The sequence below is a fragment of the Hirundo rustica genome, chromosome 4 (genome assembly GCF_015227805.2).
Source record: "Hirundo rustica isolate bHirRus1 chromosome 4, bHirRus1.pri.v3, whole genome shotgun sequence".
NCBI classification, from domain to species: Eukaryota; Metazoa; Chordata; class Aves; order Passeriformes; family Hirundinidae; genus Hirundo; species Hirundo rustica.
In genome coordinates, this window is record NC_053453.1 from 51,919,029 (window position 1) to 52,063,207 (window position 144,179).

Sequence of the window (144,179 nt, forward strand, 5' to 3'; positions counted from 1 at the left end):
GTAATCCAATTGCTTAATTAAACCAGATGTGAGGGGGACAACTTGAGGTTCTTCCCTGGCAAGCGGTGGGGTGATAGGAAAACGTTAGAGGGACAGGGTGCTGGCGAGTCACCCTGCAGGCAACTGGAAGAGGTAGCAGGCACAGGAGAGCACACCTGGGAGTCTTACAGAGGTGAGCCAGGGGCTCCTGAGGTAACAGAAGCCAACAGGGATACCAGTTGGGAAATATCTCAAAGGACTCAAGGGATGTTCCTCTAGGAAGATGACATAGCCAACAGCCTAGCCAAGGCGCCTGTAATGGTCTTAATTTAATGAAATCGGGCAGAAACATCAGTTAATGTAGAGGTCTTAGTATTTATTCTTTTTCTGTGGGAGGGAGAGATATGAAGGAAAAAAGCAAAACAGGCTTAAGCTTAAAAATGAACAAAAATAGTTTTATTAACACATACTGAAAGAATGAAAAAAAAGTTGATAAAAAGAAAACTTAAACTAAAACAGAATGACACTTTAAAACACTCTTCTCTCCCCTAACAAACTATTAACTTTCTTATTAAACAACATAGAAAGACAGAACTTGTGATTTTCAGTCAGTTTCACTATTTAGACATAATCACTCATCACTTTAGGAGAAGAGTCTCTCTGAGGTTTTTCATGAAGACGTTTGCCACAAGACAAAATAGTCCAGTGCTCCCAATGGCACACATCTGCTGCCGCCCAGAGTTTTTGCAGACTGTGATGTTCTATCAGCAAAGCTTTTCAGTGTATCTGGGGTACTATTTACGACTTCTTCTTCTAGTCTAAAATCATCTTTGTCTCAAAGGTTGAGACCTCCTTTTAACACAGGTGTGGGGTCTTTAAAGTTCTCAATTAAATCTCAATCACATCAGTCCTTAATTTTGATCAGAATTAGCATTCTCTCCAACAACACTAAGATGCTACAAAGAACAGTCCATTTCTCCATCATTTACCTTAGAAAAGTCTGGTTAAAAATGTCCACTTCTTCAATCTTATTTCAATCTTATTAGTTCTTTCACTTCTAATCCACTGATTTCATGCAGTGTCTGTTCTACATACCCTCTGTTTCCTTTCTCTCAAGGAAGAGTTGTGCTTTAAAAGCTCCATGTTGCTAGGAAAGGGTTAAATCCGCCCGGGCCTGCAATGGCCGTGTGCAAGCCCTGGGCTGCAGGAGCTGAAGAAAACGCAAAGCTGTGCTGGTGGAGGAAGCTGGTAGATGTCCTTTTTTCCACCCCTCGGTCTCACCCAGGGCAGTTCAGCTCGGATCTACCACAGAGCCGTAAAAGGGCTCAACCCAGGCCGCTCCCAAGAGGGCAGCAGCTTCCAGAGGCCCGGCCCGGCCACCCAGAGGAGCAGCAGGGCCCGACCCAGGCCTCCCCACCTACAATGTTACCTCATGGCTCATTCCGAAGTGAGAGACCGATCTGCTGCAGATAGGTTTTAAATGTCCTTTCCAAAGTCGCATTGACATCCTTATTGGTCAAATTAGCTGCCAATATCTTGGCTAGCTTTCTGATAGGTCCCTGTCCTCCCCCCCAAAACTACTCCATGGTCCTGACAGGGAAAGACATCTCACACTTCTCTATAACCAGAAAACAAAACTCTGCCGACCCATGATAGTGCCTTTACACCAAAGTATGCAAGCATGGACAACAAACCAAAGGAAGGGCTGGAAGACACCATGCTGAAGTTACGACCTTGTTGCCATTACTGAAACTTGGTGGGATAAACTGTGTGACTGGAGTGTGACGATCAATTGCTATGAATTGTTCAGAAGAGACAGAAAAGAGGGAGAGGTGGAGGTGTTGGTCTCTACATCAAGAGATGTATTTAGTGTGAAGAGGAACAGCCTGGAGCAGGTTGAAAGACTGTGGGTGAAAATCAGACACTGAGGCAACAAAAGGAACCTCGCGGGTGAGGTCTGCTACAACTGCCTGACCAAGAGGAGCCTATTGACAAAGCCTTCTTGCCCCAGTAACAGGAGGCATTGTGCTCACACATTCCAGTCCTGTTGGGGGACTTCAGCCGCCTTGACATCTACTGGAAAGCACCAAGGCAAGCTGCAGGCAATCCAGGAGACTCCTGCAATGCATGGAGGATAGCTTCTTGAGCCAGGTGGACTTCTACACAGTTTTTGACACAGTCCCCCACAACTATTCCCTCCAAACTGGAGTGATGGATTCCATGGGGGGACTGTTTGGTGGATTAAGAACTGGTTGGATGGTTGCCTTCAAAGGGTAGTGGTCAACAGCTCAGAGTCCCAGTGGGTATCAGTGACCAGTGGTGTCCCTCAGGAGGCTCTACTGGGACCAGTGTTATTTAATGTCTTCATTAATGACGCAGATGAAGGGATCAAGTGCACCCTCAGCAAGTTTGCAGAAAACACCAAGCTGAGCGGTGCTCTTGACTCACCTGAAGGATGGGATGCCAGCCACAGGGATTTGAACATACTCAAAAGTGGCCACATAGGAATCTCAGGAGGTTTAACAAGACCAAATGCAAAGTGCTGCACCTGGGTTGGGGCAACCCCCAGCATCAACACAAGCTGGGGGATGAAGGAATCAATAGCAGTCCTGCCGAGGGCTTGGGAATAGAGGTGGATGAGAGGCTGCACATGACCTAACCATGTGCACTCACACCCCAGAAAGCCAATCAAGCCTCAAGAGACAAGTGAAAGCATTGAAAGCATCATGGCCAGCAGGGAGAGGCAGGGGATTCTTCCCCACTGCTCTGGTGAGACCCCACTTGCAGTGCTGCATCCCCAGCTCTGCGGTCCTCTGCAAAAAAAAGACACAGACCTGTTGGAGAAAGACCAGAGGCCAGCAAAATGATTAAAGGGATGGAGCAATTCCTCTCCTATGAGGAAATGTTGACAGAATTGGGATTATTCAGTCTAGAAAAGAGAAGGCTTCAAGGTAACCTAACTCCAGTCTCCTGACACCTGAAGGGAACATACAGGAACAATACCATTTACAAGAGCATATAGTGACAGCACAAGGAGGAAGAGGTTCAAACTGAAAGACAGTGAAACACAGTGGTTTTAGATTATGTATTAGGAAAAATTCTTTACTCTGAGGGTGGTGAGGCACTGGAACAGGTTGCCAAGGGAAGTTGTGGATGCCTCATCCATGGAAGTATTCAAGGTTGGATGGGGCTCTGGGCAACTTGGTCTAGTGGAAGGTGTCCCTGCCCACAGCAGGGGTATTGAAACTAAATGAGGATCTTGAGATCTTTAAGGTCCTCTTCCAACCCAAACCATTCTACGATTCTATGAAAAAGTTCTCACTTCTTCAGTAGGCATCATCATTTCTTTTGGTTACTTCACCTCTTTCCACTCTTCCTGTCCTGACTTTCTTGGGGTTCACAGCAGTTAGACCAGAGAGCACAGCACCAAAGTCCCACAGGGGCAGCTCCTTTCCTGATATGTCCTGCACTCATCATGCTGGATAGCGGCTTGTCACCTTCAGCCACAACCAAGAACCCAAACTGGCCTTTTGTTCTCTGGCAGCCTCTCCCTGTTTTGAGCGCCTGCTCCAAAGGGTGCCTTCAAAATCAGGCATGCACAGCCACAGCAGCCATCCTGGTCAAGATCCTCAGCAAGCCTGCAGTCTTTCTGCTGTTTCCCAGGGCTTAAGTCTGGGGGAAATTTTCTTGCACATCAGGAAAGCAGAGTTAATGATGCTGCAGGGTTGTCTCCTTTAAAAAAGGAAGGCCCTTTTGGTCCTGTTTTCCTTTACCATGATTTTCCCTAAAGAGCCGCAAGGTGAAGCTGCTGCAGGCAGCTGGGAAATGCTCCAGATCAGTCTGTGTCCTCCTGCTTTAAGCTGCTGATGGGAACAGGAAGCTCTGTCTTTCCAAATTCTGCATCTGAAGGGTCAATGGTTTCTTCTTTTACCCGCACAGCAATGACTACCAAGAGACAGACAGAGAGAGGGAAAAATAAGTAAGAAAAATCAACTCACATTGACTTGCATTACCTGCAGCACCTCCAAACCAGCTCTGTCCATGCAGGTACTCAAAATGCCCCAGGCCCTGGGGCCAGTCCACTTCCTGAGGGTCCCTCATCACAGGCAGCCCTGCGGTCATGACACCGCAAATCTATCCACGGTCACAGCAGCAATCAGGATGGGATTAAACCCTGGCAGCATTCAGCTGCTGGCCGCCAAGAACAACTCCTGAGGGAGGAGAAGCTGGTGTGGTCCATTTTCAGTCTGCCTGGGTTCACACAGGGGAGGAGGGACCTTCATGACTCTTCAATTCCCATGTGCACAAGGCACTTCATCCACCCTCCTTCTCCCTACCCACTTGGGTTGGCAGGTGAGCTAGCTGCTCTTCTGTTCACCACAGCATGAAAGGCTGTGTTCACATCCTGCAGCAGCCCTTATGGGGATTGGGATGTGACAGCCACCTCTGACATATCCACTTTGTCTCTCTTTCCTGACCTCGCACAACCAGACTGCTCATAAGGGCAGCCAGGCCCACAGCAGGCATTAGCAACATTGAGATATTGAGCAGTACTGGTCCCACCAAACCTTCTTGGGGGGCAAACCTTTCCAGGGAAAGCAAGCAAATGCTTTCTTCTACTCTCTGGAATGTCTGTGGAGGAGTAGGGAAGGACCTTTGATATGCTGCTGCCTTTTCCTGCCTGGGGGCACCCATGACATAGTGGCCAAGAGGGTGTATGGGGGAGAGGTGGATATGGCAGGGTGGAGTAACCCATTGCCTTACTCTCGTCAGGTGCTGGCTCTGGCAAAGCCTGGCTGGCAGCTTTTGCTTCTCGTTTTGAATTCGTGGCAGAAGTCTTCTTGACAGTCTGCTTGACACTGCGGGTTTTGGCAGGTAACTTTTTCCCTTAACAAAGGAAACAGAGTAACAGAGTATGAGCAAAAGTGTGGTTTTCTTCCTCTGGGAAATCAGCAACCCTGGTCCTGTGAGAAACCACAGGCCAGGGACCAGCACAACTGAACAGAAAGCTACACGGTCATTAGCTGCCAAATGGTTACGCAACAGAAATGGCCTACTGGAGAAAAACTCTACAGTCATCATCTCAAAATACACTCCTTCATTTTCTCCTTCGTTAAAGGCAAGGCACTTCAGCATGTGTTTAGCTTCCAAGAAGCAGGTCCTCTTGGAATCAGTGTGGAATCAGCTTTGCTTACCTGTCTGGGTCTAGTCCTACGCAATCAGCATATTTGCTGCAAGGCGCAGACATTGTAACCGTAATGTTCTGGTTTTTAGCTGACCTTCTTATTTATGCTGAAAATCTTTATATTCTTTAGATGTCCTTTCCCCTCCATCCCCCAGGAAGGAATTTCTTGTCTGTCTACATGATTTGCCACAACTACTACAACAACGACAAGATGAAAAAAATGGTTTCTGCTGTTGTCTTCAGCCATTTTAAGGCCTTCTTTTCCTCAGCACAAAGCAGGGTTGCTCTCCAGCTACCCTCTAGGTGCAACAAACATCTCCCTCCAACCTTGAACACAGATGGGAAAGCAGCACAACCTCACACCTGGAAGCAACTGCAATATATACCTCAGCCAACAGAAAACAGACTGCAAAACAGATCCTTCCCACAAACAGCTCTCTGCTCTTTAGGTAACAGGACAGGTAAGAAGGATCGAGCTGTGTTGGCAAACCCAGAGCCAACTGAGGGCATCCACAGTATGACAAGGCCTCTCTCTCCTGCACTGATGGGACATGGACAGGGTTCCTCTAACTGAGCCCAGCCTGCGAGCGAGCGGGAGGGCACTAATCAAACATCACTCACTCTTCTTTCCATAGGGTTTCTTCTTCTTCTTGGGCACCTCCTTGGCCTTCACTGGAGTTGTGGGCTCTGTCATAGAGACGAGAGGGAAACGAAAGCCAAGTCCCATAACCAGTAGGTAACTGGGATGAAGTGACAAAAGCGAGAAACAGATATACCCGTCCCCCCAAGCCAAAGCCCTCTTCCCAAGACAACCAGCTGAGAGGAAAGCAAGGCACTCTAGTGCAGTTGCTGTCTGTGCTTCCAGGTGAGGGCCCAGGGCAGCAGGCTGGGGCAGCACAGGGGAGAGAGGCCCAGTACAGACTTGGTAGGGGCAGTAAAGAAACAAGATTCGTAGTTTGGGACAAGAAGGAAAGCATCTGCAAAGGTGAGGCAGTGGCCTCCCTGCAACAAGGGAAGGAATGAACTCTTGAGAGGATGCTCTTACCTTTTACAGACAGAGTCAGAGAGTTGATGAGAAAAGAGAGCATGGGGCAAGCTCCTGATGCTATCTGGCTAAGGTTATAGATATGCTTAATAAAAGGAGCTGTGCAGGGACAGGACCACCTGGAACTCTACCCAACTTCCTCAGGAGCAATTAATTGTTGGTGTGGGGGAACAGAGCCAACCTCAAAACTCAGGCTGTTTTCTCCCCATCAGGCTTCTCCCTCTGCCAGCTGCTAGAATGTGGCAAGGAGGAAGGAAATCTTTAGCACTACAAACCACAGTAAAATCTTCACTCACCTGGAACCACTGGTGGTTGAAGCTGGTAGCCTGTCAGCTCACACCACCCCACAGGATAAATGTCTGGAGACTCGCAGTCCACCCACTGGTCATACTCGTTGTCCCAGCCATCAAAATGGATGCTAAGGAGACGTTGGACTACACGCTTCACTGTGGCCACACAGATGAGCCGGGGTTCCATCAGGTCCACTGCCTCTACCTTCATACCTGCCTTGAAGCCATGGTTTGGACAGTCCTGCATGCATAAAAAAAGGAAAACATGAATAAAGAAAAGCCAAGGCCATTGCACTCAGTCCAAATCCATATCTGACCAACACCACTCTCACGCAGACTAGCCTCCAGCCTAAAGCAAGCAGACAGACAACAAGCCCATAGATCCAAAAACAGAGCCAAGGCCAGCTGTGTCCTTAATCAGTCTTAGCTCAAGAAGCAAGATCATGATGTGGGGGGAGCAGCAGTTCAGGAACACACAATCAAACAATTACCTAGCATACCCCTGGAAAATCAGAAAGACCAGCATAGGCCCAGATGCTGCAGCAGTTTTGTTGATGTAGCTTGTAGTTTTTGTGATGCAGCTCCCACCCTCCACCCAACATGCCAGCCCCACATCCACAGGCAATGAGCAATGCAGAACCCACCAGGAGCCTGGAGCTCACATAAACACTAGAGAGCCACAGATGACTCTCAGAGGGACCCACAAAGGCAGGACACTGACGTCCCAACTTGGAGCGCCTGTACTTCTCGGCCTTTGAGCTCTCCTTAAGGACTGCAGCCCAGTAGAAACTGCATATATTGCATATACTGCGTATTGTCTATCCTGACTTCAGAAAGGCTTTTGACACTGTCTGCCATAAGAACCTCTTAGAGAAGATGATTGAACTGTACAGGCTGGGTGCAGAGACAGCAAGATAGATTGAAAACTGGCTGAGTGACTGGGCCCAGAGGATGGTTATTAGTGGCACAAAGTCTAGTTGGAGGCTAGTAATTAGCAGTGTGCCCCAAGGGTCAAAACTGGATCCAATCCTATTCAACATCTTCATCAATTATCCAGATGACACGTATGTCAGAGTGTCATGTCAAACCAAGCAAGTTTGCTTTGCAGTAGAAAACTGCTAGGAAAGACAGAATATACTAGATAGTTGTGCTGCCCTCCAGAGGCACCTTGATAAGCTGGAGAAATACTGGGATCCCGTACCTGTGGAGGAAGAACCCCAGCACAAGCTGGGGGCAGACTGACTGGAAAACAGTGTGGCAGAAAAGGGCCTGGGAGTCCCAGTGTACCTGAAGTTGAACATGGGTCAGGGATGTGCCCTTGGGATTAAGAAGACTAATGTTCTCAGCAGATCAATGGAAGTGATCATTCCCCTCCGCTCAATACTGATGAGGCCACACCTGAATTTTTGCCTGGTACAAGAGAGATGTGGACATATTGGAGTGAGTCCAGCAAAGGGCCAGGAAGATGAAGATGGAACCGGAACATCTTTTATGTGAGAGAGTTGTGACTGTTCATCCTGGAGAAGAAAAGGCTCAGGAGTACCTTATTTATGTGTATAAATGCCTAAAATGAAGGTGCAAAGATGGAGCCAGATTCCTCTCAGTGGTGTCCAGTGCCTGGACCGGAGTTAACAGGCACAAACCAAAACACAGGAATTTCCCTATGAACATCAGGAGACATGTTCTACCATGAGTACCAATGAGCACTGGCACAGGTTGCCCACATGGTTGTGGAGTCTCCATTCATCTGGACATGGTACTGAGCAACCTGCTACAGGTGACCCTGCTGCAGCAAGGGTGTTGGACAAGAAGTCACTTCCATCTCAGTGATCTTGTGACAGCCAGAGCTCTTGCACTCCTCTTTGCTTACTCCAGGCATCCCTACATATAATTTCTTCCTGGCAGTACTCACTGTGTTGAAGAGCCGTGATGGGGCAGGTCTTGATTTGGTCTCTTCCAGGTAACGTTCCCAGCTGAATGTCTTTGCATCATGCCCTGCAGAACAAAGAAACACTAAGAGGTAAAAAGGCAGTCACTGGGTAGACCAGCTAGGACAAAAGGCAGAGTAGGCAGGAAGGAGGCATAGCAACTGGTTGCAGAGCAGGTCAATGGACCAGCACATTCCAGCACACAGCCTGATCTGGGACACGAACCTAGTGCATGGATTCCATGGGAGTCCAGCACCCTCCTCCAGCAGGCAAATACAGAAAAGGGCAAATTACAGATCTGAACATCTGTGTTAGCCACAGACCCAGACCACAGAGAAAGGAGAGGACTAGCAGCAAATAGGAAGTAGTACGTTCAAAATATACCACTAAGACCAATCTTTCTTTCTCCCTGCAGCAGAAACATTAAAGGAAGATGGAATGACACTGCACAAAAATGCTGCAACACAGAAATTCAGAGCAGGCCTTTTTGGGTATGGCTATATGAAGTAGCCACTCCTAGGTTCATCATCTCTTAGGAGTTTGAAGAAATATTCATGCCAGATCTATTAATAGAGAAAAGACTAGAGATTACTCTGAACACTTAAGTACTGACTCCTGCAGCAATAGCTCTACTTATCCATTCCCACCCTCCTTGTCCTTTACAAGCTTTTATTCTGTTCAGTTTGGGGATCATACACCTCTCCCTCTGATCTGCCAGGAGCTAACCAAGAGCTGGTATATGGGCAGAGCTCAAACAGCCTGGATCTCTGAACTAGCCCTGTCTCCCTGAAAAACAAGCAGCTTGGGATGTTGTTTTGATTCATCTGAACCTGTCTCCTCTCAGAAACACACCACCCATCAGATTCTGCATGCAGGTTTGTACCATAGGGCAGAGACCAAATCTCACCTTTTGGAGGGGTCAGTTCAATGCTGTTCCTCTTACAGAAGTTGGCAGGGAAGATGGCATGTGAGGAGGCATGATAGCAGAACCAGTCAGAGCCATCATCAGACGTTGCTCCATCAATGCTGATCATGAGATACCCATCCAAGAGAACCTGAGATGGGTGTGAAGGCATGAGTGTAGAGCTCTACTTGCTCTAGAGCCTCTCCTCCTTGCAAAAGATTCTCTCAAGAGTCCCCATATATCAATCACAAGTGCCACTAGACAGTAAAATGCAATGTTATATGCCCCAAGCTTCTCAAGTTAGTCAACACAAGCTAATCCCCAAAGCAGCAATTTCTGCAGGACTGGGACCAACATGAAGAGCCTTGTGAAAGGACCACGTGAAAAGCCTTAAAATGGTCAGGAGCTCTGTTCTCCCCCAGAAACACTTTATTGGCAGCCCAAAAACCTTTTACACCAGCCAGATCATAAATTTGTTACTGGGTAGAAGGGAAGGAGCACCACCCTTGGATTTGCTACTTTGTATCGCAACCAGACTTGTCCTGTCACTCACTGGCAATTGGCACCTACCAAAGGCAATAGGCATGCCTGTCCCAAATGCTTCCATTTCCAAGCAGTGGCTGAAGAACATTTTACAGACACAAATAGCTCTCCTAGCATCCCACTGCCAAACTTCAAGTGTGAAAGTACTCAGCTTGGGTTCTTGAGGAAGCAGGAAATGCCCATATGGATGCTACACTTTCAACATTCAACACACTTCACTGAGGATACTTGGGCAAGGAATTTATTTCTCAACACTAGCACAAGAGTAGAGCTTACAACCACTTCATCAAGAGAGACTGAAACAGACAGGTCTATCCTCAGCTTCTTCATGCCATTGTCCACATGGAGGTCACCTCACAACTCTTCCCTTCTTTCCACAGAGGCGTCTCTACGCACTCTTAGAACTGGAGAACAAATCTTCCCTACTGCATGCCCAAAGGTGGAAAGAGGGTGGTTGCCAGTCACGCAAACTGAACACTAGCTTGCAGACCAAGCACACTCATCTTCATGCTGTCCATTTAAGTACACATGGACAACAGCTTGTCAGACTTCAGTAACCCCCCAGTTCCCTTCACACAACAGCTGTCCACCTATCTTGACAGCCCTCTCTGCCCCCCCCATGCAAAATCCTACCTGGTCTTCTTATTTGAAAAGACCTGAGGAGAAACTGCATTATCTCAAGCAAACACAGCAGACCCTCTTAGGCCCACTGAACTTACCTTGCAAACAGTGGCCACACAGATGTTGCCCAGATTCAGGGGATCAATGGCTTCTAGTTTCATGCCTCGCTCAAACCATCCACCTTCAGAATAGACAGCTCGTACCTAAGGGAGACTCTGGTATACCATGTGCTGCCAGGGGTATGGGACAGTCCCATCCTGACATCAAGCACAGCAAGTGCAAATAGGATTAGAACTTCTTCACTTGGCTCAAATTGGGAGGAGAAAGAAAAAATATTACAAGAAATACAAAGAGGCAGCCAAACCAACACTATGTTTGTGTCAGCAATCTCTTGCCACAGCTCCGGTCAGATAGCCCAACTGCTGCTCCACAACATAGCAAGGGTCCTCCTCGTCTCAGTCCTTTACCAGCATGATCCAGTTCCTTGTCAGAACTGGCCTCTCCCATGCAATCCTCTTCCCTCTCCAACTCAAAGCTTTCTTGCTTGCCCTTCAATTGAGTCCCTCAATCTGTCACTGTCCTTTAAACCTTTCAGCTTTCTAGTTTGACCTGCCCCTGCTTAACAACAGCATTGACACCCCAAAGACTTTACTGCCCTTAGCTATAAGAAAGACCACCCTCAATAACGCACACAGCAGCATGTATGCCCAAGCAAAGAAGTGCTATCACTGCTTCCCTCTTTGCGACATCCACAAGGAAGATTTGTTGTACCTTCTTAAACAGATAGGGGACAGCATCACAGTAAATCTTCCGGAAGGTGGGATGGTTTGCCATGTCATTACGTTTTTCTTCTGTGAGGAACGGAAGAAACACAGAGAGGTAAAAAACCTGCAGCAACTGCAGTAAGAAAACAGACTGGTTATTCATTTTCCTGTGAGAGCTTAGCTGCTATAAACCCCCTTAATATGAGACCATTTAATAAAAAGAACAGGTCAGTCCCTCTACACTTCTCATAAAATGGGCTGTGATGAAGGGCTTGCTCAAAAGCAGATGGCTCAGCTTCCTGAGCACTACTGATAACACCTCTACATGCAGCTGTAACCACCAGGGAGAGGCAGCACGGAATGGAGACACAACCAAAAGGATCAACAGAACTCAAGTCTTGCTTTTTTCTTTGTCTTTTACTTTGCCAGAGTAAGCCGATCAACAATTCCTCGTGGTGAAGTCCAGAAAAAAACACAATCTGGTGGCATCCAGTGTTACAAAAGCAAGCATGAATTTGCTCAAAAAGACTATAAACATCTGTCATGTTGCAAAGCCTGCATTCTCACACGCTAAGGGGACAGACTGCCTGCTTCAGGTAAGAAACCCTACAGTTCCCCATTATGACCTATGATCACAGGGTTTTTATCTATCCAAATAAAATCCAGCAAACACAAAACTAAGGAGACTTCACCTGCTAGGTCTTGAGGCAACTGCCTCACTCCCAGCATGTCAAGACTGGTGTCAACAGCAGGGTACAGACAGTTCCCAGCAAATATGAAGAAGGCTGCAATGGCTTGATCCTTACCTGCCTTCTTTATGTCATGGCCCACTCTCCGCGACCAGCCCACAGGATGGATGAGGGGACTCCACATGTGGCACCAGAAGTCATCATCACTGTCACCGTCCTCATAGAGGAGTCTCAGTCTGCCTCCAATCACTGTGTCCACCACTGCCATGCGTGTCTGGGACACATGGTTCTTATCCACCACCTCAACCCGCATGCCCTGCCGGAACGGGTACTTCATGCTCTCCGCCATCTGGCAACAACCGACAGAGGAGGTGAGACCAACAACAGTTCTCCAGACACTTCAGAGAACAGCTTTCCCCACAGCTTTCCCCACGGACATGCACCCTGGCACTGCCCAAAGCTGACTAGGAAGGGATGCATGCAGGTAGCTGGCAGCCCCAGACATGACTGTGGTTGGGCACACACCCCCTGGGTCTCCCTTTTCTCATGTGGCCTTGTAAGAGCCGCCCCATCCCAGCCCTGCCATGCCCAACAACCATCTTGTGTGAATGTTCCCAGTAAGAACTTCTGTTCACAACTAACTGAGTAATGAATTGTGTGTGCCCTTCTCAGTCACGAAAGAGATCACAAGGGTTTTGAGGCTGCAATTAGTTAGAGGTGTAACTTCTGAAAGAGCAACAGGATTTTCAGTTGAATTCAAAATATGTCAGGTTCTTATTTTCATCTTCTTACTCTGATCAGAGATTGAACTACATGATTTATCTGCCAACTCCACATCCTAAGCCAGTTACTCTGCAGATTGACCCAAAGGCACAGATATGTGGAGTCACTGGCTGCTTTCTGACTTTTTGAAACCTTTGGTTTGATCATACAGCCTTGTCCTACTCATCCACAAATGCCCAATGGTGTTTATAAGAACCCCAGACATTTCAGAACTGTGATCCCAAGATGCTGTGCAGCAACTAGGAAACACAAAATAGACAGCCAAACCAGCCTACACCTGAATCCAGAAGAACTTTCAAGCTAAGGTCTTTCCATTCCACCTTCTGTTTATTAGGTGAGAGTGGAGATGCTGAGGGGTGAGAGACAAAAGCAGCATCTATTTTCCTCCACCACTTCCCTGCCAGCTACAAGCTGGGGGCCAGGAACAAGCACCCTCTTTACTTTCTGATAAGTAACATGGAAAGCACTAACTACCTCCAGATCTTTGGCTCAGTGTCACCTCTTACCTTCCACACAGAAAAATCTATCACCTGCCTTCCTGTCTGCTGTCTCTGGGACTGTCTTCCTTATCTGCCATTTCCAAAGCTCCTAGCCACAGAAAACCCTCTTCCCTCTAACAAGGTCTAATCTCAGTGCACGCTACACAAAAATAATCATGAGAGCTATAAAGATGCCAAGGCCATGGCACTTAAAGGAAGCCTGTACCCTTCTCACTCCCTGCGGGCTGCTTTGCTACCAACACTGAAAGCAAAGTTTTTTGACTCTCAGAGCTATTCCCTGGCACTGAAACAGGGCAGGGAAAGGCTAGGTTGGAACTTCACTGGCCTCTCCCTTCAGCAAATGCCAAACCTCATCCCCAGGATTTCCCAGCAGACAATGTGAGAACAGCTTTTAAAGTCTGCCTGCGACCCAAAGCAGAAACTGTTGTGCTAAGAGGGCATGGAAGCTGTGCCATCCATTAACCACAGCATCATGACAGCTATCTTAGGAGCATGTGGAAGCCCTCTCTGCCCCTGCCCAGGTTTCAAGGCACACAAAAGTTGCACAGATCAGAACCAGAAGTGACATGTTGAGCACATATCTTGACTTCAGCTTCCTTTCCCCCATGCAAAATGACAGGCTCCCATATTTACCTTCATGTGGAAATCCACTGGGATGGTCCTAGCTCCTACCAGTTTTTTCATGAGGTAATTTCTCCAGTCAGTGTACTTGGCATGGATAGCTACATATGGGAAGGGAAAAAGTCCGTCTTTATGACCAAAATAATTACAGCACCACACCTTTCATCTCTCTGACAGCCCATTAGCCCTAAAAGGCCTTCTTCACACTCAGATTCTGTACTCTGTTTGGCCAGCTTGCCCCCACATCTGGCTGAAGGGATCACCATTACAGAATGAACTGGGCCAAGCAGACATTCCACTCCAGTGACCTAGATGAGGAAGCGGTAATAGAGTAAAAGCACATGAGCCATACCAAGAAAACCTCAGCTTGCCAGAATTCCACTAAACTGGCATTCCTCTCTGAACTGCTAGTTGTGCAGAGACTGGAGCCACTGCACTTACCAGAGATGAATATAGGTCTCCCTAAATTCAAGTCCAGCCACCATGTGGGTTAGAAGGAAGAAAAACCACCTGCATCAGCCCCAACAAGTCTGATGTCAGCTCTGCATGCAGCATCCCCAGGTTAGTGATAGGGAGATGCAGAGGGAGAAATCCAAGCAGTCTCCAGCTTCCCAAACTCAAACTGCTGCTCGTAACTCAAAGATCAAACGGAGCTGTAGTCCTACATGCAGTGGGAATACTTGTCCCCTGGTGCTAGGCATAAACCAGAGTTTCTCCATGCCCAGGCATATGCTGACCCCTCTTGCCCCACACTCACTTTGTGGTGGTACCAGGATTTTGCTGTTGACAGCACACCAGCCAATGGGGTGAATATCCACTGTGCCCAAATTGCACCAGAAGTCATGACCAGCATCGCTCTCAAAGCCCTCGTATCGCAGAAGGGCCCTGTATCCTGCCAGGACAGAGCAGACAACCAAAGGCATTAGAGACCAAGAATTTGACACCACAGGCTTAGTATCCACAGCATGGCCTTCAGAGCTCTGCATAGGTTACCAGAGCTTCTCCAGCAACTATTCCTGCAAATTGCCCAGCAAGTAGAAGAGGAACCACGTGATGGTTTCCTCTCACCCCTGCACCATGGTATTTCCTGTTCCAAAATCTCTCAGCAGTTGTAGAGCTCCAAAGAGCTGCCATTTTGCTTGACCAGCTACCGCCAGCTCCCTAAATCTTCGCTCAGAGCTTAGCTGTGCCCAGCTGTCAAAGATTACTTTGGAGACTTACCTACAATCTGGATGACGGATGCAATCCAGTACACACGGCTGGGGAGCACAGCATCGCTGTTCAGCACTTCCACCTTCATACCTTTCACCACATCATCCCACTGATCGAAGAGCGGCACCTGAAAGATTGAGGCAGCCATGCTGGGAGAGGAATGTGGAAATCAGAGCAGGATTAAGGCCTTTCTAGCTTTCAGAGACATGTCTTAGGCAGCTACACTTTCACCTTAGACACAAGCTTGCACACCTTACCCCTCCTAGATCTGCCAACATCTTGAAATACAGTTGAACTGTCCCAAACATCTCACTGGGATGTTCACTGAGGATCCCAAAAGGCAGAGTATCATATCCCTATAGTTAACTGTTTCACTTCCAGATGTCCTATTATTCCAAAGTAGCTGCTACCATTCCTCTATGGCACAAAAATACCTAACAGTAAAAATGCCACGTCTGCCTGACTTATCCTCAAAAAAAAAAAAAAAGGAAATGCTGTCAGTATTATCAGACCACAACTCAAAAGGAATATAACAACTGGACAAAAAATTGGACATGCTGGAGGGGAAGCTGCTGCCAGGCTCATATAAACCGAATTCCATCTGCACATCCCCTGGGCTGTACTCAGCCATACAAACTGCAAAATTAGCTTCCGACTATCATCCCCAGTCGGAACTAATTTTGTTCCCAGTCAGCACTGAGCCATCACTACTGACACCTGGGAAATAGAATAGATCTTCCCAACAATGTTAGAGTAAATATAAAAGCAAACCTTTGCTTGAAAACTTTCAGGTACACAATACTGCAAAAATCACATGTGGTATAGTAATTCTACAACTTTTATAAGCTTAGTTAATTAGTATATTTATCATATACTGTCCAGTTAAAACATTAGTTGGTTAGGTAAAAATTCCTGGGGTTCTGACCCACTGGAAGCAGTCCAGAGGTTTCTTTTGTCCCACTGTTGTTATGTCTGGTTCAGATTCTGGCTGGAAAACAGAATGACCTCGTAGCTGGTTCTCTTCTTGGAATAAGACTACACTATTTCTGAATGTGTTTATAAATTAGCTTATTGTTCCTAAATGTAGGGAAGAAAAATAGAAAAATACTAGAAGCTAAAGCCATGCTTTAGCAATCTACAGAGCTACAAATATATGAAAAACATAAAAAGCTAAAAATCCTTACACTACCAGCAGCGTTTCTATCAAGTCCCTCTCTGCTTCCATCCCCCCCAAACTCCTGGACCCTTTGTGAGACTCCCATTATCAGCTGCAAGAAACCCCAACTTCTTTCCCCGCATCACTTAGGCCTCAATACCCCCCCAGGGGGCCTCTGCTCACCACCTGTCACAGGAGCACAGGGGGGCCCCATGCATATGACACACCCCATGTGCCCTGCCATGCACAGCAAAGTAGGACTCACGTGTTTGAAGCAACTGACAGGAGCTGCCTTGTAGCTGTGTTCCTGCAAGTACTTTCCCCAGTCAAAGCCCAGGACGAGTGCTACAAGCAGACATGAGAGCAGAAAATCAGATGAGATCATAGAACAGGCACAGAGATCAGTTACCTCAGGACTACAGCCTACGGCCTCCAGGCACTAGAACACAGCACACGGGAATAATGCATTCCACTGCATTTTCTCTGGTGGGAAGATAGACCCTATGTGAGTGCATGGTCACTAATCCACACAAGAGGCAAAATATATTATTAATCAATATTTGCTGTCACGTGCCTTTGGAAAAGGGGGAGCAGAAAGGGCAATAAAAGGGGTCAAGTCCAGCCCAGAGCTAAAGCACTCCAGGGAGAGTGCATCCTTTCAGAGTTAAACCACTTCACATCTTTGCCTCTCAGCAGCAACACTGCAGGGTCATATCAGTAGCACTTGCTGGGAAAATCAGAGATACTAATTTGAGAGATTAATCCCACAGTCACTCCTGGTTGAAGGCTACAGCTCTGCTCCAGCAGCAGTCTGCTCAGGAATCACCCCCTACTGTTGCCATGCCCCAGCACTCGCCTTTTCCCTAACTCAGTAAGTTGCTGCTCCTTCAGCTGCAGTGATTGGTTATTGCTCAAGTTGATCAGTGAGTGACTTGGGGCAAATATAACTCCCCATGAGCAGTGTGGCAGTGAATGGCTGGAAGAAGCAGGACACCTTTAAGTCACCTTTGCCAGCAGAAGTCAGCATCTCGTGGGACTGGGACAAAGCTTACACTCCAGGTCAAGTGGTATGAGGAGTGAGGATGAAGCTACAAGAGTGGATGGGCAGGAAAAGGAAAAGAGACATGCCCTGTGTTCTGCCAGCCTGTATCAGAGTGATCTACACACATCATACACGGCAATGTACCAAAGAGGAGGAGGAGGACTGCAGAGCTTACAGCCCTCAAGATGTCCCCATTTCTGTGACTTCAGCAGCTGCATCTCCCCCACCTCATCTACACTCACCATCCTGACCTGTCAGTGTCCCATCTGCCAGCTGTCCTGTGCCCTGCGAATGGAGGAAGGCCCCAATCTTGGCTGACCAGGATGCCTTGTGCAGAACTTTAGCTTTCTTTGTTGGTGGTTTCCCCTACAAAAGAAGGAACATTAGAAATATTAATGGCACAGGAGACTATGTCACCCCCTGCAACTGGGTATGCATCTCCCTTGGGAGGATTTTCAGGTTACTACAATATTTATTAATGCTCACAGGAAGAAGAAACAGTGTGTCCTTTCTCAGCTTTTAGGGAGCACCACCTTTAAGCTGTCATGCCTTCTCTGGGGACTTCAGGCAGGAAGAATGAGCTGCTGGGAATGTCAGTCTGATATTTAACTAGAGCAACCACTTACCCCTGCACACAGGCACATCCTGCTCCATCCCCAGGAAAGCTCACAAAACTATAAAATGTCCCTGAAGAGCTGGAATTCTGCCTCCCTAAAGTTCAGGAGCGTGACTTTACTCCTTAGCTGACCTATATGCCTCAAGATTGCAAATTCCACCAATGCATGACCACTGCAGCTGGAGCCACTCCAGTCTTGACATCCCCAAACAGTTCAATTAATTTGGTCACCACCAAATCTACTGTTGCATTCCTTCTGCTACAGCTGTTTATTACCCGACTTAAGAAATTATCCCCCATATGCCTTCCAGGAGTCTCCTGGATTACCTACAGCTTGCCATGCTACTTTTTGCAGGTATTGGGGTAGTTAAAGTCCCCCAGCATGACAAGAGCCTGTGAGCATGATGGAGCCTGAGAGTCAAATGGAAAGGTTTTAACTCACCTGCAGTCTGGCCAGGATGCTGGCCTTTTTAGAATTCGAGGAGTAGCTTCTGGAGCAAGAGACACTGCAGAAACGTTTGGTCTTGGAGAAGAAAGCCTCCCTGGTGCCCACAATCCCACACATTTCACACACAGCTGGCGGAAGGAAGGCCAAAAATGTGAGCATTTGGCAGAGTCAATGCACTACAAGAACAGAGCTGAGACCAGCTAACCATCATTATACAGAGCAGATCCCCCACATAGCCCAGAAAATGCAGTCTGAATCCAAAGCTGCTCCCAAAGCATTCCCAAGGAGCAGCCACGCACCCTTCATGGCCCCTAAACATGTTTCAGGCCGCATACACAGTACCTGGCTCAGAGCCACTGTCTTCTGTGAGCCGGCCTGTGGATGGCTGGTGCATCAGAGAGGTCGAAAGTTCTCCAGCTTCACGGTCTGCCACCTCATCGTCACTAGACTCCTCCAGACAGGAGCTGCTGTCACTGCCCATGCTGCTGTTGTAGCACGTGAGGCTGTCATAGCCCCCAAAGATGTCCAATTCATCATCCTCCTCCTCCTCCTCACCTCCCTCCTGCACCTGCTTCAAAGGTGAAGTTTTGTGGCAGAAGGCAGACACCAACTACAAAAAGAGCCAGTTTGCTTTAAAATAGATATTTTACACCCCACTGCACAATAAACCTGCCTTTGCTGCTGGGGGAGGCCCTCTTGGGCCAGGGACTGGCCTCAGGGTGAGCAAAGAGTCCACATAACAACCCCAAAGGTAGGACTCTGAACTCCTTCCCCCAGCCAGGTCCCTTTACTAGATTCCACAGGCTGCATTCTGCTTCCCAAGAGAAAAGTGCCACAGGGCTGTAGCTAGATAGAAAACAGCTTGAGAAACATGCAAAAATGCAGGGCAAAGCACTGCTATGCTGATGAAGGACAGATGAGACTGTGTCCTTCCAAGCAATGTTCCTCCCAGCACAGTTGCACAGCAGAGCAGTGCAGACACAGTCACAGTAAAGCCAGTACAAACATCTAGAACGGAGCACAAGCTGCACGTTCCTGCCACCACAGCTCACAAGACCAGCACAGCCTGGAAGTCAGCAGGGCCAGCTCAGCCTGGAGACAGTTCATGTCTTCTGGAAACTGCACAGTCCACAGCTGACTTCAGTTCAGAAACAACACCCAGCAGGATGGCAGAACGTTTGCTATAGGTTTTTGCCTAAAACCAGATGCCTCCACAGCTAAACATCTTCACTAGCGCTTTGTACTTGCTGTTACAGCAGGAGAGCTGAGAGACAGAGACTGAAAATGTGCACAGAAAAACAGTGTGTCTCAGACCAGAAGAATCTTGAACCAGGCTCCAAATACGCACAAAAGAAGCTGGGAGAATGTGTTAGCAACTCATGAATGAGCAGCAAGAAGCCAGCATCAGCAAAGGAAGCGATGGAACGGAAAGGCAGAATCAAACAGCTACATGAGGCAGGAAGATACATTGTTCCTCTAAGGGGGCAACAACAAAAGATCAGCAGCAAGTCCATCACCTTCCAGTGCTAAATTCCCTCTGATTCCTGGCTCCCGGCTATCATTATAGGCACGTGGACAGGAAGATCAGACTTCACTCACTGCTGTCTCTCCACATCCTCCCAGGCTTTCACACAAAACAAACCCAAGGTTCCCAGATTGCTCACTGAACAAGAAGTTGCCCTCCTGCGGATCCAAGCCCCCAGACAGCATTCCTGACGTCTGAGAGGTCTGAACTTCTCTAAAAAATAAATATTTTCATTGCCTACTAGTCCCTGTGTGGGTGCACCTTACACCAGCTCATAGGACGCGAGCACCACTGCATCGTTACTCTTTCAAAACAGGTGAGTGAAACTTGCGGACATATTGCAAGTCCCCAGGGCTGCCAAGCAAGGGCAGTATCACCTGGAGCCTCCTCAGGAAGCTGAGGGGGACGCCTCCCGGCCCATCCCGCCGGGATCAGACGGACCCACCGCCGCTTCCAGGAGCAGCCCAGCCCGGGCCCAAGCGGAGCCCTCGTCCCGTCCCGCCTCGTCCCGTGCCGCCTCGTCCCGTGCCGCCTCGTCCCGTGCCGCCTCGTCCCGTGCCGCCTCGTCCCGTGCCGCCTCGTCCCGTGCCGCCTCGTCCCGTGCCGCCTCGTCCCGTGCCGCCTCGTCCCGTGCCGCTTACCTCTCCCCGGTCCCGCTCCATCGCTCCCGGGACACCACCGGCCCGCCTCATGCGCGTGGAGACCGTCCCCGTGAGCTGTGCGTCTGATTGGCGAGACAACCGGAAAACACAGCAAATCAGCGGGGAGCTTGTTCCCGCCGCGATGCCTGCGGGGCACGACGGGAGCTGTAGTTCTTTTCCCGCGGCCATGACGCCTCGGGGCAGTCCCGACCGGGAACAGGCCGGGCGCCGCTGCCGCCTCCCCGGCTCCATTTCTGCTTGTAGTTCGGGATTAGCCCACTCCGTCCCAGAATGGCTTGGATTGGATGGTACCTTAAAGATCACCCAGTTCGAACCCGCAGGGTCACTTTTCACTAGAGCAGGTTGCTCGGGGCCCTATCCAACCTTGCCTTGAACACTCCCGGGGATGGGACACGAACAGTTTCTCTGGGCGACCTGTGCCAGTGCCTCACCAGTCTCATAGTAAAGATTTTCTTCCTGTATCTAATCTCAATCTACCCTCTTTCAGTCTAAAACCACTACCCCTTGTTCTGGCACGACATGCTCGTGCACAAAGTCCATCTTCCTCCTTTTTATAATCCCCCTCCAGGTAGTAGAAGGCTGCAGTGAGGTCTCTCCAGAGCCTTCTCTTCTCCAGGCTGAACAATCCCAGCTCTGCCAGCCTGTCAAGAAGCTTACGTAAAGCTAAGTCCCTGGAGGCAGTTCTGTTTTCCACCCTACCCCTTTTATTTTGCTATTACTGTCGCGGTGTTGATGTTGTAGGACAAAAACAAACAAACAAACAAACAAACAAACAACCTGTACTGTGCATTCCTAGTCTGTACAGGCTTTGTAGTGAGTGGCTGAACAAATAACGTGTGAGGCACAACTATACAGTCTTAACTGCAGGTGGGAGTAAAGCAGCATGGGAAAGGTTCATTCCAAAGGCTTACCTTACACATGGATTGCTCTTCCAGACAATCCAAAGGCTCTAACATGAGGCTACAGACTGTTGATCTAAACACAAACGAGTGTCAGTATCCATATGAAACACACTGAGAATCCAGGGCAGTGGTCACAGCCTAATTACAGAGGGACAGTGGCAGGGAGCTGGCAAAGCCAGTGTGCAACTTGATCAACAAATTTCCATACCATCAGGGATCCTCCACATTCAGGTTTTCCAAACAATCCTCCAATGTTAAAAATAGAAAATTGCTTTAAAATAATATAGTTAATAATTCAATAAATCATAATGACTGTTATTCCCTTGTAAATACTGCTAGACATTGCACAGCACGGCAGACAGCAAAGTTGTTTACAGAAAAGACACAATACAAAATTAAAGGCTCATTAAGTCCTTCTACTGCAATAATCTTTCATGGAACACATTGTGAGCTATAACTGGTGTGCATCCCCTGCTCCCTTCCCAGAGTGGAATAAGCAGCAATGCTCCATTAGGTCACACACAGGTTGGCTCAAGGCTTCTGGAAGGCTTAAATAGAAACAAGTACTGTGTTGACACAGAACAAGCTTAAAGGCAGTACCTACACCACAGTTGTTCATTTTTCACTGCTGTTCTAAATAAGCCTTTTCAACAAATAACAGTATTTAAATAAATTAATTTTAATGTGAATCAAGTTCCATTTGATCGAGGAATACTTATATTCTTTTCAATAATAAAATCTCCATTATGTAACAATAATCATAATAGTTCTGTAAAGCAAAATCCTTTCTTTAGGGAGAGAACAGCACTGACAATCTCAGGTAACTAAAACCCAACACTTTGATTACACTTCACTCTTCCCATCTCCTTCCCTACTGCTGTTCTGGGCTTGGTCTGTGTTTTGACATCATCTGCAATAAAAATTGTAAAAAGATCAGTATCAAGGTGCAATGACAGAAGGAGTCCCAGCTGCAATTGGAGGGATTATTGCTGCAGGACAAGGGGCCAGGCTACTTCCTCAGGCACTCAGCTCCAAGGTGTGTAGCTCTTGTACTTCAGCATCTGCTCTGTCCCCCATCACCACAACTTCCTTGAGGAGCCTTGTCTCACTGGCTCTTTGTCCTTATCCACTGGGACTGTCCTCTCACCCATGCTCTGGGATGCAGAGCTCATGTTCCAGGTCCCCAGGCTTCGTAAATTCATCTCCTGCTTCTCCAAAGCCTCCTTTTTCAGTTTTCTACTTGTTATTTCAAAGAGCTCATGAGAATCCTGGTATTCCTGGGGCCTTTTCTCACTTCCAGCACTAAGTGGCAGCCGTTCAGTTACAGGACTTCCAAGTTCATGTGCGCAGTGGGAAGTGGCACATAGCCTCCTCCCAGCTGACACTGTGAAAAACCAAAAGACATTAAAGGGTTTAATTTCTGTCATGTGGACTGGGAAAGGAACCATTTTGAAGAATAAGTATTTATAGACATGTAAGCCTTGGCTGTACATTCACAGTACTGTCTTTGAAAAAGGAAAATAGGGTAGATGAGCTTGGAAAACCCGCAAGCAAACAGAAGGAATAATTCTGCTTAACCTTTGGCAGATTAATTTTACCAAGGTAACAGTGAAATGAAGAGAGGCATGTCCGTCCTGCACTATGTAAGAACAGGCAACAGCCTACTTGCAGGTAAGAGATCTGAGCAGCTGCTGTTTTCTAGATCTCTCTCATGGGCTGAGGAGCTTGCAGAAAACCCTTGTCAGATCATCCTTAATGTTACACTGATGTTCTGCATTTACAGCCACTTGTCACTGTACAAGTTAAACTGTACAACAGACATAGTAATTGAACAGTTTGTATAGAGAACAAGTAATCCAACCCCAGACCCAACAGGCAACCCCATTAAGGGCACAAATACTAAAACAGCCTTGCTTTTTTACTACCACATTATATCTGTCAACATATGCCAGCACAACTCTACATACAAATACTAATGATACTGTAAATAATTTTTGTCCAAATTAAAACAAAACAAAAACAAAACAAAACAAAAAAAAAAAAATAGCAACTACACCCAGTTCCAAGGCTATCCTGACAAAGAGAGGGAAGAAGTTAACTGCCTAGGAGATAAATCTCAGTTTGAAATGCTTACCCCATCCCAGACCCCCAAGAAATCGGGCTTTGAGAGCTGAGCTGCCTCTCGATCCCTCTGCAAGCTTTTCAAGGAAGACATGGGACATCACTACATCCTGCCAGGTCACCTTCCCCAGCAGAAAGGGCAGCCTGCAACAGTAAGTCCAGCTAACAGCAGATGTTACACCATTCACAGGGCCTGACACACAATATGCAGCTTACCAGTTTGGAAATCCCCTTACATATCCTTTCCCAAGTCCCAGTTAAGGGCTCTCTCTCACAATGGTGAACATGGGACAATTGGGCCCATCTGACAGAAAAAAAGGCTGGAAATCCTTCAATACAAGCCCAGACTAAGATAACAGCGGGCAAACAGAAGAGCACCTGAGGTCTTTTTCTTTTTTTTTTTTTTTTTTTTTAACTCATTGATTTTGAGTTCTAACTTCTGGTGGCTGTAATTCAGGCAGTGAATATGCTTACAAGCCCTGGCAGTGTGGGTGGCGGTAGACCCAGATCATGCCACAGGCTGCCCTGGCTTTCCATCAACAGGCCTGGTAAGCTATCCACTGTATGGCTCCCAAAGCTTTAGTCACCATGACATTGCACTGGGAGCTCATTTCAGTGCCGCACTGGTGTGGGACAATACAGACAATGAAAGGCAAAAGTGAAGAGGAAACAACACAAAATTAAAGACTCCTTACTTTTTAGGGCAACAGAAGCTCAGCACTTTCAGCCAAAGGAGCAGAGTTAGCAAAGAGCTTTCTTCTGGTAATGACCTTTCAATTCCTGCTATTGCCCTCGGGGCTGCGGGAGCATGGAGAGAAGAAAAATACCCACTGCCAGTGCGTGTGGTTGCATCCCACACAGCTCTGTGCTCCCAAGATATGCCAGAGCCTGCCACACACCTGGGGAAAGCCACAGTCTGAACTGTGCCTACTTCACCAGGAGCTAGGAAGGGCTTTAAAGGTGACTGAGGGAAATGGTGCCACCAGTAATTTCTCCACCCTCCCCAAATCCACCACACTCCCTACAACAGGGAGAGTAGACCAGACCCATGGCTGATTGCCCATCAGCTACCCTCAGCATCAGTCACATGCAATATCCCCTGCTGAAGAGTTGAAACCAAGACCCTGTTCTAAGGGAGTGCAACTGAGGCAACTTGAGCAAACCATCAGAACACTGTTAAACAAAATGCCAGATCGCAGTCAGGCAGCCAAATGCTGACGCTCATGTCACATCTGCAAGGCTGACAGAACAGCCCAGTAGCTCTCCAGACATGATGCAAGCACAGACTCTGCTGCAATCCCTGTGGACGAAGCGTGGCATGCTTTTACACTTTCAGGGGCCAGCTAGGCTACGTCTCAGGCTGGGATGTATGGCACACAATCTGCTTCGACAAACTGAGGGAAGAAATGGCTCCTCAGGCAAACTGGCAGATACTCCTGTGTTGGAAGTAGGAAGGCAGCTGCTGAGAAGGTTTGTAAAAATAAACATTGCCCAGACAGAGCACTCTGTGACTGGTCTTCAAAGAAAAGCTCATTTTTAGGGTAGGAAGCCTCATCACACACTTAGGCAGAAGTGACTTCTGCTGTCTTTCACTACAAGACCTACTTCCGACTGTCCAGAGAGGATGGGCTGGAGTCTTTGAGTTTAGCTGAAACTGGAAACAGCAAAAAGACCATATTGGAAACACGAGGAAGAGTTTCTTGCAGAGAAACTGTGTATGGTACACTGGAAAATGCCCTGGAAAAATGAAACAGAAGTCGGAATGGCTGTAACCATCACATCATCTACCTCAGCTTTGTCATGGTGCTGCCACTGTCAGTAAGAGGCCACAAGCTCTGTGTTACGTGAGGCTCCGTCAGGCTTTGCCTGGGATTGTCTTGGCCTGCCAGGAGCTGCTCTAGCTCATTTTGCTGTTACAAGTCTAATGACCAGGTGACTGCTACCAACATTGTCTTGGGTTTTGTGCAATTATCTGGTGTTTGGGCTACTCAGTACGAGACACAGGCATAGTGAATCAAGCAAACAGGCAGCCTACGGTGATGAGAAGACTGGAGCCTCTGTCAGATGGAGAGAGGCTGAGCAAGCTGAGACACTGGAAGGTCAGACATTATAAAGTTTACATCACTGAATTACACATTATTTGAGTATAACCATTAGCATTGTTGTAACTGGACAATCAATATCTGACTGGATTGCTAGAACCTCAGGTGTGAATTCTTTTTGTTGGTCCAAGAGTCTAATAAATAGGAGTGAAACAACCTACTCTAACTTGGACACAACTGAATAACAAGAGAGGTACAGATGACATCCGAATTTTGTTGTCACCCTGAGATCCTTCCACTACTTGAAACAGCCAGAGTAGTTCCCCAAATGGTGGGTTCTGGTTCTCCAGTAGAACAAGGGAAAGCAGAAGCAGAGGGGTGTCAGGAGAAGAAACCCTATGCAAATTTAAGACTATTGATCATCCACACCACCTCAAAAGCTGAAATTGACTCAGAGTTGGCACCCACAAAGAGGGACAGAGCAGCTGTGCTGTCACATAGAATGCATCATGGCATCTTTCAAGCAAGTCTCTATGTTGGCATGTGAAGTTGGAAGATCTGTAGTGTGCTCTGTAAGGTCCCAGGACTTCCCCACTTCAGATGCTTTGATGTAGGTCAGGACAAATTCTAACCACAGTTTGTGTGCTAATGAAAGCTGTCTGCACTAAAAGCATGTAAGTCAGAAGTCTGGGTGCACTTTTCACTTCACTAGCCTGTATGCAGTAAGGAGTTTTATTTGTGCTCCATCCTGAGAAGTCCTGCAAGCCTGAAAGCAAAATTAGGCTTTGCTTGGTGGCAGAGGACAGCTTACTGTGGAGAGCACAAATCTAAACAATCCCAGGCTGCTGTCCTGGCCTTCAACACATGGGGGTTTTTTTTGCTTTCTGCTCTCCTTTAGGTCAGCAGTCCCTCCCAATGCACCAGGATAATTGTGGGCTTGGCGCAGAGCTGGCCTGCACCATGCCGGGGTGAGCAGTATGAGGTTTAGCCAAGGGTGAATACCAAAGTCCAGGGCTGCGTTCCTTAAGCCTGCCATAAACTTCCCACCATTTTGCTAAAGGCTTGCCACCAACCCCTTTTTAAATACAAGATTTGTTGTCCTAATTGTGTTTATATCCAAAACCAAGCATTTTACTCCAGCGTTTGAAGACTTCTAACATCTATTCACATTGTAATACACCATTACTTTTGTTTGGCACTTGGCTGAGCTTCCATAGCTCCACGTTTGCCCCCTCCATCATCTTCCACCAGCAGTTTCCTGAGGTCAAGCTTGCTTGTGCTATTTGTCTGGGATCTGCAGGTACACTGATGCTCCTAACACAGCCGGCATTACACAATCGTGCTCTGGTCACATCCTTGGTCCCATCTGGGTTTTCTAGGTGCGTAACACCCTCATGGTGAGTTATTCCTTAGGCAGTAAGCACACATGCACACACCCTAAGGCTGGATTCTGGAAAGCCCTCCATGAACCAGCCACATCCACCACAAACAGCTTGAGCACAATACACAACATGACCGGATTAACTCCATGTGAGGGCAGCTGTGTGCAGCACACAACTGGGGCTCCTGCACGTGCGCTCCATGATGACAGCACTCCCGTTCAGGAATGCCCCTGTATCCGGCAGGTCACCAGATGTGACACAGGGTGACTGGGCACCCACATACCGTCCTGGTGCAGCACCTGCCTGCAGGACATCCACACAAGCTTACCTTGTGCTCACGCTTCAGTGCCAAAAGGCGCACAATATACTCCAAGTGAAATAGGATCTTTTAATATCACATATCCAAACAAATAGTTCTCATTTCAAAATGTAAAATAGGTCCTTTGAAGATCAGATGCTCCCAGGCTGTGTGAGCAGGGCGGGGCACAGCTGACTGGCACAACTGTCAAGGTCAGACCTCGTTTCTTTGGTAAGATACATGCCAGGAACAACGTGAATACAGAGTTGTACCAAAAGAGTCCGTTTAGAAGACTAATTATTATTCCACATCCCTTATTAGAGATTTGCATTTTAAAACAGTCATATACATTAAATAGCTCTCTGATGTCTAGACAGCAAACATTTGAAGTAGCGCCTATTGTGCTACCCCCACCTTTTAAGGACAAACAACATATGTGGGAGAAAAGGGAAACATTAAAAACAGGTTGTCTGTCTCACACAGTTTATTTAACAATAGGTAATAAGAAATCAATTATAACAGTCTATACAGTGATCGAAAGTTCTTATTTATAAGTAACCAACTTGAATTGCATGATATACAATATTTGAGGGATTTTTGCTTTCTATTTTCAAGTTTTACAGAAAGTGGAAGAAGGTGGGAAAGGGGCACAGGAGAGAGAAAGCAAGCATAAAGACGAAACCCCAGCGACTTTTTCTCAGGTTGAAATAATCCCGTTGGAATTGTTTCTTACCCTCTTTTTTATGTTTTTTTTTTCCTTTGTTAGATGTAAAAATAACGAAAAAAAATTCTTTCAAGAAAACAGAAACCACAATATATATACTACATCCATTTGGCAGCTGCCCATGTGTATTTCCAAAAATGTTGTCTTCTCTCTACATGTACAAATTACTTTAATACTTGAAGTTTTTTTTAAGCTCAGACTCTTGTATAGAAAATTCTTGGAGGACAAAAGTAGACTTCAGGAGGGGACTGAGCTATTTAATATTTTTACATTTTTTAAAAAATTGACATATTTCCAACCAAGAGGAAAAGATTGGTATTTATTTTTTTATATATATATATATTTATATATGTAATGTATTTTTAAAGCAACATTAACCCCTTTTGTCCTCTGGTTTTAGGAAAAGGTTCTGTGTTTTTCTGTTGTTCTGTTTTTGTGGTGGTTTTTTTTGCAGTGACATGAAGAAAAACCAGAATAGGGAAAATGTTTACCATCTGCCTCAGTAAATAACTATCAATATTACATATTTTCATTAATTTAAAAAAAAAAAAAAAAAGAAAAAAAAAACTACTGGAGGCATGAGCAGGGCATCCTTTGGTGAACAACCAAAAGACCATCTTCCTCCCCTGACCTCCCCAACACACACAAGGAAAAAAAAAAGCCAAGAAAAAGGACTGGTTATGATTCCAGCCATAACAAAAATATATTCTTTGTACTCTACTGTCCCTCGTTGTTGGTTTGTTTTTAAAACCATAAACTACTGCTGCAGAGTTCAGATGTGTTCCAAGGAAAAATGTCGTTTTAGCTAAGAAAGATTCAAAAAAATTTGTCTTCAGTACAAAAAGTCTTGCGAAAATAAGTTTTTTTAAATTTTCTTTGTTTTGTTTTTTTTAGTTTTGTTTTGTTTGTTTTTCCTCCCAAAATGCTACAACGTGTCTAGTGTATGTCTAGTGTACTCTGTGAAAGGTTTGAATTCAAGTCTGAGTTCTCAGAGCTGAGCCCCAGTTCCGTGGCGCTTGTACCATGGAGGCCTGCTATGCCAGGATTGCTAGCAAGCTGGGAAAGCATTGCACTCTGGTCTGGGCTGGCAAAGTGCCCTTGATCCATGGGGTTAGCCTGGGCAGCTACCAGTCCTGGATGTGGGGAGCTGGTCTGCGGGGAGACATGATGTGGAGAAGGCTGAGGCTGCATCCGAGGGGATGGGCTGGAATGAGGGGGCTGGGACTGGGGCCGTGGTGAGGGTACAGGCTGCGGAGAACGCACTTGATTGGTGAGCGATGAAGGGAGCTGCTGGCCCTGGAGGTGTGGGGACTGGGATTGATTGGGGAGCATGTGCTGTTGGGGGCTCATAGGATTAGGCTGAGCTGGGGATCCCATCTGCTGCTGAAGCAGCCTTTGCTGGAAAGCCTGTTGCAAACTGGCTCCTGTCTCTGCACTCATGGCCTGTGGAAGCTGGCTTATTTGTCCCATGTTTCCTTGCTGCATCTGCTGCATGTGATGCTGCATTCGCTGCTGCTGCTGGGGATACCCAACACCCTGGGGCTGCTGAAACTGGTTGTGGTTGGCCATCCCTGGCCCCAGCGCCGGTCCAGCTCCCTGCTGCTGCTGCTGGTGGCGCTGCTGCTCCATCATCTGGTGCCGTCTCATCAGGAGGTCTCGGAACTGGGGAGCCATCCCCGAGTGATTCATATTCATCTGCTGAGCCTGAGGATTCATCCCAGCCATGGCCTGCTGCGGCTGCTGCTGCGGCTGCTGCTGCGGCATGCTGGGTCTCTGCACTCCTGCTTGCATGGGGTTCATGTTCTGCATGGCCGGGCTGGGGTGCACACCTCCTTGCTGCCCTTGCATGGCCTGCTGTGGCTGGAGCCCTGGCTGCCCCTGTGGGATGCCAGGCTGCCCTGCCATGCCCTGTGGGTTCTGGGACCCTGCATACTTGGCTGCCCGCTGCTTGATGAAAGCGGCCAGCAGCTGAGGGTTGGAGTGAAGGATGTTAAGCACCTGCTGCTGCTGCATGGGTGAGCTGGGAGACCTGAGAGTCCGCAGTAGGTTTTGTAAGGCCGCCTGGGGCAGAGGTGGTTGTTTGGGTTGAGCAGCGCCAGGTACCTGACCCATCCCTGGCTGAGGGGCCATATTCATTGGCTGACCTGGCTGACCTACTGACATCATGGATGGCCTCTGCATTCCTGGCTGCAGCTGAGCTTGGGGTAAGGCCCCCTGAACCCATGGTGGCTGCTGCTGAATTCCTCCTGGCCCCATTCCTTGATCTATATGGCCACCAGGACCTCTGCCTATCTGTGGAGGATTCATTCCCATCGGTGGCATCTGGGGCATCTGGTGCTGAATCGGCCTTTGGAAGATCTGAACCTGCGCCATCTGGCGCTGGGTCTCTGCTGCCCGCTGGATCTGCATGGCCATTTCCACTGCTGCTGGAGGAGGACCCTGAACTGGCGGCTGCGGTGGCTGAGGTGGAGTTGGAGGTGTCACCTGGCCACCTGCCTTGCCCTGGGACACAGCGCTGGGGGGCTGAGTTCTTGGCATGGTGTAGGGCGGCATGCTGTTGGGAGGTGCAGGCTGAGGCTGTGACACAGGCTGGGGCAGAGGCTGGGGTTGCGGGGTTTGCGGTGTCGGGGGCTGCTGGCCCGTTGGAGTTGTCGGTGTGGCCGGTGTGGGTGATGGCAATCCTTGCTGCTGGCCCGCCACACCCGTGCGCTGCATGCTCGCCATCCTCCTTCGGAGCATCTGCGCCTGCTGCAGGCGGTGCTGGAGCTGTTGCTGACGGAGCTTGTGTTTGATGTTGAGGCAGAAGGGCACGGGGCACTTGTTTTCCTGGCAGTGCTTTGCATGGTAGCAGCAGAGAGCAATGAGTTGCTTGCAGATGGGGCACCCTCCGTTGGTCTTGCGTTTGCAGCCTTTGGTGTGTTGGACAACCCGTTTCATCTTCTGACAGGATGGCAGCGAGCAGTTGGCGTTGCGACACTGGCAAGCGTGGACCAGAGACTGGATACAGCGCTGGATGCTCAGGCGGCGGGAATCGCCAGGGCTCTGCGTTGTGGTCGTCTGCTGGTTGTTGCTCTCATCATCTAGACCAAGGCCTAATTTTTCCATCTTGTGGTCATGGTTTTTAGTGTTATAGCAGGTGATGCACAGGTCATAATCCTGAAAAATCAACAAAGGGTGAATTATCAGTGCTCCTGAAACTTCATACAATAAATGAATAAATGATATCACGCTATCTCAACAAATTACTCCCAGTCTGTTGCAGACAAATTGTTGCTCTAGGGAAAAATTCAAACTTTCATGCCATGTTGAAGCACTAGAGAAGGAATAAATCCAGATTATAGCCAGGGAAAGTGTGTGGGTGTAAGGGTGTCTGAAAGCTACACAAATATATAAACCTTGAAAAACAAGTTGGCTCTGAGCTACTAAGTCACACATTATTCAGCTCGGCCAGAAAAATCCCAACAGGAAAGGAGAAGAAATAGGCAGGGAACAAATAGCTGCTCATCTGCTCCTGCTTCAAAAGAAGAGGGCAAGAGTGGCAGAACAGGTACCAGCTGACAAAAAAGAATGAAAGCTGCATTCTCAGTTTGCAGATGTGAGTTAAACAGCAGAGAGTGCTGAAAGAACAGAATGCGTTCAGTGATGGCAACAGCACATGAGTTTGGGTTCAATAATTGATCTTTAAGAAAAAGACCTAAGTTCATTGGATTTACTAAACCATAGGAAATTAAGAATTTACTTCCTGGTATATACCAAGAAAGTAAAAGCACACGTGTGTGTATCGATACATATATATACACACACATATACAAACACACACACATATATATATAAAAATTTAAACAAAACAACAAAAAACAAACAAACAAAAAAAAACCACCAAAAAAAAAAAAAACAAACAAAAAACAACAACAACAACCCACAAAAAAACAGGGGAAATGGAAGTATCAAATTGTAATTAGGATCAAATCTGACTCATCCCCTTCCAGCAGGCTAAAAAGCTAAGTTAGAAGCCAGATACAATGATAATCCAGCTTCCAGTGGGCATTGAAACCAAACCCCTGGACTCAGTCTTGAAACACACTGGTTTTGCAAACACTTTTAAAGACACAAATGTTGTTTGCAGCATTCTACAGAGACACAACAGAGTAGTGAAGGTATTGGGATCTGACTTGCAGCACAGCAAAGCCTCTGTGCCAGTAAACCAACTGAGAGCCCTCTTTACAGAAATACTGCAGCCCCGCACTTCTGACTCTGGAAGGAAAATGTATGCATTGCTCTACGGAAAATCAGCTGATTCCTACCATTCCAGCTCAAGCCATGGCTACAGTACCTAATTTCTTAGGCAGCAGCACCCTAAATAAACTACAGAAAATACAACTCTATTTCAGCTTTCCACAAGGCAGAAATCACACCCCAAGCAGCACATTAGTAGAACCACTTCTAAAGGAAAATGTCTTCCCTCCTTGCTGAACTGCCAAGAGATGAGCTGCACAAATCTTTTTCCATCAGTTAATAATGAGAAATGAGTTCAGGTAAAGAGCACTCTGGGCACAAAGATACAGGAAGAGAAGCAGGGAAAACTTCACCAAACATACCTCACAGACAGTGCAATGCCATCTGGTCTCCACATGATGCTTGCACTCGTTGCAGGTGTAAACAAAGCGGTCTTGGCTCTGGGTATGCAGTTCCACCAGCATGCACATGGTTGACCACTGAGCCCTTCGTAGTGAGGAGAACTCCAGGTGCTTGTCTCTAGCAAGGGTTAGGAAAGCATCACGCCCATCCATCAGGTCACATGGAATGAGTGGGTCAGGCTCAATGATGGGGGGCAGGGAGTTGGCTGCAGGGCCAGCAATGAGACGGATGACAAAGAAGACCTGAAAAATAAAAAGGCTTAATATGCTAGCACTCATCAAGATGTTTTGGTCACCAAACCTCGTTACAAATCCAGGATCAGCTAACACTGAATGACTGGGGTGCTTGTGAGGCTGGAAAACCTCAGACCTCTGGGTGCCTGGCAGGTTCACTTTCCTCTGAAGAAATAGGCAAGGGGCACAGGACTGAACAGTAACAGTAGAACTGTGTGGCAATCTAGACTGTTAGGAAGGTCTGCATGAGCACAACTGCATTCATTCCTTGCAGCAAAGAGCACCCAGACTTACTGGTACTGGTCTATCTGGGTGAGCCACGCAATTCTCCAGCCAAACCTGTATAATTTACAGGGCATGACTCTGAAGTATCAAAGCTTTGTACACCTCTTTATTGAAGTAAAAAACATTCTTCATTCAATCAACTGTTACCTCCTTGTGCTTCTCCATAGTGGCATACAGCTTTTGGGAGAGGTCATTGGACACATTGGGCATGCCAGGCTTCTTCTTATTGCCGCGACTCAAACTGCTCTTGTTTTTACTTGTCTTCTTATTGTTCTTCTTTTTGGCATTTTTGCTGTCTCCCTTGCTCACCTAGCAATTTTAAAGACATTTTATGTCAGGTATCCAAGCAACAGCACATCACCATTTTATTATTTTTACATATTCTATAACTGCAGGACAAAACACACTTCACAATCATTTACTCTGAAGACACATACTAGGGTCCACAGAAACATTAAGTTAATTCCATTAGAGTTTCTCCAAAAGATATCAAGATCAACAATACATACATCCAAAAATCTTAAAAGCATAGATGCTCAGGACATACAAGCAAAACATTATATAAATGAAACTTGTTTGTCTGTTGCAGCTACACACTCCTGGACAATCACAAAGGGGTTCAATGGATGAATTCTCGATGCAATTCAAAACTAAAAGTAACTGCAAAGTGCAATTGATATCATACTAAACAAAGGTAAGAAAGACTTAAACCACCTAGTTTGCTACAACTCTGACAAATTTACTTTTAACAGACTGCATTAAACTGATTTTAGTATGAAGCTGTTGTTCTGAGTCCCAAAGGCATAAGTAGTGCAACTTCTAGCATGCATCTTTCATACCCTGCAACAGTCAAACAAAACAGGTCAGCTTAATTTCAACTACATTCTGTTAGCAATGTATTCCTCTCTGGGCTGCTGAGAGAGTCCCTCAAAACCCCACAGCATAAAATGATCAAGGATCAAAGAAATTGTTAGCCAATTTTTCCTAAGCTTAAAATAACTGCAAGAATGGAAATTCCCAGTGAACATGGATGACCATCATGTCACTTGACAGTACAGTTTATTATTGCCCCTTCTTCAAGAGTAAAACATAGGATCAATAAAGAGTTTAAAGTATTTGTAATAATAATAAAGTTAAATAGTAATGTACTGCAAACTTGCACTACCTCAGGATTTTGGGGCCAAACTTCTGGGAAGGCTCAACTGACCAACCTCACACACAGAGCTAAATAATCCTTCACAAGTAGTTTCTGGGTATACTAGAGAGATGAGGACTTGAAGATATGCCTTGTAGAAAGCAAACAATACCTTCCTAAGAAAGATGTTACTTAATGCAAATTTGATATCATGTTGCCTATTTTCCTGTACTTTGTTTAATCAAAGTCCTTGAAAGAAGGTATTGCAAAGAGCAGCACAGGAGAATCACAATTTCTAATTGTAACATTAAACCTAACTTTTTTTTGATCCAAAGATCTTCCAGCAAAAAAAAATTCTAAACCCTCTCCCCCCCAAAAAATCTAGTATCTGATAAGGTGATGAAGCAGCAGTGTTTAGAGTTAACTAACAACTACTACTGCATGAGCAAAACTACTAACCTTATCCTAGATTCAGCACCGCTTCCATAAATGCTCAGAGCATCCAAGGATAAGCAGATGCATAAATTCTGTATCTGTTCACTTTCAAATTCATTGTTGAATTAAGAGGCATCTCTTATTTTTGAGGAGATTTTTTGTTGCTTGATAACACAGTTGTACAGTCTCAAAAAATACAGTCTCAAAAAAAATTGTGCAAGACACCAGCAAGAAATTTCTCTAGTTTAAAGTAGCCCAACAACAGTTCAGCAGTAATTTGTGCTTCAGATCCTCAATGCCTTAAAGCTACTAAACAAACCTATTGAGAGTCAAGTGCTAGTTCACAGCATTCCACTACTTTCTCAGAACATTCTGCTAAGATTGGTGTCATGACATCTAAGTTAGAAAGAAAGAGTGATTTAAAAGCTAATGCTTAAGGAAAAAACTTCTAAATCGGGCTGAGGTGGCAACATGATCATTGATAACAACTGGATTTCAACAACAAAATATTCAACTAGAAGCTGTTTCAACAAAATTGCCTTTGGTAATAAGATAGCTTATAGCCCCACTGTTCAACAAAATGCAGCTTAGTGGTATTTTACCAGCTCTAACTGTAAAACAGAAATTTTTATTAGAGTGAAAAGTGAAAAACCCAATTAACCAAAGTGCCTTGCCCCCCTCTTTTTTTTTAATAATTAGCCATATATAATCAGAACTTCTACATTAGATCATGAAAAGCAGAAGCATCTTACATCTGTGCTTTCATTACTAGTGTTTTCTTCTCTCTTCCGTTCTTCTTCCTCTTGCTCTAATTCCTTAATGCTCTCCTCCAGAACATTAGGCCAGAAGTCCCCTTCAAAGTAAGGGAGCTCCTTTGCACTTGTTAGTCGGTCTTCTGTTGCCTGCTTAAATATATCCTAAAAGAGAGCAAACCCACTTTTGGTTATCACTATTACAAGTCACATAATGGAAGGCGACATTCTCAATGAGTGACAAGAAAAGGCATTAGCAGACTAAAAAAGGAAAGCTTAATATTTCAATTCATTTTACGAGAGCACATTCTAAGTGCAAATTTAACATGGTATAAGTTGCAGTTTGTCAGATACATTTCAAATATTCCCACTCAAAAGAAAAATCATTACTGTGTGCTATATTTCAATTCTTACCAATTGGGACAATGTAATTACCATAATCTCTACAGTCATTTAAGTCCTGATAATTCCAAAGATTTTACATGTTTCTAAGTGCATCAGCCTCCTAACCCTGCAGTTTGATCTAACACAAGAAGATTTGAGATTCTATATATGTTCTTTTGCTCTTTTACAGTATTCCTCAAGAATTCAGTTTGCTTTAAGGAACCATTTCAAGTCTTTTGCTAGAATGGTTTCAGAAGTTATATACTTTGAAGAGAGTATGTTTTAACTCTAAACTTTTGGTGCTCAATTCACTTAAAACTAATGCAGTAAACACGAAGAACCAGGCACAATGCATAAGGCAAGGAAGAAATCAAGACCAGATTGGTCAACATCCCCCAAGCACACACTTAACACACCTTGTAATCGTGGACGATGCGCTCTGACACAGACTTGTCCAGCATCTTTTTGTACCACTCTTGCAGTCGCTTGGGTTTGGGTATCTTTTGGTCAGGAGGATGGCAGTGGAAGATGTAGTCATCTCCTTCACTGGGCGGGCACGCCCAGATGTGTCCAGTAGTATACCTGCCGTGGTCAGACAAAACCGGGACATGTGGGCCCTGACAATGGATTCTGGCGCGCTCCCCTCTCTGACACCAGGTGGCGCCACCACTGACTTAGCCGCTGCTCCCGGACCTAACATTGCCATCTTTCCACTAATTTTCCAAAATCCAGCACTATATATGGAGCACTTGTATGTAAAGGGCGCACATATTTTACAGCCTACATAAGAAACAATGCCTGACACAAACTTGCAATTGCCATCTCCCAATTAACTAATGGAGGAAAGATGGAGTTCAGGTATTTCAACAGTGAAATCTTGAGACAGAGGAGTAATACTTTATCTAGCAACATTTTAAAAACCGATTTACTTAAAGACAGAATTCACTTCTCTATTTCAAAATCTTCTCGGTTTTGAGAATTGGTTTGAGAAAGTTTTAGAATTATATCTGGGAATAAACAGGCACTGCCAAGCTATGGTATTGGGTACACAATCTAGAGTATTAAGATAGATGACAGCCAATTAATAGCAGCTGCAGCAACTATAACACCTCAGATCACTTCTTCATTCTCAGTTCTTCTCTATTAGTTTTTGAAAAGAACCCTAGTAGGAGGAAAAATCAGTTAGAGAAAAATAACCATTCTTGCCCTGTTGATAAACAGCTCTGCAGAACCCTCCCTAAGCCCTGGGAGCTGCAGCCAGTTGCCATTCCTTCTGCCTGAGAATGGAGAAATGATACTGCACGACCAAGACTGTTTTCCCAAAATGAGAACCTGATGTTAACCATTATCACACAGAACAGCATTAAGTAAAGCTGAGGTTTAAACTCTATGCAGCAAATGTACAGACTCACAGCTTAGAAATTAGACAATAAAAAAGCAGAAAGAAGCCCAATGTATGCTTTTGAAGTAATAAAGAACACACCACCTCACTGAGGTACTGAAGACAGCACTATTTACCTCCATTTCAACTTCCCTAACTTTTCTCATCAACTGCTTTAAACAGACCCTAACAATTTCTCCACAAATATCTTCACCAACCTACACTAGGTATCTTGACAACAGAGTGATGTTTACTTCACTGGCCTTGCTACTTCAGTAATCACTGTAATTTAATTTCCATCTTTCTTGTTACTATAGTTGTTCTGTGCTCTTTTGTGCTGTCCAAGTATGTTTTCCTCTTTCTTTCCTAAGTCTTCAGTTTCTCTCAATTTCAACTACTCAAGACTTCTTAGTGGCCTTCTGCAACTGTTAGTTAATCAGTTCAGACAAAATACACAACTTTCACCTTACAAACAAGGGTAAGAACTTACTTGCCAGCCCAAACGAATGATGTAATTAAAGCTATGGCATTACACAATGACAACGTTTTATGGACTGGAGAAGAGGCACACAGTTTCTACTAAAGACTTAAGAAAGTTTTACATAAGTTTGGAAACAAAAATATCTAAAGCCCTCCCCTGAAATGCTTGCAATCCCTTTTTCTCTTCTTTTCAATTGTACACAATTGTTATCAAGTTATTCTATCACAGGTTGATACTTAAGCACCATAACCTTTACCATAGGATGTAGTAATTTAATTTGCAGCAAGAACTACTCAGCACAAATGCTGTACGGAAGAAAATGTTATAAGATACTTACCCTAGTTTCTTAACATATTCTAGATATCCAATTAGTATTTCATGATAGACAGCAGTCCTCAAGCATTTAGGGCGGAAGAAATGAACACTGTCAAGGTAAGATATATACACTCGTCTAAAAAAAAAAAAAAGAGAAAAAAAACACAACAAAAAAAAGCATGAGAAAGAGGAGAGATTTTGAAGTAATTCTACAAGTTCATTAATGTTATTTTATACATCTTAAGTATCCATTATAACAGCAATCTGCAAAGCCTCTGATCCTAATTTATCTCTAGGAACTTGGCCTTCTTTTGACATCCTAGCCTCATCCCCCCCTAAAACTATGCAACCTTGAGAACACAGAAAAGTCACCCTTAAGGCAACACTGTCTGCCAGCAAGCATCCCCAGCAAGAAACAACTCTAACATTAGAGAAGCTACTTTGTTTCTAGAACCTAACACGCTTAAGGGTCTCACATAAGCAACAGGGAAGCTCTACACAAAACTACAGGAGGTTCATCCAAACTAGACAGTACTAAGGTAAAATAGACTTTCATGGGGTTCCTCACCTTTGATTGGGTGGAGGGCAGTCGGAGCCATATTCCTGCACATGCATGCCAAAGAAGCACAAGTCTACACCATCAATCTCCTCAAAGGCAAAAAGCGCTTTTGTTCGGTAAGGGAAAGACTCTGCCATCTCTCCACTGTCTACAAACCTGCAGACCAGAGGTAAAGAGGAATACCAAATATATTCAAATATCAGAGACTGCATGTTAATAGATGAAGGGAGCAAAGATGAGGGCTACTCTAATAGTAATTTTAGTGCAATATGAAAGTTAAATGTTTACAGACTACTCAAATATGAGGTACCCGCTTTTTATTGTGAAAAAGACATCACAAAAAAATATTATGCTGCTGGAACACCTGTTTGTCATGAACTGGCTGGTGATGAGGTTTTGAATACAACAGTCTTTTTTGACTGGATATTAGAAAAAAAATTCTTCACAAAAAGGACTGTCAAGTATTGAAACAGGCTGCCCAGGGAAGTGTTTATGTCACCATCCCTGGAGACATTTAGAAGATGCATAGATGTAGCACTTGGAGACATGGTTTAGCAGTGGCCTTGGCACTGCTAGGGTAACAGTTGGACTTAAGCTCAGAACTGTTTCCCAACCTAAATGATTCTATCTAATCAAGTGTATCATGTAAGCACAAATAGCTCCCACTTCTGCCAAAAGAAAGCAAAATTAGAAACAAACATACCTTGCTTTCATTCCTGGTTTTACTTCGACAGTTTTATCAGATGCATGTACCACCCTAACTGTGACCTCTCCTGCCTCAGGGTGATTCTGTCGTCTTAGGAAATCATTGACTCTGTTCTCCAGGAAGGTACCAAGTCTTGTAGCTGGTAACCCTGCAGGAGGAAAATACAGCTCTAAACATATACAAAACTGAACTGTTCGTATGTGATCTCTCTACTCAGATGTTAGATGAAAAATTGCTTTTAACACATGGAGTATGTTAACGTACATTAAAGCTTTATCTTTAAACCTTACCACTTCTAAATGGGCTCAGCTGCTTTTCCCCTGCAGGCACATTTATAGCCTACACATTATTTAAATTAATAAAAAATCTGTATTTAAACCAAATTTCTATCTCGTCTTAAAAGTCAATCGCAATTAAGGTTTCTCCTGAACAGATGTCATTAATTACTTAAACTGGATTACAAAACACCTCTTTTCAGACACATCTTGACAAGCAGACCATTGCATTTGGAACTATATTCTGTCTCATAAAGCCGTACTAGCCAAGTTAGTATCTCCACTTACCAAAGAATATCTTTCAATAATGGAAGTGCTCTAAAACAGTATGTTAGCCCTCTAAAACAGACTATTAACTAACACTATCACCCATGAATGCAAACACTCAGAATACTACAGAACCAATGGTCAAAACTCAGCAAAAGTGTTCTCTCCTTGAGCTCCAAAAAACTTATATACAACACAAGCATAAAAGCCAGCTCTTCCCCATTCTTAACATATTATTTAAGTTTGCTGGTGCAAGTGTCAGAATCTTACTTTTAGCAGAGAATTTGTTCTCTTTCCTGGTTCGTCCTGTTTTCTTCAGGCAGCCATCACAGACGAAGCTGAAGCAAAAAAATGAGAAAGTGAAGTCACCCCAAGTCAGACCACCAAGTTCTCTAGCATCTTACCATTAGAAGCAAAATCTTTCACCAGATCTTATCTGGTCTGGAAAACACCTTAACTGAAATTTGAAATAAAAGCGCAAAGAACAGCCCCAACTGTTTCAGAGCTGCAGAGGAGGATCTAAGCTCCAGGTGCTGCATGCCCTATGAGTTATCCACATCACCACCAGAAAGCCCAGGGAAGTCTCCACTGGCTGGTCTGACAGTATCAGCTCAAAGTATTCCTGGAGGAAATAGGCTCAAACTGCTGTCTCTGATGATAAGTCACTGCAACACCAAGCATAAGGCTGGTTTTTTCCTAAATGCCCAAGTACACTGTAGACTGAAATGATTCCATGATTCTTCCTCACTTGCAGGACATCTACCCTCTTCTGCAGCAATATGGATGGGACAACAGAATGCTAAACTCACAGCTTTTTTGACAAGAAATTGGACATTTAAGCTCTTATAAAACTTTATCAACATATAATTTATCATCCTTTTAAAAGTTTTTAAATCAATCAGAAGAAAACAGATATGTTGATCAAGAACCATGGAGCATGTAAAGAAAACTATATTGGTTTTTAAATTTAATCTGATCATTGAGCTCAAAAAAGTTGATTCACCTGTTAAATCCATGTTACAATTTTTTTTTTTAAGATGGCAAAACAGTATGATTTGTACAGAAAACAGATCAGTCTGAAACTGTTACCAGAACTAAAAAAATCATTTCATGAGGGGCTAGCATCTCCAAACATAAAAGGCTGAAATGCTGTCTCCCACAGAAAGAAGCACCGGAAACATTAAAGATTAGAAAACTTCACACACAACACTGTAAGATATACTGACTAAATTTGATGTTACTCTATAGATTGTTTAAAATTTTCATTCCATTATTTTCTTTCATTAAGCAGTCTTTTAAATATAACCAATATAAGGAAGTTTATGCATAAGCTCTACCAAATAGTAAATATGCTATCTACTTAATAAGGAGAAATTCCTCACCCAGAAGGCCAGATTATCTCATTATGAAGAACACAGATCTGGTGCATTTTCCTTCCACATTCTATACATTCAACAAATCTGTACAAGGCAAAAAAAGGCAAAGTGAAGCAAAGGTTAGCAGTATCATTGCTTGCTTGTATGTTTTGCAATATTTTATAAGAGCACTTCTAGCATTTAGGCCCTTCAGTCTATTTACAATAGAGGGCACATCTACGCTGAGAACAGCCTTCAGAACAAATTAAGAACCTGCCAGTTCAAGCCATGCAGTCTATGCCGGGACACATTATTACCATTTGCTTGTCTTACTGCCATCCACTTTTTATTTTCAAGTGAAGCCCTTTTAAGGAAAAAATCTGTAAACTGCTTGTTACTATAAAAAGTAGAGGAAAATGGATTCACACATGTCACAAAGGAAGAACCAAGTGAAATACTTGGCTGTTAGTTGCCCCAGTGTGCTTGAACCCTGGGGTATATTAAAAATATACCGGAGAAGGGTGGAAAGAAAGAACACAGAAGCAAATACCTAAGTCGCTTTCAGAAGATAAGCAGATATTTAAGGACAACTGAGATAAGTGGCATGGTTTAGTTCCCAGATGTCAGTAGATATAATTCTCCAAAATACCTAAGGTTGCTTCAGGTATTGCGATAATCTGACTTCTTTTGAACATCTCCTGTCTGAAAGTTGGAGACTTCGAACGAATAGCTGTAATCTATGTAGAGCATGTGGTATCCCACTAAGTTAGGCTTATATTATATCTTCACTTCAACAAAGGGAAAGAAAAGTTATGAATCGAGCTACTATTCTCTCCTTCCCACAGCCCTTATAAAACAGAAGAACTGGCTGACCCTTGTGCCTTTATAAGGATAGTGTGGGAACAATAAATATCCTTTTTGCTCATTCATTTGAGAACTGAGATAATATTTGCAAAATAACAGCAAAGTTGTATGATGCAGGACCATGTAAAGCAGTTTCAAAAAACTGCTCCGGAATATAAAGAAAAGCAGCTGAGTCACCATCATCTTAATGTTACTGAATGAGTACAGTTCTGCTTTCAGAACAGTACAGAAGAACCGACTGATTCCAAATATAGCAATTTTTCCTTCTTCTATAGCTGCTTATAAAATGCAGCAACTAGAAATACCAACAGCACTAAGAGCTACTGCCGAATTACTTAAATCAGTTCTGAGACTCAAGCATTTGCCAAAACAAAGTTTCAAAGCAGGGCTATCTGCATTCATCCTTCTGTTGAATCCACATGCAAGACAACAAAATTAAGTCATTTCAGCCCATACATCCAGTGTTAGGTATTTCTCAAGCACAGCCAAGGTGGTTTGGGTTCTCACCACTGAATGCCAGATCTGCTGAATACTGAGCAGCCCCTACCAACTAACAGAGCTACATGAAACCGGGAAACATTCAAAGACAAAGCTGATGGCGAATGAATAACACGTATCTTACGAAGTATGTATAATAAAATGAGGAGCATTCAAGAGTGACAGCAATACTTACAGCTCAGGATCCAGTGTATCATTTTTCCTTTTCGAAAACTGTTCTTTGTTTATCGTGCTATGGAGAAATAGGCAATAAAACCCAGTTTTAACACAAGACAACAAACATTCATGCAATACCACCCCTATCCACAAACCAAGACAAAACTTACAAGCAGATTTTTTAAAATACTCACTGGCACTACAAGGAACGTAATTGTATTTTACACAGTGACAGACAGCTGAAGTGTATGCCACTCCACTTTCGCTGTGCAAAACATTATTTTTCTCTTGTAGAGAACATTGTTCCCTTATTCAGCTTTACTACAGGATAAATATTAAAGCTTGCTGACAATTCAAGTTTTGGATAGGTCTGATCAGTATTTAATGACCAAAAGACTACTTGATATGCCCCATATTCTGCAGGCAGAGAATTACAATTATCTTTGATTACTGAGAAAGGTAGGTTATCTTTTTTCACATTCCCCTAGCCCTCCACCTACATCAACTTCAAAGGATAAATTTCAGCTTCCAAACCCTGCAGCCCCAGCCCAGACACTACTATACATTATCTTTACCTTCTCTACATCATTTTCAAGGCCTAAAATTCCATCTTTTTGATAGTGAGGTTCCAAGTATCTTTTAAACGACCTAGTTCAGAACATACAAGAATACTCAAATCTGTGAGAATTTACCCCAGAGTGTTTGCATAACATGAGAAAATCAGTATATCCCTCTCTGAGAAGCAATGACAGACTCACTCCAACTTGCATGAGATGAATTAACCCTCCTATCTTATTTCAGTGTTTATTCTGAATAGTGCAAAATACTTGAAGCCCCTTATAAAATAAATGATGAAGTTAAAAATCTCCATTAGTTCAAACTATTCTTATAGTATGATGCATGGAAATTAAACAGGACTCTCTGACTCTATATTGAATTAATCTTAGACCTTTGCTTCTACTAGAATAGCAATCCGCCTATCCACAGGAACATGACATAGCCTATTATACTGAACAGCATACATTATTTCTTCATTTTTCCTTCCAGAAAGGTAGATCACAGAATCATAGGATGGTTTGGGCTGGCAGGGACCTTAACAAATTATCACCCCCTGCCATTGTCAGGGGCACCCTCCACCAGACCAGGTAACTCAGAGGTCCATCCGACCTGTCCTGAAACACTTCCAGGGATGGGGCATCCAGAACTTCTGTGGCATCTGTTCCAGTGCCTCACCACCCACACAGTGAAGAACTTCTTCCTTGTTTATAACCTCCATCTACCCTCTATCAGTACACTTACATCATCCCAAGCCCAAACAGATACCCCCAGTACTGTTCTGTATGCATCCACTAATGCATCCAGGATATGGTTCCAAATGAAAGTTAACTCAGTTTGTCCAATTACCAACTTCAACAACCCTCCCTTTGGCCTTCCTGAATTCCTCATTTTGTTCTACCTGCAGGGCTGTTGCACTGCCTTCCCCCAAACAGACTTCTTGAGTAGTTCAAAGAGTAACTGCTTGGCACTCATTTGTCCCTCAAGGGCTTCCTTAGTCTCCAAAAATTCTGCTTCAAGATTTTTTCTTTTTTTTTTTTTTTTTTTCCTTTTTTTTTTTTTTTTTTTTTTGTGGGGGGGGGCATGAAGAGGATACAGCAAAATGAGAGACTGCCCCAATAGTTTGCCACTAACATGGAAAAATCCATGTACAGCCTTTTATTGTGTCCTCAACAGTTGCACAGCATTTCTCATAGGCAGATGGCATTCCAGTAGTGAAATATTTGTATGACAAAAGGCCATTTGTATGGCCTGCTTCTGATTTGGATGAAAAACCACCTGATGTTGAATACAAGTTTAATAGCATATCTAGGGTATAAAGAAAATGGTATGGTTGACATTTCAAGCTACGTCTGACACGTGCTTGCCTGCAGACATGGCTATTTTTCTGCAGCAGAATACTTCCACTTGGAAAAAGCCATTTTCTTCTTTCCCTTCTATTGGTACAGTTGCAATCTTAAGCACTAACTGCTTATTTTTCACTAGTTCAGTCAGTAGAGGTTTCAAAGACAAGCACAAGTCCAGGCTTTCATTAAGGATGTATCATCCACCTTCTACTAGCATAAAACCTGCAGCTGAACCACTGCTTCCCTACAGAAAGCACTGTAGGCTGTGATCTAGCTCACAAAAGCACAGCCCAAGCAAACACACAAAACTCACGTTTGAGGTTGTGATGGGTCATCTCCCAGAGAAACGCTCTCCCCTTGGATTTCGTTGAAGCACTTCTCACAGAAATGATACCTGTCAGCAAGAAGGCCATATTTGGGTGAACTGCTCCATCCACACAACACAGCCCAAGTCAAGCAACGGAGCCACCAATCACAGCAGGCCAAGGAAGGGACAGGAGCAGAGAGCAGGTCATCAACGGCGACAAGGATATTCAATGATGCAGATTTATGGGCCCCACATTGTGTTTGGTTGGTTTGTTTTTTTGGTTTGGATTTTTTTTTTTTTTTTGCGCAATCAAAGCCAAGTGCAGACAATGACAAGCATGAAGGAGAAATTAAAAAAATAACACACACAAACAAAGAAATGGGGGTTTGCAGGACGAAAACAAAAACATAGAAGCAAGACAAGACAACACAAAGCAGAAAGCCAAGGCAAAGCACAGATTAGCATTACATCTCTCAAATGGGTTCACAAGCAGCAATCGATAAAAACAAATTAAACAAGAGTATTCCATTTTAGCATACCCATACCCTCTTCATTTTAATAATCCATGACACGTACAGCAAAGCATTAAAATGAGACGGGAAAGAGCAGAAGGAAGGAAGAACTGCTACTCTGACTTGTACATCAGCACAGCAGTTCTGTTGGGAGGAGGATCTGCAGGAGATCAATGGAAGAGAGGTAGTCTTCCATATTAAATATATAAATGCCAAAAGGCCACGGAATTCTCTCCCAGTTGAAAGGGAAAGCTAAATACCAGAAACTTAAGAAACAATAAAATCTGTCCTCAAAATTCTTACAGACTAATAGAACTGTCAAACTCCATGTTAAGATCAACTAGACATGGATATGATTCTGCCATAGCCAAGTCTACACATAGAACAGTCCAGCCATCACTACAGCAAGCATTACAGAAAAAGATTTCATTTGTACTTCAGTAAAATAGAGATTAATTTAAGATTCTACCCTAGCCTTCAAAAATGTTCTAAATCTGTGCCTTCTCCATTATAAGGCAAGCTAATTTAAGTGCACAAGACAGCTAAAAATAAAAATAAAAAAATTCAAACAAGTTCATTATAAAGCCACACTAATCTATGTTATTAGCAATTGTTAGGCTAAAAAGATAGGTCTCAATCTCCTTTCTCAGTTTTCATCTGAGAATGTAGAGAACAGTACTTCTGGAACTATACATTTAAATCTATCTATATATGCATCTGTATATATGATGTAATCTACAAGTCACAAGTAAGCATCCGTTACAATGTAGACATTCCCTTCTAGAATTTGAAAAGACGCCAAACATCAGATTTCTGAGCAATACTCTTGGTTCATGTAGTACTTGCCCATGGACAAACATAAGCAAAAGATACTGACATGACATGACAAGCTCTACACTACATACAAGTCTAAAACTGTAATAGCTATTGTGGGGTATTATAGGACTTAAGTGGGAGAAGCTTAAAAACCACCATTTGCTGCTATAAACCTTTATGAAGCTTTAAAAGCTTAAGATGTAAATCTTTTATTGCTTTCATCTGACATGGGGCTTAAGGAAACTACAATTCTTGGAAACTTTTGGTTTTCGGGTAAAATCCTCCATGTTTTTGTCATTCGGGTCTGTTTTGGGGCTGGGTTTTTTTGGGTTGGTTTTTGTTTGTTTGTTTGGTGGTAGTTTTTTTTGTTTGGTTGTTTTTTTGGGGGGTTGTTTTTCTTTTTTTTTGAGGTTTTGGAATTAAGGGAGAGCAAGAACTAAATAGATTGATGGATCTTGGAGTTAAGTAGTTCTCTGCTCTAATAGGTGCATTCTGCGGCAAGAAAGGGAATATGGGAATGTTAAAGCATGTGTTTGCCTGCTTCTTCTTGCCTCACTTCCTCAGCCGTCAGATATGACTAGCAAGAAACCTCCTTTCAAAAGTCAAGTGAGTTTAAATCCTTTAATAAACCCCAAGTAAAAAAGATACTCAAAAGAGCTGTAGAAGGGAGAGCATTTTACTGATAGCTACTGCCAAAGACAATTCCCTTCAGGAAACTTGGTGAGAAAAAGTAAGCATCAATCTGCTGAGGATCTGAATACACAAATCTTCCAGTTAAGATGTGCAATACAGAAATTAGTTTCTCTTCAGCATTAACAAAGACTTGCCAACAAATATGTATTACAAGCATTAATACACTTTCTGCATAGTGTTCTGCATGAAAAATACTGCTGCACAGTAAAAAGCAAAGGCAACAGACTTGTATATATGATTTGTAGGTAACTGAAGATTTAGTTAACTGTAGGATCAAAATGTAGCAAAATATCACATTTCTGCAAACAAAGGAGGGAAGAGCAAAGTCTACAGTGAACTTTTGCTCAAAGAAACCATTATTAACACACAAGGCAAACTATTCAAGAGCACTTCCAGCAAAAAAATTTATCTTGAAACATAAAGGTGTACACATATAAAGAGGGTGTCTATGTAAATACATGCATACCTGTAACAGATTGATCGCAGCATGCACAAAACTGCACCAACTGAGTTTTCCTTACCTGTTCTGGTAACTGTAGTAAGTGGCATCTCGGGGGATCGTGCATAGCTGTTTGCCATAGCAACACAAAGTCTGTGGCGAGAACTCCAGCTGCAAAGAGGAATGGGTCATCTTAGTACTCACACATTTTCACTTGCACCCTGTGAGAAGCAAGTGTGACCCAGAGAGTGAACACTTCCACCTTACTCTGCACACAGATCTCTCCGTACAGCAAAGAGTACGAAGTGCAAGTCACAAAAGACATTAAGTGGGCTGTTATTCTCAAGTTAACTCATCTCCAAAGAGAGAAAGCACATCAAAACAAGGGAAACAGAATTTCAATACACAGTGAAATACGGAACTTCTGCAGTAATAAAAACAAACCTGTTTATAAGTTGCAATAGCAAAAGTTTGTCCTAATCAAAATAAGCCCTCTGTTGCTGAGATTTTTCCCCTAAGGGCTTACATAAAAACAGATTATTTAAGGACTAGGTAGAATTAGAAGACCCACAAAATACTCAAATTTAGATATCTCAAGATTGCTAAATCCTGGTAAACTTCGGAAATTTTTGACACATCATAACTAATAACAGCTACTGTATTTCCCCCCTCCAATTCAAGGAAGCAAGCAACAGATTAAAGATATGTACTTTCTTACCTTTCTTCCACAGCAATAACCAAGGCTCTGCATAACTGGGTCAATTTCTTGCTCAAACACCTCTGCCAGTTTGGAACAATACTTGTATACCCGGGATGTTTTGCGGTTATACAACCAGGCATTATTGAACATGAGCCAGATGTCATCTACATACTGCCACGGTTCTTGATACTGTCCTGTGTCCAGTTTTCTCTTGATAGTAGAGAGATCCATGGGGTTCTTCACTATGTCAAAATAATCCTGCAAGAAAACGCAGCACATCAAAACCCTCCTAGAGAACATGACAGCATGTACATTCTCAGTATACAAATTCTTCTCATCAAGAAAAACTGGTTCTCCCCTGACCTGACTGTCAAACTGCTTGTGACACACAGAATGCAATCACTAAGTAATACCATATCATTCCCTAGTGCTTTCTTTTCATTATTCCTTTACTTCTCAGGTGCTGTTGCTCATTTACAACTAATGAAATCAAATCGCTTTAATTTTAATCAGCAAAACAAGCATTACAGATAGTAGAAAATGTCAGTGTTTTTGCAGCCGTTGTGATCCAAAGACATACACAAGAACATTAATATAAAGCGACTGTTTTCAGTAGCCCAGAAAACCTAACAAAAATAAATAACTTTATGATAAAACTTATCATGTCTTCTCTAAAGAATGCCTTTTTCTAACCCACCATTAACTACGGTGCAAAGTCTACAAGAGCCTGCAGAATAACAGTCAACTGAAAACTTGTTACAAATATTAGCAAGTGTACAAATGCTTCAGCAGGCCTTGAAATTTTGCAGCATCTGCCTTGAAAAAAAGTGCCACAATAGCAAATAAAAACTCATTCAGGCAAAAAACATTGTCTGAAGCACCTAAAAAGGACTTCTACATTTATGTATTTGTTTATATTTTGTAACTTGTGTGGTCAGTTGTGCTGGTTTTGCATTGATTGACATTTGGTGAGGAAAGAAAGACACCCATGGAGGTGATTTTTCTAAGAAAAGATGTAATTAAACCAATCAGTGGCTGGCTTTGAAAACTGACATCTTATTACGCCACTAGAAAGCTGGATACACCTTTGTGAATACCTAGGTTAAAAATCGGGAAAAATCCCAGGAAGTTCTCTTCCCTTTCAGCTGGGAAAGAGGTAACAAGGCGCCGACAGGGTCAGCTCCACTCTGCTGCTTGGTCCTCGGGACTGGCACAGCCTGGCCAGGCCCTGCTACTGCTGCAGCCCTGGCAGGGCCAGGCCTGGCAGCTGCCAGGCAGGCAGAGGGGAGGTGAGAAGGGTTCATATCCCAGCCAGATCGAGCCTCCGGCAGCTGTTAGCATCCTGCTGCTAAACTATTCCCCCCTACGCCCAGCGCCAGTGCCTGCGAGCCAAAGGAAGCGGGGAAAGCCCCAGTCACCGCTACCATGCTGACGGAGTGGCTCCAGCTGCGAGAGATCATGCAGCCCAGACCAGGGGCTCTGTGGCCATGCAGAGTGGCCCCTCAGCTGAAACTGAATGCAGATAGAGCCCTCCAGATCCTGGCTCAGCCACTGCCTGGAAAAAAACATCATGACCCTACTGCAGGCCCCAGGTGAGATTATTAACTCTTTCCTTGCACAGACGTAACTTGCAAACCTTTGAATCCTCTCTGAGTGAGAGAAAAGGACAGAGTGAAGACATGTAGAGAGACAATATGAAGACATCAAGGTTAGTGAAGGAGGAGTAACAACCTAAATGGAAGGAGAACAAGAAGTTGCCCTGGTTTTAGACAAATTCTTTTGTAAGGCCATGGTAATGGACTGTGATATACTAGAATGTCCCTTTAAGTTGTGGAAAAACATGTATTGGGGAGATGAAGATGTGTTCAAATTGTAGATGTGAGCGAAGGCATTTGTGATGAACTAAGTAAATATTGAAGCAGCCGTGAACTTATGAGAAGCTTGAACAGAGAGAGAGATGAGATGGAGATGAAGATCTGCTCCCAGGAAGAGAAGACGACTTCTGTTCCCAGAGATAAAATGATCTCAGAGAGAGATGAAGAGAACTTTTGCTTTTGAATCGCTCATCCTTAAAATGGTACCTCCCCATGAGTTTACACGTCCCATAATGCAGCTGTGGGAAGGCTGTGTCATATGGGAGGGACTTCACAAATGCAGATTCCCAGGCAGCTGCTATTTGTGAGAATTGAAACCATAAAAGAACTGTTTTCTTGTGGAGAAGTTTCCATGGCATGTCAAAAGAGACTTCTCTCTCTAGAAGAACTGATGAAAGACTATTTTAGGGGTGGTAAACTGACCTTGATACTGTCCTGTGTTTTGTCTCTGCACATTATCAGTGAGAAAGAAAAGTTATGAGGGGAGGAGAGGTGTTTTGAAGGTTTTATTCTGATTCTTATTAGTTTTTCTCTCCTGTAGTTCTGTTAATAAAGCTTTCTTTATACCCTTTACATTTTGAGCCTGCTTTGCTCTTCTCCCAATCCTATCTCAGCAGAAAAAGAATAAATACTTCTAGTGGGCACTCAAGCCACTACATGAATTCAGAGAGTTTAAAAATACAGATCCTTGAATGATAATTGTCTTTTCAAGACAAAATTCTAAAACAAGCAGAAAATTTAACCTACAGAAACCTCTAACTTAAATTGTTTCTTCCTTTCCTGCAACAGATAACAATCATTAATGGATATTTTAAAGTGGGTTTGATCTGCCTAATTTCCCACATCTTCAGACAAGATTTTTACATTATGAGAAACACCTATGAAATTCAGCAATAAGAGCATCACAACATGAAGCAACAACAATAAAAAGGCCATACAAGACTGGGATTCTCTTGGTAAATCATGCCAGTGCATGCTACATCTGCTTATTTAGTAAAAGGAACACAGAACCAAACTTTCCTAAGTCAGACCTTGTACGTTCCACTGCCAAAGTTAAACCTCCCCAAAAATACCAATATGAAGATGTTAACAAGACAGACTGTCTTGTTAGCTAGAGCTGTTCTCAAACAGGTATGTCAAAATACAGTAGTTTTGAATTAAAACCAGGAAATTATCTTGCTAAGACACTCACAGGAATTCCTAGTAGTTGGGGATCCACAGGCTGTCGAAATGGAAGAGACTCTGGATCCTGACGGTAAAGTGCCTCCAGTGTTGGCATAAGCGCCTGCCGCAACTCTTCTGGCTTGAAAACTTTGGAAAACATTCAACATTAGAAAGACAGCAGAAACAGCTGAAAGGAAGAAACCTGCTAGAAAATGTGATGTCTGTGGAAAAAGACAGACAGACAATGGGTTTAAGGTACTTAGCATGGCTTGTTTATCCTCTGCAACACTGTGTCACGAAGAGGATGTTAAAATGATCACCTGAAGAAAGGGTTATCATAAGATGACACTGATGAGCAGAGACGGTTCAGTTCCAGATACATCCCCCTCTTGGAGGCCCCGAGAAGAAAAATTGTCTAGGGAATCTGTAACTGAGTATTTCAAATCTCCATTGTATTGACAATTTTACTAAGGCTTAGTGTCTAATTCTAAGGGCTTAAAGAACTTGCCCAAAAGCCAATTACAAGCACACGTATTATTAGATATTTTTGTCCAAAAACCACAAAGTACCACATATATAAGCCATAAGCCATATAAGTACCACATAATCCACTAAGTACCAAATAGGAAAGTCCAGGGTTTTTTTGTTTGTTTTTTTTTCCCTGCAGAGATTTCTCTCGGGAGATGCAGTGAATTTAAGTAAAAACAGTCTTTCTGCTTACTTTTTTTCTTAGACTGCCCAGCTACCGGAGAAGACTGAGTTGCTGGAGTAGTAGGTCTTTCTTCCCCCTCTGGTACTTCAGTCTTCACTTCAGGTTTCTTCTCTTCCTGCTCCATTGGGTCTGGTTTACATTCCTCCACAACTGGTTCTGCTTTAGCCTGGAAAGCAGTTTGAAGCCTGTCACTTAAATCTCCTGGGACGCTACCCATCCACACTTCTGTCCTTTAAACCTATCTGTCATGCTGGCCACCCACTCTTCTATCTCCTTTGTAGCCAAAACTCACCTAAAACTTGAGCAAATATGTTAGAATGCATCTTTAAACACTGCAGTAGTAGCAATGACCAGCTGCTAACAAGTTCTGAGCCAGAAGGAGACACATGGGTACTTCTTCAGGCAGCTCTAACAGCCTCTCATACAGCAGAGCTGCCAGGATGATGTGCCTGGCAGCCACACTCCTGGCTGTCCTCGGTGACAAGTTGTCAAAGCCCAGTAAAGCAGCCCATCATGTACATATAAAATCATTTAGGCTGGAAAAGACCTTAATAAGTCTAATGTTAACGTGGCACTGCCCAGTCCACTGCTATGCCACATAAAGCGCCGAATCTACACACGTAAATACCCTCATGAATGGTGACTTAACCACTTCCCTGGGCAGCCTTATTCCAATGCTTGATAAACCTTTCAGCGAAGAAACTTCTCCTAATATCCAATCTCTCCTGGCACAACCTGAAGCCATTTCCCCTCATCCTACTATCTGCTATTTTACCAGCTGTAGGACTGACCAGAGTGCCTTCTCACACTGGCACTTTCCGAAGCAAAGCTTCATAGCAACCACATTATAATGGTCCTTCCTGTGGCCACTGACTTCTACCATAACTTCACCAGAAAACACAGACCCTTCTTTAGGAATAAGGCAAAAGACAACAGTCAAAACTGCAGCAGCAGCATGTAGCACCTACAGCTCTCACTGAATTCTGGAAGGAATGACAGAAAGCATCCCGCAGTACTAGATGAAAGTATTCTACCCAACACCTGGTCAACAATCTCACCTCAGATTTCTCCTCCATTTGCATCTCTGTTTGTTCTGGTTCCCCTTCATCTGTTTTAATCTCCATTTTCACTTCCTGCAAGGGTGGCTGCTGTTGTTCTGGAACAGTCTGCTGAGAGTTCACCTCTGTGCTGCTGGTGGACGGAGGGTTGGATACCTGCCCATCAATGCTCACAGCTGTCTGTGAAAGCTGAGGGAACAAAGGACATTACAAATGGGCTTCTAATGAACCTATTTTTCTTTTCTAATCTATGTTTTACCTATGCTACATTTCCACCAAGTTTAAATGCACTCTAGTCCTTCTATTTGCTTTCCCTCAAGAATATAGCGTCCCACAACCTCAACTATTGGAAAACACGTATCAAAGGCATGCACTAGAAGGCCTTGTCTACAGAAAGTGACATTGTTTCCCTTATTGTATAATCACTATGCACACATATATGTAACCAAGAAACCTCATCCATGTTTAACAGTGCATTTCAAAACATTTACAAGAATTTTGTAAAATACTTCCTCTCTGGAAAAAACCAGATGATCTACAGACTTGTCTTGATGGAAAAAGTTTACTCCTCAAATACAAAAAACCCCCCTATCTTAGTATTAAACATGCCAGGAGCACACCACTGAAAATTAAACCTTACACACAAACATTTGCAGGGAAAGCATAATTAAGTATTTCCTTACAGGTGTTGTGGGGTGCTGAGGTTGCAGCGGTGCTGTTGGTGTGGGAACAGATGCAGTTGTGCTCTGCTGTGACAAGGGCTGCTGCTGCTGCTCTGCAGAAGGGGTAACTGGAACTGGAGGCTGGACTTGTGGAGGCAGTTGTGCCTGCGGAGGCGTTGGAGTCTGCCTTTGAGGGGGGTGCATAGTTTGGGACTGCGATCCAGGTGGCAATGCCTGAGGAGCAGGTGTGGGGGCAGTGGTGGCAGCAGCTGCCACTGCCTGCTGTTGCTGTGATCCCAAGCCTGGGGGCGTGTGGTGAGGTGTTGGGGTTCGGCTAGGTACCGGAGAAGGAGAATTTTGGTGCATGGGAGGCTGTGGAAGAGGTGGGCAGTGAATATGGCTCCCTTGAGAACCTGGAGCCATTGCAGGAGAGTTCACAGGACAGGAAGCGCTGGTCATTTGTGCCTGTTGGAAAACAGGTACACATTTGCAATGACTTGAAATAGAAAAGCAAGAGAAATTACTGTCAAATGTCTGCTTTCCCACAGCGTACTTGAAAAAAAAGTGACAAACCATCTGCTTCGCTTTTAAGAACTCTTTCAAAAGCAGAAATGGTCTACTCGATTTATTTCGCTCTACACAAACATAAGGCTGTTTTATAATTTGTTCATCTTTCTTAGAGAAGTTTCAATAGAATAACTTATACTTGTTGATATACTTAAAGAATGGCACACCTACACTCCCGGTTCGCAAAACATTTCTTTCTAAAACTGCAGATTTGTACATCCTGGGTATGTTCACCACAGTCAAAAACTGCATTCAAATACACCTAGTGTGCCCATGCCTCCGCCCCCAAGATTAGAAACTGAATTTATCATCACAAATAAGTACAGCTGTAACTATGCCATTATAAAATTACAAGAAAAAAAAAGTATTGGTCAAGATAAAAAACTGTAACTCCACAATAATCTTGCCTGCAAACTAGGAAGAAGCATCAATGAGAAGCAAACTGACGTTCCCTACTTCTTCCTGGCCTGAAAGGTTCTTGCTGAAAAGGGAGAGGGAGAGGACAGAAAGGAAACTGCTAGACTGTAAGTTCCGATCTTCAGTAATGATAACCCTCCTAATCCCCCAAAGCCAGCAACACATAAGCCTGGATAGACATGCCTTTTTATGACTTATTCTGCCACCTCTTAATTTCTCAGGCTCTGCTGCTTCACTGTTCAGCAAGAGAATCTTAACTACTGCATGCTGAGTCACAATTTCTTCTTTGCTCCATAAAAACAAAACAATTCTACTCTAACACTTAAATTTAAGCCTGAGAACAAGTCAACAATATTTCACCTTTGCCATTCCCAGTGCTACACCAGGAAACTGAAAAGTCTCAATAAATTAATTTGGTTGACTATAATTCCAAAAGTCTCAAGGAGACAAGTTGTTTTCCATTGCTACAAACTGAACAATCATAACTAGCATAGGACAAAGGTCACTGACACCACTTCAAGAAATCAGAAACTTACTTGAGATACTGGTGTCTGATTGCCAGGCTGAGTCATAGGCATGCTCGCTGTGTTCATTCCCGGGGAAGAAGCAGAGAACTGAGTCTGTTGTAGAAATTGATTCTGACCAGAAGGCTGGCCAACTCCTGGCTGCTGCATACGTGAAGGAAATCCCATCTGGTAGAAAAGAAAGCAATTCATTTCACACACTGTGCATACACCTTCATAACATTTAAAAAAAAAACAAGAACAAAAACAAAACCCAAAAAACATTTATCTTGTAGAAATTAATGCTTGCCACTTATCTCTAGGATATGATGTGAAAAGCCTGCTTATAGCTCATCTCAGAAGACAGAATTTATGATGATTTCTCTTAAAAGTTAGGTAAAAGGACATTGACTTCAGACTGGGGATGTGACTTAAGGTTTATTTTGGTTCCTTGTTTTAAGAATGCAACAAAAAGCCACTTCAATGCATTTTTAGGCAATTCTCACCACAAAGATCTTAAGATCTGTATGTCAGGCTGATCTGAGAGGAGAAGTAAAAGACAGAAACCAAAGGGCCAAGACAATGAAGAAGTAATGCTTGATATATTTTCAAATTTCTTTTATTTAGTGATGTTAAGAAAACCACAGACAAGAGAAGCAAACCTGTGAACTCAGCCCTGGAGGGGAAGCGCACTGACCTGGTTCATGGCCCCGGCCTGACTTAGCTGTCCAGGGTGCTGAAGAGGAGGCGTTTGCCGGGGTCCCATCGGTGACAGCTGCATGTTCATCTGGCCAAACTGATTCATTCCTGTGAGTTTGTGACAAAAAAAACATGTATAAACAAAGGCCTGAAATCTCCTTTAGGCACCATTCAACATTTGGAGAAGAAAGGCTGCTTCTTTCTAAGTTTGCTTTCTAGCAACCAGCTTTCAATCAAACATGGCCTTCTATTAACTAGTTATGGGGAATAATTTTAAATACAGTGTTCAAGACACCCACTCTTTCAGAATACAGACCAGCTTTTCCCCCCTCCAGACATCCATTTCCACTGTTATTAAAACTCATTAAGAGAACTCATTTGAGAACTACTGTAACACGTGACAAGTACTGATTGTCACACCTGCCATAGAAAGTTGCATTATCTTAATTACATATTAGAAATACACTTACTGAACCTCAAGCTGTATCTTAACTTCAAGTACTTTGCATCATATCTTGAATGTATAACAAAGGTTCTGCCCTTTTTTTCTGAGCAATAATTCTCACCACATTCCCTCTGCCACCATCATATCCTCACCTGAGCTGGCTGGGCTCACCATGTTTGATTGATCCAATCATCCTATGCACACCTATCCTATGATCAGAAATTCCAAACGCATCAAGCTGTTTATTTAACAAAGCAAGCAGCTGACGTGCAGCTCAAAATCACAAGATGAAAAGCTTCTAGAGATAATTTTATATTTATTATATAGTTCTGTAAGAATTATGCAATATAGATAGCTGTTTTCTTAATCAAATGTAAAAGCTGCACGTGACAGGGTCTCTGATGCTTCAGTAAGAGCTGCCCAAATCAAAGATTCCTTTAAAAAATCACAGTAGCATAATTTCTTCAAATATTTACCTGGCTGTGCCTGCATGCGATTCATCATCTGGTTTGGCATATTGGCACGTATCAGAGTTGGGTCAGGAAGAGGACCATCTGGAAAATAAGATGTTGAAATAAGATAAGAGTTATTCAGAAGACCACCAGGATTTATCCACCAAACATTTTAGTGAGAATTACACATTAAAACTCATGTACAAAGTAAATATATACAGTAACTAAACATTATTAAAGAGTCCTCAAAGTGTGAGGCAAACTCGAGAACTTCCCCGAAAACAGAAGTATATCCCAGTGACAAAAATATCCTCTGACTTAGCGTCAGCTTTCAGAAACCAGGGTCAAATTTGAAGCATGTTATCAAGGTACAACCATGAACAGCAGCTCACTAACAAGTCAGATACCCATGAACAGCTAAATGGCCACTAGGCTACTGAAATGACAGTACAGGATTTCCTGCACCAGGTAATCAGTGACCCAAAGGTCTTACTTGCAGACATTCCTGGCTGTGGCTGTCCCATATTAGGCCCTTGATTCATGGGAGCCTGTGGCATGCCCGGAGCATTTGGGATCATATTTTGCTTCTGCAGCCTGGTTCTTCGTTTCTCCTCCAACTCCTTCTGAATCTTGTAGATCTTCTCTGCCAGCAAGTGATAGTACTCTGCCTGTTGGGAAGGAATAGAAGCCAAGAAAGAAGATGAGACACATTAAGAAAAGTCATCTGGTCCCAGATACTCAAACTTGTAAAGCGGCTTTACAGGCACACATTCTGGCTTGGGGTAGGAGGTGGTCTTCCCCTTTGCAGGGACTGTCTGTCAGACAGATAGGAGGGGGAAAAGGGGCACTGCTAACACCAGATATTCCTCTTCTTGTGTCTAAACCTTCTCTGGGACAATCACAGTGAAGAGTTTCAACACTGCCTTTAGGGGACTGCGACATGTCTCAGGCACAGCACACCTCAACTCCTGGCACACCCAGGAAGCAGCCTCCAACTGGCTGGTTCCTAGACCCCACCCAGCAGCCCCTAAACACTTGTTTCCTCAGCTTGGAGTCCCATCTGTACTTTCATTCCTCTTCCTCCCCAATCACTACAGGATCAAGGTAGAAATACACAGAACAAGACAACAGGGGATGGCAGCTTACCCTGCTGTTTGCTGATTCATACATATCCCCTTCCACTTTCCGAGCATATGCCACCAGATTCTCCATACGTCGATCCTTCAGTGCTGCAGGGTCAGGAGTAGGAAATATGGCTTGGACTCTGAGCAGGAAGAAAAAAAATATTAAAGAAATGCATGCAAGTGGTTAGAATGCTCCCAGACCAGCATTAACCCCAGTGGTTTGAACACAAAATAGCAAGTAATCCGCTGGCAGACTACAGCTACTGCTACTTCTTCCAGGGACAGTAGATGTTGTAGATGGCTTGAGTATGGAGTGGGAAACTTCCAAAACAACAGCCCCAAACCAGCAGATGCAGATGCAGCTCCATCTTTTGGGCTTCTGTTTTCCCTTCTCATGCATCCTGACAAAATTTACTCCTTGGCCCTCTAGTTTTGCAAGTCAGGATTCCTCCTGCAGCCCCCCTCTGCCTCTAATACACCTCTGGGGCAGCAGCTCACCTAACAGGAGATTGTTTTGATATTAGCTACTCACAATTTATGAACAAGGTGGTTTCGGAGATCCTGAGTAATGTCTTCATGCCACTGCTTTCGAATTCCGGAATTGGATGGTTGAGCTGTTGGCATGGCTCCCAAACTGGCGACACTGGCACTTTCACTCATCATGGGGCTTCAAAAACAGAGCAAGAATTGAGTGCAAAAGTCTAGCCCCAGCTTAATCATCCTACAGTCACAGCCTCTTTTAGAATAATGTTAGGACAAAGTGCTAGTTCAGCCATTCCCTAATCAATGGACAAACTGCAGAAATAGCTGCACACACACCAAACAACACCATGAAAGAGTACATGCTGTTCTACCCAAGGACTTGGAAAACTGCAACAAAATCCAAAGGGAGAGAGCCATCAATGGCATTTACTCCACTGTTTAGGGAAGAAGTGCCATGAGATCAAAACTGGGATAAAAAGGATTCAACCTACTTTTGAGAATTCATGGTGGAATGTAACATTGAGTCAGGCAGCAGATTAGGGGGTTGAACCCCTACTCCTCCATTCACACCCATTGGATTTGCACCTGGGAAACAGAAGAACACAGAAAAAAAAATAAGAAGCCATTTACCACACAAAATCAGTAACTGTGCAGCAATAGCAAGGGTTTAGACTTTCAAGCACTTGGACTTTTGTGAAGGGAATTACCCATTGCTCTCTTCATCCCCTCTCTTTTACAAATTTAGAAAAAGGGCAAGGCACAATACTGGTGACCTCCAAGTGAAGCACCAACCCCATTACTCCTCTGCACATCTTCCTGAACTCATCAACAAACAAGCGATTTCAATTTACCACAAATACTATGTTCCAGAGTCCTTTCCTGTGACTCTCATGAAAGATTCCAGCTTTTTTGTTTAGAAGCAGTTGGGTGGGGTTTTTTTCATTCAGAATCTTAGGATATATATGCACAGAGGCTTCAAACACTTAAAACATCAGCTACCAACTACATCAGACAAGGTCCCTTCTCACCCACTCCATACTTAATGATCCTACACCTAACTCCAATGCTTTTAAGACAGAAAATCTGACAATCCTTTGCAGGAAACACTCCTAATTTGTTGCATAACAAAACCTGATTTTCTGAATCATACCAGATCTGAATCACCATAAAAACTGCCTATTTTCTTCACACACTACAGTTACCTCTCAATTAGTAAAGAAAAATGCAGCATATTTCTGTCTGGAGCTTCCGAACAGATAATTTTGGGAAGCTGCAAGTAGCACGAAAGCCATTACCAAGCTTCACGTGTATTTAGGACATTTGACTCCTACAGAATCTGTATTTCAAACAAAATTACACACTGCATACAAGAGAAAGCCACTGAAATTAACTCTCTTGGGACTAATACATACCCCTAATATCACAACCAAGTATTTAAAAGATTTTTCATAAATCTGAAAGCACACTGGCATGCAAGACAACAGTCAGCCTTTACCTTTTAACTCTCCCTTTTTCAACCATCAAAATCTACCATTTGTTTCAGCTACATAGGGCTGCATCTTTTCACAGCAGTCCTCATCAAATCCTGCTCTTTCTCCTAAACTAGCCCTGTTGCCCTGTAGGCCATGACCTAGTAATTCCTATCTCACCTGTTGCAATTTCCTCCTTAGCCACCCACTTCTAATAAGGAAACAACACTCAAAAGTCTACACTCTCCATACTTGTCCTTTCTACATTAAGCTGCAGTTCTTCACACTCCAAGAGCTTTTTCAATCCATTTCAGTGGATTTCCTTAGCAATTGTAGAAAGAATGTCCACTGTTCTGCAAGGAATGCACAAAGTCTATAAGTAATTACATACATTAAAAAATAGGAATCATTTTGTTTCAGAAAAGACTCTAAGGCACAATAGAAAATAATATTTTAATCTAATTGTTTTAAGACTAATCTCTCAGGACCCTTGCCCTGGCCTCTGTTTTTACACCCTGGAAGGTAGAGTTTTAGCAAGTCACATGCCATCTGTAAGGGCCAGTCATCTCATTAAGAAGTCAACTCTACCCAGCAGCCTTTTCTTGAGCAACTCAGGAGCAGCATTCCCTTTGCAGAGCAAAGTAGCAGTTGCTTGCAGGCTGCAGTTTGTGTGTTTCTGCACCAGTCTCTCATTCTGCACACAAGTTTGTCATGAGACACGTAGGCACAATCACTGCAATCCCATACATGCTTGTAATAAATCACTATCAGCTCTTCTTTTCTCTTTTCCACTAAAAAAGCCACATCTTCTTTATGCAACTCAAGCAAACAGCTAAGAGTGAGAAAAAGTCTGTGATGTAATCTCCAACTATTGAACTTAGATTTGAGTGGTTAAAGGTGACTTCATTTAACACCATTGATAGCCAGGCTCCAATTAACAGCACTTTGGAGTTCTTATCTAGTCCTATGATGTTGCTTTAAGCCACCTAGAGAATTTAGAGCTATGCCAGATCATATGACAGGATTCAAGGAGCACGTCAGTTATTCACTATTCTCCATTTTTTAAACAAACTTTACATATCTGAGATACAAACGTAAAATGCTGCACTCTGAGTGACAGGGCAGTACACCAATGCCTGCATATCAAATTAAAAACTCCCCAATAGCCTGGAACTTGCATATAAAGCTACAAAAAAAAATGTCGCCTTGGAAAATTATCATTTTTCCAAATAAACTAATTTTTCCAGAGAACTTGTTTTCCAAGAGAAGGCACCTGAGCCCTCTAATACTCCTGGTCCACTGAGTAACTTGCAATTTCAAGTCTGAAATATATCAAAGCCCTACCTTTTGCAAATTAAGTAGCAGCATTAATCTAGTAGGTTGAGAATATTTGCATTAGATGTAGCATGAGGAAGTTGCCTGCAGTTTGCATTTTACACTAACAGATAAACTTACTCATAGGATTCATAGGGCGCAGACCCTGGGGTGACTGTCCCTGTTGCTGATTCTTCACTTGAGCCTGGGGCTGTGTCTGCATCTGGTTCCCTTGGTAGGTCAGTCCGAGGGCCGCGTAGGCTCTCTCAATGGAGCTGGGGTCTATTTGACTGGTAGTGTTGATGCTGGGCGTTGTCTGCTGCCCCACGCCCACAGAGCCGGTATTGGCAAGTCCTACTGCAGCTCCACCCAGCAGCGCTGTGAGAGACACATGGAGTTAGTGAGGAGAGCAGAAGGTGGCCAGAGATGCCCACCAACACAGGGACAGAGTGTACTGGCTGCTCAGAACTAAAATATCTCCTGGAAGCATGCAGGGCACAGATCTGAAAAACTTGTCACGAAACTGAGAGAGAAGTTTAGCCCCAACCAGCCAATCCAACATGCTGTTTTTCCTTTCGGCTGCTCAGAGGAAATCCCACTCTTAGTATTTAGGACACATCTGCTTGCTTTAAACTGAAAACAGAGGCACACTATGTCACAGAGGCTAAAGGCAGAAATGTACATACAGCTTTCCACCAGCCATTGTAATGCCTTTTCTGCCCTTTTTGGTTTTTTGGGTTTGTTTGGTTTTTTTTTTAGTTTTCTTAAACCAAGAAATATCTCACAGTCACGAGAAGAGCCTACAGTAACATTAAAGTAGGGAGGAAAAAAAAAAAAACCACATACAGGTAATACAGAATGACAAAAATCTTGTCAAACATTTTGTCAGGGAGACCAAGGGGACACAAAGAGAAAGGGCAAATGACATCTGATGCAAACAAAGAATGAAGACAGAACCAAAGATCAGGGCTGAAATGACACCATGTGCGTGGGTGCGCAGATCTGTCTCCAGAAACTGCCCAGCTGGAAGAAGCAGTAATGAAGAGCCAATCATTTGGTTGAGAGAGCTATGATTTGTTCATTCTTACCACTCTCTTGATAGAAAAATAAAATAAGTTAGAAAGCTTTCATGGACACTAGCAATCAGAGCCAGAAAAACACTCTGAGATTAAAACAAAAGAAAAATCACATGAACATGTTCCAAGGTTTGAGAGCATCACCACTACCATATGGGTGCAAGAAAGTTTAACTCTCAACATGCATTTCATGGTTTATTCAACACACTGAATTCCCCAGTGGACTTACATTGCTGATTTCTTTTGTCCCCAGCATTTTTGAGAGGCAAACATACAGGACAATCATGTCTTGTACAATTCTTCCAGTGTGAGATGATTTGTCGGGAAGACGCGCAATGTGCCACTGAGAAAGAGAAGGAACGAAAAGCATTTACAAACTGCTGCCAGAATCTCCACATGGTCATAACAAACTGGGTAGAGAGTAGCATTTTCTCTGAGGGCACACATCTATACCAACACAAAGTCAATAAAGTATCATTTGAAACAGTTCAGCACTAATTAGCCCTGAAAATGTAGCCAGATTCCTTCTAGTGCTATTGGCTCACCAACAGTACCAAAGCCTACTTGAAAACCCCACGTGATACCCCAAGCCTATGTCTCTGTGGCTTGAAGGATAACTCCATCTAGCTCAGGTATCAGGCAGACAGTGCCAAACAACTGAGATGTCAACAACTGGCACAATCCAGATGAGCCAAGGCTATCAAAAAGGGAGATTGCATTTTAGTAGGACAGTGAGAGGTTGCAAGTGCCGGTAGCAGTCAAATTCACGGCTTGGTATTGCTTGAGATTCATGTCTTCAGTTTAAGGAAGACAGGCAGACTCCTATTTGCAGATTCCTGCTTTGCGTCTACCTTTTAAAAAAGGCAGAATCCAATAGATTTTACAGTGAGTTACAAAGTTAGGCAAAAGATTTTTTTACTCATCTCTTTGTGTTTTGTCCCCTCTAACTTGCCTAAACTTTAGAGGCTCGGAAGTTGCTTAAAATTCCGTCTTAAGCAAATAAAACGTAATTTCTTTAACTTACTTCCCAAGTCACCCACTAGTCCACCTCTTTCTAGGAGCTCTTCTCCCTCAAACGTTGACCCCCATCTCCATAACCACTCCTCCACTCACCTTGGCAAGATTTGCCAGCCTGACAGTGTGTCATGTGGTTCAAGACATTCTTCATGGTTCGGCAATGTGGGAGGTTGCACTGTCGCACCTCCCCATTGGCCTGTTCTCGACGCTGACACTTGTGAGCATGTAAGAGGAGAACGAGTTGCTGCTGAATGAGTTTGCGCTTTTCTGGATCTGCTGTCGGTGCTCCAGACCCCATTCCTTGAGAAGCTGCCGGCCCCATCCCAGCTTGCTGCACCTGGGGAGCCTGCTGCTGACCCTAAAGAAGGTGAAAAAGAAATTCCCAGAAATAAATCTATTTTTAAAAATAATTCATTTACCAAGTAAACAGCAAGACAAGAAAAAGTCCAATAAGAGAAACAACTACTACTACATTCCCTGATTAACGAAAACGGCCCACCTACATGTAGTTCTGGAGGACTCATTAAAAACGTCCCTTAGCAACAGTCCTGGCAATTCTCTTGCCAGCCACAATTTCCGCCCTGTATCCACTCTATTAGTCCTAGCTCTTGCCTTATCAATGGCCAGCAGACCTTTGCACATGTTCACAGGTTAATTTGCAGTGCTAGACCAACCAGAAAATATTAACAGCATTTAGATCTGAAATCTCCTCGTTTTGGAGGCTAAAAAGTTGCATTCACAATTCTTCCATTAATGGAAAAAAGCACATTCTAGAATGAATTGGGTTTTCCCTCTCAGTATAAGGTGTCTCAGGTTGACTGCTCCTAGAAAAGAAGAATGAAAGAGAAGTTCTGGGAAGCTTTTAACCTTTTTCCATCAAATTTGCACATAGGCATTAAAAACAAGCATCTCCTAGTCTGCTAGAGATGAAACACGGATTCAGGATAATAAACACCAAAGAATTAATGTCAGGTATGGCAACATCTAGCTTGTCTTCTCTGCTTCTGTCTATTTGCTCAGAACTCTTTGTATTCCTTTCAGGTGACATTTGAGGAATACTTTGATAAGAGCAGCTCACATACTCTATGTTGCCCATATCACTTCAGTTCAATAGATTTCAGTTTCTAATTGACTCTTCCCAGTGGTTCTACAAGATGTTTCTGCAGATCTCCAGATCTTTAGACCCCAGCTGTATTTCTAAACCCCAGTTCTCCTGCAGCTCCTGACTACTAGTATTAATCTTTCATTTTACAAGGCAATTTCACCAATTAGTCAGGCCCTCAGGGTCTATGCATGTGCCAGTATCACCAGAACTGTCCTCTTTGCAGCCTGGTGTTCTAAACGACAACTGAGACAGCAACAACTTTAAGTTCCTGAGTTCAGCTAGGTACCAGTTCAAAAGAATTATATGCTCTGCACTGAACACGAACTTAACTGCTGGGATTCTGAACAAGTTTTGGCTGCTTTTAAATTGATTCAAACAACCAACTGGTTTGCTCATCTTCGAATGTTTCATACTCAACTTAAAAAAACATTAAAAAACCTCACAGGATGGACCTCTTTTTAATTTAAAGGTACTAAAGTTAAGCGGAAATGGTTTTTCAGCAACAGTTAAGATACATGGACCTTCCCAGGAGGTGTGTGGGAGTGAAATTTGAAGCAAGGAGAAACACAAGTTATATTCAGAAATATAAATTTATTTCCTAAATTTAAAAATATATATACACAGGGAAAAAAACTGTAAGACACGTTGCATGTCAAACCCCAACCAATTTAAGCTTTGAAAATGAGGCATCAGCATTAAGCTCAAGCCAGGGAATCTAATGTTAAGGCATGCGGTGAGGCACTGGCATTTACAGGCTTGGGTCATCCACTTTTCCCACCATTCTTCCCTCCCCTTTCTTTAAGTCCTGCTAAAATAAGAGAAGAGGTAAAAGGGAAAGGTACCAAGGCTACTACCGTTGCCAGGGAATCACCTCCAGCATCAGGACTCTTGTGTGTGTTTGTGTAATATGCAAGAACAAACACACATCTGGGGTTTCTAAGCCCTATCATAAGTAATACCTGTTTGAGAAGGGACACTTCTTTTTCCCAAAAGCATCAGTGAGTACAAGCAGGAAAACAAGTCTCCAGAGATACTCGGAGGAGAAGGGGCCCAATATAGCAACAACAAAAAAAAGGATGGGACAGGAGAGCAGAGGTGTCCAAAGAAGTTACTAAGCTCATTTCAATTAAGGAGCTTCATTTCATTTTGCCTTCTAATAGGGTTTAAAAGCAATAACATGATTTGAGTGGAGATGCAGTTTATCAACATAACAGTTCTCACACTCAGCACAACTCACACAACTCAGCCCTCTCCCTCATATCAGTCTTAGGGGTTGAAACAAGTGCATTCTCTGTGGATTCCAAGTACATATTCACACTGGGTGTGACAGCTGCAAAAAACTTACACTGTGGAAAGACCAGAGCATATTGCTCCTCTTTACCACAACATTTTCTGAGTATACTTTTCATTCTACTTACCATGTTAGGCATTCCTGACCCAGGAACTGGCTTCTTGTCCATTGGAAACTGTGGTAAGCTATTCTGCAGTCCAGCTTTATTCTGCATCTGAGGGCCAAGTCCACTGGCTCCAATCTGCTGCCCAGTATTTTGACTATAGGGCTGGCCATAAGGGCTGGGATTGCTCATCATTCCCATCTAGAAATAAAAATGGTAAGGTGTTTAAATCAGATAGTTTAAGTTCACAGTGTAAAAAGCAAATTTGTACTTCAGAGAAGCAAGAGTGGTTGCAGCCATGAGTTGGCTGCAATGCAATACTGATCCACATGCTTCCCCTGCTCCATGTTCACAGATTCACCCATCACACATTAACTCCTCAACTAGGTAGTTCCTGTAAACACAACAAAGCCAACTTAGCAATCTTTGAGATCTGACTGGACAGAAGTGGCCTGATTACTTCTTTACAAAATATTTGGTTCAACAGATTTTTCACTTCACCTTTCTGAATTACAAGTTTGTACCATGGACTACATAATTCTTCCAGACTTGAGTTCTCCTCCCTGCACTTGTGCAGATTCCAAATGGAGACAAATACCATCTTCATTTGTATCAGTGGAGTTTATCCCAAAAACATCCTACCCAACTGCTAGCACCCCCACAGCTCCTCTCTTGACAGGCATAACAATGCATGTCTGCATTACCAGTACACAAACATTTTCAATTTAAGAATACCTCACAGTCATACCAACCCATCTGCAGTACTAGCGGTCAAAGGAGAGGACAGGTAGAAAGCCTGCAAACAAAACAAATCTACTGATTTATTCACCCACAGGGGAAATAGATTCACGTTTCATACAAGCCAGATGCATATTCATCAGTTCTGGTACACCAGAACATACTGTTTGTTGTCTTGGAATGCCCAGAACCTAAAGAACAAGGAGCAAACTTGCCAATAAAGTTGTTCTCTGACATTTTTTTCTTCCATTCCTTGCATTCCCATTTATTTTCCAAGAGAAAATTTGCCATCTAGGACCAAAAGAACTAGACACAGAGGACCAGAAAAACTGGCGATTTTTGTTAAGGTTACCAAGTTCTCACCATTACTCAGGCACGATCCTCGAGGAGCCATAACTCTAAAACAAAGTGTTGGGGGTTAGGTTTTTTCCATTTTTTTTTTCTTTTCTTATAGAATTTTTCTATTGTTGCCAAGAGATTAAGTACTGGTGCTTAGATGGTGCTTGACCAACACAAAGGAGGTGGCCGAAAGTTGGGAGGGGGAAGATCACACGAGTTTTGGGGCAGGAGAAGGACAGAGCTGTGGACAGCCTGCTGCTTTTTTTGCTCTGGGTATCGGAGAGGATGACCAAGCTGCTCCTTGCAGCGGGAGGAGTCCACTGTCAACAGAAAGTCTGGTCCTGGGAAATCTACCATCATGTGCTCATGTGCCCAGGAATTCTGAGTCCCTTTGCCTGCCCTGCTGGAGCTGGGCCAGCCCTGTCCAGCCATCGTGGCTTCTCCAGCACTGCTCTTTGTGCTACACTGTAGCCCCACACCCCCTGCCTGCCAGGGACATCCTGCCTTTCCAGCCACCAGCCCTGGAGTTTCCACCATTCCAGCTTGGTGGTCTCAGAGTCCCAAGGGATCAGACTGCCCCCAGCAGCTTTGTGAAACAAAGCCCCTCGAGGTTCCTGGTTCTGTTTATTAATAATGCTGTAGTTGTTGTTGTTTGTTTGCTTTGTTATACTTACTAGTAAAGAACTGTTATTCCTTTCCTCATACCTCTGCCTGAAAAGCCCCTTTAATTTTCTAAATTATTATAACTTGGAGGGAGGGGATTGGAATTCCCCATTCCTAGAGGGGTCCTGCCCCTCCCTAGCAGATACCTGACTTTCAAACCAAGACACAAAGGCACAAAAATACTTTAAAGAGCTGTGTTGTTGTTTCAACTCATATTAGCATTTGACTAGACAATGTCCAGTCTCCTTGATGGTCTTTGGTTCAAAGCATTTTCCTGCATTCAAAGAAGAACGTAACTACTATGGTAGGCTTGTTTCTAATCACTTTTACACTTATTCTCAAAGCATACTCCCCTAGCAGAAACACCTTTTTTCTGCTCACCAAGCTTCTTCAACCTGCACTAGAAGTAACCAACATGCCCTGAGATTACCTGCAATTAGTCACACTTCCCTTTTTCAGGCTGTAACAACCTCCAATCCATTATAATAGCCTTCAGTTTCCATTTACAAAATAAGGTAGGATCAAACTCAAGCTACAAGAAAAGATATACAAAATTCATTAAAGAACCTGCCACTTTAGACATCTGATATGTAGAAGTGAATTCACTTGAGGACAGCCTCCCTCCTCCACACATAAGCAATAACCATAATCACACAGCAGTAATTCATTAGAGAGCAATGAAAAGAATCTCTACACATGGCAGAAAAACAAACTATGTAGTGATCAAGCAGAACTAAAAGCCTTCCTTTCCACTGCCATGTCTCTGCCTCAGTGAATGCGCCTATGGTGACCAATAAAGCAGCTGCTGCCAAAACCGGGACAGGTAAGACCCAAAGCCTTCCTTCCTCTCTCTCAGAAGACTAGTAAGATCTCATGTGCAAGTTAAGCAAGAAGGCAAAGTGAGAAGTAAAACATAAGGAGTCAGCAAACACACTTTCAGAAATATTCACGATCATCACTGTTGCCTCAAGTTGATGAACAGGTTTTCAAAGCTTTAGTGAAGGCCTGATAGTGAGAATTATCCCTTCAGAAAACAAGCTATGTTTTCCTGTAAGATAGCCTGATCCCTTTTAGGGGATTTCAAAACTCCAGGGAGTTTTGAAAGCAAGGACATCCCCAAAACCATACATTTCTGAGCAAAGCTTTCAAGTTCATTAACAATCACAGCTCCCAAAGTCAGTTGACATCTGAGAGTACACTGAAGCACAGACTATGCTGGCTATCACTATCACCAGCCCCATTTGACTTCTGTAACTTATGCTGCTATCAGCCTTAAAAAAATAAAAACCAAACCAAACAATTCAGAATTAAAGGATGAAGACACATTTTGCCTTGTAACTTGGTGTTACAGGGAGAAATCAAGATGCTCAACTCAGACAACTGGAGACTTCACACACAAATATCAAAGGGTTCAGAATAACTGTGGCCTTGTGAGCCATCTCCGTCCTCACTACAGGGTAAGAAATTCACAGATGAGGTTTCACCAAGCCAGTCAACATTTATATTTGCAAAAAAGCTGAACACGAACTGTATGTGAAGCTTCTGACTTTTTCAAATTACTCATCAAGTTGGCTCAGCACAAGGATCTCTGATGCTTTCTCAAGCATTAGCCACTGGCACTGTTTGGGGTGCAAGACCAGTCACCTCCAACAAGGCTTTCTCCATGGCAGAAACAGAGGGCTCCCCTCCCCCTTCACCCCACTGTGCCAAGGGACTTGACAGCAGAACATCATGTACCCAGCTCAGTCTAGCTGCTCCTTACAGGGGTAATTTTTCCTCTTTCAGGTTACAGGAGAGGCATAGACCAGAGAAGCTCAGGCCAGGCTGACAGGCAAGCACACCAAACTGACTCAAAGCCAGACACTCAAGCGACACCTAAGACACTAAAAACCAAATTTCTCAAGGTCTCCCTGAGCAAATCAGCAGCCATTACTTGATTCAGGTGAGACTGACACCTGACAGATCCTCAGCTGAACCTCACAGCAATGCCCCCCAGTTCTGGCATCACAGACTAACCTGATACCAACCACCTGCATGCAGCTCTAGACTGAGTCAAGAGAGGGGTCATTTGGGAGATTCTCCACCTGGCACAAGGTGGCCTTGTGATCCTGCACGAGAAGCAGGACTTCTTGAGAAACATGAATAAAAGAAAACATGTAACAGGAAGAAATGCATGGCCTCATGCCTACAGAAGAAAGATCAAAATCCTGTATAAATTTATCAGTAGGCAAGAACTAGAAAGACTGACAGAGTTCATCAGCATATTAATGATCTCTGGGAGGGAAGGGATAAACAACAAAGTGCAGAAGAACCAACCAAAGAAAGGTGGTGTTAGTACCACCACGTAAGAGAAGTACAAGGCCTCATCTGCAATACAAGGCAAAAACATACATGGCTTAATTAGAGCGTCAAGTCAGCAAGTATAACCTCTATTTACTTTTCCTGGCCATCAATTCCTTTCACTGCCCTTCCTACCTCTCTTCATATTCATCCAGTTTTTCTTCCTCTCCTCACCTCACACCTTCTCCTTAATATCATCACATATGCAAGAACTTGCACACAAGGAAGAGCAGACAGAAATCCAATTCATAGTAAAGAAGAAGAAAACAAGGAAGATCATTAAATTATGATAGGTGGCTAATAGAAAGCAAAGGTAATTTCAAATGATTCTACCTTTTACATACACAACAGAAAACAACCTGACTTTCCTGCAACTAGGAGAAGCAGGGGATGTAAATACCAGAATAGTGAAAGGTGTGTATCTCACCATGGATGACATGAATTCAGGAAACATCCTACTTTACAAGCAGCATCAGACAGGGCTGTTCAGGTACTCCTCATCATCTAAGAGGAGTAATTACAAAAGCAGAGGAAATTCCCCAAGCTTTTGTTCTAATGTGATGAAACACATGCATCTTCAGTTCAGAAGGCGGCCAAGTGACTAACTCTGCTTCTAGTTTTACTGTTAATACCACAGAGTATAAACTGAAAAGGAATACCTGCTACAGGTATGAACACAGACATTGCAAATATTCTACTGCTGCTCTGTAAGAATGACTGCATCATTAACATTCTAACATTTGAAAGACAGCTACATATCGGCAGTAGTACTGAACCATGATCAGCTTCTAGATTTGCAAAGGTAACTATAAGCATGGAGAAATAAACATATAGAATTAAGTTTTAATAATCCAGTATTCACAGTATCAATTTCTCAATCAGGGAAACTGCAGCGCATGGACTAATTTAACGCTATACTGATGATACCTAGTATCTTTCCATATCCACAGGTTCACAAATGAAACTTAATTAACTTTCCCCAAGCAGGAAAGTAAATTTCAGCAGTTTTAGTAAATTCCAGCTGGGTCTTCAAAAACAAGAATTTACTGTACATCACTTCCTAGTGCCATTCTACTGACTGGTAGAGCATTACTGAACTCAAGCATACCCTAACTACATTTTGCCAGTGGTGTCCACTGCAATTTTCTAACAAATGTTAATATTATTATTCTTTACACTTAACTGCACAGTATTTTAAGATGCCTATTTCAAGACACCAGCATTATGTCACTGATATTTCCTCAAGAAACTCCCCATGCCACTCCAGAAACTTAGATTCCAAGTCTTCACTGCTCCATTTTTCCCTCATAAACAAACATCTCTTACTCTGGTATAAAGTGAGCAATTCTTTTTTTTCCACCTTGGTTTACCAAAGAAGAGAAAGCCAAGGACTGGAACTCACACTACCCTTTGAATGGATTAATATGCTTGATCATACAGTATGCTTAGTCACAGACTCTGAACAGTATGGATACATTTACCTGTTGAATCAAATAGCTACTGAAAAAAGAAAGGCAACTAAGAACACTGACTACTTATCTAAAATGAGAGACTGAATATGCTAACACTAAGGAATACATGATGCTTTTATTTTCTTAATATAATTGCACAATTTGAGGGTGACATCTTCAATATCTCCAACTTTGAACAGAAATTTATTACTATGACATTTCTTATTATTCTACTTAGAGGAAGTTAAGGAGATTCTGACCAATTATGTTTGTCTTAGTAAAATATTGCCATTGAATCTTAACAGAGGTTAAACTGATAAAGTCAATAACAGCAGAGAGCTTTGTACTTACTGAAAGAATAAACCAAGTCACAAAGAATTGCAACTGGACCTAAACATTTCAAATGAAAAGCTCACATAGCAGAGGTAGTAGTAATGTCCTTATTAATCTGAACTGCCTACACATCCACTTCGTTAGTGGGTAACAGAACATTTCTTGAATCAGACAAAACGTGCGTGACCTGAAGGTCAGGTCTATCACTCTGTGGTAGAGCACTGCTGTGACAGAAATGCATACAGCAACTTGTACACAAAACACCCTCTTCCCCCCTCTAACGAGGCTGGACAGTTAAGACCCTAATGGGGCACTCTCAACAGAACCCAGTGGAAGAACAAAACGAAGGTTTTAACTAGATAAAATTCCAAATGAAGAATGGTTCAAAACCGGAAACATGAATCAGCTTTTAGCAAATTCAAGCTTTGTAATAAGTTACGTGTTTACATTTAAATCAAAGCTGTAGAACTATCTAGTGAAACAAAATGCCTGAAAAACGATGACAGAACCCAGGCATTACAATTTCCACAACACTATTTCAAGACTGAAAGGCGTGTCTGTTATCCTCCTAACTTACACAAAACCAAGCACATAGAAAACAAAAAACTATTCAAGCATTCAAAACTTGTTACAATTCCATCCCCTCCACACTTCTAACACTTCCTTTCAGGGTAGACTTTCACAGGTGTTTTTATGCCTGTACTGTCACCAAAGTGACACCAAAGACATCCTCCTCTGATAGGCAAGATCAACTCCTTAAAAAAAATCCCCTCCCTAACACAGGGATACTAGCTTTCCAACTGATGAGCATAAACTGGACCTGAAAAACAATTAAAATTCATTATTTTTTTAATGACCACCTGAGTTTCAATTTCAGTCAGGTTTAGTTTCTCAACACAGCCTGTCATGCAACTGGCACAGAAACTGCTTCCAGACAGAAATGCTTCTTCATATGTTGGTGACCGCGAACATCAGGACAGAAAACTACAGCATTAAACAACAGGATGGAAGCCTCAGATTGTGACAGGACAAGTTTATGAACAGAAATCATCTACATTTGGAATTTCAAGTCCTAAAAGTAACATGCACACCTAGAGAAGGTTGGAATTACAGAGATAATGGGCAAAGCAAGCGTCAAACAGTGTTGACTCTATCGCTAGTCAACATTTTGGGGAGAAAGAAAACTTCAGTAACTCCACAGGATAACAGAACAAAGCAGAAACAACCAATATCATTTTCCAAATTGACTAGCCCCGTGGAGCTAACGTGGAAGATAACTTTCCTGTTTGAAGAACACAACACCCTCCCTTTCAATTACTCAACATCACAGGAAACCTAAGCTATTCCACACAAACCATTGCACAAAACACCTCTATTTCCCTGAGAGAGAACTCTCTGAAGCAACCCTCCCATCACCTGAAGGGGCTGCCTTTGGCAAGCTAATATGAAGTTGAACAATTGTAAAGCATATAGTCTGTTTTTTCTTCCCTTCCTACTGAAGGAGAGCTGGATAATGAGTATTTTTTGCAGCAGTGAAGGAAACCTACAGAAGTTATTACACAAACTCCCACATTAACAGCAACATGCTACTAAATTTACCAATTAGAAAAACTGGCTTTTAAAAACAACTGCTTAAGGTCCTGTTTTCATCTACTTTTTGAAGATTTGTAGGTGGAAAAACCCAAAAGCAGATGGGTGGGGAGATAAAATGGTCAGACATTATTACTGTTGTCAGACTTTGCTAACTCTACTGTATGAAGCGCAACACAGGCTCCCTGCCAACAACCAAACCAATTGAAGACAGTCTGGAATTTCATCCTCCATTTCAGCCTGTTCTCTCTCTGACAGTTTCAACTCCTTTATGAGGACTATACCCTCCATACTTAAAACAAAAAGCCTCAAGATTGTTTTATCAGTAATTAAAGAACCCTAAGTATTTTTAACCAGTCTGGTACTATGAACTAAAAAATAGAAGTTACTGTGTATTTGGTCTGAATATTCTCAAAAGCATGAAGTATTCTTAATTTAGATGTACGAAACTTTCAGAATTTAAGGAAAGACAACAGTTTAGTTTTAGACTAAAACTGTCAAAAACTTGATTTTATGTCCTTTCTTTACTTTCAGATAAATGAGTATATTATAGTGCATGACTCTACTTCAGCTCTGATAAGTAAGGATGAAGTTGCATTTCATCCAAACACTCAATATGTCAACTTTTGACCTCTGAAGACAGCTTTCTGAAGATCAACTTTTTTTTTTTTTTCTTTTTTTTTTTTTTTTTTTTTTTTACAGCCAAGGAATAGTGAATGAGGTGTTATATAATTCCAATGCAAGAATACTTCCAGCAACTACCTATTTCTTACCACTGTAAGCTGCATATAAATTCTCTACTGCAGTAATCAAGCTTTACATCAATTTTCCTATCAGGCAAAAACATCTGATATGACCAGGCCACAAAATCAACTCATTACTAAACATATATATATATACACACCCCAAAAGTTAGCACACTGAGCTTAAGCAAGCAACTAAGACCAAAGAATTTCAAAATTAATGTTCACGAGACACAAAAGTAATTTCACTTAATATATTAAAGCATGACGAAACCATTAATATACGGTATAATTTCTATGCACATTTCAAATACATTTATAGACTGTTACTTATCATTCCAAGTCCTCCAAGTGGACTGACTTCAGGCATTCTGGGATAAATTTAGCATTGCAAAGCAACTTAATTTTTTTTTTCCCCTCATTAGCCAAGGAACCCCAAAATATCCACTTAAAGTGAACTAAAACACTGAAGTATTTTCTAGGCTTTTGATCAAAACACAAAAAAATTGAGAATACTCAAGCGGCTCCTACTCTAAGCTGGCTAATTGTTCATGACAAAAATTAAATTCAGACATCCTTTTGCTAGTTAAACCACTAGGTCTTTGTGGAGTGTTCCCATTCTAAGGAGGCGGTAACTTGCTATTACTCCCCTTTGTGCTAACTCCTCCCTTGACCCAAAGCCTAAACTCAACCCCTGCAATGCCCTATTAAAAACCCCACTACCCTGCCTTTGCTGGGTCTTTCATCTGAATCCCTCTCCTGGTCTTCAGGGGTAATAAAATGGATTCTTGAACTTAACAAAACAGAGACCCATCTCAGTCTCGTCTGTTCCCCTGCCGGTGCCAGCAGCTGCAGCCTCCATGGACACGATGAACACTGCAGCTACGTAACGCTACAGGTCTTCTCTCATGTTTTCAGTGACTTATGACAATAACTTTCTTCCAACCTCCTGGATTACAAAAGCACAGTTATTTCCCTCTCAGTATTAATTATTTTTTTAGCTTTCCGGTTTACTCTCCAATAGACAAAGCCACTGCAAATTTTAAAACTAAAACCGAGTCAGATTAACAGTCTTAAGAACCCAACACTAGGTTGGGTTCAGGCATCTGAATAAGCATTCATTCTCCACCATTAACTCAAATAACACAGCACATACACAGACCTGTGTGCACCTCTCAGCATCTGCTACAGCACACTCAGCTGATCTCAGACAAAAAATACTTGCATTAACTGTCATACAGAAAAAGCACCACAACATCTAAAAGGTCCTGATGGATTCCCATCACACTCTCAATACCGGGATCACATTAGATGGAAAAATAAAGTTGCATACGAATCATAAAACAGAATAAAGTACAATCAAGTTACTTTCCAGTGTTATGGATAATCTATACTGTCACAAGATTTCTAAAATAGGCTTTTTAATCTAGCCATAGTCTTGCTTCTTGTGCAAGATTCCATTTTTGCTCCCTATGACCATCACAAATTCCACTTTAGCAGTAGATAAACTATTTAATCCATCATACAGATTCTTAAAGAAAAAACCCTATAGAGTCCACAGAGGATTAATTTTACAAAACAAAGTCAACCGTGACAAAAAGTAATGAAGTTTAGCTTGTCTTACCTTGTTCATGGCTCCAGGCTGTGGCCCTCTTAGTCCAGCCTGCCCTCCCATCTGTGGAGTGCCTTGTTGCAGTGTCTCAGCCAACAAGTTACCAGCACTGCCCATTCCTGGGTTTGGGTATGGCATATTGGGTCGCCCTCTTCCTGCTCCAATTGAACCGTTCATGACTTGCCCCTGCATCATGCCCTGTCCGTTGCCTGCTGCCAGCATCCCAGGATTCATGCCAGCATTCATCCCTGTGTTCATTCCCATGCCAGGCTGGTTAACTGGGCTGTTCACTGTTGGTATCATTGCTGCTGTGGATTGAGCGGAAGGACCCTGGTTTGGTCCACTTGTACCCATCGCCATATTGGGAGAAGTCAACCCAGCCTGTGCCATGGGGCTTTTCACCATGCTGTTTAACATTCCCATTCCAGGACTATTTTGCTGGGTTTGACTGGCCATGCCTTGTCCAGGGCCACCAACCCCCATATTGAGATTTGGGGAGCTACCAGCCCGTAGAAGTTCAGACAGCTGCTTGTGTTTAGAGGCAGCATCTTGTGCCAGGCCAAGGCTGGTCTGCAGCTGATTAATGTCACCACCATTGGTGAGTCCAAGTTCTGTGGAGCTGATCAGTTCATCTGGCAAGTCATGTTCCAGATCAAAGAGTGATCCAAAATCTGAAAAACAAAACAGATTGTACATGAAGTCAGAGCGATTAATAGTGTATTGAAGATTCTACTTTTTAATTTCCAGTAATTAGTGAAACGTGACTTTTTATATTTGAGCAAAATTCCCTTATCAATCGTTACTGAAAGCTATCTAATTCATCAGGATAAAAGTAACTCTCTAAACTTTATGAGGTCTAAACTAGAGAAAACCATTCTACTTCAGCCTTCTACAATTTGTGTTGAAAGATCACTCATTCTATGACCTCTGAACTTTAGAATTTTTACAAGGGAGGAGTGAAAAAAACCTACTGAAATCTCTCAGAGTTAGCCACTGGAATTAAACAGCAATTACGAGAAAGAATTAGCAGGTTGATGGGAAAACACTGTATTTATAACTTTGGCTAAACTCTGTCACTTTTGGAACAGCAATAATTAATACAGCAATATTAATTTTTAAAAAATGTTTACTATTTATAAAACAATAAATAGAGGTTTGGTTATAAGGTTTTATGTTGAATTGGGTTTTCTGGCATTTGGTTTGGTTTCTTTTTTGGGGTAGCTGTTTAGTTTTTTCATTCTTCCGCAGTCATTGCCAGCGTTGAATTGCCAAATTTCACTGAACTTCACTGGACATCCAGAATCTTCCCACAACAAACAGTGTCAGAAAACAAAGTAACCCTCCTTGCCACAAAGCTGTGAAAAACACCAGGATGAAAAAACAAATTCCCACCTCAAGAGCCTATGCAAAGCAATCCCCAAGGTAACTAAGTGGCGAAAGATTACTACTTGGAATATAAAGATTGAAGAATATTATACTGTACCCAGAATCCATTTGTTCAAGAGAACAAGAAGTTCTTATGCCTGCAATAGTAGTACCTACCTTGGTCTATTTAATCTATGGTAGTTAAACAAAAAATAACTTGGAAAGCTTATGGTTTCTGACACGCATTAATGACAACTTCCCTCTCCAAGTGAGAGAGGAGCTGGCATGTTGTTCTCACCAACAATGAATGTCTGGTGAGGAATGCAAAGCTCAAATGCAGCCTTGGCTGCAGTGACCAGAAATGATGGAGTTCAAGATCCAGATGGTCCAAATATAAGTGGAAAAAGACTACAGTTGAACAGCATGTAAGTCCGAAAAGTTCATCAGCATAATGGATCTGTTTAAAATGTTTCACATGATACTATACCCAAACTACCAAACCCTGGACTGACAGAGTTTCTACAACTTCACAACTGTTATTGCAGGTAAGATTATAACTTTAGAATTCTGAAAATATGGCGTGAGGTTGGCAAGAATGCAGATACACCACAACAGGGATTTTAATACTCCTTTTATACACTCTACATTACTACAAATCACCCAAGTCAGACTGAAAATTTCCACTAAAGAATTTTTAAACTATTAAAATCAGGTAGCCCATTCTTCATTAGCATGCACCTGGTGCTAAAAGTCATGCTTTGCAAGACATACTAAGGACTGATCATTCATTTGCATGACTGGTATTTTTGATAATTCAAAAGCAAAGGAACAATCAGAAGAATAAATCTTTGTCCAAGGTCCCTTTCATCTGAAATTATGAATTTAATGTTGTATGCCAGTAGATTCATCTAAAAACACACCACACACACCCCCAGCCCTCCCCCCCAAAAAAGCCAAACAAAAAACTAAAACCAAAACCAACTTACAATGCTCAGTGTTTAGCTTAAGAATTACATTTTGATGAACTTGGGAAAAGTTAGTGGAAGAGATCTTCAAATTAGAGATCAAGGAAATGGAAAATGCAATTAAAAAAAGAGAAAAAACTGATGCCAACTTAAATCAGCTTCCATTGGCACCCTAAGCAGCCTGTTAGGACACATCTAACAGGCAACTGTTGAAACACTACATCCTGAAAACACTCTGCTAATAACTAGACAAAGAGCCCATGTGTGAGGAAGGAGTAAAAGATACAATCAGGAACTCACAAGTTAGTTTGTTGTCCTCAGTGATGAACAAGCAAAATGGAAAACAAAAGTTAAATGACTGGAAAACACACGAGCCAGCACAAAACCTGTACCTAAAACATAACCATCATGGCAGCCAAGACACCTCCCATCAGCCCTGCACAGTCCAAAGGCTGCATTTTTGACTGCTTGTAGCTGGGGAAAGAATCTCTGCTCTTGAACAAACACAACTTCCAGTACAGGGCAAGTCCCAAACCAAAAATCCTCACTTCACCTTTCTTGAGTTCAGACCACTGCATACAAAGCCCTTCACAAAAACAACTCAAAAGTGACCAGTACATATTCAAATATGAAAAACTAATTTGTTTTTCAAACTACCACATAGTATTTTCTCAGGAAGACCCATACAGATGATTTCAGATGTAACACCACAAAGGGGCAGTGCAATTCTTGTTCTGAGAGACAAAGATTTGGCCATCTTGACTCACAAGAAAATATTAATCTGCTTCTCTGAAGACCTCATTCTTCTTGAAATTCTCCCTCCTCATAAAAGAGGAGGTAATTCCAGCCTTAAGGCTTACTAGCCCATTACTAACTGGAGCATCCGCACAAGCTATCTGAGCTCCTTGGCCTGGTCATTCTGTGACATCAGTGAAAAGGAAGAAAAATGTCATTAAAAGTCTAAGTGGCATTAATTATTTTTATTCATGCCTTAAAACACAACATAGCACCAGCTACATTAACAAAACCTACCCCCAACCTGAATGGCTGCAAAATAATCCTAATTGGATAAGTTCTTTATATCAAAACATCTAAGATGTTCCATATAAAACTTTCCACATAAAACTAACTTGTTAGGATTTTTAATCCTAGAGAATATACTACAGACAATTCATTGTAAAAGAATACTGTCAACTATTAGGCAGAATTTTAATTAGTAACTTCCAAGAATGCAATATTCTAGTGTAAGTTTACTCTTTTTAGAAGTCTTTTTCAAAAATAAACTTTCAAAGTCATCTTTAGCCAGTAGATAGAGAAAAAAACTTTCAATTTGTTTGGTCAGCTATGAAAATTGCATTTTTAATCAACTCCTGGAAGGCAGAAATTTTCTGATACAGGACTGAAACAAAATCTCAGATGACCATAAAGATGTATAGGATCATGTGTATATCTAACAGCTGCAATCCATTTCAGTCTTCTATATAGAACTGGTGTCCTAAAGGCCACTGTAGAGAGCTCTACCTATGACTTAAGCCAAAAACTGTCAAGGCTGGGCCAGGCAGCTCAAAAACCATGTGCAAACAAGATCATATAAACTCACACAAGAGCCAAAGCCATAGCTTAAAACAATGGTGAGAAGCATCCAGAGAACCAACCGACTTTCCAGTACATGCTACTCTTGCAATCTGTTTCATTAAGGATATGCACAAAGATTTCTCATTAACAAAAGCTTGTGGGAAGGCAGAGGAGAAAGATTAGTCACGCAAAGGTCTGTCCACCTTATTCATCATCTCTAGAGATCTGACACAGAAAAACTGGGATGTAATAGAACAGACAGTATCTGGCATAAAGCCCAAAACCATCCAGTCATATACTGGAAGGAAGTGGCAGTGGTAGAGCTAAATCCTGATCTCAGTAGAGCTGCAGAGTGATTCCCCATTATACTGTTTATGGCATCATTAATGTATTTCTTTCTAGAGGTAACAAGAACATATAGAACAGATTGCTGCTGCTACCCAAGAGGCAAAGAAAAGAAAACCTCCTCCAAACAATATCTAAGTAGTAGATCTGAAAGTCTGTGATCATCTCAACAAGCAAAAGCATATCATAATTCCTTTTTGGAACTGTACCACTACTGAACACTCAGCAAGTCTTCAAGTCTTTAGGAAAGGGGAAAGAAAGGAGAAAAAAAAAAAAAAAAAAGTCAAGAAACTGACCTAACTTGCCCTGGATACATTAGATCTGTAGTGAGAAACTCTGAAAATACAGTAGGAGCAGGTCCATCTCTATCAGAGGCAGTTCAGTTATACTGGATTAAGTAGTATGAACTGTGCCCTAAACTTTGAGAGGGCAACTTCAAAAATCAGTGTACTAACCTGCATTTCACACTATGGACTGTCTTCTCAATTTTGGATTCTACTTCGAAAAGTCTGCCTTTGACAATGTCTAATCTGCAAGAAGCAAGGAAACTGCCAGCCTGGGTTGAAAAGCCACCTGGCACCAAAATGGACTTTAAACTAATACATATGCAGAGTGCGCAATCAAAATCCTTAAGTCAATAAGACTTCAGTGTCTTATCAAGTGATTAATTTTCAAATTAGCTACAAAGTATTTATTTCAAGTTAGTTTTACTGCAAGAGCACCTGGTAGCACCAGTGATGCAACAGCCCTCAAAGCAGGCAAGGCAGCAATTTATGACATTGCTTATGAAGCAGGGAAAATATCAATACTAACTACTTAGCAAGGAAATCAACACATGTTCAGGTGGCACATATGAGTTTCTTTTACATGCTTTCTAGCCTACAGTCTGGATTCCGTCATTTTCTCATTTCTGGTTTAAGACAACAGACCTTTATTGACCTTCCTAAATAAAACAAGAATTTATGTCTGAATGGAAATTATCTGGTCCTAGCAAATAGGCTGCAGTGAATAATACTGGTTTTCTAGGAACTTCCCCATGTGCTACAAAATAGCAACACTTTACTCTCACAGGTAGGAACCCTCAGACCCAAGACATTCAAGCATCCAGTCTTGAGAAGAGCTGGTAAAAGCTGAAAGAAAAGCATCACATGTGATCAGCAATGCCTCAAGAACCCTGCATGGCAGATAGGTCAGACAGCTGCTGACTCTGTCAAAGAGGTAAGAAACTCAACGGTTTCTCTCCCCGTTTCCCATCTATTATATTCCAAACAGAGACACGCCAACTTAGAAGGCTGCTGAACAGTCACCTTTTTACACAAATGTTTCTGAAGCCCAGCAACCTCTCAGTGGATCAACTTAGATCATAGTCACTGAGTTCACAACAAAACAAGCAGACAAGGCTTAATACAGGACACTGAATACAAAGCATGCATGTGACAGGGTTGACAGGAACCACAGATGATGTTGGACCACACGGAAAACACAACACCTTTGCTGTGCTTTCAGATAAAGAATAACAATAAAGTGCTGAGGTCAGTATCTTCCCTGCATGGGGATACAAAAGCTACCATAACTGAGAACAGGGCCTACATGTAACAGAGGAAGTGCCCAGAAGATCCCACCAGTATTCCAGAGAAACCAGCCATTCAGGCTGGCAGCCAAGCACCAGCATTACAGGCCCTAAAACGCACTGTCTGAAATGTCCTTTAAAAAAAAAAAAAAAAAAAAAAAAAAAAAAAAAAAAAAAAAAAAAGGCCAGAACTCAAAACATAAAATCAAAAAAGGCAGGACAAGATGAGACAATCTCATAGGATAATCCTCAAGTATCCATGAAAGTGCATAAACAAAGGTAAAGCACAGACTTGAAACAAAGTGCTAAAAAAGTCATCAATTCCCAAGGCCTCTACAGTGACAGAAAATTAAGCTAGACAAGTCCAGGCAGTTTTATCAGGGAAGAAGAAAAAAAAAACCACATGCCTAAGAAAGAGGCACACACCAACCCAGTAGGAACTTTGCTATACCACACTTTGGAGATCAGAGCATCAATCCCATTAAAAGAGGGGGCTTTCCATGTAGATCCTCTATGAAACCACAATTACCCAATGGTAACACAGTCTCAGCCAAAAGTGTTCTGACTTAAAATGTAGAATTAATTTAAATTCATCTACTAAATTGATTCAAAATGAAGGGGCAAAACATCCATACCAGCCTAAGATGTTAAGGTCTAGAGTGATCACTGCAGCTACTGCTTCCAAAATCCTCAGACAGCACTCAATGTATAACCCTAATGGGGGGTGATCCCTTGCTCAACAGCAACTGAGAATTCATGCTCTGTATTATGCAATTTGAGTAAGTGTCTTCAGCATTAGACTTCAATATTAATTCTGTTCCCTGTTAGAAACTGGGAAAGCACTGCCACCTTCCTTCCCTGCCAGTCCAGAAAAGACCTAAATTTCTTCACTACATCAAGAAACATTGTCATTTGAGGTAAGACTGTGAATCATACCAACAGAAAACAAACTAAAAAAACCTTATTCAAAACACCTGGAAGACAACAAATATGAAGGCTCAAAACATGTTAGCACATTACAGTAGCACACAATTTCTGGCACAAATATTTTTAAAACCAATCAAATATTTGTTGATCAAAAGCAAATTCACCATCTAGAATGCACATGATTCAAATATTAGCTGTAACAACCAGACATAAATTTAAGTATTTTACAAGCGTGAACAACAACAAAAATCGTTCTAAAGCAGCAACAGCATACCATTCAACATCTACTGAAGTCCTAAAATTAGGACCTCGCTCTCTCCATTTTTTAAGCTATTCAAACACTGGTGTCAAACACATCAACTTTTGCTTAAGGAAAATAGTCTCAATTTTGTGACATCTCAATAATCTGCAAGCTTAAGTCAGACTTTTCCCAAACTAATATCAATCAAAATGCCTATTTTAGTAGACTCTGATTTTTACAGCTTCAGAAGAAAACTGAATACAAAACTGAAAAGTTTCTTATAAGTACAAAGTTTTTCAAAAAACCGGTATTTAGAGATACAGATGATAGCAGGAGTTAACCACAGAAAACCATAGTGAAAACACAATGGTTATGAGTCTGGAATAGAGAATTTTAACTGTTCTAGGAAAACAGAAGTGGTATAATCACATAGAAAAGACTGGGGTCAAAATTCATTACTTAAGGAGGAATTTCAGAGACATTTTTATTTATGTACCTGGTTATTCATGATGTTATACAAAGGTACTAGTCTTGCCATCACTGATAACACACATAAGATGAAGTTTTGACCTTTTAATTCCAAAATGCTGAACTCACATCATTAATAACTTCCTTGAGAACATGTTGTTATTTGCATAAATTTCATCGGGCTACCTTCAACTTCTGACTAAAGTCTCTAAATTAGTTTTCTTATTCCCAGTAGCATCTGTGTATGCACAGGTCTAGAAAGTTAGAGCTGAGGGACAAGAACTGGGTACATGCAGATAGACTGGGAACACCCTTATGTGCACAGAACACACTGAATTCATTTTAGAAGCGATTACAAATCAGTTTCAAGAAAAGAGTAAAGTTCATTTCATTGTCAAATCAACAAAGGCTTTGAAATGATGCAATCTGCATACACAATTACCAAAAAGTCAAGTCACTTTTCTGAGTTCATTCAACATCACTCCAGTGTAAAAGCAAAAAGCAATGCTGAATGTATATATAAAAAATATAAAAGTAAACAACAAAAAAAAAACAAGTCGGCAGATCAGAGTTCATTATCTTAAACCTGAAATTACATTCAGCAACATGTAAAAGGCAGTTTGGCTTAAGCAAAATTTGTTCTGAACAAGCCATATGCCATCATTTTGCTAGAATTTTACTTTTTATTAGGATTCCAAAAAGGAAAACCCCCTGAAAATTAGTGACTTTTCATCCATTTAAACAGTAGGAGTGTGTTACAATCTCTCTTAAAACAAGAGAAACTGTTTATTCAGTGGAATTTGGATATGCTACAAAAAAGGAAATAGCCAATCTTGATTCTTCAAGCAGAGACCATTCAAAACTTCTTTCCTTAGATCTCTTATGGGAATGCAACAAAATATGCAGTACAGAGGTGTTTCACACCATCAAATGGGAAAAGAGCTAAATCTTTATCTGCCCCTTCTTACAATGACCACTAATAGAAAATAACCTGTTTTTCAAGGTTCTGTACCTAACTTGCACTTTTTAATTAAAATCTTAGACCGGTCTCCAACTTAATACGCTTGATGTCAGGTGTGTTTACAGGAACAGCATCAACTGAGCAACAAGTTACTGCGGTTTGAGTCCACCAGAATTCAACATTCCTCCTCATTTTCTTCAAAAAGATTTGGAAGAAATAGGTGCTTGAAGGAGAATATTGCACATCAAGTTTTTAAGAGAACTTTAAATACATTCATATGCCAGTCAATTTAAAGAAAACTTACTGCTATTTAGGAAAAGAACAATAGGATTTTAGATACTGTTCAGGGGGAGGATCTCTGCCCTAGTTATACTTAAAAGTTCTACAAATTCAAGGCAGCCACTGAAGTTTCAGGCACACCACCATATGCAGAGACAGATGTATTTTACTTCAGCCTACTGCTACCATTAAAGTAAAGACAGAAAAACAAAATCCTTGGAGACAGGTGCGCATTGTTTAGTTGTCAGTGAAATCTACATAGCAAAATGACTCTATTTGTCAAATAATAAATCTAAGTGATTTTTGGGCAAACCCCCTCAGAAGGACCACACATTCAAGTGATGAGAAAGGCTGAAGTAGTATCATTACACAGTTGGAATAAGCAGTGAAAGGCTGCTTCTGCTAAGCAAGATGCTGAGGTGACACACTGGAGATCATCAAGTAGCCTACAGAAAAGATGCAGGAAATATACACTAAAGCATGCAAAATCCAAATTTAGTAATACAGTGGTTTTCTCCAAGTCATAAAGATATGAAGTTACAAAAAAACAGAATACCTACAGTAGAAGTTCAGCATTTAGCCCCATTATCTTATCAGACCCACATCCCCCAAAAACATACTAAAATCTGGAGTCTGATAGACCCTTCCCAGATAAATTTTGATTTTCTGCAATTGCACAAGTGACCAATAACATGAACTCAAGGCAAGCCCTGCTCCAGGACTGTGAGGAACAAGATGGAAAAATTAGTAGATTTTTTTAATCTAGTATTTAAATTTCCAAGTGTTCTACCAAACAAAGGTTTTTCCCTGCAATATTAAACTTGTGAGTCTTGTTTTAAATCGCAATTGTAAACTGATTTTTCCAGTCTCAAAGGCTTTTTATCTCTAAGTGCTCAACACTCAGCTTTACACCATGGTATGTTTAGTACTTGTGTTGGAGTTAGTATTTCTTTTTTTAAAAAACTGGGTAACTTTCTTACACTGCTCAGAAAAAGTACCAACCTATGCCAGAGTCTACATGGGGAAAGACACAAAAAAATAGATGCAGTAGTTCAAAAACCTACATGGTTCAATAGTCTGTGTGAATTTCTTTAAAAAAAAATCATTAATCACTATACGAATTTTAGTTTTACTTTTTTAGAAGTCTTTTAGATTTACTTTTTAAAGAAGCCTCTCAGACTTAAATTTTCTTGATTTATATTTATTCCTAATACAGTTACTTTGAGAACCTATTTAGCTACACAGCAAAGACACTAATCTTTGCCACACAAGCGTCCACCACTGCAATACTTGACTTACAGTATATGCTATCCACTATATGACATTTTAAGGCAAAACCAGGAAGAAATATGGCTGTTAACAAGAAGGGATGAAAACATTTAACTGATGGCTGTAAGTTAAATGTAGCTAATCATTTAATCTTTAACATAAGCTAGAAAACAGAATGATAGAAAGTTGTTAATTTTAAATGTAATATATACGAACACTAACAAAAACCACCCAGCTCTCAGAACACAGAATTGAAAAGGGCAGTGAGGCAAGATTAATACAACTCATTTTGAGAAAAGAAACATCCTGATCCATTCGGAACAAATGAAAGGTGAGTATCAGCCAAAACTGCAGTAGTCCAGAAGACAAGTTTCGTTAAAGTCTTAGACCTTTGATGCGAGGGACAGTAAAATTCTAAAGGTCAAGAACAGTTCCTGACAAAAAGGAGCGTCCAGACTTTACAAAAGATGGATACTTAAAGGAGATTGAAGATGTGCTATTGTGCAGAAAAACATGACTTTTGGATAGAGTAAACTGAAGGACATTAAGGCACATACCACAAACACATTCTCTGATCTTTGATATAACACACATGCCAATTAATTGTGGAAAACTGACTTCCGGTGTCCCAGCAAGCCAGAAACACTAAGCACTTAAAATCTTATTTTCAGATCTAGTAGCCTAAAGACATGATACTATACAAACACACTGCAGCAGGGGGTGTACTCCATTTTTATTCTGTAAAGAAACACAGTGGTTCTGAACCCAGGGCACAAAACACTTTCCCAGTTCACAGAAAACAGGTTATTTCTAAGCAGGAGGAGGAGTGCGTGTGGTGGGGGGGGTTTGTAAAATATGATTAAACTCTCCTGCCCTGAATATACCGCATCGGAATCTGTACATAGCAATTTCAGCACATCTGCCATACTGCAGGAAAAGCTGGCCCCAACAGGGATCCACAAATAAAAATACACCTACCCACCCCACTCCCCAAAAATACCAAAACAAGTGGTTTAAAGCATCCAATTAAAAATCTGTCTTTATGAACAATTTTCACTCATTTTACTCCAAGAGATACTTCCGCAGGATGCACGCATGTTATTCTGTTATAGTGGAGAGACTAACATGCATCAGTTTGCTAACAATGTTTAAGAAATTCTTGTTAGAATAGATGCAACATATCAAAAATATTGCTACCAGTTAGGAAAGGCGAGCAAAGGAGCTACATTGGCAATGTAGCCAGTGTTCTGTCAATGTAACCCAATGTAACCGTACTGGTACAGAAGTGGGACACAAGTCACTGTTACCACCAAAAGATGACTCCACTGTAGAGTCGTAATGGCCCTAGGAAAACTTAAGGCCTGGACAAAATACATAGATCATTACCATTCTAATTTGCCACGAATTTAACACAAACAAAACAAAAAGTTGTAGAAAAACCTGTGTAGTTCACGGGAATCCCACACAGTCCTGTCTCTGAAATTATTCTAGAGTTACACAACAATAAAGAAAAAATGAGACCATTAAAAAAATCTAATATACTACATTTCAACGTACCAAGACTTTCTAAACTAGTTCAAAATGCTTATTACAAAATGTGCTACAAATATTTCAGTTTGCCTCCTAAAGGATGGACTGGCATTAATAAAGCAACTTAAAAGGACACTAACACAGTATGTACCATGGCAAAGCAAATTCTGAGCAGGGAACGCATGAACCATCTATAACTTTTAAGACAGGAGAAGATGCAGCACTGCAACAAAAGTGGGAAATGCAGTTATATTTGGCTGCTGCCAATAAATCAAGCATATTAGGACAATCTCTGCTTACTTCTTTTTAGAAGAAAGACAACAACATTAGAGTTTAGTACATTCCAGGCCCAGGATATGAGTATCATCCAGGTCTACAGTGAAAACATGAGTCAGAGACTCCTCTTAGTCTTCAATATAAATATACTTAACACCTGCAAGTCTGGAAATAATTTAACAGGACTCAGCCCTCATTTTTACATATCTAACAAAGTAAAATGTTTCAGATTAAGAAACTAATCAAAAAAGTTAACAGCAAATACAGCACTACTACGCACAGGTGCTGCAAAAAGTTTCATCAACAGCGCAAGTTTCTTGCCTTTCTCCTTCCCTCTGATGGTGCTGAGAATCTAACAGTTTTAAAAAGAGTGCTTGAGTAAGTACATAAGCACCATGTTACTTATTTCCTATAATTAACCAAGGAGTGGGGGACAATACAAGATTCTATGAGTGGAATGTACTTAATGACAGCTGCTTACACTATTTCAAAGCAAATTTGACCAACAGACAGGTTAAAAAACTGTAAACTTCAAAGCAGTTTCCCACAACAGAAGCATGACATAACAAACTGCAGTCTCAAGCAGCAAACGAAAAAAATCTAACCCCAAAAATACATTCATTGGTTCATAGGTTGGATTTTATTTACAGAAATAGGTATTATATATCATGCTAAAAAACACAGAAAGTAAAACTGTCCCATATTCACATAATGAGTTGGCAATTATAAAACCAAAACAAACAAAAAAAACAGAGATTAAGAACTCTTTAATAGGTCTTACGTAGCACATAAGAAGTGTTTGAACCATTATAAACCTCTGCATAGCTATCAGATGCTGACAGTCCCAATCTGAAACTGTCTGAAACTTACTGAAACTGTCCAGTCCCTCGTGTTCCACCAAAACCGTAAAAAGTTAATTTATTAACTATAAAAAGCTGCCCAGTAAGTCAACAACTAAAGACTAAGTCTTCTGTGAAAGTCTGCACCTGTTAAACTGAAATACATTCACAAATTATCCAACCCTTATTTTATCACAAATGTCTGAACTTAGATATGTTCATTTGAATCAAAAGGTGCATTTAACTTTCATATTTTTAAAGTATCAGAACTTTTCTCACAAAATATTTTTATTTCACCTCTCTAAACACAGCAAAATAACCACTATCAAGACAAACTAAAAACGGTTACTATCGAATTAACCGCTGTTTTCCAAATCTAGCACAAAAACAGCCAACAATTGGTTCTAGCTAAAGAGTAGCTTCTCCAAGCCTCTTCTACTCTCTTATAGAGACCTGTTGATATCAGGAATAGTCATGTCCTCCAAATAAAACATAGTATTAGCTGTATTTAATATGCGCTGAAAGTCACACACAAACTTTTCAAAACTAATACATCATTTATAGAGAATAGAAAAGGCAAGATCAAAATTTTAGAGAAGATCCCAAGTAGAAAAACATCCACTGTTCAAAGACATGCTATTAAAGCTTGATGTTAACTGCCAGAGAGCTTTTCAGGAAAAAAAAAGAAAAATCCAACAAAACCAACCCCACACCTCTTTCCTTTTCTTGCCTTTGTCAACTGCATTAAACAAGAACACCGGTGCCTTCAGAAATGCCACCACTCACCAGACTGGCAGGAGGAGGCATCCTCCATATCCCATAGACTAATAGGATCTAACCTGAGTTCAAAGAAACTCCTGTGGGACAGGTAACAGTATTCTCATAGCAAAATGACACAAAATACTCACCTGCTTTGCAAGAAGTATTAAAAAGCTGAACAGCCCCTCCTCCCCCCTTCCCAGTACAACCAGTTCATATTTGCTAGGGATTGGGACACCTAAAATTACAATGCTCAAGCTTGCCTTCGCGGCATCACCAAGGACCTTTGCAGGACTGCAGAGATGTCCGTTTTCGCTTCATAGCTCCTAAGTCTACAGGGGAATTTCAGACATTTTGGTTGTGCAGCAAAGAAACATGCAAGATGAACTACACTCCATATTGATTCTTAATGCAAAGAAGGTGGAATAAAATTTCATCTCTGAGAAGAGTCTCAATAAACCTTATGCCATAAGCATGGCATCTGGATTTTGCTTTTAGCTTTTGTTTTTCCTAAAGCCGATAGTCTATCTGAATCAGAAAAGCAGTATTTTGATACACTTCTGCAAGGAAGAAGAATGAAAGATTGTAAAAAGTAAATCATATAAGTAGACCGCACGTAAGAAGGAAAAAGAAAAACAACAGAGAAATAAAACTCTTTTCTAAACAAGCAGTAAAAGAACCCCGTATACGCAAAATAAAGCACAAAAACAAGACACTTGTGTGTACACATGTAATTGAACAATAAAGTGCACAAAAGCATCATCTTTAGCACTACTTCGTATTTCTGCAACTGGCATTATTATGCTTAGCAAGGAGCTCGGTAATAGCTACTATTGTGAAAGACACGAAAATGACGATCTGTTAAGTCCTATCTGCAGCTGATCAAAAGCACAATAAACTGAACAGCTTTGCTTTCAATCACTTCCAAAAAACCAGAAGGGCAAAAACATCCGAACACCCTCCCTATGCCATTAAGGCAAACAGATTCAAACGGAGCAAGAACAGGCGAAATAGTCGGGAAGGAGAAAGGCAAGCTCGAGCTAACAGCAGCAAAAGGGAGGGGGAGATTTAGGCAAAAGAGGGGAGAAAAGGGCACTAATTGCTGCACCGATAAGTGGGAGGGTCTGGGGCCCCAAGACTGACCTGTGCCGTCGCTGGCGGACACGGAGAGCGCCGGTGAAGAGAGTTTAGGCCGCTTGGCTGAAGGCGGGCCCGGCTCCACCACATTCTCGGCCATTTTTAATTTTTTAGACAATCACTCAGAGCAAAGAGAAGGTGGGGGGTGAACCCCAAAACCTTCACGTTCTTCTGGGGCCCCGAGACAGCTGAAGAACAACAATAACGCCGCCAGCGAGTGAGGAGGATCTGGCGGAGAAGGGGGGCCAATTTCCCCTTTTTCTGCTCCTCGGACTCTGGGAAGGCGGCAGTGGAGAAGCTGGGAGAAGTGGGAGCTAGGGCGGGCGAGGGTGAGGCCTCTTCCCTCAGGCGAAATGGCTGAACGAAGATGGGAAGAGCAGGTAAAGCCCCCGCCAAAAAAAAAAAAAAAAAAAAAAAAAAAAAAAGCTGGTGAATATTTTTTTTTTAGTAAAATTAATCCCGGCTGTTGTGCTGGTACTTCCTCGTCGCCGCCACCACCATCATCATCTTCATCCTTCGAGGGGTCTCCTCCTCCTGCTGTCTCCTCACCGCCGCCATCAGCCTCGTCCTCCTCCTCCTCATCGCCACAAGGAGGCGGGCGAAGGAGGGGCGAGGAGGAGGAAAAAAGAAAAAAGATCACCGTCCTCTAGCAGCGGCTCCTTCCCCCTCCAACACCACCCTGCGAAAAAAATACCCACCGCCAGCGACAGGGCTGGGGGGGAGGCGGCGGGGGAAGCGGCACAGCGCGAGGAGTCCCCAGATCCACTCGCTTCTTCCTCGCCCGTCGCTAATGGCTGCAGAAAGGGAGCTGTAAGGATGAGGAAGGTGAGGATAAGTCCCAGGAGTCTCCGCTTCACATCTTGTTGTGCAGGGAAGGAGGAGGGGTTGTTGTCCTGATGGAGGCAGCACCGATCGCGGGATGGGAAGGTGGGGGGCGGGTTTCAACACCCTTTCTGCCCCCCCCCTTTTTCTCTTCTTTCCCCTTCCTCTTTCTCTCGTTCGCAGTAGCAGGCTGCTCCCCCTCCGGCGCAGGCAGAGGGGCCGATCCCACAGCAGCGGCAGGAGGAGGAGGAGGAGGAAGAAGCCGGCCCCTCCCGCCTTCTCTGCCTACCTTCCCCCTTCCCGGGCGGCCGAGGACGGTGGCAGGGAGGGGACTGCCTGTCTCAGATCCCCCGGACCCACGGGCGATGCGGGGCGCTATGAGCGAAAGAGGAGACCCTCGGCCGCTGTTCGGGCGCGGTGGGGACTCTCCCTTCGCCTCTGCGAGGGTGGAAAAGGGAGCGAAGAGGTTGATAGTCCGGGTGGGAGGGGAGGCCGCGCAGCGACTCCTCCGAGAAGAGGAGCAAGAGGTAAAATTAAAATAATAAAACAGGAGAAAACCCACGGCGGTGGAGGCCGGAGAATCTGCCCCGGAATGGCCGGGCGGGGGAGGGGGTCCCTGGCGCTGCCCGGCGGGGGGGGGGGGAGGGGGGGGCCGGGGCGGGACGGCGGCAGCGCGGGGGCCGAGCGTAGGCTCCCTACTGCCCCTGCCTGGCGCTCTGGGGGCGTGTGTGCGGAGCGGGCAAAGCGGGGGCGGAGGGCAGTGCGGAGAAAGAGAATTCCGGGAAAAGGAGAAAAGAGAAAAAGGAAACGGAGAGAAAAGGAATAGCGCGGGGACGGATGGGCAGGCTAGGGTTGGGGGGGGAGGGGGGGGAGGGGACGTCTGGGCTCCTCGCTTCTCTCCCCGTCCCCTGTCCGAGCCCCTGGGTCTCTGTGCGCTGCCCTCCCCCTGGCTCGCCCCGTCCGGCTCGGCCTCTCGCTCCCTTCTCCCTCCGTCGCTCACACACAAACAAAATGGCGGCTGTTGTTCCTTCGCTCTCCCGAGCCCTCGGAGGGAAGCGGCGGTGGCGGCGGCGGCCGGAAATGAGCCAAGAGCACACGGGGGCGGGGCCGCCACGGGGGCGCGGTCAGCCCTGCGGGGCGGGGCCCGGCGGCGCTAGCGCACACAATGGAACGCGGGGCCCCGGTGGGGTGGGGAGAGTGGGGCCGCCCCGGCCACCGTCACGAGACCGCGTTCATCCAATCAGCGCTCGCCTCTCGCTGGGCTCTTCCGCAAACTCCACTGGCCTCGACGCTTAAAGGCGAAGGGTTTTTCCCTTTAAAAAAAAAGAAAAAAAAAAAAAAAACAACCCTCCTTCTTCCTGCCCCGCCCCACACGCCGTTATCCGTCGGCCTTAAAGTGCGCGGCGTAGGCCCGGGGGAGTCTGGTCGGACCTTGCGGCCGTCTCGGCCTATCCCACCACCCGATGTCTGCTACCCGGCCCGGTGGGCTGGAGCGGCGGCGGGAAGAGCGCAGTTCTTTCGCCGCCACCCTTCTTCCTTCCCCGCTGGCTCCCGGCCGGTTCCCCGCGGCGCCGGCGGGCGGAGCGCTCCTGCCGTCGATCCGGGGCCGTGCTGCGCCACAGACATGGCAGCCCGGGCCGGCAGCCCCCGGCCGGCGAGCAAAGGGGCTGGGGAGCGGGGCCCGTACCCCGAGGTGGGCGAGCGCATGTGCGAATCACAGAATAAATTAGATTAGGAAAGGCCTCTGAGATCATCGAGTCCAATCTGTGACCGAACACCACCATGTCAACCAGACCATGGCACTGAGTGCCGCGTCCAGTCTTTCGATAAACACCCACGGGGACGGAGACTCCACCACCTCTCCTGGCAGCTCCCAATGCCTTATTGCCCTTCCAGTGAATAAATTCCTCCTAATCTGGGGGCGCTCTGTACTGCCTATCCCGGGGGTGTCCAGAGCTGCCTCAGGCTCCCGTCGGCGTAACAAAACATAAACAAAAGCCCAAACCCCCACACTTCTATGCGAAAGGGTAAATAAGCCCACAAGCCCCGCGCTCTCTGCCAGACAGGCCATCGCGTGTGCCGGGGATGCCGCAGGGCGCGGTATGAGGGATCGCAGAGCCCTGACAGCGCGCCTGCCCCTCAGAGGGGCTGTCGCAGGCACAGGTGACACTGGTGCCGTCCTTCGCCAACCCTCTCAGCCCCTGAGCCGTCCCAGAGGTTACGGACCCGCCACGAGTTATCCTCAAATCTCTGAGGCCTCATCCGTGAGGAAATGCCCCATCGCGGCATTTCTCTTCGGTGCGTTTGGACTCCGTCGAGCTGCACACCATTACGGGATAGGAGTGGAAAGGAAATGCAGGCACGTGCATGTTTTTAATGGAAAATCAGGGGGTGTTGATCCGAACCCGGACATTTGCGAGGAGGACTTCCCTTGCCGCTCACCCTCTGTGCTTAGCTCTCTGCAATCCACTAAGAGCCGAAGCAGGTATTTGGGAAGAGCCTAGACTAAATACAGAATCAATACTGCAGCCTACAAGAGGAGCCCACAGGCAGAAGATTCACAGCCCTCTAAGTTATCCACCATATCACATACTCCCACTCTTCAGCTTCCCCTGTTCGGGTTTTATTCTAGGCAAGATGGTTCTTGTCTCCCTCAGCACAAAAAGGAAAACACAAACCACTCAAAAAATGCCCTAAGATTGCATTAGCCTTTCTGAAAAGTCTTGAAGGCATAGGCAGTACTCTAAGAGAGGTGGAGGGAGCCTTGCAAGGACAAATAAGCCTCAGGAAAATAATCCGTAGAGAAGAAAGTCTCGAAACTAAAGCTGTCAAGGCTAACAGCCTTAAACTTAACACTGGCACCTTAGAAACTATGTAAATGGTTCTCACAGGCGTTTTACCTTTTATTGTTTCTAATTTTCCCAAAATATTTAAGTAATAGAGATTTTATATTACCTCAAATTTTTTTTCAGATTGACTGTTTCCCTTGTTTGTGAAGCAATTTTTTTTAACACAGCTGAGACTTACTTTAACTTTTTGGTCTCCTTGGAATAAGGAGTTGACTGAAATAAGTCGATATAAGGTTGTCAGACTATCTGGAGGCCCTTAGTCCAATAATAGTTCAATAAGGAATTAGTGCAGGCTTTATAAAGATGCTGAAGTGCACATAAACACCTAAATGCTTTTAGAAGTTAGGCCTTTACTAAACAACAAGTTTGAAGCAAAGAAAATGTTTCAAATAAGAGTTTTTTGACACTTGTTCCTGTCTAGAGACTAGATCCTATCACACAGTTCACCTGAAACTGTGCTGACAAACAAAATAAAGGGGGGGGGGACGGGGGGGGGGGGACGGACGACAGTGTTTGTTTGCTTTGTTAGGGGTTTTTTTGGTGTTTGTTTGTTGGGGTTTTTTGGGGAGTTTTGTTTTGTTGTTGTTGGTTTTGTTTTGGGGGTTTTTTGGGGTTTATGGTCTGGGTTGTTTTGTTTGGTTTTTTTTTGTGCAGCTTAGCCTCTGATCTGGCTGCCTATCTATCCTTGAAAAGGGTTCAGGGAAGCATACCTGAACTGTGGGAAACTTAAACTCTTAGATAAATGCTACCAAACCAACATATGTTCTGAATATTAATTATATATATAAGTGATTAACTAATACTTTAGTAAAGCCATAGTTCTGCCTTGCAAGCTTCCTACCCAGTAGACTATCTTAGTTCTTTAGACATTAGAGGGTCATATTCAGTTGGCTTTCCATATTAGAGATTTAAATGCAAGCTGAAGTATATGGAAAATAAATAGAAAAGAACAGGGTTTTTTCCAAAAAAGACAGCATCAAAAGTGAAAGAAGGAGGAAGAAAGTAAAAGTCAGGAAAATAGGGTTATGATAAACCCTATATATATATATACACACACACACACACACACAATAACAAAAAGCCTCTTCAATATCTGTTAAGTTTTCTGAAATCACTTAAGTTTTCTTAAATGAACTTTAGTACACACACACAACCCATCACAGATAACATTACTGGAAAGAAATAATAGAACACAAAGCATACTAAGAAGCAAATACATAAACCTATACAAATAAAATCAAGAGGATATTATAATACGAAAAGTAAAACACACCTATTTATTTTAAAAAATCCTCTTTTCTTCAGTTTCCCTATTCTTGTGGCATGAAAATAATACCTAGAAGAATTGATTAGATCATTATTGTCAGTAATTACAGTAGTCGTTATGTACTTAAAGATAACTGGATGAAAGTACCATAAGTCTGGTTAAAATGAGAATCTGCTCAGGAAAGCAATAAGAGAGGAATGCAGAGCCTTGAACTTTTATCGTGGGATCTTGTTTGGCCTTAGCTGATAGTTACTGAAATTTGCAAGCATGCCCAGCTGCTTTGAGGGCTACAAAGAACAAGATAAAATCCCTTAGTACTGCAAAGGTCAACGTTGATGCTTGGAGCTCAGCAGCCCAGCTTCAGTGAGATGAATGGGCAGAGGAATAATCATCGCCCTTGGCCCAGAGGGGAGGTGGGACTGTGCCCTTCTCCTTCCAGGTGCTGGATGGAGAAGCGGTGTAAGATCTCAAAGTCACCCAGCCAGCCTCCCCCCCCTCCCTAATGCTGGTCAGGAAATCACTTATACCAAACAAAACTTCCCTGCTCCCCCTCAGCAGGATTTGTCCCACAGCCCTGTGGCCCTTCAAGTGTCTTTGAGAGATGGACCCTTGGAACGGAAAGCAGGAGCCAGGGACAGGGCACTCCCGTTTGCTCAGTCCTGTTTCTGCTTGCATTTTCCAGCTCTATTGTATTTTTTCCCCAAGTTTTCCAGGGCTACTGTTCATGTCTGGCAGGTAACTTCTGTTCCCTGGCTACCTCCTGCCACCACAGCATTCTGCTCACGCAGCAGCTGGGGAGGGAGGAGGAATGACCCCCTTCTTTGTACCAGCGATGAGATCTGTGCATGGAAGGTCCTTCCTGGCACAGGTCAGAGGGTTGAGGAAATGATTTAAGGCTGCAATTTTTGCAAGTATTGCCAGGGTGCAACTGTATTTCTGGAAACCAAGAGCCAGCTGTGCCAGAGCAGAGAACATTGCTCAGCACGGCATCAACATTAAAACCCAGCAGTGTTTTGATATGAGACAAATTTTATTAAAACCATAAGAAGCAACCATCCAATAGTTGGTTCTTTCTTGCTTTTAGCATATACATAAAAGAAAGGGCTTTTCTTTTTTTTGAAAGCAAGCAAAATGCTTTCAGTCGTCAGTCTCAGAAACACAGGCTTCCTCGGTCACACAGTTTTCAATAGCTGCACAGTTATGTTGCTTAATGCTAAGGGCTCAGCTGTTTACCAGAAGAATGTTTCCTCCCTGGAACACATGGTTTTGCTTAAAAGAAGTTCTCCCAAAGCCCCCACTTTATTTAATTAGCAAATGCAACATTATAGTTCTAACGAAAATGCCATGCTGTCTTCCCTTACAAGAGCAAAATAGGAAAAGAAGACAAAAATTGACCTCTCAATTTAAGAGAGGGGCAGAAGTACATTCTGCATAGGAACTGTTGCAGCTTTGAGGTCTGATGATCTAGAGCCAAATCTCATGCTTGAAATGTATGTATCTTCATCTGTCGTTTTCATGTCCTGATTCATGCTGAAACACAAAAGTGGATTGGAGCAAGAGGCTTGCATGCTCTCCCAGCTTTCACCAAGGGCTGGTCAAATCTTTACCTCTCATTTCCCAGGCTCAGCGCTCCCCTCTGTAAGGGGGGATCCTACTCCCCCTTACAGAAAGCACATTCAAATCATTAAATAAAAATGTAGTACTCTTTTAGCTTCTAAATTAAATTACACTGAAATTAATGCATTTACATCAGCAGTTGATTGATCCCAGAGTATTACGGGATGCAAGCAAGAGTTTTTAGAATGAAAGTATTATATATTTTAATTAAGGGCCCTTGAACTTGCCACATGCTTTGAGGTTGTGGAGAGTGAAGTGATGGCAAGTTTCTGAGCAACTCAGTCAGCTCAGCAAAGTATTTACAATTATCTGCTAAAAATGATCATTGTGAGACAGACCTTAAGCTAACATGGGAAATCTGTCCTAAAAGAATTACACATATTCTAGCAACCCAATGGAAGCATACTGTTCACATTCCTCTTATTTCTTTTGACTCTTGTATCCAGTGGAAAAGTTCTTGATAATCTTTATAGCACTGCTGAGGGTATAAAAAATGCACTTTGAAATCTTCTGAATTTAAACCTAAAACTTATCTTTTCTTCTGTTTCCTGAATTGTCCCACAGACACAAATCCACACCACACATGTTTATAAAGAACAGAATAAATTTATTACTGCCATAAAATTCCTTCCTTTCTTGCCTTCCCCCCCCCCCTCAGGTTTTGTTTGTTTGTTTGTTTGTTTTGATTTTTGTTTTTTACTTGCTACAACATTCTTCTATATACTGAACTACAACATGGTGTTTGATGTCTGCAATCAAAATACAAAGAGAGGGGGAAAGTAACTTTTTTTTTCTGCTTTAATAGTTTTTATGTTTCAAGATTTAAAGTGATTCCTTCAATGGGGTCAAGAAGAAATTTAATCTCTGACAGGGAAATAAATGTACTGAACCAAAAGGTTTTCAGTACAGGGGGTATTGGCTTTCTGACAAAACTAATGGGACCCTGTTGTTCACAGGATAATACACTTAGTTAACACAATCTGAGCTGGTTTTACATCTGCCACGGATGAAAAAATTTCACAGGAAATATAGGTCTGGTTGGCTTTTTTCTTTTTTCTTTTTCTGCTTCTCTCTAAAAAGATCTTGTACATCTTGGCTTTTTGACATGATTTCTTTCCTTCTACATGCAAAGAGAAGTCAATTATTAACCACAAACACCAAAATACAATTGATTCTAATGCACTCACTGTGTGTCAAACAATGGGGTTAATCCTCAGTTCCCTACCTTCCTAATTTATAAGGACTTATTACTTATCTTCCCAGAATTTTCCTTGCAAATCCTCACACTTCATTGCCTATGAGGTTTTTTTTCTTTTTGGTCTCTTGTAGCAAGGGATACTGACATCAGGTGACACCAGACATTCAGTTCTCATTCTCTGCCTGTCCTTCATCCGAGGCCTGGGAGCCTTGGAGAAGGGAGCATCACCCCGATGGTGCAATGCTGTTAAAAGGCAACAAGAGAGCAGCCAGAATGCATAAGCTGTGGCAGCCCCCCAGCACCACCTTTCTTCTTGTGCTCCTACATTACCTCAAGCCCTGGAAAGATCATTTTAGCAGCGCAGAGATTTATGGGCTGATTTGTGATATTTACTCCAACCTCTTTAGCCATCTCAGATGCCTTCCCGTTGATTGCAGGACCGTCATGGGAGAGAGGTGCCACAGGATGCTGCAGATCCAGTGCATGGAGGTGGTCACAAACCACATGAGTCGGGCGTCAGGGAAAGGCCAGTCGCCCAGTACAGCACAGGCACCATAATAAAGGTGCAACCACCTGGGAGTAAAACTAAAACTTTTTGAGATGGCTGGGGCGGTCACCATTTCATACGCCAGCAGGCCTCAACGAGAAAGAAAGGTCCTGGTTGTCACGATACTTTGTCAGCAAGGATGTGTTTATCATTCTTTAGAAGTGGAGAACAGTTAAGTAGCTTTTAGGGGAAGGTAGAGAGCTTTTCTAGTGGTCAGAAAAGCAACAATTTCAAGGTTGATCTTACTCCTCAGTCTCAGTGTTTCTATGACTGCAACTTTGTTGCTAATTAAGAATCAACTTCAAGAAAGCAAAACACAAAACAGGAGCTGCACAATCAGCCTCACAAAAGGTTCTTTCACCATGCGATAAGTAAGTATTTTGTGCAGATATTTGAGCCCCCTGTGAAGGGGCTTGGCCATGGGCATTCTGCACGGTGCTGCTCGGCCAAACACCAAGCCCAGGAGAAGCCTCTCTGGTTGACCAGGACATTGAGCTCCCCCGGACAAAGAAAATTCTTTTGTCTAAGCAGGAGAAAAAAGTGTTGTAACAACCATACAAGAAATCCCATTTGCTGCTGCTGCTGCCCTGCATGGTGAGCTTTGGCCCCATGTTTGGAAATGGACAAGAGGGGACTTTGCCTGGCTGTGCTGCATGTTCCTAGCATGCCTGCTGCCTGCCTCCCCTGAGACAACCTGGGGGTGATGTCCCAAACAGCTGCTCTGGCAAAAAGTACAGTGCTGCTGGACAAGGGGAGATGCAAAACTTTCAACACTGGGGTGAGAAGCATAGTGAAAAGTCTGGCAGCTGGATGTGTCAGTTGTCTTGGCAGCTACAGATTCTTCCACTTCTTCCTAGGTTAGGCATTGGGATGGGCTGGTGACAGGCCCTGCAGCAGGCACATACCACTGCTAGAATCCTGCAGGGTTTTTTCTTGTTTGCTCTGCTAGATGTAGGCATCTGAATTCCTGCTGAAAAGGAACAGGGGTGTTCAACACCTTTTGTGATTTTCTAATTTGCTGGTTCATATGTCTTCCTGTGGCACTTATATATATATATGGATAAATGTATATATGTATTTTTATACCTCAGAAGTATTGGAATGAAATGTGGTTTGTTTTGAATATTCAAGTCGTCCCAGCGTAGTTAGAAAGCAAGAAAATGCTTTAAACTCCTGCAGGAAAATTCTTTAAAAAATATTTTCACCACAGTGAGCATCTTCCACAGAGGAGTGCATCAGCTTGCAGAAGGTGGGATGTGGAAGATTCCCTGTTCCATGCAAAGGAATTGAGCCAAGGACTAACAACAGTGGACTGACTCTACAATACAAAGGGGGAGCACGTCTGTTCTTGCACAGAAGTATCCCACATCAGTGCAAAATGGGCCTGTGGATGCCTCCATCCCTCCTGGGTATTTCAATTAAAAGCCAAGAAGGAAGTCCAAGAAAATGCCTAAAATGGCTTGAGTCCTTCCTCACGATCTGGAAATGGAAGTCTGTGGTGACTAGCTCCAGCCCTCCCTCCCTGACTGCATTGCTCTGTTCATTCCGAGCTCCTCTCCTGCGTTTGCAAACAGTCAGCAGTGGAAACAGTAAAGTAGCCTAACTTCAAGCGCCAGCACCACACAAGTGCTATGCAACTGCTGCAGGGCCTGTCACCAGCCCATCCCAGTGCCTAACCTAGGAAAAAGAGGAAGAATCTGATGGGGGCAAGGCTTGATGATAAGCAAAGGAATGACTTTAAAAGAGGCTGCCACCATGCCTGCAAACAAAGCCCGATTAAGTCCTTCCGTGGACTTAAACTGGCTTCAAAACAGACCTCTAACAGCTTCTTCAGTTTAATTAAAAATTAAAATGATTGGTTATAATTTCTAGGCCAGTTCAGATGATGTCTTCTAACTTTCTTACAAAGCTAACAGCAATATCCATAAAGAACAAAATTAGCTAACTGAATGGTCAGGAAAGCTGCATTCCATACCCACTCAGAGTTGGTAATATGAACTTATATGAGGGATTTTTTGGTGGGTGTGGGTGTTTTGGTTTGTTTGTTTGTTTGTGGGGTGTTTTTTTGGTTTTGTTTGGTTGGTTGGTTTTGGTTTTGTTGTGTGTGTGTGTGTGTGTGTGTGTGTTTTCTGCTTCTCCTTCTGTTGTGGTTATACATTTGACCTGAATTTGAAAGCATCAGTCCTGAAAGAAGAGTTGTCTGGGCACTGGGAGCAGCGTGAACTCATGCTCATGGTGGGTTACTCCATGGGCACCAGTCCAGCTCCTTCTGTGTTCACTCACATGTGACAAGCCATGAGCCTCAGCTCTTCTGCTCAAATTTTAACTATCTAGGTTCAAATATAATTTCCTTCTACCACCCAGCCACCTCACATAAAAGTCTGCTGAAACTTGTTTTTTGTGTTATCTATCCCACAGGACTGTGTGATTAAAAAAAAAAAAAAAAAAAAAAAAAAGAAAAAAAAGAGAGAGCAAGCAGAATGGCATGCTAATGGCATGCTTGTCACTCCAGTACTGCATTATTCAAAATCTTACCTTCTCTTTCAGTTTAATTCAGTCACAACTTTTTCCCTAAGGACTTATGAGTGAAGGGAGGATAAATCATCTGCTGTGGGGCCCAGGATGCCCTGTCCACTCCTCTTTGGTTGTGAACCATGGAGAAAGGCATCCTTGAAATGTTTGACTGCTTCTGAGATGGAACCCTCCTTGTCCTTTGTTGGAGAGGATGAAGCCAAATTCATTCAGCAATGTAGCAAGACCTTTGGGAGACCAAACATGCCTGGAGATGGGTTTATTTACAGGGTGTATGAGGTGTTGGCTGGAGAGATGCAGAGCTGAGCTGCTAGCATATGCCCTACTGAAATTTACTCCTGCCCTCAGGTTTGTGACCTCGGTGACTATTTAGTAGTGTAAACCTACCTTGTATATTCCCTGCAGAGGTAATTTAAAAGGATGAGCACATGAAGGAACGCCTGAGTAAGCATACACTAGATTAATTCATTATTTCTACTAAGCTAATTAAAGGAGATCAATTAATTGTGATCACGCCAAGATCACAATTAAGATCAAATCAAATCTACATTGGTAGATTCAAATGATGATCGACAGGTTGTATATTTATCAAAGTGACTTGTGAGGTTGCCACTGAAGGAATTACTTAGATTTTAGTCTTGTCTATGAAGATTTCAAGGAGGAGGCAGAGTCTTTTCAGGCTAAAACCCCAGGGAGCTTTCCAGCAGTGAAGAACATAGGCCTTTGAAAGATAAAATTATATTGAAGGAGATTTCTCTCCTGCTTCGAAGGGGGATATCCAGTCTTCTTGAATTTTTTTGCCAAGTTGTGTGACCCAGATCATATGGTAATCTTGTTTTCACTGTGTTTGGGGACGTGACATGAGAGGCATCACCACGGTAACTTTACTTTAACACATCTTTCTTAAATCTTAATTTTACTTTAAAATATATTAACATTTATTGTCTATATATACTTTGTTTCACAAGTGGCCCAGTTTTTCTCCACAACCAAAGCAGAAGGGGTGGCTAGGTAAGCTTGGCTGCTTCTGAATGATATTGTTTTCAGCTCCAAAACCTGCCATCTTAACTAATTTACTAATTAATTTTAGTATTCCTCCAAGGCTATTTTTCATACAAGCACACCTGGTCATCCATTCATATCAACAGAAAACCAAGAAGAGATGGTATTGATTCATTAACACAAAGGTAAAAACAAACAATGTTTGTTTTTACAAATGAATGTTTTCATCATTCCTTGGAGGGTTTAATTCCCATCCATATTTCTTCATTACACCAAGCACAGCACTGAAGGCTTCCTCTGGGCACACAGGCTGGAGTCTAGCGTGGCCCCAGAGCAGGCTGCAGCCTGCACAGCCCTGTGAGAGCCTTCCCTCAAGTCTAGCTCATCTTCCTCTGTGTGCGTTACCCAGACCAAGGCAGCATGTTCACGTTTTCCTTTTGGGTAGTGGATTGTTGCATCATGTGACAACAGTGCATTGTGTCCAGGGAGGTTACAGGGAAACAGACTAGACAAGTCTCTGTTCTGTTAAGCTCGAGAATCCATTGATTCCCCCCTACCCCGGGCTGGGGAGGGGGTGAAGATGAAGACGGGGGAAGACGAAGAACTTGAGAAGGGGCAGGGTCATGGGTTCTATTGGGTATTGCAGGGGAGGAGTCTTAGGGTTTGGGTCAAGGGAGGAGGTAACAAGGAGAGCAAGATCAGATTTTGGCATCCTCAAAACAGGATTCCACAGTGGATGATACAAAAGAATCATGTTTCTAGTATCATTATCATTATCATCATTTGTACAGGTATAAGTTCTACTTAAATCCTTCTTGGGTTCACACTGTAGGACTGATAGGCCAGTTGTGACCCCTGGTGATTTGGATGGTATCTATCATCCAGGTCCCTCATAAGCTGTGTCAGGAAGTCCCACCAGCAAGTGACCTTTAATTTTGCCTGATCAGTTTTGATCATATATCTGTAATATAAAACACAGATGTGTAGGAGGAAGCCTTACCAGTAAGGTGGAAGTTTGTCTTGCAGCAGAGTTAAAGGGAGTAAGTATCACATGATGTTGGTGGAAATCTCCCAACTTTCAGAAAAATACCTGGAATCCTGCTCAGCACACTTTCTCCTTGGTACAGTTTCCTTGTGCTAGTTCCTCCTACAGTTAAAACATTGGGAATTTCTTAATGGAAAAGAACTGGGATGCTAACTTGGGGAATTTTTTTCCTTTACTCTCATGGCTTCTGATCTAAACCTACAAAATACTGTTACATTAATTACTATTTGACCATTAAAATTTTCTCAGTATTGACTGTACTTTGGGTCTATTCTCATCCCACAATGTCCAGTCCAAACAAGGGTCAAAAGGTATCTGAATTCATGTTCGTGGAGGCCCCAGGCTTGCTGATAATGTAGTGGAAGGCTTTTCACATTTCTTTGTCACCGATGTGAATTATATCATGTCTGAGGCACTATGTGGGCCTTAAAAATAATAAAGAAATTAAGATTTAAAATAAAATATGCTCTGGTTCTCCTTTTGCAGAGACAACACAAATCAGGTGGTGAGCTCTCATAGTGCTTGGGTAGAAGCTAATTTCCTGATTTAGGGTCATATGTAGCTAAGGATTTTGACTGATCTCATCTATATGTATATTCAGTCTTTCTGAGACACTATTAGAAAGCATAGCTGAAATTTGAATATATTATTTTATTTTATAAAGCCTCTTTTGTGTTATTTTTAGGGAAAGTTATCTGCGTTACTTGCAACATGACACAGCTTTGGGTCATCTGCAGACTTAATTAACCTAATCTTTCAGGCAAATAATTTACATGAAAGCCATGTACAGGCCTGTGCCCAGGACAGATCCTGGCTCACCCTCACTTGGTCCAGTCTTTCATTTGGAAAATAAATCACCTTTAGGGTCCAAAATAGCACAGGGCTTTGCTCCACTAATTTTATCAAGTGTGTTTTTCTTTCTGGTTTAGCAGGACATTGCATGAGACTGGGCCACAGCCTGTCTGGAGCTGAGCTGCTGCACCTCTGGAGCTTCTGCTGTTAGTGTGCTTTGGGAGGAAAGCTGGTTGGTGTGGTGTGGCTTGGTCTTGATGAATCCACGTTCGCTGCTTCTCCTCTCATTGTCATCTCCTGGATGTTTAAAAATAAATTCATTTTTTGTCCTAAAAAGTTACAGCTAGGCTGACTGGTCTATGATTCCATTGGCTTCTCTTGTCTCCCCTTTTCTCTTCGTAGGAGCTCTTTTGGCCTTTTTGAACTTGGGGGTTCCTCGCATATCCGTCACTAACTCCCCAAATTAACCACTACAGTCCGTTAGTGCTGGGTGAAATTGCTCTTGCACAACAAAATCAAAAACATTTACCTCATCTCTGTGCTCTCTAACCACTGCTTTATTTCAGGCTTGCATCTCATTCTCTTTCTTGACTGCCTATTTGGCAGCAATATATTCACTGTAGGCTGATAATAAAAAGAGTATTAAGGACTTTGACTTTATTGAAAGTATTTATCAATAGCTTTTGCTATTTATTGGATAGCAGAGCAACCCTTTCCCTTACTCATCTTGTTTTTACCATATGAGGAGAAGTCTTCTGTGAACTTCATGCTGTAGTCAGGAGTGTTCAGTGCTCTTTTTTTAATCAGTGCATGACAAGGAACATCTTTTGGAGCCAAGCTGGTTGATTTCTGGTCTTTTTTTTTTTTTTTTTCTTTTTTTCTTCTTTTCTTCTTTTTTTTCTTTTTTTTTTTTTTTTTTTTTAAGTTTTTCAGGGCCCAGTCTCAAATAGAAAGGTGGGCTGCTAAAGACATTGAGATCATCTCCCATCCCCACTGCTTGAGGTGAGCCCTGACAACTCAATAGCTGTCCTCAGGCCATGTTTTTGAAGGTCTCTTCCCAAGATCCCAAACTCTCCTCATCAGCTCTGCGATTCTTTTGGCAAGGGGGCCAGCAGGAAGGACTCTGTCTGCAAAGCCTCCCACCTGTCTCCCTGAAGTGACATCCACCACTTGTTGAAGGACAACTCCCAACATTCCTTTTGGGATGCTCCTGCTTCTCCTGGTGTGGTGGAGGTTGGTGATGCTCCTGAAGGCTCAGGCTCCCCTGTGTCCTGTTGGAAGCCCTGTCACTATGGCAACTGCATGCAGCTTTATGATCTTTATGTTTGTGGTCCACCTCTCTCAATCAGAAATGCTTCTATGGAGCCTTTATATTTTCAGTGATTTTCACTCAAATTCACTACTGGGTGGCTTTGAATTCAAGAGAGAAATTATACACTGTAAGGAAAACTTCCAGAAACCTATGTGGTTCACTTTTGCACTCTTTTATTTTTTTAATGATTAAAAGAGATTTTTTCTTGATTTTATATTCATTTTGTGTCATCATCAAACTGCTCTGAGAACATCAGAGAGAGAGAAAGTCTTTACTTCACCCCCTGCTTTAGATGCAAAACTCACCAAATTGCTCCCCATTGTCCAGCTATGGTGCTTGTGGCCCTGAGAGGAGCAGCAGAGATGCCTGTGTGCTCTACTGCCCCAGTTCTCGGGAGACCAGCAGGAACCAGGCAGGATGGACCAGAACCCTTAGAGCCTAAAGGTAATTTTTCCCTGGGACAGACCTGTAGGTAGCCCAGAGAGATCTCCTGATCTCTTGGTGCTCCCAACTCAACTAGAGGATGAACAAAACAGAGGAGCAGTGATGGTGAAGCCTCGGAGTGTGTACATGGTAAATGCACCCACCTTTGCTCACTTGCTCATTCATCACCAAGGGACATTTCAAACCCTGTTGGTCACTCCTCCCAGCTTATAAGTTAAAGCTTTTACCTGCCAGGTCATAGCACTTTTGATTTCATGATTATTTTAATGAAGGGTCACAACTTTCCTTTGTATCCTTCTTGGCCCATCCCTCTCCAGGGTTTCTGCCTCTGCTTCTCAGAGAGTTTTTATTCCTTGCCTTCTGCATATTCTTCCGCCTGCTCTGACCCCTCTGCCATAGCAATCCTAGGAGGTGAAGATCTGTTCAGACAAATGTTAGTACTTCTGCATTTGATAGTAATATTTTAGGGAGTTCTTTTCTCTCAAAGGAATTTAAATACCTCTCCTTACCTTTGTTGCATTTCAAAATTTCGCATCTTGTTCTGACATGGGAAGAACTCTTTGGTTGGGAACTCATGGTTTGCTCTGAAGGTTTGAGATTATCAATGAGGAAATCTTATTTCTCAAAATGTAGTTTAAAAAGAGCTGCCAGGTGACTAATCAAGAGATTATTGGGGAGAAAAACTGAATGCTTTCAAATAAAGAAAATAAGGACTATGGTTTTAGTTGTGTTTTCATGTGGTTTGGTTACTAGTGTTCATTCATTCTGGATAGTCAAAATAAATTACTTTATGTTTAGATATCCTAATTTTTTACTTATACAGCATGACAGGATGCTCTTAGATTTGGTGTTCTAAAGTGGCATTCCTTAACTAATGTGCTTAAATGGCACAGGGTATCTCAACAGCAGGTTTTGATAAAGCTTTCAGTTTTATGTACAGAACCTAAATATTGGGAATCTATTTGCTTGAGTCCCTTTGGAAAGGACCTTTCTTCTTCATTTAGCCCTTGGTGTGGCAATAGGAAGAGGCCTGAGGCAAGGAATGGAGGGCCGTATTTGCGCCCAGGATCTCATGGCAGAGCTTGGTTCAGTACCTTGGCTCAGTATTGATCTTATATTTTACTATAGAGAAAAGAAGGCTGAAAAAACTCTATTTTACTGTATTTTCATCTTACGGAATTGAAAGAACAGCAATTGAATTCAGGACAAAACAATCAAATATTGCATCATTGGTTTTTTGTTTTTTTTTCTTTTTCTTTTTCTTTTAATAAATAACCTGTCTCCAACTATAAAACCAACCATCTTTTGGTCACCCAGCCTTGATGATGGACCCGGTTTCAAACAGTTTCCAGCTCAATCACAAAACACCATTTAACTGGACTGAGTCACAAGCTCACCCTGCAGCAGCCCCTCAAATGTCTGTTTTCTGGAGCTACAAGTAGGCCCCAGAGAGGTGTGAGTAGGATATCCAGAAGTGGATGGTAATGCCTCTGGGTGGGACAGGCTCTGCAGCTGATGCTAATCCCAGTTTTCATGGCACAGTGGGACAAGGAACAGCCCTGGGGATCCAGAAGGTACTGTGCAAAGCAGAGGAGGACATAACTCCCAACTGCACTGTTTGGAAGCACCTGTTGTAAGTAGGGAAGTCATCTTCGGAATACTGCCAGTGGGAGACCTGACAATGAGCATGTTCAGCCCCTTACTACCCCAAGAGATGTGCTGGTTTGGGGTCATTTATGCAATCAGGACAAATCAGGGATGAGCTGGGATTCTGAGTTTCTCAGAAACACCCCATGGACATCTTAAACCCCAGGACCGGACAGCAGCGAGTGATGTGGGCAGCATATGAACAGATTGCAGCACTCACTTGGAGGGATTATCAGCTCCCTCCCAAGCCCACCTCTACCCTGTGATCATGGTTCCTGTGCTTCTCTGAGTGAGGCTGACCCTACAGCCCCTTTTACTTCAGCTGGGATTTATTGCTGTTAGGGTTGTTGAATCCCTCTGCTTCTCCAGAGAATGGAGTATATCCAACAGCAGCAAGATTCTGCTCTCAGGAAATTACACAGGCTCAGGGAAACCTGGAGATGGTTGAGAGACCCTAGAACTTCCCAGCTAGAGGTTCCCTCTCCTGTTTTGCTGGTGCTATCTATTAAGTCCATGGCCATATCCCACCATACCAGACAGGCTCCAGCCATTGTGCTGAACTGAAGGAAGAGAAGAGTGCTCAGTGAGAAGAGTGCCTGTGTGGCTGCTGCTGCTGGATAAAACATTTCGAGGGGATGGGAAAGGCCATGGGCAATGTAGTGGGAGGGCTCTGGATGTGGGACCTGCCTGAGGTTGCAGCAGCTCCAGGGTGACTCAGCCTGGACTGGGAGTGATCAGCTACTGAAATACTGAGCCCTGAAACTGTTTTGTCATAATTAGCATTTCCCTCTGTACAACTTTACAAAGGACTCTCTGCTCAGTGTTTGGCTGCAGAAAAGCCCTTAGTCACCTCCTGGTCCCAGCAGCCATGTGCCAGTCCTGGGGAAGGGAACAGGCAAAACAGGTCTTGCAAGAATAGGCAAACCACTTTCACTTTCTCAAGGGAAAAAACCCAAACAAACAAACAAAAAAGGAGATAATAAGAGGAAGTGAATACTTGAAATCAGCAGGATCCAAAGTGAGCGCTTCTTTATTCTAGAAAAGCCAGAATAATCTACTGGCACGGTATGGGGGTTGAAAGTGCCTGAGTGATGCCTGTGAAATCTTTCTGTTTGAGAAGGTGCACACACTGACGGCAGAGCAAGTGATCAGAATTTTGCTAACTGCTTGCTGCAGTTTTATCTGACAAGGCTCCTCACTCAGAGCTGAGAAAATAAATGTCCCCTCAGCAAAACTCCATGGGCCAGGGGACTGACACATCCAGGCTCCAGCATGCTCTGAGAGGAAGATAATCCTATGGAGAAGATCTACTGAGAACATTCAGCATCATGTGTTGTAAGATGTTTGGTTGCATAAAATATTGGTGGATCTATTTTCCAAGACAGGCATTTTGGTCACAAGCACCTGGAAAGCTTTATTAGTGTTTTGCTCCCTGCTCTACCATCTCAGTCACTGAACTGGAAAAATTCACCCCCGAGAAACCAACAGGTAGAGATTGCAGTGATTACAGCACTGCATGAAGGTGCTCTCAAAGATTGTCAGGTCCTCCTAGCCTGTAACCAGCCCTGCAAAAGAGGCTGCAGCAGGAGCGCACAGTGACCCTACGTCGTATTTGTGGGGCTCACTGCTCTGTGCCCGCAGCCAGCTGCACTCTGCAATCTTCTAGCCTTCAAACCACCTCTAAAGATGATCCAAAATACCCTCTGCTGGCAATTCAGCATTGTGGGGTCTCCCATCCTCCGTATGATGTCAAATGTCCCCTATCTTTGGTATGATGTCATTGGGCTGTGAGACTCCCATGCCTCTGGAAGTAAGAGAGACCCCTGACAAATCTTCTACCCCAGCAATCGTATTTACAGGCCAGTGAAAGGCCACCCCAGCCCTAAACCAGGAAGAAACCCTTGTAGAAATAACCCTTCTCATTAAGTCCTGGTTGAGATGAACGGTGCAGTACATCTCTTGTTTGATCTACAGCTCCAGCATCTTCATCGACTTCAGCCAACATCTTGCAGGTGATGTTTTTAAATTTCCTCTCAGTATGATGAAAGACTGAAAATTTAATTTATTAAAAGAAATAATCTCAGCTCCTGAAGCTGAAATTTCAATTTCATCCCAGGAGCTGGGACCTAGGTGCAGATGGATGGTGTCTATCTTTTAATCTAGACCCAGAGAGAAGAAAGGAAGAAAAAGCTTGTCATAAGAGGACAAAAGAGAGAAATCATTTTGGGGCCTGCTTATACCCGAGACTCAAAAATCACTGATGCATTGAGGCCTTAAAGTGTATTTTTGCAGAACTCAGGTGCACATCCCCAGCATAAAATTGGCAGAATAAAAATTGGCATTAAATTCTGTGTTACTGCTACCTTGATTCAGAGTCACTGCAAGTGAAAACCCCAGAGAACATTAAATGCTGTTAGAGTTGTACTACAAGGCTTTGGATATTTTTTCTCTAACCCTCTGGTGCCTGATGTTCCTGCAATTAATTTAGTCTATGTTTCTAACAATGTGTGTGCAGAAGGAGGGGGAGGAAACTGATTTTTGGTTTTCCTTGTATCAAAACAGTATGGCTTGATAAAGGAAGAGCTTACATTTCAGCCCCAACATATATTTCTTACATTCTGGATAATCCCTGAAATATACTCCAAAAAGTAGATTTTGGGGAGGAAAAAAGATGTGCACAGAGGCATTCAGCGGGGCCTGTGCACTGCTGCTCACAGGAAACAGGTGAGGACGGGGCCCAGTGTGCAGGGATGTTGGATGCTGGCACCAGCAGCACACAACTGCCCGGAGGCCACCCAACAGGATGGGAAATGGCTTGGACAGCCAAGGATGAGGACGGGAACTCACTGACAAAATTGTGATCCTGCCATGACTCACTACAGAAACTTCCCTACCTCAGCTCGTCTCCTTGAGACATCTTTACTGGTGACTGATTCATGGCAGTCTGTTTTTTTTCAAACTTAGAAAGCTGCCCAAACACACAAGCACTGAGTAATTACCATACATGTCTAGCACCTAAATAAATTTAAGTGCTTGCCCTGCACTTTTCTGATCCAAAGTGTAGTAGACTCTGAGTAATCACTTCTAAACCTGTGTTACAGATGTTTGTGTTGCTTTCCTGGGCCTGCCGACAAGAAAGCTGAGGTGGAGGATGAGCCTGATGTCCTAGAAAAGCTGCAGAGTCAGACAGAGAGCGCGTGGGTGTGGCAGAGTTTTTCAGCTCCTTTTGCTGCACACAGCCTTTTCACAAAGGCAGAGCTGGGACTCGTCTGTATTTCTCTTCCTGCTGTCTTTCTGAACACCATTCTGCACACAAATGTGCCAGTGAAATAAATACCTCGAAGCCCATACTTTCCAGGAGATGCACATAACCTTGTCTTCTTCAAGCCTCTGTATGGATTATACTGCAGCTGATCCCAAAGCACAAGTGAGAGGAAAAACAGTGGTGGAAATTCAAGGAAAGAAGGAAGCCAGGGCAGCTCTGACAGCTTTTGTATCTCCTCCTAAAGCTGGCATGGACATACATGGACTGGGGGAAGCACATGTCACCCCAAACCCAAACAATTTTCCTGAATGAGCTGTTGGAGATCTTTGGTACTGCCTCCCACAGCCACCTCCTGACTCAGTAGAGCTGGTGGCACTGATCTCCCTCAGCAGTGCCTGCAAGTGTATGGGAAGCAGGCAGAAGCATGCTGGAGAAATGGGGAGGTGCAGAGCAGGGTGGATGGATCACATTTCTAGAAGAGAGAGAGAAAATTGAAATCCCACAGAGGGAACCCTTTCTTCTCTTGGAAGTCACTTTGAAGGGCTGTTTTAAAATATTTCTCCAGTAGACTGAAGAAGAAGAAGAAGAAGACATGCTCGAGGTACTAGCACATATTGTTTTCAGGTATATTCATGGGGCATTTAGGGACAGCTTGATCTACTTAAGATGCAAAAGATAGTCCAAGATAGACTGAAAATTTGGAACAAAACTGAAGGACATTATGTTGTTACAACCAGATAAACAGTCTGTTCCTCTCTCAAAGTTAAGCAGATTTTACTATAGTTATTTCTATGTTATATCCTTCCGTTATGTACATCAGATTAAGTGCTGTCTCCAGAGAATGAAACCTCTCTGTATCCATGTGGTGGGGGGAAGCTGCTCAGGTCCAGCTGTGGAATGAAACATGTCCCTGGAAAGAAGTTATCCATAAACAGTGAAAATACTTGTCAAAATTGTACAGAGAGGCTTTTAAAAGAAAAGTAAAGCAAAACAAACCCCAACCTAATTATGTTAGTCTCATGATGGGGAATTCAGCCTACTCTTACTTTACTCTTCCTTTTGCTCTACTCTACAGCTCTCCTTTTTCAATGGCTGGGAATGGATATACATATTCAATGCTCGCCCTGGTTCCAGAACTGTATTCAGTCCAAAATGTAAAATCACTTTTGTTAAATGTTCTGCCCTTCTGAAGTCTCCAGCCTTGAAGCTTTCACTCATTAGTGTAGTGCCAGTGTTCAGACCCTGGCTTTCATCAGGAGGCAGGAGTGTCACTGTTTCATCCTCAGGGTGTCAGAGGTTTCCAGACAGATGTTGGACAAAACTCCGCTTTTCAAGCTTTCTGAGCCTATTTTGTCCAAGGAAAAATATTTTATCTATTTTGTATGCAATATTTTAGTTGTGCCTCTACCCATGCCAACACCACGGGCTACTATTTTGTTGTTCCTGTGAATGTTCCTGTGAATGAAGTAAATAGCTCTGTGTTCCAGCTCATGATAATAACAGCTATATTCCTAGCTGGCCTTGGCCAAGACAAGCTATTAAAATGAGTTTTGTGTTGTCATGTTTCATATTCTGCATCATCTTCAGGAAGTGTGGATCTGGTGGAAAGGCACTGAACAGGCAGGAAAAACACCAAGATGAACCACTCATGCCAGGATCCACTAGGACAAAAGCAATAACGTTCCTTGTCTCCTAATGCTATGCAAAGGTGCATGTAGATAAAGGCCCATTTTTTAGTGTGTTCAAAATACAGCCCCTTTTTTTTTTTTTTTTTTTTGCCAGTTGTAATTTGTGGTGAACTGCCTGTGCTGACTCTCCTGTCTTCTCTTGCAGGGAGGTGAGCAGTGGAAAACAGCACTGGGCTTTGTCAAGTGCTTCCCTGTTACTGGAATAATTTCACACAATGGCTGTTCTGATAGGGTGAAAAAAAGTTATCTCATATGACTTGAACTTTACAGTCATCAAAGCTACAAATCTGATACAATTGTTAGAAAGATTTGACTGTGTTAGAAATAACTTGTGATACTAGCACAACTTTGGGCAGGTGCCTCTTTGAAGCTCCTACCTTGGCAGCCGCTGTCAGCAGCCTCCCCTAACGTGGAGGCAGCCCATGGTGGCAGTCACTGGTGGCGATGGTGGGCTGGAGAAACCATCCTCCTGTTCACTGTGAGATGCTGCCGCCTTCTGCTTTGCTGTGCATGAGGAAGGCTCAAGCCCTTTCTGCTCCTCACACTCACCACCCCATGTTCTCCTTGGCACAGGCTCACTGCTTTCTTTGTGTAGGGTTGTGTCTGTGCCTGGATCCCATAGGATCTTGGTAAATATGCAACATCACTCATTGCATGGGAGAACCGGTTTTTGAAAGGGACCAGAAAATGTCAGGGCAGTTAGGAGAGAAGCCTTTTCCTCAGCAAAACAAGCCTCTGAGCAGCTGCTAATCAACTGCTGCAATGGCTCATGATGTCAGGTAGTGTTTGAAAGCCAGAGATTTATAATCCAGAGTCCCATAGGTCTGTGGCAAATCAAAACTGTGATTAAAAAAATTAAAAAGATTAAACACAAGAAGTCTGAGAAACTGTTAATTTTACTTAGGATAATTACTGTATTTACATCTAGGTAGCACTGACCGTTCAAGGCATTGATATACTCTAATGTGATTTGTGGGCAGCAGAAGGGAGCTGGGTTGAGCTCATCGTTCTCACCTTAGGCACATCTGCTCTATGTGCAAAGCTCTGATGAGCATATGCTGCCACAATAGATAGGACAGGCCACAGGTGCCTCCTGTCAGAAGCACGATATCTTCATGGGCTGCTGCTTAGGGATGACTAGGGATTATTAAACGCTAATGATAATACTACAGTTATAGACAGCTCAAAGAGCTTGCCAGTGTGCTCAAGGGAAAGAGCCCAAACTGGTATTCTGATCCCAGAAGAGAAGTGGAAAAGGAGAAAGTAAATGGGGCTGCCCTCATCTTCCAGAAGCTGCTTTTAGTTCTTCCGTAGATGGTTGATCAATAGTGGCCTCAAATCTAGGGCCACTATTATCACCTGTAGCTCCATTCTACCAATGCAACCTACAGCACAGGTGAGGAAACATCCACAAAACAAGTAAGCCATTGGCTGAGGTTCTAAGGGATTTGCAGCACAAATGCTGCGTGATTTTGAGGATATGTTGTGTCCCTCTCCATGGATGCCATCCAGCCACTTGGAGGTCTCCAGCTGTAAGCAGGATGACCCATGTCAGTGAGGTGGTGGAGGTAGTCATAACCCAGAACAGAAATATTCTGTGAGCACAGTGGTAGAAACACTAAAAACAATTTTTGAGAGAGATGTCATATGTAATATGGGAGCAGAAGGAGCATCTCTGGGTGCCAGTCTCCGGTTTTTAAGGCAGGTAATGCCTGGACCAAAAAGAGACTGTGGTTTGGGTTTATCATCAGCTGACTATCGTCTAAAATGAAGCTGAGGCTCATGAGTGACATCAGGGGGCACAGGAACAGGGTCTGGGAAATAGATAAAAATCCCCTGAGGCAAATCCAGCATGGGCCTTTCTCCTTTCTGAATTTTACCTTCCTGTAAGTTGTGCCCAACAAACTCATTGGGATTCATGTTTACCTGAAACTTCTCAAGAAGATTCTACAGGGATAAAATTATATCTGTCCTAAAATGGCTCAAAAAGGAAGGGGTATCTCATTTTGCCTCCTACCTGGGAACAACACCTCTTTGACATCTTAGCCCCCCACAGGAAAGGCACACAGTGGCACCAAGAGACACCCAAAATATCCACTGTGAGGACAAGCTTGTGTTGCTTCTCACACAAGCCCCTTTAGGGAGTCTTGGAAGGTTTCTGTAGAAACCAGAGGCTCAGGACAATTCTCACAGAGCTGTTGTCTTTCTTTGTAGACTTTTGTCTCTGAACATTACACAGATTAGTGATGTATGAGTATTTAAACGTTTGATCTCCACTTAGCTAAGCAGGGAGATGGATGGCCACGCACTGCATGGAGCAGCAGTACATGAGAGCCTTCACACCTGGGGCCATCTCTCATCCCCAAAACCGAATGAGAGTAAAAGGGTTTTGTGACAAACATAATGACTTGCACACTGAAACCACGCAAAACTGAACTCATGTTTTACAGAAAAGGCTGCAGCTCTGGGATCAATTTTGGCAAGCACACACCCTTCAAAAATCCACAATACTGACATTTGGTGAAGGGCGGGAAGGGAAGGAGCACACAAAACATCCAAGCCCATGTTTTTCATTAAAAAATCATAATATGTCATGTCTAAAATATAAAAATAAATAATTTTAATGCATCCAATACAACTGTTCCAACAGCACACCACTTCTCTCTGTGAGTGGACAAGAAATTAATACCCTTTTTGATCTGCATTGAAAGTGGTGTCTTCTAGGGCATGGGAGAGGAAGGGGGATGAAAAAGATTTTAGGCAGGCTGTTGCTGTGTATTATTTGGTTTTATATTGTATTTCATTTTTATATTGTGTTTTAAAATAGTTTGTTCCATACTCCCCTGTTCCCGTGGAAAATATACTATCCCGAAGTTTGTCCCTGCCCATCTCCCACTTTGTTCCCCTTCTGGAATGTAATCCAACCCTATTCCACACCCACCTTATCCCTGATTGGGTAGTGGCTTGTCCCTGCCTTTAGCCACTTCCCTGCATATAAACTGAAGCAACTCCTAGCAAACTGTGTTGCCTCCCAGGACTGGGACGGGCCTTCTGACCCAGGCGGGGGCAGGACCAGAGAAGGAAGACGGAATTAAGCCCTGGTTTTCTCCCCCAATCAAGTGCAGACCTTCCTTTGCCATCAACAGGGATTTGCTCTGTCTCCTAAGGGAAAGGTTCTCGGCCGCTCCTAGGTTTTGGTGCCCTGAGGAAAAATCCTTCCAACTGTGGTTTGTCTCTCGAGCTAGCCGGGGTGAAAACGGAGCCAGGGCTCCGTGAGGGAGACAAACCACAGCAGGCTGCATTTCAAGAGGAGAAACCTCCCTTTAATCTCCTTCCCAGCAAATAAGCATCAATTTGAGATCTAGCACAGGAAGGTGAAGAGAACATGAGAGTTAAGAACAGCCTAGCCTGAAGAAAAGGACATGATCTCAAGACCGCCATCAGAACCCTGGCATTTTGCATTCCCATCCTGAGTTTTGATACCTACCATGCTGGTATGTCTGAATCCTTTCTGGAGGAAACTGCTTTGCTGTGTTCCTGGTTTATGTGTTAGAGCAGTGAGGTCAGGACTCATCTTTCATGCAAGGACCAAGAAATCAGGTGACTGAGCCATATTCAGTCACATGTAAAGAAAAGGCAGCAAACAGGCAGATTCCAGGCTGTTGCAGTACAGCGGGTGAATTCTTCAAGGCAACAGGCAGTGGTGCATCCCCCCCACACTCAGATTTGGCCTCTCCAAAATCAATTGCTAATTTCCAATGGATTTTCAAATCAAACCTCAAATTTTGTTGTTGTTTTTTGTTTGTTGGTTGGTTTGTTGGTTGGTTTTTTGGTGTTTTTCTTTGTTTGTTTGGTTGTTGTTTTTTGTTTTGTTTTGTTTTCTTTTACAACCAGGAACATTGCTGGGTATGGCAGGATGCAAAGACCTTCTGTGTCCAATGGAGAGAGGTTGGAATGGTACTAAAAAAGGGAAAGAACAGGCCAATGTCCTGTTGTTTTGGAGGAGTCAATTAGCAGACAGACAAAACAGAATTTCCATCACCTTGTAGCTTGACTTCTGGGATTGAATGCAATGTCAGCCCAAAATCACCAGTGTGAGCCCAAAATCACACCACAAACCCCCTCCCTCAAGCTGTGAAGGAAGGGCACCTCTAGTTCCTTGGATCTCCATAGGAACCATATCAGAGAGAAAGGAAATGAAAGAGGAGAGCAGAGAACAGACCAGAGTGAGCTGTGGGGAATGGGGAGAGGGTGGTTGCTGGGGTGAAGGACATGTGGAAACCATCCATGCGCCAAGGTACCCTGCGGCAAGTAATAACAGGCTTGCTGCAAAGCCTGCTGCTCTGGGGAGGAAAACTGAGCAATGTATGGAGCCTGTGCTGGGGCAATGGTGTGTTTCCTCATAGCAGATTAAACTGGCAGCGATATTGGCAGAGGGAGCGTGTGAGGAAAAGCAAAAGCAGGCAAGAAGAGCTCGCTCTTCCCACAGGTTTTGTGGGGAGAAGGTGGTGACCAAAGCAGGAAGACAAAGGATGCTTCTCTATACCCATTCTCCTCTTCCCCTCCAGACCCCAGAGGAACCTGCATTAGGAAAATACCCTCAGCAGTGTCACCTCCTCCTCTTTTTCTCTAGCCATGGCCTGGGGATCTTCAGGCAGTGATGGCTGTGATCCAGGCTGGGGTGAGCAACTGAGGGTGCTAGTGCCTCTTAGAGTGCCGAGGGGTTCATCCCTTTGTTGGATGGCAAAGCAGCTGCCATAGGTCAGAAGGACGGGAGATCGTGGTGGTCCAGGAAAGGGCTGGTAGTGTGTTGGCCAAGCAATGCTTCACAGACATCAGCTCTGCACCTTACCAGTGCCTTTCTGCTGTCCCATGACAGCACCACATTCCTGCTGCCCAAATAGAATGTGGGATCACCCCCACACTGACAAAGGGAAGAGCTTGTGTCCTTCACCAAGGGTAGGCCCCATCCTCCAGAAAACCTCCTTGCATGCCTGACAGTGGGAGCAAGCACAGAGACTTAATCTTGATTTCTGTGCCTCTGCCCATCTCTGAGTTATCTTCCCCCCTATTCCAGGCTACTCCTTCTTAGCTCAAGGATTGAAACTCATGGCAGTGTCAGTAAGGAAAATGGTGTTACTGCCATTCTTTGCCCTGATGCCTTTGTAGGAGGCAGTTTTTCAGAAATAGCGCTGATCTTCCCAGGTGGGTGCTCCCCTCCTGGAAGCTCAGCTCTCTGCCTGCACCAGCTGCTGCAGCTCACACACCACCAGTACTATTTAGCTCATCTTAACATCAGCTCTGCTGATGTGGTCCCAGACCACTTGGGGATGTCATTAGCTTCTTTATTAGGAGATAGTGGGAGAAGGCTGACAGCTGCAGGCCCCTGCACACATATAACTCCACACTCAAAGGTGTATTTTCTCATGTGTGGTTGGGGTTTCACCATCACACCTGACCAGAGAAAAGTGGGGGCAGCTCCTGGGGCTCCCCTGCAAGGGGTATTTGCACAGGACCACACAAAGCAATTGCAAAGCTTCCTCATTCCAGCCTAAACAGCTGCATCTCCACAGGTACTCCCTATCTGACTGCAGCAGGAAGACATGATAATGAAATTCACTCCACAGTGTGTCGTTACAAACCTGGCAAACTGGTTGAGGCTTCAGCCATTTTTCTCAGACATCAGACATTTTTCAACCAGAAGACTCCTGATATCCAGGCACTTTTTCAATGTATAGTCTGTAGTGATTTTGACAGGAAAATTCCTATCCATCCCCTCCTACTTCCAAGCAGCCCAATGTGCTGTATCATCATGGTATCACATTGTCCTGATCCTGGCATTTTAATGCAAGACCACTGAGGGATTTGGTGCATGAGGCACAGCCAATGCCATGCAGCACCTGGAGCTCATTGTCTTCTTTGCAAAAGGCAGAGAAGGAAATCACTGTCTGGTCATTTTGGCTGCTCTCTGCCATGATCTGCTCAGTGATGCATCCTGCTTCAGCTGACAGACTTGTAGAAAGATTCAGAAATGTCAAAATTACCTTCTGCTCCACAGCAGGTCTACCAGTGATTTGTTTTTCTCTAAGTGAGGCAGCTGCAGGATACAGTTCTTTTCATTTTTAACTGTCATTCTCTTCTGATTTTATTTTTAAATCCACAGTTCAAATGCATTCTCCATTTATAGGATGGGCAAATGGCACTGACATGGTCTTTTATCCCCTGTGCACCTATCTTCCCCATAGGATACTTAGAAATGTGCCCTATTCCTCCTTTCTCCCCAAGAATCTCTCTGTATCTTGCAAAAAGTTGAAGCTGTAGTCAAAAATGATTGTTGCTTCAGGAAAAAAGGCAGTGGGAATAAATGGGCCTTCTCCTACATCTAGCAGAGATGGAGAGGCTGAACAGTACAAGTTAGGACAGTGCAATACCAGCCCAAGCAAGCAAGCATTCCCTGGGCAGTTTGGGCACTTTGTGCCCTTGGATAAAAAAGATCTCTTGGACCTTCACCTGGTGCTGCCTGTGCCACACAGCTTCTCTCTGAGCTCACTCCATGAAGCTTTTCCTTGTCTCTCCAAATAAAACCCTTAATGCACTACAGAACACAGTGCTGCAGCAGCCATGGCCTTTGCAGCAGGGGAAGTGGCAGCAGGGCCACTGCAATGGGCAGCTGCTGAAAAAGGATTTTCTTTCCTGGGCATGTAAGAAATTGGTGCTTTACACTCTGGTTTTTTTCCATTTGGGAAAACCAGGTTTGGGACAGACATTACAAAAGAAATCTGAAATCAAATTTTAAATAAAACAGAGTTTTACGTACTGCAGCAGAGCAGTTTCAAAGCCTGTTTAGGGGAGAGTGCTTGTAGCCAGCCATTTGGAAGGTGCATTTAAAAAAAAGGCAATAAAAAATACCAAACTGTTGGGGGTTAGGTTTGGTTTTGGTTTTTTCCCTATAGAATTTTTCCCCCATAAGTTGCTAAGAGACTAAATACTGATGCTTACAGGGTGCTTGACCCACACAAAAGAAGTGGCTGAGGGAGGAGGAAGATCACATAAGTTTGGGGGAGGGAAAAGGACAGGGCTGGGGGAGCTGAGCACTCTTTTCCTGCTCTCGGCATCAGAGAGGACAGTCAGGCTGCTGCCTGCTGCAGGAGGAGTCCACTGTTAACGGAGGGTCCGGTCCTGGGAATTCTACCACCATCCATCATCTGCTGGAGCGCCCAGGAATTCGGAGCCCCTTCACCTGCCCTGCTGGAGCTGGGCCAGCTCTGCCCAGCCGTTGTGGCTTCTTCAGCACTGCTCACTTTGCCAGGACACCCCTCCTTTTCCTGCCGGGACATTCCCCCTTCGCCTGCTGGGGACCCTCACCGTTCCATCCACCAGCCCAGGAGTTTTCCACTGTTCCAGCTTGGTGCTTTCAAAGCACCAAGAGATCAGACTTACACGGGCTTTGTGAAACAAAGCCCCTCAAGGTTCCTGGTTCTGTTTATTATTAATGCTGTAGTTGTTGTTGTTTGTTTGCCTTGTTATACTTACTAGTAAAGAACTGTTATTCTTTTCCCCATAGCTCTGCCTGAAAAGCCTCTTTAATCTTCTAAATTATAATAACTTGGAGGGAAGGGATTGGAATTCCCCACTCCTAGAGAGGCCCTGCCCCTCCCTAGCAGATACCTGTCTTTCAAACTAAGACACAAACCCTCTTGTCTTTCTGCAGGCACAACCTCAAGCAAATGCACATGAAGCCACAGAGGAGAGGAAAATGTGTATGTCCCCAGCTAAAAGAAATATGCTCAGGGCAATATGCACAGCCGAAAGGGGGATTAATCAGAATGATGTAGCTGGACCCAAAATGAAGTTCTCAAGGATATAAATTGGTGAGCATCTGGGTACCAGGTCCTGAAAAACCAAACACTGCAAACAAAATGGACCATCAAAAACAGGGACATCTGACATTTCACTCATCTTGAAAGGACATTAAATAGGAATTCAAATATCTGGGAATGGCATTTAACCTGGATACCCTGTTGCCTGGATGAATACTTTGACCACTGTTGAGATCATCTTCCCCCTCCTCTTCTGTTTCCGTCCTGCCTCCATCACCAAAACTACCCAGCAAATTCAGGATGAGCTTTCTATCAAGAAACATGGTGTTGGGGATTAGATTTGTTCCTTTTTGTCTTAAAGAATTTTTCCCCATAAGTTACTAGGAAACAAAGTGCTGATACTTAGAGGGTACTTGACTGTCGCAGTGTCTTGTCGCTTCACACAGACCACAGGCTAGCTCTGGGGCACTGTGGCTGGCGTTCTGTGGGTCGGGGCAGCAAGGCACTCAAGCTACCTCCTCCTCGTGGGTCCTTGGTTCCCCACCAGGCGACAGAGCTGAAGATGTGACACAACCACGGCGGCAGGGAAGAAGCCGACTCTCAAGAGCAGTGCGAAAAGATTGTTTATTAAGGGAGCGAGGGACGGAGCTCTACCTCGGGAGGCAACTGCTCTCGGAGAGCCCCGAGCAGAGCTGTGCATGAAGTTTAAACCGGGGGAGGGTTCAGGGGAGGCGACAACGGGTCAGCCAATGGGAAAATGAGGGGGTGTAACTGGGGGTGTTAACCACAAGATGGGAGTCCAATCCCGAGAAGGAGGGAGGAGACTGCCCAGGCACCCACCAATCACTCGACGCCCTCCCTGGATCTTTCCAGAATCCAGGGAAGGGCCCCGAAGTGACGGACAGGGCGCCTAAGGGGAGAGAGAGGGGATTGACAACTGGGGTAGAGGGAGTAGGGGTGATTGACATTTAACGAGCTGTTATATAACAAACCTGGGGACAAAACCATTTGGGGGAAAATTAGGGGGTACAAGGAACAAACCAAATTACATAGAATCTATAAAACATCAACAATCCAACAAACTTAAGAACACGCCACTACACTTGACTAACACAAAAGACGTGGCCGGGAGAGAGATGATCACACAAAGTTTGAAGAGGGAAAAGAACAGGGCTGGGGGAAGCTGTGTTTCTTTTTTGCCCTGCTCTGGGCATTGGAGAGGCACGGTCAGGCGGCTGTTTTACTACATGAGGAGTCCACTGTTAATGGAGGGTCCGGTCCTGGGAATTCTACCATCATCCATCATCTGCTGGAGTGCCCAGGAATCCTGAGCCCCTTCGTGTGCCCTGCTGGAGCTGGGTCAGCCCCTGTCCAGCCATCGCAGCTTCTTCAGCACTGCTCACTTTGCCAGGACACCCCCACCTTTGCCTGCCAGGACACCCCCCTGCCTGCTGGGGACCCTCACCGTTCCATCCACCAGCCCGGGAGTTTCCACCATTCCAGCTTGGTGCTCTCAGGGTCCCAAGGGATCAGACTGCCCTGGGATTTGTGAAACAAAGCCCCTCAAGGTTCCTGGTTCTGTTTATTATTTAATAATTGCTGTAGTTGTTGCTTGTTTGTCCTGTTGTATTTACTAGTAAAGAACTGTTATTCCTTTCCCCATAGCTCTGACTGAGAAGCCTCTTTAATCTTCTAAATTATAATAACTTGGAGGGAGGGGATTGGAATCCCCCATTCCTAGAGAGGTACTGCCTCTCCCTAGCAGATACCCGTCCTTCAAACCAAGTCAGAATTTGGTGCCCAGTAGTGGGGCACGAGGGCATTGAGAGAAAAAAGGAATAAGAGTTCTTAAGTGCCTACATTGTTGTGTACTGGATATCATGTGGTCTGGCTTACCCTGGTTTTGGGTGGTATGTGGTGGTGGCCGTATTTCTCCCATTTGCAGGCCCTTACCTAAACATGGGCCCTATAACTAAGGCAACTCTGGCTGTCATTCAGTTTGCTATATGGGTTAACAAGGGGAGGAATTAGTGGATTTTTAACTTCCTCTGGAAGGCAGGCACATGGATTCAGGGCTATCATACACTAAATCTGTGTTTTGGGGTTACTTTAACAATGGTACCTACTGTGAGGAAATGACACCGGGGGAAATTTTTTCTCAACCCTTCACCCATCTCTTTGAGTCTACCCCACCAGTCTTTGAAGGGTTCAAATCTCTGAATGCTAATGATATCATACAGTGGATGGTGTTGCTGGTATGCCTGTTCTGTTTAGCATTTAGAGATATGGGGAGATAGACGTAGATAAGCAGGCTGATACCTACCCCAGAGAATAAGGATACTGCCCCACAGCCTGACCCTGCCCCACAGCCTGCCTCAGAAATAAACCACCCAGATTGGGTGGAGATACATGAGATGCTGAGGGAGTACCCTTCCCCTGTAGCAGCCTCATTAGCCCCAGCTGCTGAGAAACCCTCCCCCTGCCCCAACAAAGGAGAGTCTGATGGTGCAGCAGCGGAACCGACAGACGTTACAACTGTCCAGGTTCCAGCTGGACCACAGGGGCAGCCACAGCCAGCAGCAGTCGCCCTTGTGGAAACAAAGAAGTATAAGGTGAAATCAGAGCACCCAGGCAACAAGGATAAGAAAGGAGGGCCCTCACAACCCACAGGGGAGCCAGAGGTTGAGATCATCCCTGAGTCCCTGTCGTATGAAAGTCTCTGTAATCTGCAAAAAGATCTTGCACAGCGGGGACGTGAGGCTTATACAGCCTGGTTACTTCGGGTCTGGGACCTTATAGGTATAGGTGTGCAACTAGATAGTGGTGAGGCAAGGAATTTGGGACCCTTGACCCAGGACTCAGGTGTGAATCAGGTATTTGTAAGGGAGCCAGGGCCCCTTTCCCTTTGGGAGCGGCTTTTAACGAGTGTACGGGAGAGGTTTGTCCACAGAGACAGAATGCAGGAGCACCACCACAGAATGTGCTGGAAGACCCTTGAGGAGGGGATCCAAAAGCTGAGAGAAGTGGCAGTATTGGAGGTACTCTTTGGGAGGGGTGGACAGCATGATAACAACCCCAACAAAGTCATGTGCACAGGGCAAATGCTGTGGAATCTGGTAACTCTAGGACCATCTCAATACGCCACATTCATTGCAACCTTTAATGCCGATAACAACTGAGAGACAGTGGGTTCTGTAGCCAACAAGCTCAGAAATTACGAGAGTATAATCAGTGGCCCAATGCACGCTCAGGTCTCTGCTGTGGCTAAGGAACTCAGAGAGGAGATGAGGGAGATGAGGGAGGAGGTGAAGAGGAACAGTTCCCATGTAGCACCGGTGCGAGTTACAGGCCCCAGAGTCAGAGCCCAATGTCCCCCAGCTAGAGAGAGAGGGTACACCCCACGAGCTGACCTGTGGTTCTTTCTGTGTGACCATGGGGAAGACATGGGAAGGTGGGATGGGAAACCCACTTCTGCCCTGGCAGCATGGGTGCATGAGCTCAAGGAGAGAAACACTAACCGAGGGGGTCCCACTAAGATGAAGGTAGCCTCAGCATCCCATGACCAAGCAGCCAGGTATTATAGAAGTGAGGATGATATGTCAGATCCCTATGAAGGAACTTCTACCATGTATGGCCAGGAAGGGAATAATGACCAGTGCTAGAGGAACCCTGCCTCTAGCCAGGGAGAGGCATGGGAAAACTGAGTCCTTTGGATGGTGTGGAGCCGATGGCCTGGTTTGGTTGATACTGGTGCGCAGTGTACCCTGATGCCATCGGAACATGTGGGGACAGAACCTATTTCCATTGCCGGGGTGACGGGGGGATCACAGGAATTGACTCTGTTGGAAGCCAGGGCGAGCCTGACCAGGAAGGAGTGGCAGAAACATCCGATTGTGACCGGCACAGGGGCCCCACATATTTTGGGCATAGACTTCCTCCGGAATGGCTATTACAGAGACCCCAAGGGACTCAGGTGGGCTTTTGGAATAGCTGCTGTGGAGGCAGAGGGCATTAAGAAATTGAATAGCTTGCCTGGACTGTTGGAGAACCCATCTGCAGTAGGACTCCTAAAGGTAGAAGAGCAACAAGTTCCAGTTGCCACCTCGACGATGCACCGCTGACAGTATCGGACAAATCAAGATGCCGTGATCCCCATCCACAAGATGATCCAAGAGCTGGAGAGCCAAGGGGTGGTCAGCAAAACCCACTCACCCTTCAACAGCCTCATATGGCCTGTGCACAGTCTGATAGAGAATGGAGATTGACTGTGGACTACTGTGCCTTGAATGAAGTGACTCCACCATTGAGCGCTGCTGTGCCGGACATGCTGGAACTCTAGTACAAGTTAGAATCCAAGGCAGCAAAATGGTATGCCACAATTGACACTGCTAACACATTTTTCTCCATTCCTCTGGCAGCAGAATGCAGGCCTCAGTTTGCTTTCACCTGGAGGGGCGTGCAGTACACCTGGAACTGACTGCTCCAGGGGTGGAAACACAGCCCCACCATCTGCCATGGACTGATCCAGGCTGCACTGGAAAAGGATGAGGCTCTGGAACATCGACAGTACATCGATGATATCATTGTGCGGGGGAACACAGCAATGGAAGTGTTTGAGAAAGGAGAGAAGATCATCCAGATTCTCCTGGAAGCCGGTTTTGCCATCAAGAAGAGCGAAGTCAAGGGACCTGCCCGAGAGATCCAGCTCCTGGGAGTAAAGTGGCAAGATGGACAGTGTCAGATTCCCACTGAGGTCATCAATTACATCACTACAATGTCTCCACCAACCAGCAAGAAGGAAACACAAGCTTTCCTAGGCGCCCTATGTTTCTGGAGAATGCACATTCCTGAGTACAGCCAGATTGTGAGCCCTCTCTACCTGGTCACCCGCAAGAAGAACAATTTCCATTGGGGCCCTGAACAGCAACAAGCCTTTGCCCAGATCAAGCAGGAGATTGCTCATGCGGTAGCCCTTGGCCCAGTCAGGATGGGACCAGAGGTGAAGAACGTGCTCTACTCTGCAGCTGGGAACAATGGCCTGTCCTGGAGCCTTTGGCAGAAGGTGCCTGGGGAGACTCGGGGCCAACCACTGGGATTCTGGAGCCGAAGCTACAGAGGGTCCGAAGCCAACTACACTCCAACAGAGAAGGAAATCTTGGCCGCCTCTGAAGGAGTTCAAGCTGCCTCAGAGGTGATTGGCACAGAAGCACAACTCCTCCTGGCACCCCGACTACTGGTGCTGGGGTGTGTTGTGCTCATCTGAGGAATGGTTTTTCCCCTCAGAGTCCCCCTGAAGCCTGTGTCATGTAATTTAACCCTTCTTCCCTATCTTACCTACTCCTGACTGTACTGGCTTAGGGCCAATATATTTCCTTGGCCCAAAAACTAGATAAACCCCTGTCTCTTCCTGTTCGCTCTCTCTCCTCGCTCTTGGAACATCACATCGAGAATAAAGCTTCGACTGAAGCTGGGGGTGAGAGCCACTCTTTTGAAATCTTTATTCTGTCTATATGAAATGTATTTCCCTAAAACCCCTAAACAACTGAGCTAGCTAGAGCCGGGGGGTGGCTAGAGGGAGTATATTTCAGGGGTGGATGTTTAAAGGAAAGGTTCCCTCCACCCATCACACCACCGACGCCACATGGAGCAAATGGATTACCCTCATCACTCAGTGCACCCGTATTGGAAACCTGAATCGCCCTGGGATTTTGGAGATAATTACAAACTGGCCAGAAGGTGAAAACTTTGGTGTCACGAATGAAGAGGAACAGGAGCAAGTGATACGTGCTGAAGAAGCTCCACCATACAACTAACTGCCAGCAGAAGAAACACACTATGCTCTTTTCACTGACAGTTCCTGCCGCATCGTAGGGATAAACCAGAAGTGGAAAGCAGCCATATGGAGCCCCACACAACAGGCTGCACAAGCACTGAAGGAGAAGGTGGATTGAGTCAACTTGCTGAACTCAAAGCTGTTCAACTGGCCCTGGACATTGCTGAAAGAGAGAAGTGGCCAAAGCTCTACCTCTACACTGATTCGTGGATGGTGGCCAGTGCTCTGTGGGATTGGCTGGACAGGTGGAAAAAGGCCAATTGGCAGCGTAGGGGAAAGCCAATCTGGGCTGCAGATGAGTGGAAAGACGTTGCCACTCGGGTAGAGAAGCTACCTGTGAAAGTCCATCATGCAGATGCCCATGTCCCCAAGAGTCGGGCTAATGAGGAGCACTGAAACAACGAGCAGGTAGATCAGGCTGCAAAGATAGAGGTGTCAAAGATAGACTTAGACTGGCAACACAAGGGACAGTTGTTCCTAGCTCGATGGGCCCATGATGCCTCAGGTCATCAGGGCAGAGATGCCACCTATAAGTGGGCACGAGACCGAGGGGTGTATCTAACCATGGACAGTATTTCTCAGGTTACCTGTGACTGTGAGATGTGTGCTGCAATCAAGCAGGCCAAGCGGGTGAAGCCCCTGTGGTACGGCGGGCGATGGTCCAAGTATAAGTATGGGGAAGCCTGGCAGATTGACTACATCACCCTTCCCCAAACCCGCCAAAGCAAGCACTATGTGCTGACCATGGTGGAAGCCACCACTGGATGGTTGGAGACCCACCCTGTGCCTCACACTACTGCCCGGAACACCATCCTGGGCCTTGAAAAGCAAATCCTCTGGCGACATGGCATCCCTGAGAGGACTGAGTCTGACAATGGGACCCATTTCAAGAGCAGCCTTATAAACACCTGGGCTAGAGAACATGGCATTGAGTGGGTGTACCATATTCCTTATCATGCACCAGCAGCTGGGAAAGTTGAACGGTGCAATGGTCTGCTTAAAACCACTTTGACGGCACTGGGTGGGGGCACTTTCAAGAACTGGGAGATTAATTTAGCAAAGGCCACCTGGTTAGTGAACACTCGAGGTTCCACCAACCGAGCAGGCCCTGCCCAATCTGAGCCCCTGAGAACAAGAGATGGAGACAAGGTTCCAGTGGTACACATGAGAGGTATGCTGGGAAAAACTGTTTGGATTAATTCTGCCTCCAGCAAAGACAATCCCATCCGAGTGGTTGTTTTCACTCAGGGACCTGGCTGCACAAGGTGGGTGATGTAAAAGGATGCAGAGACCCGATACATACCTCAAGGGGACTTTGTTTTTCGGTGAACACTGTGACTGTGTCTGTATCCATATCTACATGTATATATATATAGAATTTAAAGGTTTACATTCAATATAAGGTGTTGGTATGGGAAAAAATTCGGGGTGGATAATGTTGGGGATTAGATTTGTTCCTTTTTGTCTTAAAGAATTTTTCCCCATAAATTACTAGGAAACAAAGTGCTGATACTTAGAGAGTAGTTGACTAACACAAAAGATGTGGCCGGGAGAGAGATGGTCACACAAAGTTTGGGGGAGGGAAAAGGAGAGGGCTGGGGGAGTTGCTTTTTCTTTTTTCCTGCTCTGGGCATCGTTTTACTATGTGAGGAATCCACTGTTAATGGAGGGTCCGGTCCTGGGAATTCTACCACCATCCATCATCTGCTGGAGTGCCCAGGAATTCTGAGCCCCTTCGCCTGCCCCGCTGGAGCTGGGTCAGCCCCTGCCCAGTCGTTGTGGCTTCTTCAGCACTGCTCACTTTGCCAGGACACCCCTACCTTTGCCTGCCAGGACACCCCCCTGCCTGCTGGGGACCCCTGCTATTCCATCCACCAGCCCGGGAGTTTCCACCATTCCAGCTTGGTGCTCTCAGGGTCCCAAGAGATCAGACTGCCACGGGCTTTGTGAGACAAGGCCCCTCGAGGTTCCTGGTTCTGTTTATTATTAATGCTGTAGTTGTTGTTTGTTTGCCTTGTTATACTTACTAGTAAAGAACTAGTAAAGTTATTCCTTTCCCCATAGCTCTGACTGAGAAGCCTCTTTAATCTTCTAAATTATAATAACTTGGAGGGAAGGGATTGGAATCCCCCATTCCTAGAAGAGGCCCTGCCTCTCCCTAGCAGATACCTGTCTTCCACACCAAGACACATGGTAAATAAACTGTCTAGCTATAAACACTTCTAGTCCTACAGTTTTCTTCTTAAGGGTGGAAAACAGCAAGCCGTATCATTTCAGAGCAACGACACCAACTTATAAAATAATCCTCACATTTGTGTGCTGCAAATTAGAGAAAGCCCAGCAATTACTAAAACCCTGCAAGTTTTGGTTGTGTCAATGACCATCTTTATTTCCTTTCACTACAGTACACTCATGTTTAACATCAGCTATCAAAATTCCCATCTTCAGCAACCAGCAAAAAAATGACATCCAAAGATGGTATCGTGAATAGCCAAGGACAGAAATCTACCATGTCTACTACTGCTGATATAAAGAGGCAGCCTTTTGTAGCAGGAAGAATTTCTTGGATGCTGTTTCAGTTCCCAGCATCTGCTGAGGCTATTGACAGAGGGCAAAATTTGACGCAGTGAGCAGGATACTAGGCCATTTGGCAGAAGAGACACCAAAAAGAACATTATGTAGTTTTCAAAGGGTTCGGTTTGAACTGGGAAAAATACCACTAGAAAGCAAACCAAGAATTGGTTTGCTTATATACTGTTTACTTTTAGTTTTCCAGCCAATTTAGCACATGGATTTCCTGAGTTTACTTTCACTCAACACATGAAATAGTGTTCATGCTTTATGAACACTGACAAAAAGTGACATCCCATTTCTGTTCTCCAAAACTAAACAGCTGGAACTGGGAAGTTAGTGAAAATTCCTCTGCAGGGGAAGTGGTCTAGTGGTCTAGTCAAACTCGAGAGCAGAAGTGAGAGAATAGTTTCTAATGATGACACAAACCCTAATTGTATAGATCATCATTTCAACTCTGCTGTAAAAAAGCATGTCTACACAAAAAACTATTTGCATAAACTACTCTTATCCACGCCAAGTCCTGCACCCACTGCACCACACAATGGAGCTTAATACCGACCTCAGTGAGCCAAAGGTGTGGTTCTCAGTTGCGTGGGAGTGGGACCAAACTCACTGCCAAAAGCCTGGCATAGCAAAAAAGAAGCACTGCCCAGCTAAAGAGTTAAGCTTAGCTTAAGTCCCTGGTCTGAAGATAATTCTCCTGTCTCATGCTCCAACTGCCCACTCCTGAAGACAAGACAAAAAACTTTGACAGGAAGCTCCAGCAAGACTTTATTCAATGGTATACAATAGGAAGAAATTAGCACGAAAGAAGAATCATATACATTACTGACTTTCCAAGTCACTGAAGCAAACCTATAGTGACAAGAACAACCGAGTTTGATGACATAACAAGAAGGGTGTGACCATCTCTCTAGTGTCCATACCTGTAAACAGACAATATGTTAATACTTCTTTTAAAAATTACAATTCATAGGAGTGCTGGTTTGGGTGGATTTATTTTCATCCTACCACAGCATAATTAACATGTAAATGGGATGAAGGTTAAAGGCTGTTAAGGAAATCTTAGGAAGTTCTCCACATTTCACTGCCCCTAAAAGTCTGCCCAGACACCAGTTAGAAGACAGCCTGAGCAATCCACAACACCATGTGGAAAAGATCTCGGTACCATCTTTTGTCCTGAATCCCACTTCAAAGATATCTGGCATAAAACAAGGTCAAAGCTTGTTACAGCCCCAGAAGTAACACTGAGCACACATCAGAAGATATTAATTCATGTCTCTGTTTCTCATCATGCTGCCCATGCAATATGAAGTGATTACCCAGGCAGCATGGACTCAGTTTTCACTGTGAGTTCAGGAAAACACTTTAATATCAAAATTATGGTACTTCAGTTGTCATGTCAATGATGACTTGCACAACTGACTGTGTACCAGATCCCAAACACAATCCTCAACAGTTATAATACCTGTTTCAGTCTGGACTCTGACTAGAATTTTTTTTTTTTTTTTTTAAGTGGGTGAGGAGAGGAAAAATCCACAGTCAAGAAAAGATTACTAGTTCAACGGTGCAGAATTAAGCAGGTGATAGGCAACTATTCTCAATGGACAATTACCTTTCAAAATACCATTATCCCTCAAAAACCAATTCTTGGATCTCCTACTACTCTTCTTAACATAAGACTTTTAAAAAATATTAAATAAAACAAACAATACAGCAATTATAAATAAATGGGCCAAAGCTGCAGGAATGGCTACATGGACACTTAATTTCCAAATGCTAGGGAATCAGCTGTATTAATCTCTGATGCTATCAGAGGTATAAAATAAATCATCCTAATAACAGAGGGACCCAATATGATGTCTGGCACCTCAACAGAAATACTTTGGAACCCAAGCAGCTGAATTCAGGTCACCCTCTAAACCCAAATTCTTCATGCAGCAGCACAGTATTCACCTGAGACTCCACTTCTAGCTAATTCCATTTCTCTCCTGCTCTCCATTCTTTAGAGAGAATGTCAGTAGAAATCACTACTTTTTAATAGCTCTCACATACCCCATAGCTGTTCGGACTTCCTTCAGAGCTCATTTAGAACCAGGTCACTAAGGAAGGAAGCTCTCTGAACAGCAACTATGCCCTCAGACACACCAATCTGACATCGATCATTTATATTTACAGGACAAGTGGACTTTTCATCCTGAAATCTCTGCAGAATACGTACTTTTGGAACTCCCATTCCCTGTTGTCCAGTGGACATACTTGGCGAGTTTTGAGCCAGCGAGAGATGCAGTGGAAGTGGAAAGCGTGCTGGAAGACAAAGTTCAGACCACATAATTTCAGAATGTATGAACGCATCTCAATGTGAAAACTACCACTGAAAGCATCACAGTAAGAAGAGAGTAGTAAGAGTTTGCAGGCGAAAGTGGGGACAACTGATCAGTCAATTAGCTGACAAACACCAAGGAATTGATCCACATTTTCAGAGAGGAGGAAACATTAGTGAAACAGCAGCAGGGAGCCTGTTCCACAGTGTATGCAGTGGCAACTGACTGACTTCTGATGAAGGAGGGAGTGAAGAGCTTAGCAGCTGCTAAAATTGGCAGAGCAGATGCTGATAAGAAGCATAATCAGAAAAAAAAGAGAGGATTTCAGAGTGAGTAGCAGGGATGATACGAATGTATACATGCTGAAGGAAGCTTCCTGACAGTTTGCAGGAGATACCAGAGCCTGAATAAAAAGGAATTTGCAAAATTAGAAAGAAAAAAAAAATCTCATTTATGTGTTTAATAAGGGCATCCTTTCCCTTATCCCATACAGCTACTTAAAACCAAGGTTCCACTTGTGGTGACTCTCACACACAACAACATAATTTTGACACTAGAATATCCTAACAGGGTTAAAAATTTTGCTCTTGTCCTCTGCAAACAGAATTGCAACATTTATAGTCCTGTTCGAGCATTACCACATTGTAACTCAATCCCACAATACAGTAAAGAAGGGACCGAGGATCAGGAAGTTATTCCACTGTGGAATAGTTTATTTTCCAACTCAGGCTCAGGATAGTGAAGTATTCAAGTCTGGAGTTCACATGCTAGTGGGACCAATTGATTTATCTTCCCCCAAAACTGGAAGCAAACCACCTGGTTACCCTAGATTGACTCATTGAATTAGTCTGCACATAGACAAATAAAGCAGGCTGACATCCAAGTGATCCTATTACTGGGGGAAAGGAAAAGGTATAACTCCTAAACAATCCATGATCAGGAAAATCAGGCTCAGAATGAAAGATCTATTATTCCTTTAAAAAAAAAAAATTAAGGCTTATCTTCCTCCCTTTTCTTCTGTGTCTTATTACATCTCTCTATCTTTCATTTTCTTCTCTCTCTCATTTCTACATTCTAGGAAACATAAGGACTTTAAAATTCTTATTTCTGGTGGATTATGTGAAACATACTACACAACTCATTCTGTCCCATGTCTTCAAAAAAGGAGGAGAGCATCACCCCACACAATAAAAGTTTTCCTTACATTGCAGACGCCCCATGCAACTGTGCACTCCTCAGAGGTAGCTGATGCTTGGTTGGCTTGACATTCTATGCCTGTGAAAATAAAGATTGAACAAACATACACAGGAGTTGAAGATGTACATGCAACTCTGACTGGTAGATTACTTCATAATAGGCAGGGGAAGAGCTCTTTTGTGGTATTTAACACACCAGAAAGTATCAAGAGCTATGGTTTAATGTGTACTGTTTTTCCAACAAAAGTATCATATCAAAACATACTTAATCCTGATTTCGTCCTTCCTTTATAGTATTTCAGAGTTCCAGAGGGCAAGAGTACATAGCTCATCTGATGGCAACATGTGTCTGCTTCCCAAATTTCAAGGATAAATATTTTCATTTTTTCCTCTTGTGTTCACAGAGCTGTCTTTTGACAATGAGTTGATAGTACGTTTACTTTAACTTCTTACCCAGGTTTCTCTCATATAAATTCTTATATGTTCCTGTCAAACATTATGTACTTTATTTGCAAATTAATTTGCTCATGTAATGCTGGAGTTTGCCTGCCTTTATTTTATAGTCTTGTGATAGGTAAGTACATCCCAAAAATCCACAATAGGAAATACAGTATAGTTTGGACTTTTTATACCTTGGAGTTGAGTACTGAGGATCCCCAACCCTATCTATTTATGAGTTTGGGTTATGTTTTGGGCTTTTGTGTCAGATAGCGTGGATGAAGGAGATGAAAAAGTAAGGAAAAAAGAACACTGAGAAAATAAATCCTACAAGCCAGTTTTCCATTCTAAGGCCTGAATAATTCAATTCTGCTCCAGCTCAAGAAGAAAATTCAGAAGAAAAAAGATATTTTCAACTCCTCCACCATCAGCAACACAAACCTATAACACTAACATTTTACTTCTTGCTAAAGGATGCTGTCTTTAAGAGTCAAGCCCAAATGATTTAAAAAGATCTGCTGATAGATGATCAGCTTAGAACTCAATACATGGGCTTGCTGCTTTCTTGTTCTGCACATTTTTTTTTCTCCTGGCAAAGATGATGTCTGAATGAGCTCCAATTCTCTGTTCACTCTTTGTACAATTGAACAAGCTTAGAGGAAAAGGAATTTGACTCACCAATTAAAGATTTGAAAACTTTCAAATCCCACAGTTTTGGCTGAAAAATGTGATCTCTGTTCTGTCCCATTCATTCCTTTCTCTATTTTTCACACTTTTCAGGTGCAGAGGTGCACAAAATAAAAGAAAGGCCCATTTTTTCTGAGATGCAGCAATGTCAATTAACCTTGGTCATGAGGAACTACTCAAAACAAGACCGCTGTCTAAAGAAACTCAGTAGCAACAGCTGTTCTGCAAGATTTGAGTGAACCTGTATTTATCATATGGTTTACATCAAAGATATGATATACCACAGCAGGAAATCCAAAGCTCAATCCCTTGCCTGTCTATAGAAGAAAACAAAATCTGGTACTTCTGAAAGGTCTGATGTCTTAATTCCTGAATATCTCAATACATACAGCAATAAAATCTGAATAAGAATATGGAAGATGCTCAAGACCCTTGAAGAACTTCAATTACTTTGGATACTTGTATAAAATCCTACATTTGAGATCACTGCAACAATTTTACTGTTACTGCAGGATAGACTCACGGTCATGGGGCATAGTATATTAACTTTGAAATATACTGGCTAGAGTCTGTACAGTAACAGATAATGGTGAGAAGATGAGTAGTAGGAAAAGATGAGGAAATTCATCTGAAGGGAGAAAAGGCAAAGAGTAAGCAAAATTTAACTGAGAAAGCCTCTGCTGAAAGCAAGGAAAATACTCCAGCACACAATATACTTATTTTGTTTCTTCTCCTTCCCTGCTGCAAACAAAATACTGGGTATATTAGACGTTAAGTCCATCAGTCCATTTTTTATGTAATTTTGTCTTTTTTTTTATTCCTCTCTAAGAGACCCTAACATTAGAGCTGCATGAACATAATTTTTAATTTTTCAGGATTTAAAAGGACTCTGTATTTTGTCTGGGAGTGAGAGGGAAGAAAAATGGTTTAGGTAAGGAAAAGAAGCAGCACTGACATTCACTTCAGGGTTATTCAACTTTCACTGGCAAACCTAAACTTTCACTGACAGTCTAAAGCATGATAGTCCCAAAAGTTTAAGAGGACAGACAAACTTTTGTGGAAGTGGTTGAGGAGGGGTTCTCTGGGGGTGGTGGAAAGCCCATCCCACAAGACACGCAGGTTTAGAACCCTCATCAAACATGCTGGAGACTACTGCTAGCACTGCTACCTTTGGCTGCCAAAATAGGGCCTCCCAAAAGCTGAAGCATTTTTTGGTCTCCTACTTGCTTCATTTCAGAAAAGGACAATAAATCAACAAATAAAAAACAAATAATAAATAAAACGTGGACGATCTCCATCCTAGAATGAAAGCTGATGATCCTGTCTCTTGAAAGAAAGAGAAGCTATTTACCATCTGCTGACCCAAAAGAAGCCATAAGAGTCAGACAGTAAAAGGTACTGAAGGAATACTGAATGACTCTTCTGTTGCCTTGCTTTTGACGGAGTATCTGCAGGTGAGGACAGAAAGATACAGCTAAAACCTGAAATACCTGTAAATAATTGTGAAAGATGCAATGGAAGCATTTCAACTCAGGGAGTTGCAGAAATGCATCTTATATAATGGCGGCTTCTGAATCTTGACATCGTAAGAACCAGCCCACTTCCTATGCATTTTCTATTGCAGAAATCACCTGCATATTTACACAACAAGAAATAAATCCAAACCCATTCCATCTAATAAACATTGTGAGATTCTTTTTTGGATTCTATGCAACATATCTATCTTTGTGAAGCTGAATTCATGGTACTTGGCATGTTACCATCAAACAAGGAGACGGTACTTTGATAGCACATTTTACACAGTTCAAAGCTATACTGGTCATTTCACCACAATAAGGCAGTACATATTTTAGACCAGAAGATAATCCAATATACTAAACACACTGTTAATACTCCCTTACATATCATGTTGCAGTGACAGCACCAGAAGAACTGAAAATCTACTCATTCCTTCTGTACACTGATTACAAACCAAACTGAGGGCAGGGGGGATCCTTTGAATCACATTATTACCAAGTCATAAGGCACATGCATGAAGAGAACTGCATGACACCTTAACATTGATGCCTGACTTTACAACATTAATAAACTTTCATTACCATGACTGGCATTACTTATCACTCCTCTAGTGTTTTCTCATTCTAGGTTTCTCTTCATTGCTAGGAGTGGGAGACATTTGTATCCTGCATTTTATCAAATAGAATCTTGTGTTGTTCTTCCTTGCACATTCTATTAATTTTTTCTCAATTTGCCATCACTTCACATCTTATGTTTGAAAATCTAATTAAAGGGTTTTTTAATAACATTAATGATCTGTAACAAGGAAGTAAGCAAATCCAGAGCCAACACTGATCTCAGAATACCAATTTAGATATCCCTTCTACTCTGTATGCTGTCAATTTTAGTCCATCATTTGCAGTCCAGGCTACTCATAACATTGCTCATACAATATAATAATGTTAAGCTTGAGCAACTCAAAAGAGAAAAAAAATTACCAATGCCTTTTTCCTTTACTGTTTTTCCCAATCTGCCGATATACTCTCAACCCCCACCCACATATTGGGAGGGTTTTAAAAAATATTTTAAGAACTGATAAACAAAATTTACTACTGAAAAACAGCATTTGTCCATTCTCCTTCCAGGTCATCCACACCTCTTCTTCATCCCATATGTCCTATTTGCTATTTATTAAAAAAAAAAAAAAAAAAAAAAAAAAAAAAAGGCAAATCTATGAGACTATATTTGGTCTGTCATGGAAGGTACAATTAATTTTGTTGGCGGATTGATTGAATGAAACACACTGGCATCTCCTATCTTAAAATACATCCTTCTTATCATGAGTAATTATCTTGAATTACAGGATTTTATATATTTATTCTATACATTTGTAAATTCTGTAAATGTAACTTGTGTTCTAATAAATCTTTGAAATTCCATTTGTCTGTCAGCAAAATGCTTTCCTCTTTAAGATATTATAAACCTGAGAGACTAAGTAGTAGTCAAGTGTCCACCTTCTTTTGAAACTTCTTTCCAAGATGGTACAGGTTAGAGACACTTAAAAAGGGAATCTTTACATTACAGGACCTCAACTTATTTCACAATCCCTGTTCTTTTCAGTGTTATCATTCCCTGTCTAATAACCAAGAATAACTGAAGAATGGATAGGCAGTAGCTGGCTCAAAATACAAACCTATCTGTCCCCAAAAAGATACGTGAACCTGGCTTAACCCATTTTCAGACTTGTGTGTTATGGTGTGTCTTATCTTTATTAAAAAAAAAAACAAAACAAAAACCAAAACAACAACAAAAATTCCCCCAAAACTGCCAAAACCAAACAAAAAAAACCCCACACAAAGCTTCTGAAAGTAATTTTGTAATTATTATTTAAATATGAAGTAAAATCAGGTGCATCCCTCAATAGCTGAGGGATCCCTGTTCCTATAAACTTGAAGTCTCATTTTTCTGAAGTGTTTTATTTCCATATAGTCTCATTGATAGGAGTTTGCCAATAGTAATGGTTCCAAGGGTGGCCACACAAACCAAAGTGCAACAAAACTATTCCAGTGGGATCAGGACAGGCCATGCCCAGGCACTAGGCTTGTTTTGAGGGGTTCCACCAGCCTCACATTCTAGGAATATAGGCAAATTTTTGTCTGGGGTATGTTAAAAGGTCTTCTGTGCCTCATGACTGAAACAAGTTTAATAGTTATGGTACTAACAGTACTTTGTCATTTTTGAGGAGAAAATAAATGTGTTTGTAGTCATTACCAATACTCTAAGAGACTGAAAACAGTGACTTCATGCATACAGACCTATTTCATGATAGAAACGAACCATCAAGATTATACAGAAAAAAATCAAACCAATACTAGCAATTAATATCTTTTTATTTTGCCATTTGATTACTCTCCTTTGTAAGTGATTAAGTACGAAGTTGGTTAGGCAAGGTAGGTTTTATAGAATGAGGAGTCAAATTAATTTGCTGGTCCATGCCTTTCCTTGCCAGAAACAGACACAGAGTATGTTACATGACTTCATCTTAATGAGTATCATTGAGAAGCTGACACTCATAGCAACCTCCCTCAACTCTGAAATATAATACCTGTCTTTACAAGCAACACCTGGCAACTCTAAATAATTTCAGTTCCTCTTTATTATTACTCCTTCTCTTCTTTGTTGCATTCAAAATACACTCAGAAGCATCATGTCTGTTGATCTAGCACCAAGTGATCCTACCCTTCACAAGAAAAGGGTGAGGGAGAAGCAATATGGTGAAAAAGGTCACAAAAATAGATTATGAGACTTCAGCATTACATAAAATAGTGATTAGCAGAAGAATTAGTTACTAACTGAAAGCTTTGCTGAATTACATCCTCAGATGGGGTAATTTCAGCTGTTTATCAAATACAAGTCCAAACTGTGTTCCCCCCCATTTACTTACATAGATCCATAATGTGGTTTCTGCAAATGGCACAGTTATCAACCACAATGTCCCATGCCCACAGAGCTACGGCATTCCACTGGAGAGATGGGGGGAAAAAAGAAAAACATAGTTTTGATTCAATTTACAGCAGACAGAAATAATTTCTATTCTTCAAGATCCCATATATTTTTGAAATAGAAAAGCTGGGATATTTAAGAAAAACCAAATCTTAGAAGTCCAGAGTAATTCTTCATCATGAGTTCAGGTTACTAGGAAGCAGTGGTACATTCCTCTCTCAAACCTCCTAGACACAATGTCTCCTTCCCACTCAAAAACAAGGTAACTCCCACAGTCAATCCTCCCACCCTTCTTTTTTCTTGTGAAACAAATGCAAACATTTGGATTTCTATTCCAGATCAAATGGCAAGGATGCAGCTCATGCCAAATCCTCAGTTCTGAAGGAAAGGACAGTCCCTTGGAGAAAGACCAATTCAGATGCCATTTTTGTTAGGAGGGATTCCCATTACTTACAACAGTTCTTCTATCAATCACCTTCCAGAGCAGTTGGGGTCAAGAACTAAATCTCTAATGCTACTCTCCACTGAATCCTGAATAATCTTCCCTACAAAAGGTCAACAAGCAACAACTTAACACCAAGGCTGGATATAAAAATTTCAAAGTACTATCAAATCAACCTCTCAAATACTTTGTATGTATAAAAAAAGTAATAGCACTGTCCCATGCTACTTCAGGGGAAGGGTTTGAGGACTTTAGGGCAAGCTATGCAGAAGAACATGGTACCTTTTTATTCCTCCAGACAAAACCCATAATCAGGTCTTTTGTAAACTTATTAAATAAACGGGCCTGCCTTCAACATCCAAAGCAATCCAAAATATTGCACTGGTAATGGGGATAATTTTCATTTACTACTTAAGTAGTATAGATTTTTTTCCTCCTTACATTTTTTCAGTATATATTTGCACTGACTGTGCAATAGTAAATCTTCTCTACTGTGTTCCATTTCCATCTCAATGTTTTCATTGCTTTCCCCCAGTTTGGGACACTAAAGGAGGAAAACCAGCTTCCAAGTATTGATAGGCAGTATTAGACTTTGATAAGCTCTTCAATTTTTCATTAGTACCGATATAAAAAGTATTCCAATACTACTAGATCTTTCAGGACATGTGCCAGTAGTGATCTCAGGGTTTTTTCCCCCCAATCTTCCAACTTCAAGTTTAGCTGGCCTTCTGGCTGAGGTACTCATTTCTCACAGACATCATCCATACTTCAAGGCAGCTGAGATGAAAGTTCTCAACACTCAACCTTATTTCTTCCATACACTCCAGCACTTAATCTCTTGTTCCATCATGGTCTACTCCGACTGCCCACACGCCTGTACTGAGCCACACATGCAACGAAAGTCTTGGTGCCTTGCTGGGGAGCAGGAATGCCACTGACACATAAATGATGCCACTTCCTACCACTGTCATTATATCTGTCCCTATTTCCAAAGGACAAGCAATTATGTCACCCAAACACTTCCTTCTGCACAGATCCAGGAGTTTCCCTCATCACTGATAACAGCTGCATTTCAAACAAATTCATTCACAAGCAGGAATCACTGCAAATGATTACTGATATTCAGTCTAGGGGTCACTTTTCCTCAAACTATACCTTAGTACCAGCCCACAATTGTCCCTGCTTCTCTACACCCTAATGAAGAGCCTCAAACCATCACCATGACCCAGCTGACAAACTGGTGCCACTGGATAGGAGAGCGGCATTATGGCTGCCCTGAGCGAGGAGGCAAAACCAGGGTGGCATGAGAACATTTGCTCAACATACTAACATGTTGTTATTGAGCTCGATTTAAATAAGGAGAAAAAAGTCAGCCACAGACATTTGCAGAAAGCATTTTACGCAGCACATGGGGCAGCCCAGGCGGTTTGGGTGACGGGGAGGCGGAAGCACTCCAGCGCTGCTCGCCGCCCCGAGGCTCAGGGTACGGAGCGGCCGAGGCCCGTCGGGGAGGCAGCGTGCGAAGGAGGCGAGCGGCGGAGCCCGGACCAGGGCATCCCCCGTCCGGCCCGGCCCCGTCGGCGCCCCGCTCCGGCTCCCGCCAGCTGCGCCCGCTGATTGGCCAGCTCCCGCTGCACGTGCGGCAGCCCACCCCAGCCATTGGCTAGGACGCACGCCAGGACTCCCCGCAGGCCTCGCCTCGCCCTTCCCACCGCTCCGGTGCGGAACCGGGCGCCCGGCTCCGTGAGGGGAGCGGGAAATCGTCCCCTTCTCGGTCCCGCTCGCCGGCATCAGGCCGGCCCCAGCCCCCTCCTCCCTCCGGAAGGAGCCGCAGGAGCGCGGCGGCAGGGCCTCACTTTCTTCACTTCGAAGCGCTTCTTGCCGGCGCCGCTGTTGGCTCCGCTGGGGGTGTCCACATCCATTGCGGCCGCCATTTTGGGTGCGTGAATCGGCTCGTCCGGCTGCACGCGCGTGCGCGGCAGGGCGGGCGGGGCGGCGGAGGAGCGGGAGGCGGTGGGCGGGTTCATCCCGTGGCCGCACCCCCCCTAGCACCGCCTCCCCCACGCGCCGTTCGGCCCCGGGCTGAGGGCGCGGTCACGTGAGCGCGCCCCCTGAGGGCGGCGACCAGGGCGGGGAGGTGCCAAGTTACCTCATCAGTCTGCTACCGGCGTTCGGGATCTGGCCGCGGCGTCTGGCTACAATCGTTTGGGAATAGCCTCCCTGCCCTCTTCACACGAGGAGCTTCCGCCCTCAATAAACTTCTAACATGTTTTCGCCCATCTCAATCGATGCACCACGAGGTGGGGCCGGCGGTGTTGCTGCTGTAGCCCTTTTGTTCTCTCGCAGTACAGTTTTGGTGGGGTTTTTTTGTTTTTTGTTTGTTTTTTTTTTTTTTAAGGAATATGGAATTTCTGGAGACAGGACGCACACCTGACGGCGTGCAATTTGGGTGTACAATAGTTACAGTCAGATTGGATTTAAAGGTGCTACCAGAGCTGCTCAACCCTTGCCTGTTCTGTTGCAAGGATGGACACAACAGGCACAGAAGCTGGTTCTGGGAGCTTCCTCCATCAGTATCTTCCCGAGAAGGTCAGTGGTAGTATTCTCCATGATATGGAAACTGAGAGCAATACTCTCTTCAGCAGGACAACTGCAGGTCTTGAAATTTCACCCAGCTTTGCAGGTCCCTGGAGGTGCGATCTCTCTGCAGAGCCACCCCTTCTAAATCCATTTCTACACTGTGCCGCTCCATGGATGTGAGAAAGAGGAGGGTGTAGAAGCACTAAAAGGCCATACTCTTGCATAGATACAGGCAAGCAATATTGGTACCTCTTGTAAGTTCTTGGGCCCAACAGCACTGTTTTGGTCAGGCTCTATTTGTACCCATCTTTCTGTGTGCGTAACAGCTTTTTCCTGAGACCCAGTGCTTGCTGGGATAGTGTGTCTGTCGGTCTCCAAATAGACTTAAACCTAAAGTAGGGACCTGCAGAAAGAATGAGATGATGCTGTCATTGGATGTGTTGGAATAATTTTAATATTTGGATTGGGATTAATATTTGAAAAATATGTGACACTTGTGCCTTGACGTATGCACTTACCTAAATATTTGCAGCATCAGGCTGAGCTTTAAAGTGGCACAGACAATAAAGGTAAGTTTGAAGAAGAAAAATACCCTCCCCAATGTAAACACTCTTTAGCGCCTCTCATTATGGAAATCTTCCATTTCAATTAACTGCCCCTTTCCCCAGATCCTGCTTGATTATGGGGAATCTCTATTGCTATAAATTGTAGCTGCACAAATTTAGGTTTCTGTCCTGTTGCTCCTTATTCAGGACTATTGCAAAGGAGTATTTTGAAAATAGGAGTTGGGTGCTTGAGAAAATGTACTTTTCACCTTCAAGAAAATAGCTCTTCTCAAAGCAGAATTTGCAAGATTTCTTATTAATAGAATTATTAATTCTAACCCTAATTCCTAAGTGTGTTTGGCAATGTCTCCAGTAGGACACTTCTCAGTAAGAAACCAGGACATTGATCAAACATGTAGATTAGAGCATACACATACCAGAGAGATGTTAACATTCGTTTTCACTTTAAGTGACTACTATAGTATAAAATTATAGTTTCCCGACCTCAGCTGATGTCACCAGGGGGAGGTGATTGCCAGTGGGGTAAAGCCTTGCAGCCAGCAATCATGTGGTCTGGATTTATCCATCTGGCAGCAAAAACAATGTAGCAATGCAGATCTCCAGTTAAGTCTTGCTAAAACAGTGGGGGTGTTCATAGGAAAAAAAAGATAACAAACATGGTGCAGGACAGAACACATCTCACATAAGCATGTTTAATTAAATAATATTTAGTGATCTGTGTATGCAGATACATTTTACCAACTAGTGCATTAAGGATCTCCATTACACTTTGCAAGGTGAAATTAGCGACAGTATAGTCCTGTACTTCATAAGAAGGGTTAAGCTACCTTTTTTGCTTGAAATAATCTCTTTTCTGATGGTTTTAGTGCCATCTCTAACATCTTTCCTCATAGTGAAAGTGCATCTCCTTAGATCTATTTTCCCCTCTTAAGGCTATGTGTTATAAAGGGCTGTCAGGAGCTGCTGCAGGAGGAAAGGCTGCAGCTTTGAAAGGCATCAGTCTCAAAAGGAGTGTAACCCTGTGGTCCAAATTACCAGGGAATACTTTGAAGAATGGATCATTTTTCAAATCTCTGGGACATGCAGGGAAAAAAGAGAAGGCTGCCAAATTGAAAAGGCAGGGAGACAGACAGTCTAGATGACATGTGACAATTACTGTGGATATTGTTAGTCCCAATTAAAATGAGACAAACTCTCTCCCAGTTGTCAAAGACTGTTCCAAAAGGCAAGGTACCACCAACCTTTCAAAACCAGTATCTTGGATTTTGGTCACTGCCCTTGTCCTTTACATTCATTCTGTTGGTGGTTTGTTGTCTGTTTTTCTGCAGTCACCAGCATTATCCTGTGTGGGATTTATCTCTCAAATGCTTCTCTCCTCCATACATGCACTCTTTGAATGCGTGTTCCGTACTGGACTGTTGTAGAGCTGCTCCTGGAGGGGTGGCTGCTTGCAGCCCTGGCTCTGCACGTGCACAGGGACCAGGCAGGAGACCTGGTGGTGGTCATACTGACACAACTTGTCCCTCCAGGGCAGAGGGGTCCACATGGCAGTGGGAGGATCCCCCAGAACTGAGTTGGAATGAAAATGAGTCAGGAAAGATGGATTGGCTTAGTCCTCACTGTCTGAGCTGTTTGCATTCTGCTTCCCAGCCCCAGAGATGAGCAGTTATCATGACTAGTCCTCCACTGTGACAGGATCTTTCTGGGTCACTTAGGGGAAAAAAACTGTTCTGAAAGAGAATTGCAGGACTTTCAAGCACTCTTTAGAGCAAGTAATGAGAGTAAGAATGGGCCTTCCATGACTGCCAGGAGCAAAGAGGGGAAAAAAAAGGGAGGTGGCCCTTTTCTAAGTGCTTACAAACCTCAAGTTTTCTCTTGCCTTCCTCTGCTTCACCTTCTCAGTGCTGCCTGCTCAAGGTGTGGTTTCAGTGGTGCCCTAAGCAGTGTAAAGCAGGAATTACCTGGTATATGGGACTAGTTGCCAGTCAGTGGTTGCCATCCAAGGAGCAAAAATCAGGTGCACTTTATTACTTTTAAAAGAACTGTAGGGCCAACTGTCTGCCTGCCCTCCAGTTGCTGATGCTAGTAAAATTGTTTGAGTTGCCTAAGCTGGGATTTCTAGCACCCTTTGCTTTTGAATGCAGAAGCCCACAGACAGCATTCACAAATTACTGTTGGGAAAAAACTGAATCTACGGTTATTCCGTGTTGCCACAAAACTTCCTCAAAGTTCAAGGAGTAGGCAAACAACTTCCAAACAAAGCTCTGTTCAGGGGTCTGTCATGTGTCCAGTTGATTCAGTATGCTTGGCATAGGGAAATTGAATTCAGAGAACAGAGCCAGAGGGGTAGATTAAGCAACATATCCCATAGATTTCTGGACCAGACTGCTTGCTTTCTGCGGAAACCCAAACACCCCACCTCTATGTATGTTTTCCAGATGATGGTCACATATCACTCTATCACCCAGTGTTGTACCCCTATCTTGATAATCCATTATTAAAACCTCAGGAGAGAATGGGAGCCTCCAAACAGGCTAAAAAGAACAGATGAGGTTCTGAGAGAGGAGTAGGTTGTAGCATTTAATGAGATGGTGACTGTTGCTCTTCCTGTCTCCTGGCATTTTACCTTAAACTGCTTGATAGCTAAAATAACATGCAACCATTGTGGCAGCCTGCAGGAAAGTAGGTGCTTGCAAAACCCTCTATATGTTCTGACTGTCCAAACTCCTGCAGAGCCTTTCCCCACACATGAATAAACAAGCAATTGGGGCTGTGCCTTCAGGCTCAGCAAATGATACTGTCCCTACAGTGTGCATCTCAGGCCCCACACCATTCCTAACAATCAGCTGCAGTTGATACAGAGGAACACGGTCAGGACAGAGGGATCCCAGTATGTTACTGTGTAGATGCTGGGCTGATTCCATTCCGCTTCAAGGAAGAGCTTGAAGCTATCCCTCCTATGCATAAGCAACCCTGCACTCCCCATCTTAATCCTTGCTCCCAGCTAGGGAGCTCCATCTCGGAAGGAATCCAACACAACCCCACCTCCCTGCCACCCCTTTGCAGTTCTGGCTGTCAAACTGCATACCCTGATTGCATCTGGCTGTGCTGCCACCTCCCGAGAGAAAGCAGCATCCCCGGCTTCTGCTCAGAGGAAAGGAATCATTCCACAGCCAGGGTCCCAGGGAAGCCAGGACTCTCCTTGCTGCCTGCAGCCTGAGGAGACAAGATGTGGGCCCAAGAGTCGCCACAACCTCTAGGTCAACTGCAGCC

General features: G+C 43.5%; 3 protein-coding genes and 1 long non-coding RNA gene across 9 annotated transcripts; 1 reads left to right on the plus strand and 3 right to left on the minus strand.

Moving 5' to 3' along the window:
* Positions 1-413: 413 nt before the first annotated feature.
* L3MBTL2 (L3MBTL histone methyl-lysine binding protein 2) lies at positions 414-20,567 on the minus strand. 6 transcript variants are annotated; one of them, XM_040063216.2, is made up of 17 exons: positions 20,493-20,558; positions 18,669-18,897; positions 18,321-18,454; positions 17,514-17,628; positions 16,486-16,565; positions 15,074-15,191; positions 14,610-14,744; positions 13,865-13,953; positions 12,066-12,297; positions 11,267-11,346; positions 10,594-10,698; positions 9,335-9,482; positions 8,412-8,494; positions 6,506-6,740; positions 5,786-5,851; positions 4,744-4,866; positions 414-3,924 (listed from the first exon to the last, which is right to left on the minus strand). In XM_040063216.2, the coding sequence occupies exons 1-17, from the start codon at positions 20,541-20,543 to the stop codon at positions 3,815-3,817; spliced, it is 2,133 nt and encodes a 710-aa protein (XP_039919150.1). In that variant the 5' UTR covers positions 20,544-20,558; the 3' UTR covers positions 414-3,814. The 6 variants fall into 6 exon arrangements, with proteins under 6 accessions (XP_039919150.1, XP_039919151.1, XP_039919148.1 ...); XM_040063214.2 differs by having other exon boundaries at positions 482-3,924; positions 17,505-17,628; positions 20,493-20,567; XM_040063219.2 differs by having other exon boundaries at positions 482-3,924; positions 17,505-17,628; positions 18,669-18,936; positions 20,493-20,567.
* Positions 20,568-27,352: 6,785 nt separating this feature from the next.
* EP300 (E1A binding protein p300) lies at positions 27,353-90,063 on the minus strand. Its single transcript, XM_040061430.2, has 31 exons — positions 89,926-90,063; positions 75,426-76,084; positions 65,629-65,805; positions 63,202-63,463; positions 62,318-62,431; positions 61,154-61,390; positions 58,721-58,814; positions 58,279-58,413; positions 57,769-57,886; positions 57,116-57,290; positions 56,647-56,724; positions 55,724-55,833; positions 55,060-55,215; positions 53,561-54,004; positions 52,878-53,066; positions 51,829-51,985; positions 51,136-51,254; positions 48,088-48,327; positions 47,452-47,540; positions 44,916-44,996; positions 42,721-42,777; positions 41,211-41,288; positions 40,099-40,166; positions 39,284-39,434; positions 38,590-38,736; positions 38,044-38,157; positions 36,261-36,426; positions 35,461-35,625; positions 33,286-33,447; positions 32,581-32,862; positions 27,353-31,138 (listed from the first exon to the last, which is right to left on the minus strand). Exons 1-31 carry the CDS (start codon positions 90,017-90,019, stop codon positions 28,919-28,921), a joined length of 7,338 nt encoding a protein of 2,445 aa, XP_039917364.1. The 5' UTR covers positions 90,020-90,063; the 3' UTR covers positions 27,353-28,918.
* Positions 90,064-90,190: 127 nt separating this feature from the next.
* LOC120751495 (uncharacterized) lies at positions 90,191-91,344 on the plus strand. Its single transcript, XR_005700458.2, has 3 exons — positions 90,191-90,299; positions 90,368-90,744; positions 90,925-91,344. It is a non-coding gene; the product is annotated as an uncharacterized LOC120751495 (long non-coding RNA).
* Positions 91,345-128,919: 37,575 nt separating this feature from the next.
* RBX1 (ring-box 1) lies at positions 128,920-139,772 on the minus strand. The gene is made up of 5 exons (XM_040062861.2): positions 139,617-139,772; positions 137,260-137,338; positions 131,702-131,772; positions 130,395-130,480; positions 128,920-129,099 (listed from the first exon to the last, which is right to left on the minus strand). Exons 1-5 carry the CDS (start codon positions 139,692-139,694, stop codon positions 129,087-129,089), a joined length of 327 nt encoding a protein of 108 aa, XP_039918795.1. The 5' UTR covers positions 139,695-139,772; the 3' UTR covers positions 128,920-129,086.
* Between the last annotated feature and the right edge of the window lie 4,407 nt (positions 139,773-144,179).

Excerpts from the sequence above, each read along its gene's own strand:
- L3MBTL2 (XM_040063219.2), bottom strand. The coding sequence starts at position 20,543 with ATGAGGCGGGCCGGTGGTGTCCCGGGAGCGATGGAGCGGGACCGGGGA. Across the intron at positions 11,347-12,065 it reads CCATGACATAAAGAAGGCAG|AAGAAAAACGTAATGACATG; the intron begins GTAAGGATCAAG and ends CGTTCCTCACAG. Across the intron at positions 3,925-4,743 it reads AGAGCCAGCACCTGACGAGA|TCATTGCTGTGCGGGTAAAA; the intron begins GTAAGGCAATGG and ends GTCTCTTGGTAG.
- EP300 (XM_040061430.2), bottom strand. The coding sequence starts at position 90,019 with ATGGCCGAGAATGTGGTGGAGCCGGGCCCGCCTTCAGCCAAGCGGCCT. Across the intron at positions 41,289-42,720 it reads GATACACTGGATCCTGAGCT|ATTTGTTGAATGTATAGAAT; the intron begins GTAAGTATTGCT and ends TGCCTTGTACAG. Across the intron at positions 38,158-38,589 it reads TGCCCTCCACCCAATCAAAG|ACGAGTGTATATATCTTACC; the intron begins GTGAGGAACCCC and ends TTTTTTTTTTAG.
- RBX1 (XM_040062861.2), bottom strand. The coding sequence starts at position 139,694 with ATGGCGGCCGCAATGGATGTGGACACCCCCAGCGGAGCCAACAGCGGC. Across the intron at positions 137,339-139,616 it reads AGCGCTTCGAAGTGAAGAAA|TGGAATGCCGTAGCTCTGTG; the intron begins GTGAGGCCCTGC and ends CCATCTCTCCAG. Across the intron at positions 131,773-137,259 it reads AAACCACATTATGGATCTAT|GCATAGAATGTCAAGCCAAC; the intron begins GTAAGTAAATGG and ends TTATTTTCACAG.